Source organism: Artibeus jamaicensis, unplaced genomic scaffold (assembly GCF_021234435.1).
Source record: "Artibeus jamaicensis isolate MK-2021 breed Jamaican fruit bat unplaced genomic scaffold, CSHL_Jam_final contig_851, whole genome shotgun sequence".
Classification (NCBI taxonomy): Eukaryota; Metazoa; Chordata; class Mammalia; order Chiroptera; family Phyllostomidae; genus Artibeus; species Artibeus jamaicensis.
The window spans coordinates 47,426-191,604 of NW_026521986.1; the positions used below are offsets into that span (position 1 = coordinate 47,426).

Genomic DNA, 144,179 nt, shown 5'->3' on the forward strand with positions numbered 1-144,179 from the left:
ACTGCTATGAACCGTACTGCTACCAACATTTTGTATCCATCTCTGGCTCCTCTAGGCACAAACCTGGAGGGGAACTGCTGGGTTATAGGCTCTGGGCCATCTTTGTCTTCACCAAAAAAATGTCTGTTTCCAAAGTGGTTGGACCAATTTATACTCCTGCTAATGTTTCCACTGTCCCATGCAGTTGCTGGCATTACATGCAGGCTTCCATTTCTGCTAACTTGGTAGGCGTGTAGTGTCCTGCTGCAGATTTAATTTGCATTTCTCTCATGACTAATAAAGTTGAATACATTTTCATATGTTTACTGACAACTTAGGTCAAATTATATGAATATTTTCCAGATTTTTGATACGTATAGCTAAATTGCCCTCTGTTATACCAAATTCCTTTATCACCAATACCTGATAAATATTAAATATCTTTGATAACAGAAAGGTAAAAAATGGCTTTTCTTTGTTTTTATTTCAAATTCCTTTGGTTATTTGTACATCGGAGTGTCAAACATTACTGTGATAAGGCACTTGACAGGGATGTTTGTGTTTTCTTGTCCTATTGTAGATGGTTTATTGAATAGTATTCCAGGTATCTGATTTCTAATCTAAAGTTTCCGATCTAAAATTTCAAAGTTATTAGTAAGACTAATGCAGATTTGATTTTATTTCCAGTGGAGTTTTTGGCAGGGGAATAGTGACTTCTAAATGACAAAGTTTTAGTCAAATTTAAATGGATTAATGTTTGTGAAGCTGATCTACATGTTCAAAAAGAGTAACACAAGGGGCCTGACCAGTGTGGCTCAGTTAGTTGAGCATCATCCTATGAAGTGCAAGGTCACTGGTTCCATTCCTGGTCTGGGCACATGCCTGGGTTGGGGGATTGGTCCCCAGTCAGGACACGTGTAAGAAACAAACAGTCAATGTTTCTCTCTCACATTGGTATTTCTGTCCCTCTCTTTCTCCCTCTCTTCCTCTCTCTCTAAAATAAATTAATAAAATCTTTTTTAAAAAGAGTAACACAAAGGGGAGCGATCCCTGCTAAGTACAACTAAACACCCTGGACATTACGTATGAGACAAACACAGGACTGAAAGGTGGGGAGGAGAAGGCAGACCAGACAGGCTTTGAAACCCGAAGAGCGAGATGACAGTGAGTCCCCCGGGTACTCCTTTTGCCTCATGAATCCCAGATTAGGTGCCAAAGAAGCTGGCAACCCCCCCTCAAGCCTTTCCTGGTGGCCTGTCCTGGGGACTCCAGACTTGGAGTCCAGCCCCACAGTGATACATGAGAATTCCTTGTACTAAATATCTTCTACCAGTTCTGTCTCTGGTTGAATCCTAAGTGATATGCATATCTTCCCATTTGAAACTATGTATTGTAATAGCTGTTTCTAACCCACTGCAGAATAAAGCAGAGCATACAAAATAGGTAAATATTCCTTGTCTATCTTATTGCTCTGTCTGAGGATCAACTATCATGTGTCACTTAAAATCCCCTCATCTATTTTACAGTCTCTACCTTCATCACTTCTGTCCTTCCCTTCTTAAGTACACACTCTCCAATCTCCTGTACATATTTATTTAATCACTATCACTCTCCAGACACTTTCTTGAATTTAAAAAAAAACTCATTTGATACTTCAGTATTTGTGAATTCCTATACTATATCTCTTCTTTCCTTCACTGCCAAAACTTCTTTTAAATGTGTTCTATTTTATCTTCTTTCATTTCCTTACTTTTGTTTTAACTTGAAGGTTTTTGAAATTGATTTTAGAGAGAAAGAGGAAGGGGGGAAAGAGAAGGATTTACTTATCCACCCATTTATGCATTCATTGGTTGATTGTTGTATGTACCCTGACCAGGGATTGAACCTGCAACCTTGGTGTATGGGGATGGTGCTCTAACCAAGTGAGCTACCGGCCAAGGTCATTTCCTCATTTCTTAACCCACTATTCCCTGCTTTCCATACCTACTACTCTATTGAAACTGATCTCTTGAACTTTCACAGTTAAGATACCTCCAAGTCGCCAACTGTAACTATAGCAGGGCCTGCTAGTTACCCCCAATATCCATTCTCTCCTTCTTCCTTTTGTAATAGAATCCTGGAAATTCATCAGGCTGAAATGGCATATTTCTTAGCTGCCTTTGCCCCTAGGATTAGCCTACTCAACTGTGGCCAGTGAGATGTAGCAGAATTGTGGAATGACATTTCCAGAGTGCTTGTTAAAAGGGATAGGGCATGCCCTTCTCTTCCCATCTTTTCCTTCCTCAGATAGAGAGGGATTGTCTAGAGCTTTAACAGCCATCTTGGCTGCTAATTCAGGACATGGCCCTGAAGATTCAAGGTGAGTGGGATGGTGCAGAAAGATATAAAGACCTCCGTTTTGTCCTGAATGACATCAAGGAGTTGCCAAACCAGTGTTGGACTGACTTCCTCCAGACTCTTTTACATGAGGGAACAAACACGTGCATGTTTAAAACACTATAGCAGGGTCTCTGTTACTAGTAGCTAGTAGCTAAATGTGCTCTCTAATGGATACAACAATGGTCTGTTATTATTCTTTTATTCATTCAGCACATAAATATTTAAGTCCTATTTTGTTCCAGGCACCACTTTAGACACAGGTATACAGTGGAAATAAGATAGACATAGTCTTCCAGATTCGACATGCTGTTTGGACATAGAAATGGAGAAATCACAAGGCAGTTGGTTTAAAAAAAAAGTGGTAGCTTAAAGAAGAGGTTGGTGATATGTAGTTTTGAGATTTATCAGCCTGTGGTTACTATTTACAGTACCACTAAGACAATTGTGGGAGAGAAGGCAGAAAGAGAGGCAATACATCTACAACTCAGCCCTGGTACACTGGAGGTCTGACCCGGGCAGAGCTGGGTGGAGAGGCCAAGGGTGATGGAAAGCCAAAGGAACATGCTGTTGTTGAAGCTGGAGGAGGAAGGCTCCAGAGAGGAGCCAAGAATCAGCAGGCTACTGAGAGGTAGTTAGATGCAGGGAACCGGCCATTCTTCATCCTCAAAGGAAATTCACTGTGAAACTAATGAAGCCTCAGTTTTACAGACGATCACTAGCACAGGCTCCTTTGAATGTCTGTACTTAATTTTGTATCTGCAGCTTTATATTCTTTAGCTTAGATGGCTCTCCAGATGCTATAAACTCAAGCCCCATAAAACCCAGATGTGTCGTTCCTCGTCATTGCCCTTCACCTCTCCATGACGACCTGGCCACATATATTTCACTGACATTACTTCTTCCTTAGCTTCTGTGATGCATCCCTTTCTTCCACTGTTCTCTTGGCCCACTATTCCCTAAATGAAGATACGGGCTAATAACATTCGGCCTCGACCTTGATCTCTTTACACTAAGCTTCTGTGAACTTACTCATTCATATCATCCTTATAGGAACAATTCCCAAATTTATAGTACTGACCTTCACCTCCCAAATTCTTTCCCACAGGCAAAGAATTATACCTGTGTGAAAGCAATTATCATGCTAAACATTTATCTTTTTATAAAGCTCATGAGCAGGAAAAACATGAGGTGGATAAAAAAGGAAAGAAATATATGCTTGGCTCAGTCAGTATTATTTATTGGCGTATTTTTTGTAGAAAAGAAATAGAATGCAGCCTGTCTTAGTAATACTACTGCTGAATAACAAATTATCCCAATATTTAGTGGACTAAAAGAACAGCAGTGAATTTTCCCCCTAGTTTCTATGGAGAGCAATCTATGGGATTCTTGCAGGCTGCAATCAATGTCTTGAAAGGAGTTATCATCATCTCAAGGCTCATATAAGAAGTAAACCATTCCCTACCTCCTTCAAATGGCATAGGCCGGATTTAGGTCCTCTCAGGTTGGTGGACTGAGGGCCCTAGTTCCTTACTGGCTGTGAGTTGGAGATGACCCTCAGTTCCTTGCCATGTGGGCCTCTCCATAAAAATAGCTCACAACATGGTACACAGCTTGCTTCATCAGAGTGAGCAAATGAGAGGTCAAGAGAGATAGTGACCACAAGAGAATATGCAAGCAAAGTCAGTCCAAAGTGACAGCCATCACTGTCGCCTTATTCTACTGATAGAAGGGAATCACTAGGTCCGGTCCACATCCAGCAGGAGTTACACAAAGGGGTGAATACCAGGAGTCAGGGATCACTGGAAGCTTCTTTAGGAGTTGCCTATCACACAGCTCCTGCCCTCCAGGAATGCACAGTATAGGTAAGAGAGCAGTGTGTAAGTTCTTGAGAAAGACTAAGGTATGCTGGCACAATGACTGCCAATCTCTGTAGATGTGTGTTAGTCTACAGCCAAGACACTATGCTTCTGTCAGACAGCTTATAACAAGTTTTAGCTGATCACTGATCTCCAGTGCACTTTGAGATGCATTTCACAGAGGTTGCCCTCCTCCCCACCCACTCCAGACAATTGATACAATAATGTGAAATGTAAGCCTAAAAATCCGAGTGTGCTATGTGGTCATGCAGTAGTCCCCATTCTTTTTTCCATTGCTGCTAGTTGGAAAGTACAGTGTGTTTCATTTACCACTTTGTGGTCAAAACTTCTTCAAAGTACTCCTCTTCATTGAACTATAAAGATATGAATTATTTCTATTAAAGCAGAAACTCACGTTTTTCAGCTCATCTACGGAGATATCCTCATGCCATAAGAAAAAAAAAACAGCCCAATTGACTTATTTCAATCTCCCTACAGATTACTGAGCAATTTAATACTTAGCACATGGGCTTACAATTACTCGCAGTAAACACATGTGATCAAAGTTGTTACCTACTTACTTGCACGTACTACACACACACATCCCCTTGCTTTCACACAGTTTGGGCTCTGGCCTCCTAATCTTAGTCCTCATGTGTAGTTCCACCCCGAGCCACAGGAGGCAGAAGCAGCCTTTTCTCACTCTCGGTTTTCAACCCAGCTTCGGTCTCTGTCAGACCCTACCAAGGCGGTGAGGAAGGGGGAATTGCCAAGAGACGGCAGGGATGTGCTCAGACTTGCTTCCCTAAGAGAAATTTTATCCCAATTATTATATTTCTTAAAGCATACCGTAGTTCTGTAAATTTTATCACGTGGGAAAGCTCTCAGGGCCTGGCTCTTGCGAGGTCTGGAATTTTATGCTCCTCCTGCTCCGCTGGAGAATGGTGCGGTCCTACCTGCTTGGGGACCAACCCGGAAGTCACACCGCTGCAGGGTCTCTGTTCTCCTCCCACTTTGCCCGGGAAGCTCGGTGCTAAACGGAGTCTTAGGGCTCACCTGGTCCTCCTTCCTGGGTCCCCCTTCCTGAGCCTTACTGGCCGATGGGGATCCAAAGCGGCGGCAGGGGCCCGGCCCCGGGGCAGGCAACCCGAGTGGGGCCGCGGAGCTCCGGAGGCCTGTGCGGCGCTGTCGCTGTGTTCACCGCTGTGGCCGCCGTGTACACCCACACGCTGCCCCCCTCGGTGCCGGGGGGAGACTCGGGTAAAGTACTCTCAGGGTCCGCTGTCCTACCCTTTTCTCTGGATGCACACTTCTCACCAGGACACCTTTCGTTCGTCCACCCACCTGTGCCCAGGGTTCTGCATTCCAGAACCAACTCCGATTACTTTAGTTCCAAGGCTTTTGACAAGGGACTTGTAAGTTTTGTCTAATGGGACTCGCCGACCACTCCACTACCCCAGATCATTTTTCTGGACCTGAGTTTTGCTTTTCAGTCTGTTTTAGTCCACATGTATTAGTTAATGCATGCTTGTTGTGCTGTAGACAAAAGGAACTAACAGTAGTGGTGAACAAGAATCATGGAGAGTATTCTAGAGCTGGTAGAGACAATACACAAGCTACTGAATAAACAGCTGCGGATCAAGTGGTGATAAATTAATGTTGACAGGGAAATGTGATTGAGATGGGGGTGGCCAGTGGCTTTTTCCCCTTTTTTATTGAGTTTATAGTACAGTAATAAAATTATATAGGTTTGGGGTGTACAATTGTATAATACATCATTTATAATATACCCCAAGTCAAGTCTCCTATCATCCTTTAACCCCCCCTTTACCTTCTTTTATCTCCCCCCAAACCCCTTTCCCTCTCATAATTGCCACATTGCTGTCTGTTGTCTATGAGGTTTTGTTTATTTGTTTGTTTAATCACTTTTTTCACCCAGTCCTGGAACCCCCTCTCATAGCCGTCAGTCTGCTCTCTGTATCTATTCTGTTTCCATGTTTGTTAGTTTATTCTGTTCATTAGATTCCACATGTAAGTGAAACCATATATTTGTCTCTCTCTGACTGGCTTATTGCACTTAGCATAACGTTCTCCAGGTTTATCCATGCTGTTGCAAAGGGTAAAATTTTCTTTCTTTCCTTTCTTTTTCTTTTTTTTTTTTTTTACAGCTTAGTAATATTCTGTTATGTAAATGTACCACAGCTTTTTTTATTTAGTGGTTCCTTCTGAATTGCTAGTCAGGAATAATATTTTCCTGAGTATTGAGAAGGAGCAAGCCTTGTTCCTTCTCAATAATACTCCTTCTCAATAATACTTGGGGGAGAATACTTAAAATAGTGGAAGTCAGGTCACGGCTAAAAGCAAGCTACTTCTATTAAAAAGAAAGCCATGCCTCATAGGCCATTTAAATCACACACATTATTGTTTTGTATTTGGTATGAGAAACAAGGTCTAGATTTTTCTTTTTGCTGCCAACTTGAGTGACCATGCAATGAAGCCTAATAAAGGCCAATAATTTTGTCAGCGCCCTAACTTCAGATAGTGAATCCATCGATTGACAAGGCTGAGGGCACTAGTTATCTTTTACTACATAACAAACTACTCCTAAATTTAGTGGCTTAAAACCAAGAATGCTCATTATCTCATATTTTTTGTAGATCTGGAATCTGGGTGCCCTTTAGCTGGGTGCTCTTTCTCAGGACGAGATTGCCATCAGGGTGTAGGTCTGGGCTACAGTCCTCTCCGGGCTCAACTTGGGGAGGATTTGCTTCTAAGCTCAGTCTAGTTCTTTGCCAAGTGGGTCTGGGTGAGCTAACTTCTGTTGGGAGGAAGAGATGGCCCCTTGGTCATTTGGTAACCTGATCTTGGACATGATATACCACCGCCCTATTTGAGTCATGGAAGTTAGTCAATAACTCTAGCCCTCACTCATTTAGGGAGAATACCAGGAGCTGGAGGTCATTCGGAGTCATCTTCAAGACTGCCTACCACATTTGAGGATCCTTAAAGTTCCGTTTTCATGCTATTACCTTTATTCTTTCAGGTCCTATCGAACACATAGGAGGATTATTTCATTAGTAGGGAAAGGAGTTACCGTATTTCCAAGGTTTTATAGTTGTGAGAGTATTGACGTTAGAGAGCATTAGTCAGAGGTTGGGTAGTTCTTCACCTTTCCAAAAAGAAAACCACTGACAATTACCATGGTTGATTGAGCCTGAAGGATGGAGATAGGCTGAATAATAAACACTTACTGAGCACTTAACTATGAGCCAGGCACAGTTCTAACTGCTTTACATGGGTTGTTATTTTAATCCCCCAGCTGCTACCTTATAAAGTAGGTACTATCAATATCTTCTTTTTGTAGATGAAAAAATTAAAACTAAGTTGTGTCTAGAATCACTTATCTAGAAAGTAGGGACAGTGAGGGAGGAAACCCCAAAAGAGTGCTTTAAAACACAATCTCTTAACCTCTACTCTGTGAAAGAACTTCACAAAATTGCTAAGTCCATCATTACATATATAGTGGTATTTAAAATCTATGATTGTTGCCTTGTCTTTATTAATACTATTTTAATTTCTTCCAAAAGAATAAAGTTATCCATTTACTTTGAGTTACCAAACTTTTGAGGTACTGTAATTTATATAGCTTGACTCTAAATAGTGGTTGCTTCTAATATTTTTATTCGTTTTGGGGAATGATAAATAAACTAATCCAAGTATCCCCAGCGAAATTTGTATAATCATATCTTTGGTGATTTTTGTGTATGTCAAATGGACTGTTCTTCCATGTTTGTGTTTATGAAATATATTTTTCTATCAATAAACAGAACCCATTTCAAAACCAATATAAAGCATCCGTTCTTCTAACTGATAAGTCTTAAACTACACTCCGTAAATCCATCCCATTGTGTGGCCTTGCCAGTGTTTTGCACTACTTGATATGCACAGTTGATTTATGGGCAACAATGTCCTTTGGAGGAGAGAATGGTATCTAGCCTTTGCTTCAATTGGTTATTCTTGGGGAAAAGAAATTCACATTAGGATACCGCCTTTAACAGACTTGATATATGACAGTATAATAACTATTAAAAATATAGAGGAACCTTTTTTTTTTTGAAACGTTAAGCCTCTGTTAACAACTCAGAGCTTGCTATCCATTTGTGTCCCAGACAAAAGAAAAGATGTGGTCCATAAACTGGAATGTACTTCAGAGTTGCCTGGAAAACTTCAGCCCTGGTGCTGGAGGGTCCTAGTGTAGGTGGGTTTGGGATGTAGTCAGGAGAGTTTTGTTTTTATAAAGTACCCAGATAATCCTGCTTGCAGATGGGAGTAGGACCTCAGTGTCAGGAAACCCCAGCGTAAAAGGTTGGGAGAAAGCACGGGCCCAGGAGGCCCTTTGTTGTCTGTATGTTTCCCTGTTCACTTACCCTCTTTTCTTTATTATATTGTTTTAAGGGTAATATTTCCATGTAGCTTTTTATCAAAGGTGCAGTTATAGGCCTTGAATAGTAGCAACATGTATAGATTTTAATTTAACATTTTATAAGAGTTGATGGAAATTTGTCACATTCCAGATTTATCCTTATGCTAACAGAACTCCAGCAAAGAATAACAACCTACTGACTTTTTAATTGTAAAAAGAAGTTAGAGAAAATGGGCTATTTTTGTTCTAAATGGAGGAGAATGCCTTGTGACCTTGAAATTTTGAACTTCACGGTACTTCATCACACCTACAGAAATTTAAGAACAAGAAATTGATTAAAGCAATTTTAGACTGAAGACACAGGAGCCATCTCATTCTAGAGTAAGACTGTGTACTTGACAGTAGTTACAAAGGGAGCAGTTATTCTAAACATTTTTAGACCATAAACAATTTCTTTAAAAAATATGTAAGGTACAGAAAGTACTTTTGGTTCCTAAGGTTTTTGACTATCTCCAGAAAACTTAAAAGATGCCCTTAAGTAATTGACTTAGGTGAGCGGTGTCTGTCTTTGGGTGCCTTTATGGGGGCTCCGTGATGGAAGCAGTCATTCACCTAAGGGATGTCTGAGTAGCCAGGATGGCAATGTGATAGTCTTTTTGCCGTCCTCTGTTCAGAGCTTGAATCGGAGTCTGTGGCCAGAGGAGGAGGAGGTGGTGATGTCTTGACAGGATCCCAAAATGGATAAGATAATATTTTTAAGTAACTTAGTGGAAAAGGCAGAAATTGAAGCAACTAGCTGGAATATAAGGCAATTTAAGAGCTAAATAGAGAGGTTCAAGCAGATTCTATGAAGGAAGAAGTGATCAATTTTGATGGGGGGATTTGCCTGGGAGAGGGTATATATGTAAGGAAACCGTCAGTGAGAAGTTGGCAATTGAACTGGGCCTTGAAGGATTTAGGAGCAAATACTGGGTGAGAAAAGGAGCGACAAGAGGTGCAAAAGAGGACCATTCCAGCAGAACACTGAGTAGTCATGTTTGACCGAGATGAGCATGGATGTCATGGCTATGACCCTTGTGAAGGGAACTTGAAGCCATAGAGGGCTTGCATGTCATGCTGAGGAATCTGAACTTCTCTGAGGAAGCAGAGCAGCCATTGAGAAGTTTCAGGTGAAAAATACGACCTGGCCTTTCTGGGGGGTTAGGGTAGTGACTGTGGGGTGGCATAAGTGATTTCAGCACGAAGATGAATTAAAGTAGAGGATTGGTCGATGCTATCGCCGCGGTCCAGGCCAGAGAGGGGAAAGGTCTGTGTTGTGGCCGGGCAGTCAGTAAACATTGAGAGTATTGGTATTCATGTAGGGATAGCAAGTGGTCATCAATACATTTCCTAATAGATAATAACATTCATAAATCACCAATTAATATTACTTTCTTAAATTGTACTGCACTGTATAGGGATGAGTCAAAAATAGTCCCTGTGTTCTGGATACTTAAAATATTAACCAAACAGGCATTGAATGAATGCATTGTAATTTTAGGAATATAAAGGACTGTGTAAATAGTAATGACGTAATGGTTTGAAAAATATATCATGATACTTGGAGTTTACCAAAATAACCTGGAGCGAATACCCACTTGGAAACTGTGTAGAGGTATCCAACCTAATAATGCAGAGAAGGTGTTCTAATGTTGGGTTTAGGCAGCATGGCACACAGTTCGGGGCGTCTGAACCTCAGAGTCTGCACGGTCTGCGTTTCTTAAGGTCACGTCTTTACAGACAGTTTCGTACTAAATTGTTGAGAGGTAACCCAGCAAATTACACTAATGCTCTGTAAGAGTTTTTAAAAATCTATTTGCAAGTGTATACAGTTTTCAGGAGGGAAAATAAGCATTTTCGTAAAAATAGAATTCTCCTATATGTTTTACTGACCAGTTATTAAAAGCTACCAAAGGTAGTTTGTTCAGTTAGACCTAAGGTAGGAAATACTCAGACTACTCATGCTGTTAAATCTCTGCAGATTTACCATTTTATCCAGTCAAATTAATGCAAAACCCCAGTGCAAGCATTCGGATTTTGAAAACTTGGGAGGAGTGTCATTTTCTAATAGTAATTATTGGTTTTACATTATTTTTTCACAGGGGAACTGATCACAGCCGCACATGAGCTTGGAGTAAGTATTAGTTTTATTGTTTAATCAATGCTCTCATTAACAGTTTTAGGAATTAAGAAAGTTTAATTAAGCATGGAATAAAGTAGATTAATTTATTTTTAAACCCCAGTTTTTAGTAACTTATAAGTACAGTACGTGACAATTTACTTTAAGTTTTAAATCCAATTAAACTAAATTATAAAGCAAAGCCTTTACTATATATACAGTAGCTGGCTTATTATCACCCCAAATTTTGTATAAGCTGTAGAGAATAAAATAAATCGGGTTAACAGTTTTAATAAGTTTATTATTTAATAAACTTTATTATGGCGCATGATCCCTTTAGGCAAGACCTTAGGACTGTCAGCTCGGCAGTAATCCGATAGCAGCGTGGTCTTTCGGCTTCCCAACCAGTGCGATAGTTCAGAACCGGCTTTTTTTCAATAGCCTTTTAAAAGACCCTAATGTACTGTGAACCCAGAGAACAAACTGCTTAGGAGTTGACAATGAACTATGTCACCCTTTCTCTAGGTGACACACCATGTGATAGAGGCCGCTGCCAAATCCACTAAAGAAAATATTTATTTGTATTGGCACAAAAGGATTACAATAGAAAACCACCATTTAAACAGTTAGTCATTGGCTCGTAATCTTTATACTTCCCTGAGGAAAGGACTACTTTTCAATTAAAGCCAGTGTGACCCTTCCTTTCCTAACAGATGAGTTCCTTCTACCTGGTGTGAATTTTTCCCTAGGTTGCCCATCCTCCTGGCTATCCTTTGTTCACGTTGGTGGCTAAACTGGCGATTACACTGTTTCCTTTTGGTTCCGTTGCCTACCGAGTCAATCTTCTGTGTGGCTTATTTGGAGCAGCAGCTGCCTCATTCCTTTTTTTCACCGTTTTCAGGTAAAGTAGTTGATTAGTTAAGATCCATTTTGTCTACCTGGAGATGTAGATTTCTTACAGCCCAAATACATACATTAAAAATGATCTTTGTTTTGTTTGAACGGTTTTCCAATATCACTCAGATGATTTCACTGTCTTAATTTACAATAATTCCGTATGCCTTTGACCCCTTAAATGATAACACAATTGGTTCTGCTTCATACAGTGGAGCGAAGGTGTCACCAGTTCATTATCACGATTCTCTGGTTAGGCAGAACTAATAAGGTTTGTCATTTTATGAAGCTGCAGAGGGGCCAATTTAATTCAACAATATGAAGTTCATTTTTGGGTAAATGGTAAATATCCTTTAATTACACACAGTATCCTTGATGGGCAGCTGCCTATCAGGTTCCGAGCTAATACCAAACGATACCGTATTTGAATATGCACATGTTGTATACTTTTTTTAATGAGGCTATTAACTAAGGAAATCAATTTGGGATGTGATTTTAGTAAGGTTTCACTTTGTTCCATTATAGCTTTGGGGAAAATAGGCATATTAGTCCCCATTTATGTCATCGATGGAAGTCTTTCTGAGTTTTGAAGGCTACCCTGCTTTTAAGAAATGGGTCCTTTGCTCAGGATATTGATAAACTCGTTTGTCTTTGCCATTCTGTTTCGTTTATTCTTAACTCAATCTGACCTACGCCTGAGAGGATTAAAGTGAAAAATACAAATTATACTTCCTGTAAAGGGAAAACCAAATTAAAACACTTCTTTCAAAAACTATTGCAGGTTTAATTATAAAACAAATAACTCTTGTATGTAAATGTGGTGTAGTTTGAGTAGACATGATATCAAATGTCATTTTGGAGACCAGCGTGTTTGTTTATATTAGTCATAATATTGCCCTTCAGCTAAGTTCTTTTCTAAATTCTCTGTTAATCATTTACAATAAGGTAAAAATTAACATCGTTATGACTCTATACTTTTAAATCTGTTTGTAGAAAACTTTCAGATTCAGATGTTATAATTTTTGGTTGTTGACTAACTTATCTACATTATTTAATTTGTTTCTATTTTAGTCTTATAGGTTTTCAGTGATAGCCAAATTTTTAAGCATGAAATGTTAAAGTAACATCTCTGCTTGGATTGATTTTTGTTATGGATGCTATGAGTGTTTTCTTTTTCTTAATGATTAGAATAGTCTTTATAAGAATTGTTGCTTCTGAGTCTTTTATAATTAAGGATCTGTTGTTATTTTTGTTGATAGGAAAATTTTTTTATTTTTAAATATTAGGTTGAAATTTAGAAGTACCTGTTCTAAAAGTAACACATTACCTGAATGTGTGAGCTATTAGTTTTCACAAGACATTTAAGACAAAGACCTTTAAAAAAAGCTTGTATTTAGATATTTATATTTTAGAAAACCATTTGTATAACATATACATATATTTGTATTCTATATGGATATAAATAGCTTTTATGCAAATAAGGGATTTGTTTTCTAGTACTTTTCCAATTTTTTCAGGATAATAATTGTTGATGCCATTCTACATGAAAACTGCTGTAAAAATCATATATAAAAGTCTTTATTTTTATAGAATCCAAATACCTTTGGACAGTAGAGTCCCTTAGAGTTTTCCATATTTTAAAGTAACTTTTATTAATTATTGTTTTTGACTATGATGGGTCATAGAGTGGCACACTAGCCTGTAACCCTTTTCTTTTAATATATAGTCTTAATGATACATGTTTATACTTGCTGATACATGTTTTAAATAAAAAACTCTAAATGTGACTAAACTGGATATTTGAGTTGTTTTAGAAATATAATACTTCGGAAAAGTTGCTTTCTTTCCAGAAAAGGAATCTAACAATATTATCTCTTACATACATTTTAATATGAGGATACCTTATTATTTTGAATACAAATAATTGACAAGGTACACGTCCTTTGGGATCAACCTAGTTCAAGTGGCAAATCTGTTTTGTCAAACAATAGACACCCTTCAGGAAAGAGCAAGCCATCTCTATGGTAATAGGACTAACAGTAGCCTATTGATTGAGTGGAAGAAGACATTATACAATGTCAGCTGGCTTGCTACAATTTCATTTGTTGTATGACCTGAACTTAACCTTTAAAACCTTTCTTCTGTGACTATAAACCCAACAGCAGGACAGTTTCTGTGCAGCCACTACAGTGACGGCTTTTCCCAGTCCAGCACACAGTGATGTCTCCCTGTCCAGGTGGACTTTTTTATCAGACTCTGTTTAGGAGAATCTTACTGCTTTAGTCACTTACACACCAAGTCATCGTTCTGTTTTGTTGTTGAATGTCGAAGGGTTTTGATTCACGAAACTGTTTTATTCTTTCTTTCCCCTACCACTTAACAAAACATTACTGTACATGCGAGATTAATGCTGACTGATATGCAGTACATTAATTCCTTTAACAGGTTTAGGGTTTTTTCAGGTAATTATTCACATAGCATTCACTATATTTCGCTCTTGGGGTGGACATAAAGGCCTTCTGTACCTTTTAAACAGATACCGTATTCCAAAAGCAAATTTCTGTTTAAATGTGTTGATGTAAAAAGCTCCATTTTTTTTCAGTAAATATGACTTAGATTGAAAGAATGATTTATTCATTGTTTCCAATTACCATGTAATTTTTGTTTTTCTTATATCTTTCTCTTGCTTTTAAAAGTAGTCAGATGTCATTAACATTGCATTTTTGTTGTTGTTCTTTTCTAATGGTTGGCAAGAACTTATTTATATTTGCTTTGCCCTACTGCGGAAAGCATGTGAGTAAAACAGCACATTGAAAGCGATCTGTATCCCTGCAGTTTACTGAATTAAAAGTAGTAAGATTGTGCCAGTTGTTTCTGCTTTTATGAACTGTCCCCTTTGAGGGCATTTTTAAGCTTTATGTTAAGGGAGTTTATGTAATATGTTTAACTTATGTGAAATAGTATTCATTGTATTAATGCATACATCTCTGCATTTAATACTGTAATACAGTTAGTGTTTTACAGAAACTGGGATTTTCTCTCTCAAGGCCATTAAAGTAAATGATTTTTGAGTTTGGTAGTATGATATTTAAAGTGTTAGATTTGAAATTCACAAATCCCATGAATATAAACTAAAAGTTATAATGTAAATCACTAATATGAACAGCACTTCACATGCCTTGCACTTGAATTTCAAACTTGCTTCCTAAGAAGCATGAGAGTAGTCCTCTGTACTGAATGAGGAAAGAGCACTGTCGTGAAATGTCAGTGTGCTTACATTTCATGGGCTGGTAGCACTGAGAGGGGATGGTGTTGATAGCATCGTATAAAAATTCTTTACCTCAGGAAGGATTTAAATTGTTTCTGATCTCTGATGAGGGCGTACTTTGTCATTTATGTTGGTTGTGACGAGGCAGGGAATGTCACCTCCACAGGCCTGAGAGTCAGCATGCTCTTTTCACACTCAGAGGCCACCTGGAGCTACAGGAGGATTCATTCAGCCATATTTGTTGAACACCCATGTGAATTGAAAGGAAACTTGTTTCAGTTTTTGAAATCAAAAGTCAGTGCTTATTTTAAAGAAAGACAAATTCACTAACCATTACATAAGCAGCTTTTCAAATATTTTTTTCTGAAAGACACTGTTTTAGGAAACTTGCATAAAAAAATTTCTAACACCACTGATGTTCAATAATAAATCGTATCTCTTAATGTCAAGCAGTTTACCTAGAATATATGAATATTAATAATAATCAAAAGTATATTGAAGCTACTATGTCTGTTTTCTCCAACGAAGCTGCAACCAACTTCAGTAATATTTAAATATCTTCTGGAGGATTACTTTATGCCAGTATTTTATTTATGGGGTATTTCATTTTTTACGTTGCGTACTTCCAAACATCATGCTGCTACTAGAAGTTAATTTGATTATACTTTTGGTAAAGGAACACTTGACTCTGAGCACTGTATCTGCTACTCATAACTTCAGCTAAGATTCTAGTCAATAAAGAATAGAAAAATGACACACCTTAGAGAATGTAGAATCTCCTGCTTCAGGAACATTTGGATTTTTCAACTCAAAGAGTATTTTAGATTATTACCAGAGAGAATAATATGAAGCTCGGCCTAATTTCAGAGGTAACAAACAGTCACCAAATTTGTGCAGTTGAAGAAGAATGGAAAGTACTGGAGCCTTAATTTCCTTTCAGAGAATATCTGTCTTGATCCGTGGTTAATTGATCATATATTTCTCTTATAGTCGTATTAAAATTGCATTGACTCAGACTGGTTAAGCATATTGAGAGTTTGGTTCATTTGCATTTTCTTATAAGTAGAGGGACATATTAGGCTCAAATAGAGCACTTCATTTTGAAGGGGAAAAAGCAGGGCAAAAACTCTTTTTTTAAGACTGTAGAGTCTTTTCTGACAGCTAGTCAGAGTTAGAATTAGTTCAAGGAAATGTTAATAATGCACTGCCTGGCCTAATCCCTTTGATATCACCAGGTATCCTCCTGTTCATGGGTTAATTGCTTTAAAAGCCAAGGCAATATTCTGAGCGGTGGGCCGCTTCACCTTTTCACAGCTGTTACCATTGAGTGACAACTAAATCCCATGTGTAAGATGAGGAAGAGCTCAATCTCCAATTGGGAGAAAATTTATGTAAACCACAATCCCTTCAGAATGTGCGGAAGTCATAGACTTTCTTGATTTACTCTGCTTTTCCCAGAAAGCTCTATTGTTCACTTTCCTAAGTCCCATCAACCCTTTGTAGCAGAATATCACAGCGGCAGCAGATAGCTTGAAATATATAAATGCTATCATAGCTCTGATTAATAGCAGTGCTTATGAGTCAAGTCTGATAACAGTGCAGCTCTCCACTCAATTTCAGATACTGCTAATGGAATCTGTCTTCTCCAATTGTAATATGAGAAGGCCTAATTTGCCATGGAGCTTGGAGCTGTCACCAGTAGGGGATTGTGGGGTCAGATGGGAGCTGCCAGGTTTTTGCCCTGCAGCTTGTATCTCTCACTTTGAATAGAGCAGCCCCCTGCCTGCCAGTTAGCTGATAGGCCGCCGTGGGGTTTATGCCACTGTATACAATGGGAAAGGGCTACATAGGCTGACTTTATAATTGTGAAGCTAGCTCATATTTCCACAGCCACTGTGCTGCATAATTTCTAATAAGTGGTTTTAACAAATGTCAGATTATGAAAAGTTTCCTCAATTACAAAAACTTATAAAACATTTAAATTGCTAAATCTGTTTCCTGCCGAGATTTTGCCACTGGAGCTAGTCATCGGTCATTATGGCTGTAATCATAAATGCGTATATTTCTTAAAACTTCAAATAAAATGATAGATCATAACTTCTATAGAAATAGAAAACAGGCTTCATGACACTAAGACATACTTCATAACTTTACATAACAAGACGACTTAATAGTGATTTTCCGTTGTTTATTCACTTGGTTAGGGTTGCTAATGAAAGTAGTTTAATACTCTCATTTTGCTGATTTTTGTCATTTCAATCTTAAGTTTACTTCGTATACCTTTAGGATCTTAACATTTAAAAAATTATGTAGCATTTTCTAATTTTGAGTTAAAAGGGACTTAAAGGCCAGTGCCTTTGAGAATAATATGCTGGATTATACTTTCAACCAATTTTGATTTTGCTACTGAATACAAAATACACTGTCAAGATTGAGTAATATTGAGGTCTTGTGTGCTTTTAAACATTTCAAACAATATTGACGAAAATCTGTAATTTGGCAGTTATTTTAAACTGGGCTGTGCTTAAGAAGATAATGCCCCCTGTTGTGCAAGTTATTTGGCATACTATGAGAACTTAGTAAAATGTAAATAATGGTGATTTCTATAAAGCCCAGTTCAGTGTTTTTTCTGTTGGATATTCAGGTATAAGTTGATGGGATATGGCAAAAATGAATCGTTCTAAACTATGAATAGCTTTCTCATTTATTGGTTAATGCATAAACCTTACTTGTAATGGAAATTGCGTGATGATATTTTATTTATGGAAGCTATTCATAATCTTATTCCCTCCATTTCAGTGGTGCTTCTTTGCTTTTTTTTTTGAAAGCTTTTAAGTGCCCCCTACCCTATTTTATTTAGTGGTGTAAAATTGGAAATATTACTTGGTACTTTTCCTTTTAGTGTACTGGCGTTTGATATTTATGTAGCTGAAAATTCAAGGTAGAACAATTCTTTTCCTTTTGATCGACTCTCATGAAACAGAACAAACTTGGTAGGATTGTATCTGGAGTGAAAGTAAATCTTTATAAAATGTGGGAAAAGGGACTTATTTGCAAATGTATTAAAGATGGAAACATTTTACATTTTTTAGGCACAGTGGTGGTGGCTTCAGAGATAGATATAACTTTAATATACTGTGTTCTAAGTTACTGATTTATGTTCATTAGATCTGAAAAATGAGATTCCACTACTCTCTAAATGGCCGCCAGCGATAATTTGCATACAGCACACCTGGCACATACTAGATGCTCAGCATGTATTTGTTGAGTGTTGAGTTCATTGCCACCGAAAGAGAAAGGCCCAGCAACGCACCTTTCTTTTCAGTAGGTGGGCTTTCCAGTTTGACCATTCTCCAGGTACACTGAAGAGATAAATATAGAAGTGTCAATTGTGTCAATGAGCTAGAAGGTAACATTTGTATAATTTTCATGAACAAGGCCCAGAAAGATAAGAACTTGGGAAGATGGAGGTGATGGGTTTGCTATTAATTGTTTCTTGCTATAACCACACCGTAAACCTTTGCATTTTTTTAGTTGTCAATTAGAGTTGACACTAACAGTAATTTAGTTAACAGTAGTGCCTGGGTGCTGCACTGTGGCCTTTCTACTGGACTGCACTTACTTCAAGGAATTTTCCATGTAGAAGGAAGGTAGCGTGCTCTCCGTGTTGGGTTCTCTGCACGCAAGGAACACCAAAGGCAGACGCGTTCGTGGATTTTATGAAGCATGTCATATGTGTGTTCTGAAAGAATCTCAGGTTTCTGTTATTTGCCTTTTGATGGAGGGTTAGACAAACGTGTGACTACACATGAAAATCAAACACTGTGTAGTGGAAAGAAAAATATACCTTATCATCAATAGCAAAGCTGTGTCAATGGTGTAAATTGCAACCTCTTGATTTATCCATTGTGTCAACAGATGAATAGTATTCTATCAGTGAGAAAACTACTGCACGTGCAGTACCTTTATGAGGAATCTTATCTAGGTCTCATGGATTTTGTTGACCGAAGAGAAGGCAGTTAACCATAGAATTCTGAGCTTCACCTTGGTTGGGATGCTCTTAATAGCATCACATATTCCTTACCCTGCCCCTGCCAGCGGCGAGTCTCTGGTGTTTGCATTATCTGGGTGAATTTTACATAGTTGACCGCCCTTGCCATACCAGCTGTCATTCTCTTGGTGTACCTTTCCTCATTGACTAACCATATCTTATAGAATATGAGCTACAAGATTTTAGTGTAAACCCAAGTAAGAAGCAATTACGTAGATGTATTTACTGTAAATATACTGCAAAATATATTTTATACTTTAAAAATAAATATGTAGTAAATAAAATATGTAATATAAGGTGTATTTATATAAAATAGAAGATACTTTAATAAATTTCGGGTTGCTGTTTTGAATCATCATATCATTGATTTACTCTGTTAGTATGAGACCTTGAAAACTGAGAGCATGCGTCAGTGACAATGTAAAACTGTGATTTTGACCGTTAGTGTTGATGTGTGACTGTCTTTTTCAGTGCAGTAGTTGTGTTATGACAATAATCGTAGTCATGGTATTTGATGTGTGATCTTCATATAGCCTCATTAGATGTTATCTCTGTAGGTCAAGTCAGGTACAAAAAATTTGTATTTCATTTGAAGAAATGTCTCCTTTGATCTTCTCCTAGGAAGTTCTATGAGAATGAGAATGGAAACATTTTTTCTCCTCTTGTATCTAATTTATCATAAGTGTTCTTAAATTACCATGAGAGATAGTTTAGACTATTTGGCAATTTAGTGGTGAATTCTGGTGAAAAGACTTCATTTTATTCACCATCTCATTTGAATTTTTCTTCTTTTTCTCCAGTTTACTATTAGTTTTGTTGAAGTAGTTTCATCAATTCAGTGGAAAAATGTGTCTTTTAATTTTAAGATGCCACTCTACACGTTATGTGTAAATAGATAAACATTAATTCCTTAGTTGCTTTTTAAAAATAATAATTAAGCATATTTATTTAAAACAAAGAAATAAAAATTGAAAGGAGGACTTCTGGATTGCCAAGTGAAACCACAGTGGTGTTTTCCGATTATGTAATTTTTAATTTAAAAAAAAGCCGCCAGACTTTAGTCTCTGGGCACCCATTTCTATTCAGTACCCGTTTAATACATTTAATAAGAAACTGGAGAAGGGGCAACCATGCTAGTCCTAGCAGAAGTAAGGAATACTTCTTGGAAAGGTGATGCTTATGATGAATTGTACACAATCAGTGGGAATTGCCCAGGTAAAGACAAAAACAGCTCTGGATACAGAGAACCTCATATGCAAAGAAACCAGAGAGGGAGAGAAATTGTTTTTAAGTACAGGGACATATAAGTCATTTAGTGTTGCTGAGACACAGAATCTGAGATGTGTTATATCAAACACTGAAGCTACAGGTGGGCTGAGATCAGATCATAAAAGGTTTTGTCTCTCGTGATGAGGAGCTTGTAGTATTTTGTAATCAAAAAGGAGTCATTCAAGGGTTGGAGGCAGAAAAGTCCAAGATCAGGTATGTTTCAGATCCGTTGCTCTGGAGGTAGACAGTGTACAAAGCTGTTGCATTGGTGTGAGCCTGGGGTGATGGTAGCAGCTGAAACAGGGCAGTGGTGGTATGGGTGGAGAACAGAAGATGAGTTTTTCAAATGTTTATGAAGTAAAATTGGTGGGTTGTGATGTGTTAACAGGGAGAGAGGGAAGGGATCTTTAATGGTGGCTCCTGGGTCTCCTAGGCAACTAGGCAGGTGGTGAAAATCACTGAGAGAACATAAGAGCAGAAGCCATTCCAGGAAAGAGGACAAGAAATTAATTTTGCACGTGTTGACATTGAAGTTGTCTGGGATATTCAGAGTTGCAGTGTCTCTGTGGCCAGAGGTACAGCCGTCAGTCAGAGATGGGTAAGTCCTGAATTAAGGGAGAGGCAGTGCTGGAGACAGATTCGGTTTCTTCAGTTTGTAGCTGGCAGTTGACATCACGAGAGTAGGTAAAGCCACCCAGGCATAAGTAGAGTGAGAAGAACAATTGCCTGGGACTGAGCTCTTGGGAAACACTGGCTTTAAAAGGGTTGACGCAAGAAGAGGAACCCTTCAGAGAAAATACAGAAGGCAGATCCAGAGCTATAGATGGAAAACCAGAGGGATGAGAGGTCCCAGATGTCAACACAGTGGAGTATGGCTGAGGGAGTGATCGATACAGCAGAGAGGCCCCCAAAGCCTATATTGTATGTGGCAGTTAGATGGCCAGTGAGGACCTCCCTGACAGCAATATCAATAGAGTGCTAGGGTCAGAACAGAGCCTAGAGGCTGCAGGTATGGACCATGAGAGGCTAACACTGTGCCTAGCCATGACCCTGAAATTTCGCTCTGTGGCAGCACCCTGACATCTGCTTGCTCTGCAGTCATTGATCTCTGACTCAGTAAAGTGAAAGGAAGTGTGCTTGGGTAGTGCAACATGGGACTGGCTATCTACAGAGTCCGTGAATGACTTGAAGGCCTTCTCCAAAGTCTTCAGATAGTCCCCATTCTGACCACTGCTGGCATCATCCTTTGGCTTGTCAGCAAGGCTCCGACTCAGCTGTGCACTGACACGGGGCATCACCCCTCCTTGTTAGAATGCATGTGATGTCGCGGCGCTGGGCCACATACCTGTCTTCCTACATGGCACTCACCCTGCGGATTCATCCATGTTTGGTTTACTGCTTATCTTTCCGGACCAATACTTAGTTTTAATGAAAACTTTAAGATTTTGAAAACAGCTTTATCAAACTCTTTTCCATCACAGGGTGCTTTCAACAGAAGAATCCAGTCTTGTTTAACAGGGCTGTTGCACCCTTCAAGTCTATGTCCCCTTCCCCAATCACTTTTCACTCCCTGCATGGCTTTCAGTTCACTCATTTCCTTGATGCCCCTACACTTGTCTTCATTTAACTGAGACTGAGAATGCTTTGTTCAGTCTTTTTGTCTCCTCCATATGCCCCCTGGGGCTTTACTTCCTTCTCTACCCAATGTAGGCCCCATGGTTCATGACTTTAGCTCCCTTCCCCACTTGTCATTTTGACTTACTTACCTGGTGAAGCCCCTAACCCTGGCTCAGGCTGCTGCTGACTTCTCCACAGCCAGGCAGGCCGATGCTGCCACAACACATCCACAGTCCCTGTGGTCTCCCGCCTCTGCTGAGCACTGGGGGCTACCAGCAAGTCCTGTGTATCCCTCTGCAGCCTGTGTATCTCTGCTTTTCCTAATCCACGAGTCTGTACATGTTACATGGTCAGCAAATGTTGGTGGATTTTAAATCTTAGCATAAAGCAAACCTTTAAAGGCAGTGTGTTCAAATATGTGCATTTTAAGGGACATTCACAGTTTGATTTATAAAATATAGTACAAACCTTTGATTGTACATTTTAAATGGATGAATTATATAGCATATGAATTATCTCAATAAAGTTGTTTTTTACAAAATGAAACATTCAAATCTAGAATTAAAAAGAAAACGGGAAATTGGAGAGCCCAGGGAATTTCTAGGAGGGCTGGATTACTCGTGTCTGAGCCTAGAATATCAATAGTCCCAGGCAGGTGTGTTCTAGTGAAACCACCACAGGCTGTCCTCTCTGGGCACCAGGCTCCCCAGTTTACCTGGATTCTGCACATCACCCTGAAAGTGTCGCCATCGTTTTCTAATGGAAATGATGTGGAAATGCCACCAAATGCCACCAGCCATGTCTGAATGTATACTATCCCCATACCTGCTTCTTTGCCTCACCAGTTTCCAGTTGAAAGAATGGAATGGGTGCTTCTGACAGGCAGAGCCCAGGTCACACACCTCTTCATGCTTTAGCTGCAAGGGAGGCTGGAAAGTATTTTGTATTTTCAACATGTATAATAGGAGGGTACTATGCCTTAGAGGCTGGGTATGCCTCAAGCATAGAAAGGGATTTTATTTTATTTGTATTCTTTAGAGGGGAAGGGAAGGAGAGAGAGAGAGAAATATCAGTGTGTGGTTGCCTCTCTTGCGTTCCCTGCTGGGAACTGGCCTGCAGCCCAGGCATGTGCCCTGACTGGGAATCAAACCTTGATCTTTTGGTTCGCAGGCCTGTGCTCAATCCACTGAGCTACACCAATCAGGGCCATAGAAAGGGATTTTAAATGTTGAGCAGAAAGTTAAAAAACAAAAGATCACCCTTTTGTTTTCACTTTATATTAGGGCTACAGTACAAACTCCTGTAAGACTTAGTTTGAGTTCTAAGCAAGCTCATTTAGATGCTAAAAAGATCAAGATTATAGGCTTCATTTCCATTAATGGTTTTATAATCAGTTACCACTTTTCTATAACCTTCACCAGCAGTCTAACAAATTATTTCTCTGATACCAAGGAAAATCAGATGTGAGAATCTATGAATTATTCTTCGCAAAACCATCCTGACCTTAGCATAGGAGATGGGCAGAGGTTCAGATTATAGGCCTTGCTAATGTAGGATTAGTCTTCAGTAAAATGCTAATGTATGTAACTAACAGTCTAAGGTGACTGGATAAATTTTATCAGTGAAGTTGATCATTTTACCTTACTCTCTTCAATTTTTAAAACCTTATAAAGTCGTTGAGAAGGCAGTTAATTCCAATAATTCGTGTCAGCAATTCAGACACTTCAGGATGTCTTCCTGAGCATAATAACGTGTTAAAAATCATTGTAGATTAATGAGCCTCGAGTTTTCTTCCTGAGAATTCATACATATCAGGACTGTCACCTCTTTCAGTTCTCTTTAATTAACTGGTGGTTTTAAATTTTGACCAATTGCCCTTGCCTGGGTTGGTGGGAGAGAGAAAGGTTAAAACAGTCTTGAGAAAGGTTGAACACAGTTCAAGCTGATAGTGTGTTGTTTTGATAAAAGAGAAAACACAATTCTAATAGTTGACATAACTTTTATTCTAGTCTGTTCTTAACTCCAGGGGGTACATATTTAACCAAATAAAAGTACTTAATATCATTAATGCAGAATAAATTATCTGACATTAAAACTAAAATGACCGTCTTCTACCCCATAATGGAGTGGCAGTAAATAGCTAGACCAACGGTGTGAATCCTGGTTAACTGTCATAGGACCTTGGAAAGATCACTCTGCCTCTCTGGGGCTTCATTTCTTCATTTGAAAATAAATAAACAGTGTGTGTATGTAGATTATGGTTAAAATTAAATAAATTTATATGTGTTAAGCACTTAGAACAATAACCTGGCACATGGCAGGCAAAAAAGTCAATAAATGTTAGCGAATTATCTGAGGAATTTGTTGATTTATTTTTTTAACTTCTTATTTTAGATTTATAGAGAAGTGGCAGGAATGGCCCAATCTCTGTATAACCTTCACCCAGGTTCCCCAAATGTTAATATTTTACCACACATTCTTTATCCTTGATTTGTTTCATTTTTAAGCTACCATGGTGGTACTGTTTTACCCATAACTATACTTCAGGGAATGATTCTTAAAAACCAGAACATTGTTTTAAATACCTACAGTGCAGTTCTCAAAATCAGGGAATTATCACTGATACAACATTATTATCTAACCTACAGACGTGGTTCATATTTTGCCAGTTGTCCCAACGATGCACTTTCTAGAAGAAGAACATCCCACATTGTGCCTTTTATTCTGTTGTTGTGTCTGTTAATTTTTAATCTGGAATGGTTCCTCATAGGTTTTTTTGTCTTTTAAGATCTTTATGTTTTTTGATACATACAAGCCAGTTATTTTGTAGACTGTCCTTCAGTTTGAGTTTGTCTTTTCCTTCAGGTAAAGCATTTTTGGCAGAAATATCATAGAGATAATGTTTTGTTCTTTTCTTTGAAGAGGTCAGGAAGCACGTGATGTTTGTTTGTCCCATTACTGGGCAATTAACTTTGACCTTGTGGATAAGATGGTGTCTGCCACTGTAAAGTTAACGTTTTTCCTTTTGTAATTAGTCTGTTTATGGGGGCAATACCTTTAAACTCTGCACATATTTCTGGTACTGCCACTAGTTTAGTGTGCATTGATTATTATTATGGTTGTGCAATGCTGATTTCTAATTTAATTGTTTCTTACACAGTTATTAGTTGGCATCCTATGGACTTTTTCTTCTCCCCCATTTATATATATCACTATATATTCATAGATTCTTATCTATTCATTGGATTACAGTCTATTGCTATAATTATTCTGATGCTCAAATTATCCTCAAACTGTCTAGTGAGAGCCCCCTTAGCTGGCTCTGGTGTCCTTTGTTACATCTCTGAACACTCCCTTCCTTTCTGGCACAGGTGCCTCAGATTCATTTTGTACTTGAGCTACCCCAGCCTTGAAATCAGCCATTTCTCCAAAGACACTAAATGATATCGAAGTAGATGAAGGAATATTGTATCTTACACTGACTTTCCAAAGTAATATTAACAGATGAATTGTAGAAGTTCCTTTAAAAATGTTAATACTTTGAGATTAATTCATTCTCTCATTTCACTAAGTTTCCTGTCTGTGTTTTGGGCTGGATGCTTCCAGTATAAGTGAAGGTTAGCTCCACTTCACATTTCAAAAACAATGTCAAAGTAGTGGTTACAGACAATTAGTATAGATATTCAGAGGTAGGCTACAAACCTGGGAATTGAAGAGAAATTTGAGAAAGGAGTAGAGTTTGAATAAATACAAAGGAGCAGAGAGGACATAGGTTCAGTTCAAGGGTACAGCTTGAGCAAAGGTATGACACTGTGAATAGGCATGTTTTACTAGAGAATTTTGAGAAGACTGACTAGTTGGTGGAGAAAGCAATGTTGGTAGTTAGTGGTTAGGTGGGTGGGGTTCAGTTTATGGGGAGCCCGGACTTTAGGCCAACTCATTAAAAATTTCTCCTACAAGCAATGAAGAGTCCCTAAGTTTGGGGGCCGGGTGGTAATAAAGAGTATTTTAGGAAGTGTAATCTGATGTAATATTGCAGAATAGATTGAAAAACAAGATGAGTTAGATACCCATTAAAATAGAACTGAGTCAGCCTTGACCAGTGTGGCTCCTTTGGTCAAAGTGTCATCCCACAAAGCGAAGGGATGTGGGTTCACTCCCCAGTCAGGGCACATGCCTGGGCTGAGGCTTCGGTCCCTGATTGGGACGCGTACGAGAAGCAACCTGTCGATGTTTCTGTCTCACATCGATATTTCTCTCCCTCCTTCTCCTTCCTTCCCTTCCCCTCGCTCTAAAAATAGATAAATAAAACCTTAAAATAAAATGAGATAATTGAGTCAAAGGCCTTAGGAATACAAATTGAAAGGCATTTGGTAGGAAGAAATGACTTCATTTCTTGAATCAGGATAACTGGGAGAACGGACACCGATGAAATAAAGAAAATGATGATCTTTATAAAAGAAAGAAAACAAGTTGCAAAGAGAAACTGAAAGAAAAACAAGTTTGTTGATAACAAAATTTTTGTTTTAGCTTTTTTTTCTATAAGGGTTAATTAAGAACTATAGAATTACTCCATAACGTTTTATACAAAACAGTACAGTTAAAGAGTAATGCTGCGGGGCCATGTAATATCATAATTATTAGATACATTAAGGCTTGCTAAATTTCATAACGCTTGTTAGACGAAGATATTTGTAATGGCTTTAATTTCCATAGCTTTAGATATATAGTGAAATAAGAAGTTTTTTTGGTCTGATATGCACTAGTATATTCGACCATATCACCCGTCTCAAATCCTACCTCTGAACTGAAATCGAGATTCCTGACAGATTTGAAATGTATGGCTCGGGTTGGCATGTGGGAGAGTGAGAATATTGTTTCCAAGTGTAGCACTTGATTCTTTTTGTATTATTAAAATTCCCATACCCATTTCTGTATTTAAAAAAATAGATCATTTTTAACTTCTACACTGTGTAAAAAAGAAATCATCAGAAATTAAGAACTTAGCTAACAAGATCTTAAACTCACCAAAGATGGCGACCAAAATATGCCTTGTCATACATTGGGAGGCAAGTAGAGAAAGTACCTAGATCCAAACATTCCCAGGAAGCGAGAATGAAGAGTTCCTGAACTGATATTTTGGCATTTCATTAATTTTTACAATTAAACACATTTCAGTCTTAACCAGATTATCATTCTTTGTGGACATAGCAAGAAAAGTGACACAGGTTTGTTATCTCTCTAGCTACTATCTCTTCAGGCTTTCTGAACTGGCTTGAATCCTAGAGGTTACATCTGAGAACTAAACCTCATTTCATCCACAGGACACCAAACAGGTTTGTCCATTTGTTTGTTAATAGGTTAATGTATGGACTTCCTAATTAAAATCTGTCGAGAAATACTATTACATGAAGGAATGTATTAACCATGTAATGTGTTGGGATAGTGCTGGGTGACTGTCATAAATTCTGCTGCTACAGTTTCTAAAAAGGAAAATAAAGTCGGTTCTTTTTGTCGGGAAAGAAGATTTCATGTTATCTGTGTTTGCAGGCTTTCTGGCTCACATGCTGGAGGAATCCTTGCTGCGGGGGTGTTTTCGTTTTCTCGTCTAACATGGCAGTGGTCCATCGCAGCAGAGGTTTTTAGCTTAAACAATCTGTTTGTGGGGCTGCTTATGGCTCTTACTGTACACTTCAAGGAGGCAGCAACTGCGAAAGAGAGATCAAAGGTAACCTATTTCGATCAAAGTGAAATCACCGTTTGTTTCAGTTTTTACATACATGCTGAATTTCTTTTTAACTTTGGTTTAGGTAACTGTTTATCTGTTCTGATTACTGTCAAGGTAATTTAGGCACGTTGAGAGAGAAAATATTCGCAGGTCTTTTACTGTGAACCATGAGAGCCTTTATAAAAACGGGGTTTTTCCCCACCTTGGAGTTCAAGTTTTTTGGAGAATGAGGGGTTCTGAGATCCCCTTTGAGTCCTATGGGAAAGAAGGGCCTGTTGATTAGTTTCTTCACTGTGTGCTTATATTTGTGCGTGTGCGTGTGTGTGTGTGTGTGTGTGTGTGTGTGGTTATAAGATGCCAAGCTCTAGATTGACCACTTTAAATTATATACCATATGGTACATTGACTTATTCCCTAATTGCAAAAAAACCCCCCTACATTTGTACTTTTTTAAAGGAAGATATCAAATGTAGAATAAAGTAGTTCAGAAAAGATGACAGTAAATTCTAAGGCAGGCTCTATCATCAAGATACTCTGGCACCCCAAGGACGCCTGTATCCTGAGAGCTTCCAGACCACGCCATTCGAGGCCACAGGGGCAGAACCCGCTGCAGTTTATCTGCAGTTTCCGGAGACAGGTCTGTGCTGCTCTCAGAGGGGTTTTGTTTGTTTGTTTGTTTAAAGTAAACTGTTTTTCTGATTATGAAAATAGCACATGTTCAAAAAAGTAAAAACACTACTCATCAATAACCAGGTTCTAAATATGTTACATGTGTTATATTTCATTTATTTAATTTAATAGGAGAAAAAGTAAAGCAAAGAATTGCTCAATTTTAGTTACAGATTTTACTTCAATAAGAATTACACAATATCCTATTACTGTTAGGACTTACCTAGTTATCATACAGGCCTTTCTGAAATTCAGTGTGAAGACAGTCATTTAAGGTCAAATTGCAATGATTTGATGAGAATGAAGAATATTAGTAAAAAATAATGGTGATAAATATTAGTAACTGGTAAATCATCTAAACAATTGATTTTTAACCTGACCTGTGGTATGCCTGGTTTTACTATAAAGAATGGCCTTTTACTGTTGTGCTTGCTCAGAGTTTTAGGTGAGCAATTAACCTGATTTTTCTTTTGTTTATTTCCAGATAGCTAAAATTGGTGCTTTCTGCTGTGGCCTTAGCTTATGTAATCAGCACACAATAGTACTCTATGTTTTGTGCATAATACCATGGATTCTCTTTCGACTTTTAAAAGAGAAGGTAGGTTTTGGAATTTTGTCAAATTGAAAATTCATAATATTTTATTTAGGCCCAGTATAACATATCGTGGGGCTTTAATTTTTTTCATTTTTACATATTATATAAGTTACATTAGGCTCTAACAGTATTTAAAAAATATTATTTACAACAATTATGCAGTATTGGTTGCAGTGGCATCTGGCCTATTTCATTATTTTCTTGCAGATTCTGAATAGCCCTTTGATGAGAATAGGCTGAAAGTAAAATTCCTTAACTGTTTTAGGATACATCCTAAGACAATGGCTAGTGTATTAATAACAGTTCATTCTTTCATCCAGCTGTTTGTTGGTACCTACTGTGTACCAGGTGCTGCTCTAGGTGCTAGAGATTCAGCTCTCAACAAAACAGAGCCCTCACTACTATTGTGAAATAAATAATAGGTCTCTGGTACATACCGGTTCTGTTTTCTCAGATTTCCCTAGAATTAAAATGATTACTTTAGTTTTTTCTCTGAAAGGAAAAATGATTATGAATTAAATGGCAGTGAAAGCAATAAAGCAAAGTTGCTTTGTTAGGGCTTAGGAGATGCGGGTGAGGAGAAGAGGGAGTGGAGTTGGATGCACGTCTTTGGAAAGAAAGAAGCTGTCTGTTCTGTCCGTCTTTCTCCCAGAGGTTAAAGCAGTCTGTGTGCAAAGCCAGTGCTGGAGTGACTTTACTTCATTGTTCATTTGTTAATTCCACCTCAGGCTCGTGGATCATTTTATCATTTGTCACATATACCCAGCTATCATCAGAATTATATTAGAAAAACACATATAATAAATTATATAGAAAGATGGAAATAATTCTGTCTAAGCTTTAGATAATTGTATTTACTGTACTTTATTTTTTAAAATATTTTATTTATGTATTTTTAGAGAGAGGGGAAGGGAAGGAGAAAGAGAGGGAGAGAAACATCAGTGTGTAGTTGCCTCTCATGTGCCCCCTACTGGGGACCTGGCCCGCAACCCAGGCATGTGCCCCAGCTGGAAATCGAACCAGCGACTCCTTGCTTCACAGGCCTGAGCTCAATCCACTGAGCTACTGCAGCCAGGGCTTTACTGTCCTTTAATACATTTAACTTGTTAGCTTCTTGGCAACAAAGCAGAAAGAGTAATATGGAGTTATAAAATTTTTATCATGTGATAAAAATAAATAAAAGGGAAACATAATTGACAGGAAAGATGAACTTCTTGGAACTGAATTTTATTAAGTTAATCGGATAAGACCTTATGTAATGAATAGTAAACAGCGTAATAAGCTGTAGTTGAATAATGGTCTTGTAGAGTACACAGCAAGTTCTTTATATGGTCTTTTATTACATAAGCTTCTGATAAATAAGTGAAGATATAAAATTAAAAAATGTAACTCAGCAAAGACTTCAGGAGACCCAGACATTTTCCTTGTGAGTTGATGGATCGCAGATAGGGAGGCACCGACGTCCTGATGTCAGGGATCTCGGCCAGGCTGCTTTTTACTTTTTCAGCTCTACTGAGATATAATTGACATGAACGTGATATAACTTTATAGTGCACAGTGTGATTATTTAGCATATGTATATGTTGCAAAATGATTACAACAGCTTCATTACCTCAGTTTTAATCGTGCGCGCGTGTGTGTGTGTGTGTGTGTGTGTTGAGAACTTTTGAGATCTACTCTTTTAGCATCTCTCAGATATACAGGGCAGTATTGGTAACTGTACACCGTGCTGTGCATTATATCCTCAGAACTTACTCATCTTATAACTAGAAATTTGTACCCTTTGACTGCTTTCCCTTTCCCTCACTGTATGACCCCCATCTCCGGCAACCACCGATTACTCTGTTTCTAGGAGTTCAGTTTTTTAGATCCCACATATAAGTGAGATCATACAGCATTTGTCTTTCTCTCTCTGACATTTTCCACTGAGCATGATGCCCTCAAGGTCCATCTATGTCGTCTGTCACAAATGGCAAGATTTCCTTCTTTTTATGGCTGAACAACATTCCAATGTGTATGTGTATAGATAAAGATATAGTTACTGTATTTTCTTTATCCCTTCATTTGTCAATGGGCACTGAGGTTGTTTTCATGTCTTGGCTGTTATAAATAATGGTGCAATGAACAGGAGCGCACAGGGGCAGTGATTTCACTTCCTTAGGATACACACATGTACCCAGAAGAGGAATTGATGGACCACACGGTAGTTGTGTATTTAACTTTTTGAGGAACCTCCATACTGTGTTTCAAAGTGACTGCATCGGTTTACATTCCCACCAACGGTGCCCAAGGGTTTCTTTCCTCCCTGTCCTCAGCAGCTCTTGTTATTTCTTGTCTTTTTAATAGTAGCCATTATAATAGGTGTGAGGTGATATCTCATTGTGGTTTTGATTTCCATTTCCCTAATGACTAGTGATATTGAGCACCTTTTCATGTATCCGTTGGCAGTTTAAATATCTTCTTTGGGAAAATGTCTATTCAGGTCCTTTACTCATTTTTTTTAGTCAGACCGTTTGTTTTTATTTGTTTGCTATTGAGTTTGGTGCGTTTCTCGTATATTTAGAATATTAACCCCCTATCAGATACGTGGTTTGCAGATATTTTCTCTTATTCCACAGGTTGCCTTTTCATCTTGTTGATACTTTGTTTCTCTGCACAATCTTTTCAGTCTCACGTAGTCCCACTCACTTGTTTTTGCTTTTATGGCTTGTGCTCCTGGTGTCACATCCAGCAAATCATTGCCAAGACTAAAGTCAAGGAGCTTTTTCCTACATTTTCTTCTAGGAGTTTTATGGTTTCAGAGCTTACATTTAAGTTTTTAATACATTTGAGGTAATTTTTCTGAGTGGTGTAAGGTAGGGGTCCAATTTCATCCTTTTGCATGTGACTATCTCATTTTTCATGGTCTTTGTGTCCGTTTTCATGCTAGTGCCGTACTGTTTTATAATATAGTTTGAAAGTAGGAAGTGTGATGCCTCCAGCTGTCTTTTTTTTTTTGTCCATCAGGATTTCTTTGGCTATTTAGGATCTTTTGTGGTTCTGTGTACATTTTAGGATTCTTTTTGATATTTTTGTTTTAAAAAAAATGCCATTAGAATCTTGATAGGTATTGCATTGAATCTGTTGGTGGCTTTGGGTAGTATGGATATTTTAATGATACTGATTGTTTCAATCCATGAATATAGGATATCTATGTATGTATTTGCATCTCCAATTTTTTTTTTATCAGAGTCATAGAGTTTTTCAGTGTACAGATCTATCATATCCTTGGTTAATTCTATTTCTAAGTGTTTTATTATTTTTGGTGCTATTATAAATGGGGTCATGTTCTTTTTTCTGGGTAGTTAATTGTTAGTGTATAGAAATGCAACTAATTTTTGCATGTTGATTTTGTATTCTGTGAAGTCTTTAAGATTTTCTATATGTAAGATCCTGTTATCTGCAAACAGAGACCATTTTACTTCTTCCTTGCTGATTCGTATGTTTTTCACTTCTTTTTCTTGCCTAAGTAATCTGCCTAGGACTTCCAATACTATGTTGAATAGGAGTGGTAAGAGTGGACACCCTTACGTTTTTCCTGATCTTAGAGGAAAAGCTTTCAACCTTTCGTTATTGAGTATGATGTTAGCTTTGGACTTGTCATATATGACTTGTATTATGTTAAGGTATGCCCTAGATCAAGTAAATCAGAATTTTTTAGGGTGCTCTGCAGATGGGCAGAACTGCTGGCTAGAATCTGCTCAGGCAAGCAGGAATACAGTTTCCCAAGATCTGAGTACCAGTTGCTTTGTAAGCTCAGCTTCCCTTCTCTATCTTTCTGATCCTCAGTAACTGAGGCCTGCAGATGTCCCCAGCAGTTCCCATGAGGTGACACTAGAGTGGGCTTTCTGGAAAGCATCCTGCAATGCTGGAGGAGCTGGATGCCCCCCTGGGCCCTTTTTTCCCCCTGCAAAAAGCATAGCCCCAGGGGTGCCCTCTTCGCGCAGCGCTGTGCTGGCCTGCAGAAGGCGGATGCAGTCTCTTCTAACGCAGTCCTTCCCAGTCTCCGTGTTCCAGGGGCGTGCTTCAGCCTCACCCTGGATCCTGGTATTTTCACAGTGGTGTTTTGTCTGTGGATCGTTGTTGGTTGGTCTTTTTGTGAGGAGGGTGGAAGTTAGGGATGATCTATGTTGCCAGCTGAATGGTGTCACTCTTAGCCAGGCTTCTGACATCGGAGAAGGTACATTCAAATGTCAGAGAAGTACATTCCCTGGCAAGAACCTAACAGCCAAGTATTTTCGAGTTAGTCGATTGAGAGGAGGCCCATATGCTTTGTGTAAAACGTGCAGGATCAGAGTTGTTACGAGGCTGCTTTGAGAGCCCATTGGCCCTGTACTAAGGTCAGGTACCAGTGAAGGATGACATTTTTGGAAGTATGACTCCTCAAAGGACCTTTTATTTCTATTCTTTAAATAACAGAGGCTAGAAAAGAAGGTCCACCAACCCTGTGAAAGGGTAGTTGGGTTTGAGGCAGAGGAAGAAGTCCTGGGTCAGTTCATTGCAATTCTGGTTGCCGCTTAAATTATCTGGGAAGCTTTACAGACGTAAGTGTGTGTGGATATGTGTATACATGTATAAATGTATGTATATATCTACGTATGTGTATTTATGTGTGTGGATATGTACGTGTGTTGCCACCCTAAAATAATTCTGACTTGATCCAGGGTGAGGCCCAGACACTGATACTTTTGAAAAGCTCTCCAGGTGATCCTAGTACACGTGCAGCCTGGAAGCATTCTCCTGGACCCTGCGAAGGAGCACTCACGTAGCTGTCTCCCTGTTTATTTCCCACAAAAGGGAAATTCTGCAGCATTGCATCTTCTCATTCTAAATTGATCTTTGTAATAAACTGCCAAAATACAAACATTTACTTTCTTTAAGACAACTTTTAAGAATAGCAAAGGCCTGTTGTTTTGGTTAGTTATTTCTTACCCCCTTTTGATGCCATCATTTTTATGCATCTTATTATCACGTTAGAAATATCAAATGAAATCAGTACAATAATAAAAGCACTCCATAATCAATTAGGAATGTTTATTTGAAAACACTAATATAAGGCAACTGCCTATGACTGGTGAATGTGAATTTTGGTTCTTGTATTTATTGTCACATGTGAATTTCCCTTTTTTAAAGGGAAAATTAGGGATTTCCAATGATTATATCCATAAGAGACCTCCTTTCCCAATTACTAAAGTGACCACTATTTGAATCTTTCTAGTAGTACATCAGAATTCTTTAGGGCTTAACCTTTATAAGAATTTGTCAGTATTATCCTTTGTTTTAGAAATGTGCAGATGAGAAATATATTCTCATAGAGATAAGATTGTTACATAGAACAACAAATTTCCTTTAGTCCTCCATTTTGTATGTAAATTGAGAATAAAGAGCATTTAGGTAAGCTAGCAGGTTATTTAAAAGTTAGCTTCATTTGTGCCAAATATTTCCATGAAATGCCCAAAACTCTTGTAGGAAGAATTATATTATCAATGTATAATCATAATAGAGCTAAAGTCTGTTCCTGATGAGAGAGATGGAGTGAGTTGGTGTTAGGACAGGATTTTGCGCACGTTCAAAATCACCTGAGCAGCTTCATCACTGCCACGCGGCTCTTCCCCGTCGTGCAGTGCAGCTATCATGACGTGGTTTTAGACGCAACAGGTGCAACAAACATGGCACTTATGAGTCTTTGCTTATAATATCTGCTTCATTCAGATTTGATCTGCCATGCAGAGGCGTTCGGGCTGTTGCAATTTTCCAGTAATCCATGGTATTCAGGAGGTTTAACATAGTATTCTGTGGTGACTTAATATAAATTGAGAGATCAGCTCTGAGTAAACACATTTGATAGTTTTCTAGATGTGTTTTTGAAGTTCCAGGATGAATCAAGTAGAATAAACATTGTCATACAACACAGTGTGCTCTGATGCAGGAACTGTCCCCGGGGTCTTTGGTGAAGCTGAGTCTGTACTTCTCCGCGGGTCTGCTGCCCTACGCTTACCTCCCCGTCTCATCCCACCTCAACCAAGCCCGCTGGACCTGGGGAGACCAGACGACGCTGCTAGGATTTTTGACTCATTTTCTCAGAGAAGAGTATGGAACATTCAATCTGGTAAATTTATATTTAAAGCCCTTTTAAGGAATAAGTGCCAAAACTTCTCTGTTTTACCTGGACCTCTATTGAAAAAAAAAAAGAAAGGAAACAAGTTTATCAATGACAGTATGTAGAATTTTCATTTCCGTTATTCATGCAGTGAACTATCCCATTGAAATGTGGCCTTCAATATGTGTAAGGAAAAAAATGGAATCACTTAACCTGACATCACACTATTGTATATTTTGAATTATTTTTAGGATGACAAGTGTTAAAAAAAACTGCTGCCAGCACTTGGAGCACTTCTGTTGTGCCGGTGTCACTCTGAGCTCTTGGTCTTTGATTTAAAGTGTTTGGAAAAGATTAAAGAAAAAAAACCCCTCAAGATCTTTAATTTACCTTGACCAAAACTTTCTTCTTAGATATTTGATGAATAGTGTTCATGTTAGTGGTTAGTGTAATTCTTATGTGTAAATGCTTTATAAAATGTAATTTCCCTAAATGTATGAAATTTAGTATGTTCTAAAGTTTAGAAGTTCAAAGGTACTTGTTTTCCCTAAAACATAAATTAGGGGAAAATGTTAAAGTGGTTGCAGTAAAGGTTATCTGAAAAATAAAAGGATAAACAGGTGATTTTTTTTATTAAAATAAAATTTTAATATAGACAATTGTACCAGATTTTTCTTCATGGTTCGTGCTTTTTGTGCCTTAAGAAGGCAACTCTCAGAAGAGTACATATTAAATAACACCATTTATACAAAATTCTAAGCCATGCAAAAACTAAACAATCAATACATCCAGTCAAGATGGAGGCATAGGTAGACACACTGTGCCTCCTCCCACAACCAAAATAAGAACAAAAAAAATTTAGAAACAAAATAACAACCAGAATTGACAGAAAATTGAACTGTATGGAAGTCCGACAACCAAGGAGTTAAAATAGACACATTCATCCAGATCAGTAGGAGGTGCACAGTTGGGGTTGCCAGGTGGAGAGGGGCCCCGGCAAAAAAAGTAGTGGCATTGGGCATGCAAGGCACCAGTTGACAAACTCGGGGCACGCAAGTCGGCATCGGGCAGACCCCAGGAGCAGGGTGGCAATGGGCAGACCCAGAGAAGGTGGTGATTGTGAAGCCGGGCACTGTGCGCAAAGTGGCTGGCTGACTGGGCAGTCCTACATTCACATGCAGATAAACCAGGCGAAACTGGGGAGCGAGACAGACCGTACAACCCAGGGTCCCAGCACCAGGAAATAAAGCCTGAAAACACTGATTGAAAATACCTGTGGGGGTTGAGGCAGAAGGAGAGATTCGCAGCCTCACAGGAGAGTTTGTTGGAGAGACCCATGGGGTCCTAGAACACACACAAGCCCACCCACACGGGAATCAGCAACAGAAAGGCCCAGATTGCTTGTGGGAAGTGGCAGAAGGGACTGAAATCCAACAGAGAGCGGAGCTAGGGCCTTTGTTCCTTCTGGGCACCCCCACCCCATACAGCATCACAACCCCATGACTGGGTTGCCCCACCCTGGTAAACACCTAAGACTCTGCCCCTTACTACAGTAACAGATGTGACAAGACAAAAAAAAAAAAAAAGGCGGAAAAGGAAGAACAGATTAAAGCTACAGAAATAATACAATTAAGCCACCAAGAGATAGCCAACCTATCAAATGCACAATTCAAAGCACTGGTGATCAGGATGCTCCCAGAACTGGTTGAATTTGGTCACAAATTAGATGAAAAATGAAGGCTACACTAAGTGAAATGAAGGGAAATGCATAGGGAACCAATAGTGATGGGAAGAAAACTGGGACTCAAATCAATGGAGTGGACCAGGAGGAAGAAAGAAACAACCAAACAGAAAAGAATGAAGAAACAAGAATTCAAAAAATGAGGAGAGGCTTAGGAACCTCCAGGATATCTTTAAACATTCCAACATTCCAATTATAGGGGTACCAGAAGGGGAAGAGGAACAGCCACAAGTGGGGAATATATTTGAACAAATAAAAAAGGAGAACTTCCTCAATCTGGCAAAGGAAATAGACTTCCAGGAAGTCTGGGAAGCTCAGAAAGTCCAAATAAAGTTGGACCCAAGAAGGAACACACCAAGGCACATCATCATTGCATTAGCCAAGATTAAAATGAAGGAGAGAATCCTAGAAGCAGCAAGAGATAAGGGGACAGTCATCTACAAAGGAGTTCCCATCAGACTGTCAGCTGATTTCTCAAGACAGACCTTACAGGCAAGAAGGGGCTGGAAAGAAGTATTCCAAGTCATGAAATCCAAAGACCTACAACCAAGATTGATCTACCCAGCAAAGCTTTCATTTAGAATGGAAGGGCAGATAAAGTACTTCTCAGGTAAGGTCAAGTTCAAGGAGTTCATCATCACCAAGCCCTTATTATATGAAATGTTAAAGGGACTTGTCTAAGAAAAAGATAAAAAATATGAACAATGAAAGGACAGCAAACTCACAGTTATTAACAACCACACCTAAAACGAAAGCAATCTAAGAGGACAGCTAGATCAGGAGCGGAACCATAGAAATGGAGATCACATGGAGGGTTAGCAACAGGAGAGTGGGAGGAGGAGGGGGGAGAAGGTACAGAGAATAAGTAGCATAGATGGTAGGTAGAAAATAGACCGGGGGAGAGCAAGAATAGTATGGGAAATGTAAAAGCTAAAGAACTTAAGACACATGGACATGAACTAAAGGGGGGGAATGTGGGTGGGAGGGGGATGTAGGGGAATGAAGGGGGGAAATGGGACAACTGTAATAGCATAATCAATAAAATATGTTTTTAAAAAAGTGTGAAGTCTATCAATTCAGTAAGGTGTTAATCATTTCTGCTGAGTTGGTTTAACTGACTTTTAGACAACTATTATATCTGAAATTCTTCCTAAAGGATGTCCATGTTTAGTTTTCACTGATTTTGCTTTAAAAATTCAGTAAGACTCTGAAGTAAAGACTTTGAATGGAGATGTTACATTATATATTTAAAGCATGTGTCTTTTAAGTCAAGGTAGTTAGATACAGTATCCTAACAGTTTTAGTTTAATGCTTATGCAAATAAACTTTTCTCATTTATGTTTAGGCTAAATCTGAAATAGGATCCAGTATGTCTGAAATTTTACTGTGAGTATGAAATACTTGAAACTGTTTTTAAATTAATTTTCTGTTGGTTCCATTAAATGGTTTTCAGGATTTCTGAGTTTCTCTCTTTGCGAAGTGGTGTGTCTGTGAGTAGTTTTCACCCATACAGTTAACAGTTGTTTTGCATATTGTCAAATATTCTACCATTCCCTTCAATAAGAGAAAACTTAAAATGAGCAGTAAATGCAACAGCAAATGAGACTATTGGGAGATTATATAGGACCTAAGGAACTAAAATGTTTCATGTTTCACTTGATAGAAAATTAGCCAATGTCGTGTTGCTTTATTAAGTAATTATGCCTTATCCTGATTTTATATATCCTCTTCCTTCCACAGACATTTTATAACATAGTATTTATTCACTGGAACAATTATTTTCTTGGTATCTTGGATTGAGCTATCCTTTCTTTTTTAACTCTTGGAGCTGAGTTGATTAAATGTCTCCTAAACCTTTTCCTTTAGGCTGTCCTTATACTCGTCTTTTGACTCACATATTTTTAACATTCAACCTTACTAAAAGCCAGCTCAAGAAAATGTATTTCATCTATACTATCTACAAGCATTTTTTAGAAAATGGGTTAATATATTTTTTAAACCTACACAGATTAAGACAATTTGAAAAATATCCTTACAAAGCCTGTAATATTTTTATAATAATTTTCAATATAAAATTAGGGAAGGATAGTTATCTACAAGCCTAAAGTGATATCTAATTATTAATTGGGGATTCTCAGGACTTTACGAAAACCATTTGAAAAATATGGGGAGAATATTTCCACTCTATGTATGAATCAGTTCATGGGTTTTCACAATTTCTATCTTGTTTATTTGCTTGCTTTCTTCCTTCCATCTTTCCTTCTTTTCTTTTTAAATGGCCTTCCCCCTCCTTTCCTTAAAAAGAATATACAGTCATTATGAAAAGTTTAGAAAATATAGTTAAGCAAAAATAATAAAATGACACTATAATTCCAGCATGCAGAGATAACCCTTATTATTAATCATTAAGGCTTTTATGTATTCTACCAATATTTTAAATATTTTTGGTTAAAAAATGGGATCATAATATACAAGGGTGGACAAAAATAGGTTTACAGTTTTTTGTATGGAAAAATAATAAATAAATAGTCATATAAGAGTAAACTCCATTTTGCATACTCACAGCTGAAAACCTACATTTGCCCACAGTGTACATGCTGATTTATTTTTGTTTTTTATTTTATACTATATCTTGAAAATATTTTCCTGCCACCAGTTTATTCTTATATAACCTTTGGTGGTTCTCACAATTGATTTTACATATTTCTTTGTATGTCTGATGGAGACTTTTATGTCCCCTTTTTCTCTTTTGCTGGAGAAGGTGGCATCTTGTTCAGTTTCCCTTTGAAACATAAAGGCAGGTTTGCCATTGTCTCTGGGCTTTTACTTTGTCCTGCTTTGCTCCACACCAAAAGACTCACTGCCTGCTCTTTTCTACCTTTTGGAGTTGTTATCACATTCAGGATTGTTGGCATATTTTGCTTTTACAAATCTCACCTGAACTCCAAAGAACTCTCGAGAGCAATCCTAGACCACACATCTAACTTTTATAAGTAGCACATAAAAGTCATCTGTTGGGTAAGTAAAGGCCTCCTTTACATTGAATTAATAGCAGTTTGGTTACTTGCCCAGAAAAAAGACCAGACAAAAATGATGGCCGCTCACTGTTTGTTCGAACCAAATCAGAATGTGAAAATGGAGGCCTACTCTTTGCACTCTCTGATTGAGTGAGAGAATTTCCAGTGTTTAATTGTGTCAGGTGGACAAGAGTGTTGAGAAAGGGAACTCATAATTAACTTACTAGAAAATCCTTCAAAATGATGGAGCCTAATCATCTACCCTTTGCCAGTCAAGCAAATTAAATTCTGTCCCCACGCATATCTCAAATTGCAATCCTGTACAAGGCAATTATGGAATCTAACCCTAGGCAGTGACCATGTTTCAGAGCTTACATTTAAGCAACAGATCTCCAAGAATTAATTTTGAGACTGACTTCATTCCTTTTGAAGAATGGCCTGAAATGGCCCCCATTCTGGAATCAATTTTTCAAGTGTATTTGAAAATGAGTAAGGACAGCTTCCCATAGTAGATGAGTCTCCATTAGTAAAATGCGCATTGTGTGGCTTCCATAATTATGGCATCGCATTTTCTCCAGTGAAACTGTTGGTAGGGAGAAGAAAGTTCTTTGAGATGGTGTACAGAATCATTTCTTTTTCAAAAAAATGGAGATTGCTAGAGCTATCTTAGAACTCAGATACCACCTGGAACATACTTATTAGTTAATTAGTTTATGGGACTCCTAATAGAAGAATTTAGTTTAAGTGTAAGGAATAAAGGATACATTCCTCCGAGATTCCATGAACATTTTTGAACCAAATAATATAGAAAACAAAGAAACCTTTTAAGGAAGAAGGTAACCCAGGAAAGAATGATTGGAGATCACTTCTCTTTTTTTATTCATGATTGAATCTGCAAAAAATGATTTGAATTAATTTTCTCTTCAGTTACTAAGTACTTGAAGCCGTGAAGTTCACAAACCCATTTCAGATGACTTCTTCTCAGACCAGTCAGGAGCACCCCAGTATCACAAACACTGAAGAATTATTTGTTGTGATGCTATCCCAAATTAAATAAGTTGGTGACCAAATGTTACAACTGGAAAATATCTTAAAACTCTCTAACTCTTAAGGTACTTTTTCTCCTGAATTTGAAAGAAGACAAAATGATTTTCAAATCTGACTTCAACCCTTAAAATTATTCAGATTATGCATTATACAAAGAAAGTTTTATTTGCAATCAGCAGATTTGTTTTCTGCAAACAAAAAACTAGATTGTCTTTTACAGCTCTCAAGTAACAAATATGAGGACTGAGCTCTCATTCAACATTCAAGCCCTTGCAGTTTGGGCTAATATATGTTTAGTAAGAAAGTAAGTAATATATTTTTCCAGTATTTTCCCTATGTTTATTAATTAAATTAATATGTTCAATATGTCATTGTAGAACACTACCACTAATATTTTACATTCCAAATAAATGTCTCTAACCACTTCTATAAGAGAAAATATGTATTACTTTCTTGACAGGTTTTTTTTCCTGATTACAAATTAGTGATTTTGAAAAATTGAGCCAAGTATTATAATTTAACTAGAAAAGTCATTTAATATCTTAAACTTTGGTTTGATCCCTTACTCTGCCCATATCCAATTATTATTATTGCTTTTCAAAAGAAGCAAACAATTATTTGAATTTCTTTGAAGATAAAAATAACCTCCAATGATAAAAGAAAACCTAAAAAAATAGCACTACCAACCTTCACTGATTTGTCCCTTTACTTTCTAGTTTGTCAAATGTATTTTTATATAAATGTATACATGTATATACATTAATAGTTTCATTTTTTAATACTTAACAATATAATTTAAGCATTTCCCTATATCATAAAAAATATTTTAAATCACATTAATGTCTGTATAATAGTCCGTCTTATAACCTAGGAAAATAAATGTTCTCCTATTGAGGATCTTTAGATAGCTTCTACTTTTTTCACTATTATAAATGATGCCAAAGCATTTTTATAGATTAATCTTTATCCACATTTCTGGTTATTGCTTAAAGATATATGCCTACATGTGAAATTACTAGATCAATATTTGAATAATGAATGGGAATATTTTTAAGGCTCTTGATATAAATTATCAAATTTACTTTTCTTAAATATTGTACCAACATATATTCGTATACAACCTTATTCTTGCCAATATTGAAATTTGTCATTTTATTATTTTGATGCGTAAGATTATCCTTTTGTTTTGCATGTGTTAAGTGTATCTTAAATTTAACAAGGTTAATCATTTGTATATCTTCCGTAAACTTTAACTTTATATCTTTTGCTGCATACTTTCTGTTGTCTATAGCACATATACAGTGTAGTGTATTACTGTGTTTTAGTTATCTACTCCAATTCGGATTTGAAAAACTGAGATCCTTTTTTATTCCTACTTAAAAATGGAAAGTTTTAAATATTTTCCTATAGTTTAAAACTATGTAATATTATTGGTGATATTCATGTACATAAATAATTTCAGACATATATTTTAACTTTTTTATAGGGACAGACAGAACCCATCATTAGTATGGCTTTTTACTGGAATGTTTTGCATTTACTCAGTGTTCTTTGCTTGGAGGGCAAATTTAGATATTTCAAAACCACTTTTCATGGGTGTGGTAAGTTCTATTTAGATATATCCTTTGACCAGAAACTTTTTGAAGTATGTACCAATATGATTCTTGTCTCTCATAAATCCTGTGGAAAGGAAGATTATCTCAGAAATAGTTAAAATTGCATATACATTATTATAAATCAAAAGTTACGCCCTGGCTGGTGTGGCTGGGAGGGTTGCGTGCTGACCTGTGAACCAAAAAGTTGCTGGTTCAGTTCCTGGTCAGGGCACATGCCCGATTTGCGGGCCAAGTCACCAGTTGGGGATATTTGAGAGGCAACCAATTGATGTATCTCTCACACATTGATGTTTCTCTTTCTCTGTTTCTCCCTTTCTTCCCCTCTCTCTAAAAATAAATAAATATAATCTTTAAAAAAAATTAAATTGAACCAAAAAGGCAAAGGCCTCTCTTTAGGAAAAAAATGTATTGTTTTGATAACACAATAGTTAAATAGAAAAATACATGAAAGGTAGATTTAAGTTAGTCATTTTATATGTGTACTTATAGATAGATACAGGTACTACTGTATATCAACTGAAATTTTTTTAAACAGCAAAGAAATATGAATTGTAATCAGGGGCTCTTATCAACACATTTTACTTATTATTTCTTACCTCACCAGTTCAGGCCTGTGCAAAAGAGCAGCCACATTTCTGTTTTTCCCTGGCTGCCATTTCTGGAGTTCTCTTTACAATAGAAACTCTGTAAATGCAGATAGCTCTTTTGTAATAGCTGAAACAGTTTTTTGGGTGTTCGAGTGGCCTGGTAAAATAGCCTATTTAATCACAATTTCTGAATCACTTGAGAAACAAGGTACCAGTACGAGTGGGAGAACCACCTTTCTTTCTGATAATGCTGAGATTGGAGAATGTGGTTTATGTCTGTGAGCAAGAGGGCTTCTCGCCCTGCATCCAGAATAGGTAGACCTACCCAGTAGTCACAGGTAATGCTGCACAGGGCAAGCCTTCCCCACCCCACTGGTGCCTCAGGGGCCCAGTCTGCCCCTGGACAAGTGCTTCCTCTGGGCAGCTCATTCCCAAGTGAAAGACAGAGAGGAAAGAGGAGGGCTATGCAAGCCCAGTCCCAGCTCCCAGACTGCCCAGTCAGTTCAGTCCCTGCAGTCCTACAAGAAGAAATAAGTGAGAGGGCAGAGAGAGACCAGGGGTGTTAAACCAGTGGAACTTCTGCACGTGGAAGGGAACATCAGGAGTAAGGATCCACTTTGTGGATCCACACATTGCAGGAGTTCAACGTGAAGGTCATAGTATCGCAAAGCATGTATACATCCAAAAAGAGAGATTCACATGTCAAACTGGAAAGAAGGAATGTTTGAAAATCAAAAACTAAAGTAACATAAAGCTGGATTGGGGAAGTCCATTAATGAGACCTGAGTGACAGCAGCCATAAGCAACTAGGTATATGCAATATACTTTAAAAATAGATAAATACCAGATTGTTTGCAAATCAGCCAATTGGACATACTGTTTGTGTGCCCCTTTGGCAGGTGGAACGGTTCTGGATGCAGAGCAATGCTGTGGTGGCCGTCCTCGCTGGCATCGGGCTGGCTGCACTTGCGTCGGAGAGTAGCCGAGTGCTGCACACCAAGGGGCTTCAGTGTCTGGAATGGCTTTCAGCAGCTCTTTTTGTAACTTACCAAATATATTCTAATTACAGGTAAGAAGTGGTTATTTTTATGAAAGGTAGCACTCAAGCTAGAGACTTTGGATAGTTAGGTTCTAAGACTTTATTTTCTCTCTGACATCCATTGGTTTTCAAAGGGAGACAGCATGGTCTGAACGCCGTGGTCCTTCAACTTTTGAACCGCACTCCCAGCATGAGTGTTGTGCGGTTCAGGGCATTGCAAACAAAGGTTCCGCTGGTGCGTGTGCACTCTTTGTATGTTTTCCTCTAAGGAACCCTAGAGATAGCTTGTAGAATCTGCAGTGCATGTAAAAGACCACTTAGATGGTGAGTAAAGATATCTGGGGCTTCTCATATGCCCAGGAGTAATTCAGTCTGTGCTTCAAAGATACCATCTTCCGAGTAGTGCCTGGTCCTTATCTAGTTCATCTATAGTAGTGGATATTAATTATTTTGAAAGAAAGTTCTAAAGTTTCTTACCCCTTAGGCATTATTAGTATTCTGTGTATTTTTCAAAATCTTTTAAGTAACCGTTCTAACAAAAACCTCAGTCTGTGATAAGAGATGTCCAAGTTTAGATGTCAGTTTGTTTCCAGCAGTATTGAGTAAACATTGCAGAAGAAGAAGAGTTCATTGGAATTTTGTTAACAGTAAAATTCATATTTTACTCTATAAATAGTAAATGGGTATTTTACAAGGTTGAATTTCCTCTTCCAACTTAACTCTAAAAGCCGATGTTCTTTATGCCTGCGTAGAGCCAGGGTTAGAATGCCGCGTCACCAGGAGAGGCTGGGTGGGACCCCCAGACCCAGCTCCATCGCTAGCTCAGGAAGCATTGGCCAGGCCCACACTGTGTGTTTACCCAACGTTTTCTTGCCCCAGTCTTCACCTGGCTCAGGTCTTTAGGGCAACCCATGTTCAAGACCAGGGATGTCAGCACAGGCTGGGTGGTTTTATCTTGTTTTGATTCTTTTATTTGCCCGCGGTGGCTGGAATAGATAGAAACGTTGCCGGGTGGTGAAATGTGACGCATCCCCCTGCAAAGCGAGGATTCCCGTGAGGTAACTGTCTCATCAGTTACCAAAGCAAGGATGGTATTTTGTCCCTGGACGTGTTTATTTGCTTTGTGATAACTAACCTGGTGATTCAAATTTAGGCTGTGTTTCTCAGTACCATTAAATGTAATGGACCTGGTAAGAACAGGAGGAAGGATATGGTTTGTTCAGTTTTTTTCTTAAACGTTTACTCTTGCAGTCTTCTTTTATGGGAAATGCTCAGAATCCATGCTAGTTTTTCTTGAAAGTAGAATGTGCACTTGATTGTTGAAGGGAGTTGTACTGCTTTTGTTATGATGTCTGGAGAGAAGTAGCAACCGAACCCCCTCTCCCTTGCCCACCTTCTCATTGGTCTCATTCCCTAATGATTTCTCGGTCTGCGAGGGAGGGGAAGGGAGTGAGGAACACAGGAGCCTGCGGTTCAAGGGAGGGAGTGGTGCCAAGGATCCACTTTGCAAGAGTTAGACAGATGTCATCCTGTTTTCCAGAAACTGGCAGATTTCTTTTTTTTTAAAGATTGTATTTATTTACTTTTATAGAGAGGATTAGGAAGGGAGAAAGAGAGGGAGAGAAACATTGATGTGCAAGAGAAACATTGATCAATTGGTTGCCTCCCACACACCCCCAACTGGGGACCTGACCTGCAACACAGGCACGTGCCCTGACTGGGAAGCAAACTAGCAGCAACCTTTCAGCTTGCAGGCTGGTGCTCCATCCACTGAGCCTCACTGGCCAGGGCTCTTTTTGCATTTCTGAATGTTCCTAAAGGGAATTAGCATGAAATTACCTTAAATTCTAAGTGGAATCAGAAACCTTAATTCTTTTTAGTGAATTAGATACGCTTTTAGGAAAATAAAGTTCTTGAGCACTAAATGATTTTATTTTGATGAAAGTAGTTATAAATTCTAGAAGCGAAACAATACATTGATTTTTTAAATTGCACATTAGCTCTTTTTTTCCCACATGATCATGTTCACTTTTCAAATACAAGCATGTTCTTAGAAAATATAAATTTGAATACTTTGAAGCAGTAAATATAGATTGTATGATGGGAAAGGAATGGGGCAAAAATAAGCCCGGTCTTATTAAAACTGAAGCAATATGTTGCTATTTTAATGTGTTTTTCATTCTTTTATTTAGCATTTGTGACCAAAAGACCAACTATGTGATTGATAAATTTGCAAAGAACCTTCTAGCCTCTATGCCTCCTGATGCAATTATCTTACTCAGAGGAGATTTGCCAGGAAATTCTCTCCGTTACGTGCATTATTGTGAGGGACTGAGGCCAGACATTTCATTAGTGGATCAGGAAGTAAGTATATGAAAAATCTGTTAATATTTAGAATATAGTAATTATAATCATTTAAAATTTTGTTTTAAAAACTATTTTTAATAGTGTATGGATGCAGTTATCATAATCACTCTTAGGCAGAATATATATGACATTCTTTTGTTTATTTTAACTAATGATATAAATCATATGAGTTATTTCTTCATTATTTAAACTGAATGTTTTAAGAATGTGTTTCATGTTAGATTTGAATAATATCCTAGGTCTCTAGTTCACATGACAAACCATGAAAATATTTTTAAACTGTTCTGTTATATTCAAATTAAAATTGCCCGCTGGTTCAGGGATTAAAATAAATTAGGTTGAATATAAAATAAGTCAAACTGCAGGTAAGTAAACATTTCACTCAAAGTAGAAATTATTAACTACAACTCTGCTATAGAATTTTTTTGTAAACTTTGTTGTTTAATAGAAAAAATATTGTTGGAGAGGCTTGTGAAAATTTAGAAGTTATTAAAACAATCTTCTGGAACTGAAGAAACCTATTTAAATTATAAGACTTATTATTTAAACCATAAATACTGAGGAGGGAACAAATCTGTGTGATTTAAGAAAATCTTTTTATTGTATTTTTTCCATTACCATTTAACTCCCTTTTACCCTCCTCCCCCCAGCAGTCACCACACTGTGGTCCGTGTCCATGAGTGCTTTTTTGTTTTTGCTCCATCCCTCCACCCCTAACTTTCCCACCACGGTAGCTGTCATCCCGCTCTCCATCTATGAGTCTGTCCCCATTTTCCTTGTTATTTCAGTTTGTTCATTAGATTCTACACATGAGTGAATCATATGGTATCTGTCTTTCTCTGACTGGCTTGTTTCACCTAGTGTCGTGTTCTCCAGGTTCATTCATGCTGTTGCAAAGGGTAAAATTGTCTTTGTTTTTACGGCTGAGTAGTATTCCATGTGTAAATGTCCCATAGTTGTTTTATCCACTCATCTACTGATAGACATTTGGGCTGTTCCCATATCTTGGTGATTAATGAATGACACTGCAGTGAACATAGGGGTGCTTCTGTTCTTTCGAATTAGTGTTTTGGGTTTGTTTGGATATATTCCCAGAAGTGGAACCACTGGGACAAAAGGCAGATCCATTTTCATTTTTTTGAGATATCTCCATACCGCTTTCCACAGTGGTTTCACTAGGTCATATTCCCACCAACAGTGCAAAAGGGTTCCTCTTTCTCCACATCCTCACCAGCACTTGTGGTTTGTTGATTTATTAACGGTAGCCATTCTGACAGGTACGAGGTGGTATTTCATTGTTGTATTAATTTGCATTTCTCTGATGATCAGTGACGTTGAACATCTTTTCATCTGTCTATGGGCCATCTGTATGTCCTCTCTGGAGAAGTGTCTGTTCAGGTCCTTTGCCCATTTTGTAATTGGATTATCTGGTTTTTTTGATGCTCAGTTGTTTTTAGAGCAGTTCTCAGGAAAAGAGAACTTTTTAATCTTAAAAAAATACTGTGATTAGTTTGGTTGAATAAATTATGAGGCACGCTTATTTAACAGACTTTGTTGAATTAATAAACAGCTAAAACTTTTTGGATAAAACTTTATAGACAGATGTATAAATATAGGGAAATATACCAATGACGCATTTTTATGAGCAGTTTACATTCATATCTAATGTAGCTATTAATTTGATCTGCAGGCTAGTTTCTGACAAAAGCTAGGTTATTTGTTGATAATATGGTATCACAGTATGTTTTTAAGTACTGTTTGGGATGGCAGCTACTATAGTTGAGAGGCATGGATTTCAATGTTTGGGGTTTTTTTGGTATATTTTTATTGTATTTTTTTCCATCACCATTTACCCCAACCCCGTGCCCTCTGCCATCTCCACCCCTGCTGCCCCATAGATTTCAGTGTTAATTAGACCTAAATTCAAGTCCTCATCCTGTCACTTCCTGACTCTAAAGGTTTTTCTTCTCAGAGCCTCTGCGTTCTTATTTATAAATTTGAAATGATCATCATATAAACATAGAATACTTTTGAATGCGAGAAACAAAGTACCTGATTAAGAGTAGCTTAGCCTATGGAGTATTTTAATCTCAAATAACAAGGAGTCTGAAGATAGTTGGTGTTGGGATACTATAGGCAGTTCAATGGTGACAGAGTCTGGGGCAGCTTTTCTGCAGGTAACTATAGAACTAAGAAATGACTTTTTCTGATATTTATGATTTACTTTAAATGTCAAGCTATATAATGAATTTGGAGATACTAATAGATTCAGATAATTTAATGCCAAAAAGGTTTTTATCTTTGAAGCCTAGATTATCATATGATTGAGCTTCTGCAGGGCAGGGATTATATCTTCTTTATTAGGTGAGCATTCCTGGTGGTTTTTTCTTTTTATTTTAATTGTTGTTCAAGTACAGTTTTCTGCCTTTTACTGCCATCCCAACCCACCCCCACAGCCCTCCCCACCTCCCCCCCATTTCCACTCCCCCTTATTTTTTTGAATGAATTGAAGAATGGAGTAATGGCACATCTTCATTTTGCCTAGGTTGTCTAGTCTCGCCATCAAAGACATTTCAACTTCAGCAAACATAATTTGAGAACTATTCTATGCCAGGCAGTGTGTTAGGTGTAGAGCACAAAGATGAGAAGAAGCAGTCCCTTCCCTCTAGGAGTTCATAGTGTAGCAAGAAATAGGCGAGGAGCTGTAGCAGAGGCAGGTACCAGTGCTACAGGAGCGTATCAGTCTGCTGTGGGAACCGGGGAGGGCATCGCAGGGGAAGCGATGTTTAAGTTGGTTTTGAAAGTTGAGTACACATTCTCTAGGTCTAAGAATGGGGAAGGTCATTCTGGATAATCTGTGACATGCATGGAGGCAGAATGAAACTAGATGCTGACCTTACCTATGACAGTCATGACTTAAGACATGAAATCTAAGGCTTAAGTCATCACAAGAGTGGTCAGTGCCACATACCTTGGTTGTGCTTGTATGTATTTTTCAATTATGTTTATATTTGATGAGCCTATCTACATTTTTGAACTTTTTTTGTTGTATTTGCTGAATTTTATTTTTTTTAAAGAAGTATAATAAAAGCATGACATCATATGTTATTTTTCTGGCAGATGATGACTTATGAGTGGTATTTACCCAAGATGGCAAAGCATTTACCAGGTGTTAACTTTCCTGGGAACCGGTGGAATCCTGTGGAAGGAATACTACCTAGTGGAATGGTCACATTTAATCTTTATCATTTTCTTGAAACAAATAAGCAGTAAGCATTCTTTTAATATAATAGCTTTTCTAAAATCTTAAGCTGTTCTAAAATTGTTTGTGTAGCAGCTGTGCTTCATCCAAAAGACCAATTTTCTGCACCTATTTTCCTGTCACCAGCGAGATTATCTTTGTAATTAAATTGAATATCTGTGCATAAATGAGGCCAGGCAGAAATAAATGTTATTGTTCTGGATAAAGGAAAACTAAAGACAGATTAGCAAGAATAGCAAATAAGATCTTAGTACAATTCAGAGAAATTGGAGATGTGCCGGCCTACTTGGAGTCGTTGCAGGTAGGTTGCAAGCAATTATAGTTTTCCCCGATCAACACCATGGCCCCCTTTAAAGGACATGTTTTTTTTTTTTAGGAATAATCACTACATAAAAATAGCTTAAGGATTTCTTTATAAAGGATAAGGCAGTTTTATAAATAAGAACACCTACAGTTATATCGGCTGAGATAACATGTGAGAGTTGTGAATTCTACACTTAAGAACATAAAATTATTCGTAGTTAAGATCAAGAATGAGTCACTCCTTCAACGGTATAGTGTTGAACATGTCTCCTGTCTGTGAAATGCTTGGGATTGTCCAGAGTGTGAAGAAGAAAAACTTACTTCATGATTTCTATTATTTTATAAAGGGGACTTCAGAAATTTTTTGTAAATTGCAAAGTTAAATTATCCCTTACTAAGGACATAATAATGTACTTTTGGTGTCCAGAGTCTGAAGTTCACTGTGGCTCAGGAAGTAATATGAAGGCAGCGGGCGTGAATGTGCTGTGAGAGCAGCACATGACTGTCCTGTGTTGGAATCAAATGCTGAGAACCATTAACATCCCCTCACAGGCATTTGTGTCTCTGTGTGTGTTAATTGTGTTTAATTCAGCCTCACAAAAATTTATTGACCCTACCATGTTCCATCTTATATCAGGCCCCGGCAGTGTAAGGAGAGTCAGTTCCCAATGTGAGTAGACCGCAATCCAGTTGTATGTACACATAGATATGAATACAACTGGCCGTGACATGATGAGATAAGCTCTATACTAGCAAAGCCTTGTACAGTGTGAGACACAGTCAGTGTCCAGTGTGTGTCTGCTGAGTGAAGGGTTTAACTGACAGTTTAGCTAAGTATTCTGTGAGCATAGTTCGGGAAGCAATTAATTCTGCCTCGGGGTATTCACTCAGTATTTATTTAATACGTATTGGGTGTCCAAAGTATCCAGACAGCTATACTAGCCACATCTGCATGGACATGGTCCCTGCTATTACCCCTTTTCAATATGGTTTCAGGTATTATCTTAACTATGAAACAGATAAATCATCTGGTAAGTGTGATGATGTTAGTACATACAAAATGCTGGAGACCTAAAGACCAAATAGAATTTTTCAAGTGGGCGGGAGAAGGCTGGTTTAAGGGAATTGCATGTGCAGAGTCGTGGAGAGGATGTGCTGGGCTCCAGGGAAGCTGGGGATGGCCCAGTGTGCTCAAAGCCCAGGGCTTAGCGGGCTGCTGGGTGAGGGGATGAGTGCGTCGGGGTGGCGGGCCCAGGTCGTGGGGGGGTTGTTCTGTCGGCATGGATGAGGCATTTCCCCACACTTCCTCCTGTGGAAATAGCTCACCCTCCTTGTGAAAACCCTAGGGTGATACAGACAAGTATAAAAAGATCAATATTATCTGTCTTTTGAGGACAACCACTGTTGACACTTCAGGAAACTTTTTGGGATTCCATTTATTTTTAACAGAAATTGTTTCTTTATATATACACATATATACACTTGCATAATATACTTTACATAGCCAGAATAATACTCAGTTTCCTGTCAATTATTTCTTGAGCTCATATTTTATTATGAGCATTTTCCTGTGCACTGAATAAAAAGCGTTCCTTAACATCTTTTTGGGCTGTATAGTGTTCTCACGTAGATTCATGATGACTTAACAAGTATTTTACTGTTGGACATTGCTGTCGTTTCTGTATTTTTTCTATTGTAATACAGCATAGTGATGAACATTCTGACCCATACATTTTTGTTAATATTTCTGACTAAGCAAGGCCACAGGATAAATATTGTTTATTGTTATAGGTTTTTATTTTTTTTAATTTTTTCGTTGTTCAGTTACAAGTTGTCCTCACTTCCCCCCCATTGCTTTCCCCTGCCCCACCCACCCCAACCTCCCACATTCAGTCCTCCACCCCCATTGTCTTTGTCCAGGGGTCCTTTATACATGTACCTTGACTTGATCTTTCCCCTTCTTTCCCCCATTATCCCCCTCCCCTTCCTTTTAGTTACTGCAGTTTGTTCTTTGTTTCCATGTCTTCAGTTCTGTTTTCCTCACTTATTTGTTTTGTTGATTACGTTCCAGTCAAAGGTGAGATCATATGGTATTTGTCTTTCACCACTTGGCTTATTTCACTTAGCATAATACCCTCCAGTCCCACCCACGCTGCTGCAAAGGGAGTGTTCCTTCTTTCTGCTGCATAGTGCTCTGTTGTGTGAATGCACCACAGTTTTTTAGAAGTCCAGTGCCCTGTCCATTGCACGACAGAGCCCACCACCACAGGTTTTGATCCACTCATTTACTGATGGGCACTTAGGCTGTTTCTAGCACTTGACTGTTATAAATAGCACTGCTATGAACATTGGGGTGCAAAGGTTCTTTTGAATTGATGTTTCAGGGTTCTTAGGATAAAATCTCAGCAGTGGAATTGCTAGATCAAAGGGCAGTTGCATTTTTAATTTTTTGAGGAGATTCCATATTGCTTTCCCCAGTGGCTGCACCATCTGCATTCCCACCAACAGTGCACTGGGTTCCCTTTTCTCCACAACCTCACCGGCACTTGTTTGTTGATTTGTTAATGACGGCCATTCTGGCCAGTGTGAAGAGGATGGTATCGGTTCTTAAAATAAAGTCTTTAGTTTAAAATGTAGCATTTATTTATTATAGAATAATAAATTATTTTTAACTAGAAAAAGTATGATCTTATCACTCAGAAATAACCAGTATATCAAAAATGCATATTTTTTACAGAGTTGAAATCACAATATGGAAGAATCCTATTTTTGCATTGAATATTACAAAACTATTTTCTTAACCTTTTTACAAATCCTTTAAAATGTTTTTAGTGGGCACATGTACTATAATTTATTTAATCATATGTGAATTGAATTATTTGTAAGTAGTTAATATGATATCTTAATTTTATCCATCATAAGATTATAGGCTACAACAAATGCCTTTGTGTATATAGTTTTCTTGTGGAAGAAGTGGAAATTTGAATTCTTAAGGTAAATTATCAGAAGTAAAAATTTAAGTCAGAAGATATGAACAATTGAAAGGCAGATTTTTCTGCCTTTAAAGAAAAAAAACAATACAGATTTTTCCTTCCTGAAGCATTGGACTATTGGCATTGAATGAAAGCTCTCTGAATTGCTACTTTTTAAAAAGAAGAAAGTTAATATTTTTTGAACACCTATTATTTGGTTTTTTAATGTGCAAAAAGTTTACCCTTTTTTTGGTGTACAGGTCTCTGAGTTTTAGCATGTGTATACATTGTGTAACCCTGGCAACAGTCAGGATGCAGAACAGACCCATGACCCCCTGACCCCCCGGACACCCCCGTGGGCTGCTCCTGTGTGGTCACACTGTCCCTGAAGCCCGGACCCGTGCAACCACTGAACTGTTTCTGTTGCTATGGTTTCACCTTTTTCCAGAATGTCACATAAATGTTCTCATATATTGTACTTTTCGGACTGTAAGATGAATTTTTTTTCTTTCCCCCAAATTTGGGAGGAACAATGGTTGTTAATGCTACTATTGAGTTCTATTTACATTTACATTGGTGAAATATTATGTTATTTATGTTATCAAATTTTACCACATTTTTTGCTTCAAAAATTCTTTTCCTATTTCCCTCCTCTAAAACCTAGGTGCATCTAATGGTCTGAAAAATACAGTGACCTTTTGACAACTGGCATGGTTCACTTAGCATAATGCCTCCAGATCCATCTGAGTGTTTGTGTGTACCATAGTTTATTCCTTTTCACTGTTGAGTAGTATTCCATTGTGTGGCTGGCTGTACTACCATTTATTTATCCTTCATCTCTTAAGGACATTTGGGTTGTTCCCAGTTTGGCGCATTTGTGAATACAGCTGCTGTAAACATTTATGTATAGGTTTGCGTGAATATGTTTTCATACCTTAGAATAGGATTATTGGATTGTTTTTTTTTTTACCATTGAGCTTTAAGAGTTCTTTAAATATTCTAAATACAAATTCATTGGCCAATATATTATTCATAAATATTTTCTCCCAGTTTATAATTGCCATGTTCTTTTCAAAATGTATTCTGAAGGTAAAAGATTTTTAAATTTATATCCAGTTATCAGTTTTTCTCATATGAATCATACTTTTTGTTATCATATCTTAGATATTCTTTGCCTCATGCCAGGTTACAAAGATTTCTCATGTTTTCTTCTCTGAGTTTTATAGTTTTGTGTTTTAGATTTCAGACCAATGACTCATTTTGAATTAATTTTTGTAATGAGACAGGGGTTAGGACAGGGGACTTTTTTTGCACATGAATGTCAAATTGTCCTAATATTATTTGTTGAAAGCATTATCTTTTCCTCATTGAATTGTTTTTGTGCCTTTCTCTGTATTTATTTATTTTTTAAAGCCTTCTGGGGTTTTCGATTGCTTTTCATTTGATTAGTGTTTTCATCTTGTATCTTTCTTTGTCCCCTTTCTTTTAACCACCCGTGTCATTTTTAAAGTGGATTTCTTATAGATATCATACAGTTGGAGTCTGGTTTTATTATCCATTCTGATAGTGTCTACTTTTTATTGGTATACTCAGACCATTTACATTTAACGTAAGTATTAATTTGTTCAGATGTTCAGACATATCTCTCACTTCTTGTTAGCTTTTTGTTTGTACCCTCTATTTTTCATTCCACTGTTTCCTCTTTCCTGCCTTCTTTTAGATAATTTGATATTTTTTTTAGTATTCCATTTTTAATTATTTATTGGGATTGTTACTATGTTTCTTGGTAAATTATTTTTACTGCCTGCTCCTGGGATTACCGTGTACATACTTTTCGGAGCCTGTCTAGGGTTAATGTTCTAGTGCTTCGGGTGGGATGCAGAACACCCACTGCCCTGTGTCTCCGTAACCGCCCCCTTTGATTGTGTTGTCACATGTATCAGATGTGATCGTATTTATTATCAAGTGTCATGCATGTGTTCGTAAAACTTGAGATAAAAAATAATCTAAAATATTAATCCAGATATTTACCAGATCTGTTGTTCTCCCTTCAATCCTGATATTTCAGGTTTCCCTCTTGTATCATTTCCCTTCCATCTGAAGATACTCCCTCAGGGTTCTTTTAGAGCAAGACTGTTGGCAGCGAATTTTCTTAGTTTTCCTTTATCTGAAAAGGTATTTCACCTTCATTTTTGGTGGATATTCCTAGATATGGAATAATAGGTTGATAATTCTTTTCTCTTCCCCCAGCATTTTAAAAATGTTATTTTACATACTTTTGACCTGCATAGTTTCTGTTGCAAAATTCAGAGTCATCCAAATCATTGTTTCTGTGTATAAAATGTGTGGGTTTTCTCTGGCGGCTTTCAAGATAATTTCTCTTTAGATTGCAGGAGTTGGATTATGGTGTATATGGGCATGGGTTTCTTTTGAGTTTAACTTGTTTGGGGTTCACCAGAGGTTTCTTGAATCTGCAAGGTGTGTCTTTTCCAAAAATAACATTTTTCCTGCTCTACAGTTTTTTCTCGTTTTGGGATTCTGATGGTATGAATGTTATTGTCCCACAGGTGATCTTATAGTGTTACGAACAGATAGGTTTTATCATTTATGTCTGTTTACTTCTGCCCAGCCCCCCCAAACAGCTTTTTCACACTAATTTCAAACAGTCTATTCAGGAGGAAAGATTTAAATAAACCAAAATGTTTGCAAATAGCTTATTGGTGAATAGGTTTAAACAATCAAAAGTGACCTTCATGAGTTATATTTATTTAACATTTAGAACTTTAACATGAAAATACATCTTTTTTTTTCTGTTTTCAATAGGAAAGAAACATTTGTTTGCATAGGAATTCATGAAGGTGACCCAACCTGGAAAAAGAGCTATTCGCTTTGGCCCTGGGGTTCTTGTGACAAATTAGTTTCTTCAGAGATTGTATTCAACCCTGAGGAATGGATTAAACTTACAAGAAATATCTATAACTGGACTGAAGAATACGGACGGTATGAATAACAATTATATTTTTCACCAGAATGTAACAATTTGTGTGCCCCAAAAACAGTAAATTTTGAGATGCCTTTACAGTTTTGGGATTTTTTAATATTCTCATTTGCTGCCCACAGAGCATCACAACCGAGGAAGAGAACACGCATTTCCTGTCCTTGTGTTTGAAGAACAGTGGGCGGTGGACGGGGCAGGGGGCTGCGGCTGAGCAGACGCGTAGCCGGGCCCACGGGACTCACCTCCAGGTCCTGCAGCGCGTGCTGCCCGCCAGCCTGTGTCTCGTGCCCTTACGGCGGAAGATTCGCTGGCAGCAGCAGAGCTTTACCAGTCACTCTGTTGCCCGCGATCCTCTCCACGTCACACACCTGTCACGTTTTCCTTTCCTCAGGGGGTGGATAACTTCTCTGTAAGGAAGACCGGGACTGGAGGAACTTTGTGTTCACGGTAGTTTATCATCAGCCCGGTTATGTTGTTTGGGGCATGATTAGCCTTCTTGCTTGAAGGGTCTTTCTCTCACACGGAAAACGAGTTCCATCGAATGGAAGGTGCCTCCACTGCCCATGTTTAAAGATGTGAATTACTTAAAGATTAGATAATTATTGCTTATAATTCAAGGACAACAGACACGATTGTATGAAAAAATGCTGTAAAGGGTTAATGAAGTTGCTGTGCAGCACCCAGAGATGGATAAGCAGGTCTGCACAGGGCACCCTGAGACCATCGTGGGAGGTTCGAAAACAGCCTGTTCTGCAAAGAGCTGATGACAGTGCAAGCACACCACGTAGCTCGTGGTATTCATTCCGTCAGAAAGGATGCATAAGAGGAATTTTAATTAAGAGAAGGAAAAAAATTAATAAGTGCTTTAGCCAGCGTCCTTCAAGGAGCATCAGCTCCCGCAGTGACTTAGCAAGGCCAGGAGCCGCTGTGTTCAGGCCTCGCCCCCTGCCTCCCGCCTCGCTGGCTCTTAGCTGTGTCCGTGCAGCAGTCGAGGTCTCAGCCTCGCCCCTCTGCCTGCCTCATAGTTCTCAGAACAGCTGGCTCCCCAGATGCCTCCAGCCTCTTCTCACCAGTTCTCTGTTTGCTCCCATGAGGCACTGGGGCTCATTATGCAGATTAAGAACACATTTACCAAAACCTCAGATTACTAATAATCCAACTTGTCTAGCAAAGTTTTTATTTCAATCTCTGTCAGTACTTCAAGATCCAGTGTATTTTATTTGCCTTATAAGATTTTACACAAAGATTATGTATCCATGGCAATAAATGTAGCTGGCAGAAAAAAGTTACTGTTTTCTTATAACTACAGGTTTGATCCATCTTCTTGGGAATCTGTGGCCAATGAGGAGATGTGGCAAGCAAGGTGACTATCTACAGTTTTATGTTTTCGATCTATTTCTAACAGGGCAGAGAAATAGCCTATGGCACTTTCCGTTCAGGGAGTAGGGGTGGTTGGTGATAATAAAAAACACTCACGGGCAATCATTTTGTTTGAGACAGTGTACTAATCACTATAATGAATAGTCTCATTTTATCCTCACAACAACCTATCAAGAGGTTAGTGTTACCTCTGCTCTTCCAGAGACCGCACTGGAGGCAGAGAGGTCACTTGTCCAAGGCCACGTAGCTACAAGGATGGAGTCTGACTCTGGAACACTCGTAATGTCTATCCCCTCCTGCCTCAACCAAACCAAAGTGAGCATAATTGAGGAGAAGTTGGTAACTACCCTGTGTCCGTGTGCAATGTGCGAGTTGATCACTTAGCACTTAGTACTTCCTGGAGGCCAGGCATCGTGCCAGGCATGGAAACTGCACGAGTGAACACGACCACGCTCCTTCCCTTGAGCTGCTCACAGACTAGCAGAGCGATCAGACACGTTGAAGGGGACTTGAGTATTGGGTGCCAGGTGCTGCACTCTTCTGCCGTTCCTGTGTGAACACTTCATGGAGATACTGCGGACTCTCTAGGTTTCTGTCATTTTGAAGTATTTAAAGTACCAAATGCTAGCAGACTTTGCCCTAGATATTAATGTAAAAGTTATAAATGGTACAGATCATGGGGGGACGTGTACGTAAGACGTACTTCCTGCAGCAATGGGAGGAAGCCCACTCTGCGCCAGGGACTGTGCATTGCACTGAGACTTGACTTGTGGCGTGTAAAGGGTTTACTCATAAAAAAGGTGTTTTTTAAAAAAATTGTCAAGAAATATAGCTCCAAAATAACAATTATAAAAATAGGCATGCTATAGTTTATGCAGCAGTGTCTTTGAAAATGTCAAAAATGGCATGTTTCAAGTTATCAGCCTAGTTATCGAGACGAAAACTTGCTTCGAAGACCTGAACAAAGATGTACCATATGTTCGCACAGTTCTTCACTGTGACTGATTGCAGGAAGGCTGGGGGAGCAATTACATGATGAGGAAAGCGGGCTGCCATTTGGGAAGGTGTTGGTGTAATTGGTGCGCTGAATACAATTTGGCTGCGTTCACGTGGTCAGGGTGCAGCCACCGCAGAGGAGCCGGTCCCTCGCGCCGTGAGCCACCGCGATGGGCGCCGTCAGGGACGTGCGGACGACTCGGCAGATCTCCCAGTTCCCAGCTGCTCTTGCGTAACAATAATGCACATCTGGAGGAAAATCATGTGTAATAGTGATGATGAGCATCAGCTTTTTTCTAAAACATTTGGCAGGCGGTGTGAAAGCAGTTTCTTGGCAGTAGGGGAAGAAGGGGACGCTCTTGATCCAGAGAAAACATCTATGAATACAAGAGAAGCAAAAATAATGCAGTAAAGGGTTTTGTATGTTCCCTATCCAAGGAGAAGTCTGGCAGGTTTAACTTTGAATTTGAAATCGACAGCATGATCTTGATGAAGTCCCCCCTTCCAGGATGAAAACGCCATTCTTCATCTTCAACCTGGCAGAGACTGCGAACATGCCTGCGGATGTGAAAGCTCAGCTCTACACTCACGCACACGACGTACGTTGTCCTTCCACACGTGTGTATTGGGTGGGCGAGTCGGGGTGCTCTGTGGAGAGAGGGTGCGTCACGGTAGAGCTTTGACTTGTTTCCAGCTGTATTTGGCATTTTAAAGCAGCGTAAGTGGGATATACTCACACAAATCACAGGTAGTGTCTAAAGTAAATGGCTATAGTTGGCCAAATAATGGTCCCCCTAAAGATGCCCATGTCGTGACCCCCAGAACCTGCAAATATATGACCTTGCACAGCAGGGGGGCTTTGCAGATGTGATTAAGGGTCTCGAGGTGGGGAGACTATCCTGTGTCATATGCCGGTGAGCCCAGGTAATCACAGAGTCCTTATAAAGGAGGAGGGTCAGAGTCGGAGAAGGAGATGGGACGGTGCCGGCAGAGGTCAGAGAGGACGATTTGAAGATGCTCTGTGGGTGGCCTGGAAGACGGAGGAGGGGACCTCAGGTTAGGGGGGACCTCGGGAAGCACACGCAGCCCCTGGGAGCTGGGCAGGGCAGAGACACAGCTTCTAGAGCCTTCAGAAGGATCGCAGCCCTGCCAGTGTTACAAAACCCTGCATTTTATGACTTTTCACCTCCAGAAGTATAAAATAATAAATTTACATTGTTTTATGCCACTATGTTTGTGGTGATATGTCACAACAGTAATGGGAAACTAATATAATGGCTTTATCTAAAAAAGAAGTTCTGAGAGGTTGCCCTGTATTGCAAAAGTCACGGTCCTGAAGACTCAGCCGCACTAAGGCTCTTGTGCAGGCGGTTCTTTCTGATGGGGAGGGGAGTACAGAACAGACTGGTTTCACAAGTCCCCGCTTCTCTGTGATTTATAGCACCGGGCTCTTCAGACACCTTCAGAGAGAGTCTTGGAGCCTGCTCTACAGGAAACGGACCTCCTGGCACGGGCCAATGAGAACAGAGCCCAGGAGCCCTATATAGGAGCGACCGAGGCATTTCTGCTGCCTCGAGGCTGCTGTGGGCCTGCTCAGCCAGGGCATTTGTTTGGTGCTAAGTCAAAATAGCATGGTGTCCAGTCAGTATGACTAATATTACTTCCAACTTTTGTGATAATTGGTTCACTGTTTATTCATTTAGTCACCACTCACAGACCATTTATTGAGCAGCCAGTCTGTACCAAGTACAGTGGTGGGGAAGATCAAGCACTGTCCCTACTCTGGAGGAGGTGGCAAGCTAGAAAGAGAGAGCCAGAAGGTGAAGTCCTTAGTTAAGTTCAGTCTTGCAAGTGGCATGAGGCATTGGCAGAGGCACTGTGGGAACAGAGGGCCACCCTCGTGCAAGGGACAGCGGCGGGGAAGGACTGGAAGGCTTCCGGCAGAGGTGCCCGGGACTTCCGTCTCGAAGATCAGGAGCAGCTAGTCGGACAGAGAGTGGTGCGAGAGTGGGGGACAGAGGACGTTCCAGAAGGAGGGAGCCACAGGGACAAAGGCCCAGCCTTTGGGGGGCCTGCCCATGTAAGGACAGCAAGGGACAGATTATAGGAGGCAGCATGCTGGCTTTCTGGCGGGTAGTCGGAGGTCCAGGTTCAAGGCTCGCTCCACCACTGATTGTCAGCTGTAAGTCAGTCACCCTTTCCAGCCCTCAATGTTTTCTTAAAAAAAAGTGGGCTTTAACCTTTATAGATTTTTCTCTCATATCCTGGTCATAGCATATGCTGTTCATCTACAGTACCTTGTGATTCAGTGGAAAACAGGTAGTGTTTAGTTGGGAGAAATCTGAGACTGTAATGTGTCATATTCTCATCAGCAGTCTGCTTCACGGTCAGTTGTTAGGCCCCTGCCGAAGCTGACTGGCGGCTTTACGGTCCTGTTGGCCATCGGCTTTCCTCCTTTCGGTGAACAGGAGTCTGCAGCCGTCCGCAGGTGTCTCCTTAGCGGATGTCTCCAGATGGGTGGCATTGTTGGGAAGACAAATGAGGCCAAATACTTGTGGACTGACACAAATCCATCTTCCAGTACTGGTTGTTCAAAAACATTGCTGAGTGTGAAACATATTTTTGTTATTATTTACAGTATCTGTTCAGTAGCTTACACAGAATATTAAGTTCAGGTGTAGTAGGGGAGCACAGATAATCCCTCTTATCTTTAGGAATATATTTGAGGAATTAAAGATCTCCCCAATAAAGAGAATACAGTCCACCAAAACTACTGTCAACAGTAACACACACACACACAGAGGAGAGAATATCATTCCACATGAGGAGAAACGACTGGCTTCTTCAGGTATGGCCCACGTGACCATCCAGAATAAGTTGATGCGTCCGTAGCAGAGTGTTCTAGAAAGGGGTGTCAGGTTATTCTGATGTCTGGAGACCACAGCAGGGGCCATGACTAAGCCCATTCTCCGGAAGTGCTCACCGAGGTGCTGGCCTGGGCTTTGAATCCCAAAACCTCGGGAGGACTTTGAGAATGTGGGGGGGTGAAGAGCCGGAGCGGCTCCCGAGTGCCTGCTCCGTGCCGGGCCCCGGGCCCGTCTCGTCCAGGGAGCCCGAGGAGGACAGGCAACAGGTGGAGGAAAAAGACTATGGGGACAGTGAGAAGGACACAGTAGTTTACCAAGTGAATGAAAGGGGGCTAACTTCTTGGTTTTAGTGTATTTGAAAACGTGTTCATGAAAGTACAAGATGACTCTCCTGTTTTGTGGAGTGAAGGAAGCTTAGGGGAGAATTGCTTTCAAAGGCAGCTTATCTGAGGAAGATTATTAAATATCAAAATGGCATAACAAACAAGGATTGTGGAACTTTCACGTGGGTGCTATTTTTTAAAAAGTTAGATCCGAATTTGTCTAAACGTTAGATACGAGTAGATGTTGAGGAAATAGATAGCATATTGGGTCCCTTTGACTTGAATAATAGGACAAATACATCTCTAATTGAAAAGCACTGTCCCTAAAGAAAGCATCCCTTGCTCATTCCACGCTCTCGTGGAGTCTGTGGGTAAACGCAAGTTCCCGTGGCCCTGACCCCAACTCAGCGGTCCCCGGAAGGTGTGAAACCCAAGACAACACGTGTAACCTCCCATTCTGCAGATGCGTTATCTACTTTGGTTAAATTCTCATGTTTTTCCACCAGAAATTTCTGTATCAAAAATTCTAAGTCTGTCCATTTGGTACTGTCTCTGATGCTGAGAAACAAAATTCCTAATTCCTGTGGGCAGAGTTTTCGCTATCAAAATGGTAATTCCAGGATATTATGAAGATTTTTAATGTCTCGCTTTAAGGATCTCTCTTAAATTCTGTTATGCCCAGCCTTTTCAATGCTGGGTTTGTTCAAGTTGTTTTAGTGTTACTGTCATTATTACTTTGTTTTTAATGTAGGGAGAAATTCATGTGACAGTAAGGGACTAAATTTACATTCCTTCAAGTTCTTTTTTCAGTCTTTTGCAGTTTTGTAAAGAAAGCTATTTTTTCCCTCCAACAGCTAAATTTAGAGTTTCAACCTTCTGCCCATTGAGTAATAGCTTTCCATGAATTAGAACTAAATCCCCTTTCCCAGAACATCTTTCTGGAGGAAGAGCATTCTGTCCTGACCCCGTGTGTCCTGGGTTCCCTCCGCACCATCTGAAAAACCCCAGAAGCAGTTTTACATGAGGCATATTCACCTCCTGCTACTGCACTAATCACAGGAGCAGCCTTGCATTTTCTGCACGGCCTGGCAACGATTAGACTTTTACTGTAGGCTGCTTGGGGTTTTATTTTTCTCGTGTGTTTAATGTGTCTGTGTTTTCTGATTTTTGAAGAACAGTCCAGGGGTAATAATGAAATACCATCATTTCTGCTGCCTTCCAGCTGTACAAGGAGATTGTCTATTCACAGAAGGAACACCCGGCAAACTGGCACAAGAACTACGCCATTGCCTGCGAGCGGATGCTGCACCTTCGGGCCCGAGGCGCGGACCCCGAGCGCTTGCTGTCTGAGACCATCAGACATTTACGTCTCTACACGCACAAGGCACAGAGCGACCCGCAGCTGGCGGATATTTCAGTTGCTCTGAAGCACCTCAGAAAAGAACTGCAAAGTCTGAGAAATATGAAAAATGTCTGAGGCAGCAAAATGTGGAAAACCTGCTCGTCATCCTGCTTCTAAAATTTCGAGGTCCAAAATTTCTTCCTCCGAGAAAAGCAACTGTATTAAAAAAATTGAAGACTAAGTCACTTCCCAGATAGAAGTAACACAGTGTAGCAGTAGCTTTTCATGGGGGGTTTAGTGACTGAGTTGTGCTATTTATGCAAAATCTGTTTATCCCATGTCCCCAAATTAGCATTTCTGCGAGAATCTTTTGAACATCTCCTACTTTCACAATCTTTCACCTAGTAATTTTGCTTGATTGGATTTTAAAAGGGAATGGACTCTATTCATAAACTTAAAATACTGACTGTAAATCTTCCAACGGCGCCGCCTATCGGGATCAGTTTTGTAGGTTAAATTCTTCAAGCATTAATATCAGACCAAAGACATTTTCTGTTTCTTAAAAGTGAACTTTTTAAAAAAGACTGAGTCTTGTTATACTGCAAGTTAGAATACCCTTTTTTTTTTTAAGTTGTGGTTGTTACATAATCTCATGCTTCAAGCTAAACACCAATCGGTTGATACTTTGAAAAAAAATTGGGTTTTTATAGTCTTAGGTAATTCTCTGAAAGCACTAAAAATAAAGCAAATTCATTGTTGTGTTTTTCAGTGATTGGCAAGTAAAAGGACTTTGTCATTCCTTAATTAATTTTATATTCGTGTTTTGCTTCTGTTTGGGCTCATAAATCTGGGCCCAATAATTAGTAGGCTTCTGCTGCCAAAATGCAGAAAAAGAGAGGGGGTCAGGGATTTGAGGGGGAAGATGGGAAGGTGGTTCAGTAAATTCATTTCTGTTACAAGCATCTTTTATACATATTACTAAAGAGAACATAGTAAGAAATGCAAATAATAGTTCTTTATTTTATTATGACAGTTAATTAATAGCAACCTGTTTTAATGAATAAAGTCACTCAGAGTCCTTCAGCACTTCCTAAGTAGAGGCCCGAATCTGTGGGGATTCTCTTCCCCCCAATTATATAGCTCCTAGACTCCGAGCACTATATAGGCCCCTGTATAGAAATGCTCACTAATGAAGAGGGAGGGCTAGAAGCTTGTCTGCATTCAAAGATCACTGGTGAGTCATTCAGCAAGAAAAGGCCCCTGACCAGGAGTAGTCACAGTTCCGTGGCATTGTACTAGCAGAAGGGTCTGATCAAAGGTCTCCTGCGGAGCTTGCATGGTTCCCTTTCATACGACGACCATAATTAAAACCACTAATTCTCTTTTAAAATGCTGCAGGATGCCATGTAGGCATCTGTCTGGAGTGTCCTTTGTGATGTCATAAGCTGTTAAGGACCAGGGCCGAGGGCTTTTGAGTGAAATGCCAGTCATGAAGGTGCTTCAAGACAAGGGTGCCTCTAAAAGCTTGACAGGGCCTTGACTGCACAATTCGAGCTGCATTTGCCCCTTGTCAGCTGCCAGTAAATAAATCTCAAAGGGGGAAAAGCTGGAGTTTCATTACCTGATCCATGGGGCTTTGTTGGTTTTGGCACCACACAGGGGAAGCTCTTGCCCCTCCATTCTCTGGATTTGAAGATGTCCACTGGAGCCTGCAGTGCCTGGACAGGGTTCAGAGCGGAACCTTTTGAAGAGTGTCAATAGTTGTAACAGTTCAGCTGTTAGGAAGACAAATAAATGGAGGAGCTCATTAATCCGCTTTTGGCTCTCGGTGCCTTTTGCCCTTTTATCACAGCCTTATTAGGCTCCTACTCATCTTGAACCAGAAAAAAATGAATTGAAGTTGTTGAGTACTAATTGGCAAAGACTTTTAATCACGGGCCAAGAACTTTCACTGACTTGAAAGTAACTTCTCCACAGGGAGGAACCGAAAACCTGGTTTACCTTAAAACAAAAACCTGTCGGATTCCGGTATGGTGTAAAAATGTAAGGAAGCTTTGATAAATTGTTGAAGTTGATCCATTTGAAAGAAATTATGTAAGATTGTGATTTCCATTTTTCTTTTTAAAAATGTACAATAAATACCATGTAAACATTCCCTAGAAATGCACTGTCTTTATTGGTCAGAGAAGAGGTTGCATCCCTGAGATGATCGTGTTTGTCTCTGAACATCTGCACACACCTGGTCGTACGTATGCTTCACCTGAGCATCTGCACTTACACGTGGGGTTGGAGGGACCTTATTAACAGTAGCTTTTCCTACTGACACCTTTAATGGCTGATGGAGACATCTTTTTGAGAATATCTGCTCTTTAAACTTGTCTATACCGTGGAGATGGATATACGCACACACATTGGGCTGTACCTTTTGTGTGGACTGTGGTCAGATGGTGCACAGATTATTCTCTATTTGTCCAACAAGGGCTTTGGACCACTCTGCCCTTGAGAAAGCAATGATATGATGGCCCAGAGTAGATAGAATCATACTTATTTAAATTTATGAAAACCATCAGTAAATGAAAACAGAAAGAAACTTGAGCTGAGATTTGGGGACGTTGGATGTCATTCCCAGGTCAACTACTTTGAAGAATCCTTTCAATTGTGTAAGGTTTAAAAAGTTGCTTGCTCTTTCTTTCTCTTACTTTTCCTTGGCGAGTGAACCAACACCACAACATCTGACAGAAGGGTTTCCTTGAGTCCAACCCCCTGACATGGAAGAGAATGTGAAGAGGTGACTTCTCATGCAGGATTTGGCCAGCATTTTCCTAGCAGTGTCCCTGGAGTGCCAGGGCTTGGCAGGACGACAGGAACCCCACAAGGCTGACTTCTGCCTGGACTTTGGCCTGAGGCACAAGTGGGAGCCAGCAACACTGTCTGCCTGTCCACATGCTGCTGCGGGCGGCTGCCCAGCCCCGAGGCCGGCGCACACTGGGGGCTGCGGCAAAGGGGCCGCGTGGCTCCGTGTTCCCCAGCGAACCTCCCGGCCCAGTCTCTGCTGATGGGAGGTATGCTGGGCTCTGGCTATTAACTTTCCTCTTGTCTTTGCTTTTTTAAAGGACCGTTTTTTTTGTTTTTTGTTTTTTTTATTATTTTGTTCTATTACTCAAAATGCAGCCAAAATAGAAGGGAATCAGTTGCTCATATACTGTTTTAAAATCTTCAAAGAAAAGTTATGAAATGTGATTTCTGTCCATATTTTTAGGATTTGCTGGTAGTAGAACCATGATGTTTAGCCTTTATGATATTTAAATGAAGCCCATTTTGAGGGCCAGGGTTAGTTTTGATATCTCGGTATCTTAGTGATATCTCGAAGGCATCGGGCTAAGATATAAAGAGTAGTTGTTTTAATTTATATTTTCAGTGTTAAATAATGTGAATCCTTAATCATACCTTCCACCAATATCCCTCGAATTTAAGTGTTAGTACTTGTAACATTAAGGAAAAAGGTTAATCGCAAAGGTTGAAAAAGACTGGATCCTGTTCCAGCAAATCCTTTTACTCTTTAATTCTGGTGTGTTTTCAAAGTGCACAAAGTGGAGTATTACTTAAAATTCTATTCCTCCAACTGGTTCCATGTCCCATGGTAAGTAAAGAAAATGATAGATTCACACTTTGTTCATCCTCATATTTTGTGGATACAAAACCATTTCAAGGCTTATACTCACAAACAACTAAGTAATGTTTCCAGGGGTTCTGGGAATATCTGAAGGCCGTGATCTCGACACGGCATTACAGAGCAAACAGGAGCTGAGGCTGTAAGCAGCAGTCATACTCGATGAAGACGTCATTGTCAGCACCTTCTAAAGGTCTGTTTGATTCAGGTCAGCATGGATGGTATTAAAAAAACCTCAGGGAGACCACAATGGACTCACCTCGATACAGGAAAGTAAACTAATGGAACATACATCTTGACAAAAGGATTTTTTCTGAAAAAAAAATCCAGTTGCTTTTCGACAATGTAACATATATGTGGTGGAAATTATATGTACTGGAAAGATTAGCTTACGTCCGATTGAAAATAAAAGAAAGGGGGGATGGGTAGAGTTGCCAAGACTGTAACCATGGAACCCACAGTAGCTCACCTTCGTGCACGGAGTTAGCTGAGTCTTGTCCACAAACCCCAAGTGTTACTGCTGAGGCTTGTCAGTGATATAAATATGAGTACTGTGGTGATTGTAGAAAAGTCAGTTGATAAGGCTGAGAAGGTTTCAAGGTAGAGATCGAAGACACACAGGCGAATAGTTGGACCTCGTTCCCATCCCAGCGAACCAGCCTCACAGAGCAGCCAAGGGAGCCCAGCATCTGCACGCGGATGGGCACATCCAAGGGTGCCAGTGGATGGGCCCAGAGCTGGGTAAAGGTCTAAGGGAGGATAAGTAGGCCTAAGCCAGGTCTAACATTTAACCCTTTTAGAATCGGGTAGAGTTTTTTTATAAATCTGCATAAAGAGTATTGGGGGGAAGTATGGCAGAAGGAGTATAATCCTTGTATTGTTAAGTGTATTAAATATTATAAACTAATATATGGAGCTTGTATGCTGTTTTTTTAAATATACACACAGACCATAATTCTCTTCTAACTACTTAGAAGCGTTGCCTGAAAAGTGCTTATTTTGTATTTAACCTTTTAAAGAAGATATTTTTGAGATTTTTCTTACCTAAATGAAATATTCCCAATGGTTGAACGGTTGGAAATATCCCTAATCCTTGTGGTTGTGGCTTTTTTGCAAAAATGTGTGTGTGATTAAAGTAAAAGAGGACACACTGCTTGGGAAATCAGACCCGGTTTTGTTTTCTTTTTTACGATTTTACTTACTTTCAGAGAGAGGGGAAAGGAGGGAGACAGAGAGGGAGAGAAACATCAGTGTGATCGAGTCAGTTGGCTCCCACTCCCTCAGCCCGACTGAGACCTGGCCAGCAACCCAGGCCTGTGCCCTGACAGGGAATCGAACCGGCAACCTTCCAGTTCGAGGGCCGGCGCTCAGTCCACCAGCCAGGGAAGACCCAGTTTTCTCATCCATGGAGTGTGGTGTGATGAGACATCAGGGGAGAGCCCTAGACCCTGGAGTATCACCCAAGACACAGGAAATTCCATAACACCCTGGCGTGCCATTGAGGACTTGAGGACAGGATGAAGGATGTGAGGACCACAGTCTTCTTCCAGTATCTTCCCTCAAAATGGGTTTTGAAAGTGGAAGGAAACATAACTGTTGTACTGTTTATTAAGAGTGCTTTTAAAAGTTAATATTTCAAAAAGTCAAAGGCTCATTTAAAATACTCTAGCAAAAACTATAGAAACTTTAAACGGAGTTGTTTATAAACAGAACATCCATTTATCAAAACATAGGTTTCCTTTGATTTAGGAATGAAGACCAAAGCTTATTGACACAGAGCATGGAACAGGTAAGCCCTGCCGTGGAGAGCACCCGTGCTGAGCGGTGGCCCTCACTCACCCTGTCAGGACCTGTCACCACAGCTGGGGAATGTCCCTTCAGCCTGCGGGCTGGTGCGCACACAGTCTTTGTTGTCTTTCAGTGACCAGAGTTGCGATCGCTGGACTCTGCCGTCACCCGCACCCACCGGGCCTTCACAGCACGGACTTCGCCAGCTGTGGTGAGGGTCAGGTTTGGTCAGTAAGTCAAGTTAGTGCACATGGAACAGATTTTCCTACAAAATAAAAAAAATAATGCATCTGAGGTAACAAGGGTAATTACTGTTTCATGCAACTTATTTCATATATGTGCGTGGTTGTATGTAGAGTGTGTGTACTATATGTGTACACAGTATACATGTTATGCATACACATGTGACATGTTGGCCTAGGAGAACCTAAACCACCTTGACCGGATGTTAATGCCAGAAAGTTGTCTGCTAAGGGATCATCTGGTAGAACCGGCATGACTAGCCTGGTTCGACGAACTTGAAACCGAGCCCTGCCCTGAGTCAGGGACTCGGTGAGTGTCACGTGGCCAGGCAGCGGCAGAGCCAGTCCCAGAACACGGGATCCTTGGCTCTGTCTGTATACTTTCCCCGCTTCCGTCACGGTTCTGCTGTCAGCTGTGTCACGTTAAAGTCTCTGAGTACTAATATAAACTAATACAATATTGCATATCAAGTGTAATTGAAAAATAAACAAATAAGGCCCCACTAGTTTGTATTTCTTCCTGGTCCCGAGCAGGATTCAGAACTTGATACTGTTTCTGTTTGGCAGAAGGGAACACGGCCCAGCTCCACGGGAGGGTTCACTGAGCTGGGAATTCGACCTCTCCTCCCAGGATCGGAGACCGTCCAGCGCCACGGTTCAGGATGGTTCTGTTTGGCTCAGCCACTCTGTTGAAGAATTTTAACAGTGTCCAGAGGGCAGAGGGCTCCGAAGACCCAAATATCTGGTTTCCTAATCATGAACCTTACCAATTCAATGTTTAGGTGATAATGGCTTCTAAATTTGGCTCTTGAGTCATATGTATGATTTGTAAAAATACGTAAAAATAACATTAATTACTATTATTGTAGCAACTAATCCCACTCGGTATCTGCTGACTGGCTTCGATGGTCTAAAATGACCGAGCCTGTGTTTGCTGGGAGGGCCGGGAGTGCTTTGGCCCTTCATCTCTGGGAGGCACAGGCACATGGGGTCACTCATGGGACAGCGACTCCTGACGCAAACCATGCAGCCGGCATCGCGAGCATTTGTTTGGAAATGACCTGTCTTACAGGGTTAGTATTCGTGTGACAATACCTTTCTCCTTTCCCATGTACCCTTGTGAACAATGACGAAATTGATTCGCAGAGCCCAAACCTGTTGACCACTATGAGCTAATCTGTCGAGGTAAATGTGTAAACCTACATAAGAATCAAACAAAACCAGAGCTTTGTGTTAAAGCAATGCCATGAGGTTCCATAATATGGTGCTTGTCCTGTCATGCGAGATACGTGACTGCTTAAACTTTGGGTGAGATACAGATTCTATGATCCTTAGTTATCACAGTGCTGGCGGAGTAAATCAATACCTTAGCAAACACCTTCGTTGTGTCCTGAAGGCTCCCAGGACAGTGCACCAACTCCTGCAGGACTCGCCGGCGTCTACCTGTGAGGGCAGGACAGCTGCAGTGCTCACTGCCCGCGTGAAGACGAACACTCCAGGCCGTGTGGCTCGCAGACTTGTTTTGTCCCTAAAGGAGCCCAGAGCAGACGCTGGGGCCTGGCCGCCCCTCCCATTCCCATCCAGGTTACGGGCTCTTTAGAAAGCACAGACCTCCCCTTTCTAAGTCCCACCAGAAGCCCTGTGGAAGGGTTAGTGCTGGACTCCCAGCTCTGCCACCTGCTGGCTGGGTAACTTGAAGCAATGTCTTTGGGCCTTAATTCCCTTTTCTGTAGATTTGAGGATATAAGGAACGGACTTACGTTCTGCTGTGTCTGCAAGAATGAAATGAGTTGACACACATAAAGTGCATTAAACAATGTCTTGGTACGTAACAACTCATACTGCTGACTGTTTTCATTCATATGCCCGTGAAACCAGTTCTCATCTGCTTTAAACACCCGAGTTAGAAGTTTTCAGAGCCCCCTGCTTTGTTTCTCTCTTGGATGCGTAAAAAAGGCCTCACTAAGGATGCATCTGAAAAACAGATGACTCAAATTACAATGGTAATTACAATTATGTTAGTTAAGTTATGTGGAAACCTGGCAATTACAAGAAAGGAACAAGAAGCACTGAGCAGATGAGGAAACCAGTCCGACCAATCGGTGAACACGTCAGAGCCTGCATGCGCGCGTGGGCGCCCGTAACCTCCGCTCCACGGACCCTTCGCGAGAACGCCAGCGGGCCCTCTGTGCCGGTCTCCCCACACCACCGCCCCGCTGGGAGGAGACTTCGTTATCACCATTTGCCTCCCCTCCCCAAGCTTGCTTTTTGCCATCTACACATTTGATCCAATTGCATCTTTTCTTAAACAGCATAGATTCCATTGGTTGCAGAGACCTCTCAAAAAATAGTCTCCTCCCAACACAGCTTCTCTGGGCACTTGAAGGACTGAGGTGGGACACAGCGCTTGGAGTCCTGACCTCAGGGCCACCGACGGGCTTCCAAAACCATGCGAGGTGCAGGGTCACAGATTTCCGAGTGGGCATGAGTGCCCATCAACAGGCTTTACAGCTGAGTACCCCGTTCACTCGCTTATTTTATTCATTTAAGCAGGAAACATTTCTTGAGCTCCTACAAGGAGGCAGGCCCAGGTACTAGGATTTCATAGGAAGAGGGGAAAGACAAGGGCCTGACCCTAAGGAGCTTCCAGACTCTAGAGGGGGAGGAGCCAAATTGCAAGTCTTAAAAATCTGCCCAAGGGTTTTTCTCAGTAGCACCAAGGTTTACCCTGTGCAGGAAACAAAACCTGCTTTCTCCCTGTTACAGATGCTGACGGAGAAGGTTTGCCAAGGCCCCCTCAACACAAATTAACAAGTCTCCCACCCACAGAGATGCCTGCACCTCATTCCTGGGTTATCTAGAGCCCCCTGAATCCACAGAGGGCTGCGCTGGGCCGCAGAACGGTCACCTCACCCACTGCATTTTGGTCCTCTCCTCCCCTCGCCCCTTCTCCCCACCAACAGCTGCAGTCCTCCGCCTTCCCCTGCTGATCTGAATAAGACGGGCAAGAAAAACAACAACAGCACTTCTCACCTCCACCTGTAGCAAAGACGGTTCTCACTTCTTCCAAGGCCACCGTAGCGACAGAGAAAGGAGGATACACGTGAGAAAAGCGAGTCAAGTGCTCTTCCTAAGTCTCAGTTCCTAGAGGCGTCCTGACCCGTGAGTCCCGGCGCACACCCTGGCTTTCCGTCGCTGCTGGAGAAGCGGGGCCCGCTTCCACAAAGCAATGAGAAGGCATCAGTGCGTCTGTAGTGTTCTTGCCAAAAAAATGTATAACTGCAGTTTAGGCTCGAGAAAATATCACGCAAACCCAAACTGAGGGGCACTCTACAAAATACCTGACCAGAACTCTTCAATGAACAGTGTCAAAATCATGAAAGACGAGGAAGGACAGAGAACGTCCTAGACTGAAGGAGACTGAGGACGCAGGACGACCAAATGCAAACGGGGTCCTGCATGTGGGATCCTGGGTGGGATCTGAGAACAGCAGGAAGGCCCTGGCGGGAGCGTGGTGGGCTCCGGGCCGGAGCCTGCAGTGTAGCTAGTACTGCCATTAGTGTCTCGGTTTTGATCATTGCACTATAGCCATGCCAGATACTTAATTAGGGGAAGTCGGGGGAAGGTCGAATAAGCATTCAACTATTTTTACAACTTTCCTGTAATTCTAAAATTATTTCAAAATGAAAGAATTTATTTTAAAAATGTTAAAGGCAAAATGCTCCATTTTCCTCTTACTCTTTGTCATTCTTTGTTGACTGTCTTAAGCCTCAAGATGAGCAATAGATACAACAGTGGCCTTTATTACTTGGGCGCACGGATGATCAAAGAGACGAGTTGCTTAAGGCCAAAGGCCACAGACCTGTCCCCAGTGCTGTGTGACAGCAGGTGGTCCTTGTTGGCCCGGGGCCTGAGCCCCCTCCTCGTGGCTGTCCAGTGGGACCTGGGTGAGGGTGTGCACCTCCAGGGAGCCCAAGGCCCCATTTCCAGTGCCTTGTGGAGGCTCAGAAAAGGTCCATGGGGTTGAATGCCCTGCAAAGCCACTGGACTCGCACCCAGCCGGAAAGCAGCGGGGTCTGTCCCGGATTATTCCTGTGGTCTGGGCTCCTCTCCCCAGGCCGTCACTGCAGGAGAAGAGGGAGTGAAGGCAAATCACCCATAACACCCTAATTCTTTCCAAAGAGGAGTCCCATTTTTGTCGCTTCATTAGCATTTGTAGATAGAAATACATTTTAAGTGGCATTATGTTAAGTAATTATTCTTACACGATGTGAAATTAAACACATTTTCCTCAGTTTGAAATTATTCCTGCCACGTACCGAGTTTGGTAACAGCTCGAGAATTTGGACAGTGTGTTGCAAGAAGGAGAGAAGCAATCTATGAATTTAAAAAAAGAATGCCAATCTGAAATACTCCACCAAAGGTAAGTCCTTGTAGCAAAATAATTTTGGCTGAATGGAATATTAAACCTGCTACTATGAATTTCACGCCTTGCATTCCTAAAGCAGATGCAAAATGATGATGCCAAAAATTAATTGGAAACGCTTCGGCTTGCCTTGTGTACTCTCTCCAGCAGAGGGCGCAGCAGAGAAGCGTTGTGTGCGTCGGTGACTGGGGGACCGATAAGGCTTGTTTGTAATTGCTTCTGTAAAGATATGTAACAACATGCTTGGATGCTTATTTACATTTAGGAATGTGGTTCAGAATAGGAAGTTTAGATTTATAACTTTGGTTTTGTCTGTCAATACGTGGGAGACTTTTGGTTGTTGCAAGCATTATATTTACCGATGCACAATGTTAAATTGCTGGATTTAATTGTTGTTACAGTACAGTGAATTATCCTATTATTTCTGACTTTTTTTATCCTAAGGAAAATTCAAACTTTCCAGGCTTCAGGGCAGGATGAAATGGCTCTGAGCATGTCAACGTCTCAAGAGCACATTATTTTCTTATTGGATTGTATTAATTTTAGAGATGGGAATTGGAAGAATTAGAAGGCTTAGTGATGGGAAATTTGAAGAAGAAAAGAATAATGTCTTAAGATTTCTGGAGGGGTTAACTGGTAAGTCATTTTGAAAGCTGCTGATGCTAATTCTCATAGCAAGAGACGTAGCAGACCCTAAAATGATTGGGAACAAGGCACAGAAATGCTACCTAAGAAAGAAGAGAATCTTGTGTCACTCAGAATTGCCAACGGATGAGAGAGGTTCCTCTCTCTCTCTCTCTGGCACAGATTTCTCTCGTGTAAACTCCTTATAAGGCAACTTTCCACAGTCTCGGTAAAGGGTGTCTGGCAATTCCACTTAGTTTATAAACCAAACAAGCCTCCTGCCTCAGATGCACATATTTGGATGCTAAAGGATGAAACCATGACAGATATAAACATTCATCCATAAGCACTGTAATTTGCAGCTGAAGGGAAAGCTGTGGAAATAAACTACAACATCCTAAAGCCTAATAGACAATAATTCTAAAGAAAAAGTCATAGGCCTACCTCCTGCCAGGGAACCGGCTGTTTCCTGAGAACCGAGTGGCCAGGAGTGGGCAACCAGGAACTGTCCTGTGCTCGCTGTGTGATCGCACCCTCAGCCAGGCACCAGCCAGTGGGGCCGTCCCGCCCCCATCCCGCCCCTGCCCCCACCACAGACTCTCCCCTCTGGGGCTCTTCCCACCCCCCAACCCCATTTTGGAGCCTTCCACACAAGCCCCAGATCAGAGACACCCCACTGGGACAATGAGCTCGGGAAGAGACTCCTCACAGAGCTGGCCTTTGGGGCTGGGGCCTGGGGGGCAGGCACGTGGGCTCTGGGGTGGCAGGAACTTCCCTGTGTGCCCCTTTTAGCTCCGAATTTTGTCCCATGAGCAGGTACTTTCTAATCGGAAATTGTGGAGAAATGGACCCTGGACCAATGGGTAAAGGGTGGACTGCCTTTTCCTAGACCTGCTCCTGTCACCATCCCCACTCCCCGCCACGTGGGTGTGTCCCTTTCACAATGGAATAATGATCCTTTCTCCCAGGGCCCTACTCTACTGGAGATACTGTTGTCATTGCTCCTTCGAAAGGTTAGCTTGTTGTTCTTCTCTCTCTGTTTCTTCACAAATGCCCTCCTCCCCAGCGTGTGGGGTGGGTGCGTGGGGGTGGTGCTGAAGGGCGCCTGTGGGGGGGGTCTGCGAGAGGCAACAGGGAGAGAACAGGGGGAGGCCCTTCATCGTCAGAAGGGTTGTGGCAGAAGAATTCGACCTACAGGCTTTTAAAGTTAAGGGTTGAGTTTCAGGGGATGAAATTGAAGGATGAGTTCAAGTTTAAAAAAGCTGGTACACAAAAGCCAACAGTTTCTTTCGAACCAAAAGTAAGTGTGCATTCAGAAATGGACGAATTAGTAATGCGGAACCGTCCCAACAAGAATTTGTACCACCTGAGGTTGGCACAAAAGGGGATGGGAATCATTTTATTCCCTTCATCCTAGAAATAGAGGAAATTGCAAAGGTCAATGCATGGTGTCTGTCTGTGGGATATCCAGAGCATGTTAATCAGTACATGATTAGAACATGGTGCAGAAGGGCAAAAGGGGGCTGATTTTAGCTGCTAAGAACACAGAAGCTGGTTGGGACTCCCCTGCTGTGAAGGCGAGAACGGAGAAAGGAAGCTATTACATCATCAGTGGGAGCGGTTAAAGGCACACAGTGGTTCTGGCCGGTCTGCAGGACCTGGGTCTGCATGTGTGAGTGATGGGATCAACGTGCTTCCAAGGAGATCAGGGGGCCTGCCAGCAGGAAAGAAACAAGACAAACCAGTGCATCCTCTGACTTTTCCTTGCCATTGGAGAAGCCATCTTCGGACGCTTGGGGTGGATGAAGCGTGTCTTTGGGACCCTGCAGGAAGGCAGAGTAGGACGTGCCACTCAAGAGTCAGAAATGGAACAAAGTTGTTCACACTGAAGAGCAGCTTCAAAAAAGAATTCCTGGAAATTCGAAATTAAATGAACCAAGAGACTACAATACATACGTGACTGCAAGGCTTTCAGAAGCTGGAAGACCGCTTGTAAAGAAAACATAACCTGTAGCCGAATAACAGAAGCCTCAGAGTTCGGAAGAGACGGGAGGGCGAGAGGAGCAGAGAGGCCGGCAGACTCTCCTGTGGGGACCCTCACCTGGCCTCCTGCGGGTCCCAGTGGGAAGGCGAACCCAGCTGCGGACCCGAGTGTGACGCAGCTGGTCCCCACGGCCACGCAGAGTCCCCCCAGTCAGTCGCACGGCCTTGAGGGGAAGCAGAGTCAACCGCTCTCCGAGTGAACTTCAGTGTAGACATGAACTATTTTAATCTTCTCCTTTACTCAAAAAGTAACTCTAACAGAATTTTAAAGATATCTACTGAACTCTATGTCAGAAATAAGAAAAATACGGGTGTGATATTTCAGGGGCATTATTATTTTATCAGGGCCAGATCAAAATAAAAAGCACTTCCATTATAATGTAGTAACTGATCACAAGGAAAACATAGAGGAAACCTACCCAAACTCAAAGTGGGGAAATGTCACAAAAGCCGGGGGTGGTGGTGGCTGGGAGGGCGGGAGGAGACAGAGCTGCAGCAGGGGGCGGAGGGGGAGAACTGGCCAGGCAGACAGGGGCAGGAGGAGTGTTTCAGGAAGAGGGAATGGCGGTGCAAAGCCCCAGAGTGGAGAGGGATTACAGTGCATTCAAAGAATTGATGGGAATTCTGGTGGTTGAAAGGCAGAGTTCAAAGTGAAAATGGCCAGAAATGCAACTGTGAAGCAAGCAGGGACTAGCCGATGAAGATCTTCAGAGTCATATTGAAGAGTTTGGGTTATTATACCTGAAACTAATTCAATGTTGTATATCAATGGTAATTGAGAAATAAACTTTAACAAAAATTTAAAAAGAATTTGGGTTGCATCTTGCCGGCAATGGGAAACTGCTGGAAGTGTGTTAAAATGGGGTGTGATGCCATGTGACGGGGTGACCACAATGTAGAGACTAGACTACAAGTAGGAGCAAGACAGGAAGAGGGGAAACCAGTCAGAGGTGGTCACTGTCACATAGAGGGGACGCTGTGGTCTGAGCCCAGTAACTGACTAGAAATGAGGAACGGTGGGCATGTTCGAGTGAACCTCGGGCCTTGAAAGGGTCCTGGGCGTGGCCGAGCGGTCCCGGCACACACAGCCTCTGCTCCCCAGGACAACCATGACAAGCTTTCTTCTCAAATCCCAACTCCAGCCCCTGTCCCCCACCTCGTAGCCATCTCCTATGTCGTTGAAACACTGAAACCCGTTAGAAAGGATTTCTTCCTTCTTGCCTTCAGACCAACCTGCTCCTGTACCAGCGCCCCCTTCCCCACGCCTGAACCCCTCCCCTCATCACCAGCCACCCCTGAAATCCTATGCTGGCCACCTTCTCAAGGACCCTGCCCCTCCAGGTCCCTTCGTGTCCACGTCATTGATGTCTCATTCTTCTCCCTTTCCCCTCCATGATCTGACTTTGCTTCTCCATCATCCCCTGGTTCTGTTCTATTCCTTAAACCTGCACTTCAGGCACACTGGCTGCAAACACTCCAAGCTCAAAAACTGCTCCATCTGCCTGAAAAGGATTTGCCATTTGCACTGGGATGAATAGTGCCCCCCAAATTCCTGTCCACCCAGAACCTCAGGATGTGACCTTATCTGAAAATAGTCTTTGTGGATGTAATTAATTAAGATGAGTTCACACTGGAATAAGGTGGGTCAGAACCCAGTGACTCGTGTCCTTATAAGAAGAGAACAAGAGCACAGAGGGGAAGAGGTGGTACTCGCCTTCCAGATGGCGGCCGAGTGTTAAGTGTGTGGCGAGAGGCCTGTGCCTTTCTCCAGCCTGCTGTCGCCACTGGAATGTGTCCGCTGTGAAGTGACTTAGCAGTTTCCCATCTCAGACTCTCCCCCGATTCTCTGTCCCAGCCGCCCCCCAGGATACGGAACAGTGACCCCCATGCGGGGGCAGGGCTGCAGCAACACCTTCAGGGCCCTCTTCATTCCTGCCCATGGCAGCCGAGGAGTGAACTATACTTTTAGGCCCTGTTAACTTAGGCTTGACCTTCAATTTATCCCTAATTTGGAGGCGTGAAAAAGATTTCATCTTCTTCCATCTTTCCGAAGTATTTGCAGGTCCCGCCTATAGGATCCTCACAGGAGAAAAGAGGAGGCGACCTTGGCATCCTGATACTGTGTCCTTTGCTACGTCGTTCACATGCGGTCGGCCTTCCTCTCTTAGCTCGAGGCAGGGTGCTGGGGGCTCCCGGTGCTGCCCGACTGCTCCCAGGTCCTTCAGGCCCTGGCCCTGTGCTCGCTGCGCCGCACACGGCCTTCCCCCTCCCATCGCAGGCCCGAAGCGGGACCCTGTGGCCCCCTCAGTTCCCGGGGTCCCCACAGAGCATCACTTCCTTCAGCAAGCACTGCTTTCTGGCCACAGACTTGTTTCTTCGCCTTCAGAGATTGGCAGCAAGCTTCCCACATGGCTTTCTATTTACACGTTTAGATGAAATGTGTAATTTTATTGTAAACTGAGATGTGTCTGGGGGCGGTCAGTGCACCACACCGAGCCTTCAAACATTCCTCGCTGAGCCTGTTACCCAACACGCCTTTTTTGTTTCTCCGCCAAACCTGTTTGCCTCCTTGAGGCGATAGCGTGTTTCCCTGATTCTCACGCTGGAGCTGAGCCTGCCCACCCCGGCCTTGTGGCTCCGTGTCTCATGGCGCCCTCTTCCAGGAGCACTGTCCCTGGGTGAGGGGCTGGCATGTGGCATGTGGTCAGGGGCCTGAGCTCTCAGCCCCAGGCACTTGAGATTCCATCTTCCCTTCTCCTTTGCCCCCTGGGGGTCTTCAGCCAGTTTCCTTGCCTTTCTGAGTGGCAGCGTCTTTATTTGTAAAGTGTGGCCAGTGATATTTGCTCCACAGAGGCCTGAAGAGTTACAGGGTGTGGTAAACGCCCTGGGCCCGCCACCGGGCACCCAGTCACCACTCATCACCGCTGTACACACGTCCCGAGTTCAGCAGTGGCTCTCCTCCTGCTCTCTTCCCTTCCTTCCCTGGTTCTTAGCTGCTTTATTTCCCCTCCTGGCTCGAGCTCTGATTCAGGCTCAGTTTGGGTGCCATCATGAGCGTACCTCACTTTCGGGCCAGAGCGGCCCTAGTGACAGTTTGACTATTCCCAAGGTCACGGAGCCAGGCCACTCTGCTTCCAACACCTTGGGTCTGAAGACCAACTCTGCCATCTGCTGGTGGAGCAGCATTGCCCAGATTCCTGAGCTTCCCTGAGCCTCACTTGCTACTCTGCAGAATGGGCACACTGCCTCCGTGGGGATTCACACGTCCGTGATACACACGGTGGTCGAGCCTCTCACAGCCGTGTTATCCCTCCTCCACTGGGCAGTGGCAACGTTACCATCTGAAGATACACGGAAGCTTCCAGAAGCCATCTTATAACTATGAGGATAATTCTGACACTGCAGACTAATCAGCAAAACCAAGTAAAGCTGACTACTTTAGCAAGAGATTTATAATAGCTGTCTGATTTGTCTCTCCAGTAAACCGTGGGCTTCTCTGAGACGGAGACTTTGACAGTCTGGCACACAGCAGGCCAGCAAGCAATATTTACTTTAATGAATAGGAGTTTGCCAATCAGTGAATAAAGATGACAGCATCGTAAGCAAAGTTACGGCAGTACATGTAGACTCAAAAAATGGCACAGCGTGTCCAAGAACAAGGAGAAGTCCAAAAATTCGAAGGCTGTATGAAGAGGGTTTTGTGGAGCAAAAGCCGGAAGCATGGCTCTGCCCCGGCAGTGCAGGTCTGCTGTGTCCCGCTGGAGACTAGGTTTTTTAGAGCCATTTCAGGGAAAAAGTACAGAGTTCCTCGTTCTGCCTCCTCTCCTCACTCTCCCCACAGGGCACACTGTTCCCCCTACTAGTACCGTCTTGCATTGGTGTGGTGTGTTCTTTACAATCGATGAGCTGATACATTAATATTAAGTGAAGCCCATAGTTTGCATTAGGTTCAACGTGGTGGTGTAGGTTGTGTGGGTTTTGACAAATGCGTGATGTCATGCACCCACCATTACTGTGTCACACAAAATAGCTTCACTTCCCTAAAAGTCCCCTGGGCTCCACCTATTCATCCTTCCCCCCGAAACCCCTGATAATCACTGGTCCTTTTACCATTTGCACAGTTTTGCCTTGTCCAAGATGTCACATAGGTGGAGTCATACAGTAGCTAGCCTCTTCAGACCAGCTTCTTTCACTTAGCGATGTGTATTTAAGCTCCCTGGCCTTCTTGGGGCTTGATAGTTCATTCTTTCATTGCAGAACACTATTCCGTTGTGTGGATGTGCCTCTGTTCATCTCTTCACCTATTGAAAGATACTTTGATTGTTTCCAAGTTTTCAGCAATTATAAATAAGGCCGAGTTTGCATGGACATACATCTTTGAATCATTTTGGTTAAAACACCAAAGAGCTCAATTGCTGGATCATATGGTAAGACTGTGTTTAGCTTTGTAAGAAACTGCCAAACTGTCTTCCAAAGCAGCTGTACCATTTTCCATTCTGTCAGTGATGAATGATAATTCCTGTGGCTACACACCCTTATCAGTATTTGGTATTATCAGTGTTCTGAATTGGGGCCATTTTAACAGGTGTGTAGAGGTATCTTGTTTTAATTTGCATCTCTCTAATGTCATAAGATGCTGACCATCTTTTTCACATGCTTATTTCCACCCACATATCATCTCGGGTGGGGTAGCTGTTCAGATCTTCCACCCGTTTTTTAATCAGCCTGTTTGTTTTCTTACATTTATATTTTAAGAGCTCTTTATGTGTTTTGGATACAAGTCTTTTATCAGATATGTGTTTTGCAAATATTTTCTCCTATTCAGTGGCTTGTGTCTTCCTTCTCTTACCAGTATGTTTTCCAGAGCAGAATTTTAAAATTCTAATAAAGTTCAACTTATCCATCTTTTTAATAGATTGTGCATTTGGTGTTGTATCTAAAGCCATCACCTCACCCAAGGTCACCCAGATGTTCTCTCCTATGTTATCTTCCAAAAGTTTCACAGTGTTACATTTTACATCTGGGTCAATAACCCATTCTGAGTTAATTTTTATGAAGGTGTAAACCTGTGTCCATTCACTTTTTTTCACTTGGTTGTCCACTTGCTGTAGCACCATTTGTTGAAAGGACTATTCTTTCTCCATGGAATTATTTATGCTCCTCTGTCAAAGATCAGTGGAGTATATTTATATGAGTCTGTTTTGGGGGGCGGAGGGTTCAGTTCTGTTTTATTGATCTATTAATCGGTTCTTTCACCAAAACCACGCCATCTCTCAACTTACTGTAGCTTTATCGTACGTCCTGAAGGCAGGTAGTATCAGTTCTCTGGGTCTTCTGCCTTTCCATATAAACTTCCTAATCAATTTGCATATATTCACAAAATAACTTGGGATTTTGACTGAGATTACCTTAAATCTATAGATCAAGTTGGGAGAAACTGATATGTTAAGAATATTGAGTGTTCCTCTCCATAATCATAAATATCTCTCTACTTTTAAGATCTTTGATTTTTTATCAGAGTATTTTTATTATTTTCCTCATATAAATCTTGTACATATTTGTTAAGTATATACATAAATATTTTACTTTTGTGTGCTATTGTGAAGATTGTTAATGTTATACTATAGGCAATAGCAAATCGAAGAAGTTGCTAAGCAGGAGTAATATTGTATGTGTGTGTGTATTTTTTTTTAATTTATTTATTTTTAGAGAGAGGGGAAGGGAGGGAGAAAGAGAGGGAGAGAAACATCAATGTGTGGTTGCCTCTCATGTGCCTTCTACTGGGGACCTGGCCCACAACCCAGGTGTGTGCTCTGACTGGGTATCAAACCAGTGACCCTTTGGTTTGCAGGCCAGCATTCAATCCACTGAGCCACACCTGCCAGGGATGTATATATATTTTTAAGAAGAATGTACTGACAATGTGGAAGCTGGGTTAGATTTGAGTAAAACTGGAGATAGGAAGACCAGTTAGGTGAATGTATTTTTAATGGTACAAATGGCAGTAAAGACCTAAACTGGCAGAAGGAATGAGCAATGGTAAGTCTGACTCAAAAATAAGGCACTAGTAAGAATGTTCTTTTTCTGAGAAGACCAAGCAAACAGATGCTCCAACCGCCTTGACAACTGTTCGCCTCTTATACTAATTTGACATCCCAGGGAAGTGACATTTGAAGACCAAAATGACAGCGTTAGCCGCCTGTTCCAACATTCCTTTATTTCCCCAGCCTCCTTTTTTCCTCCCAACACAACCCCAATTTTGCTCAAGTATCCCTCTTCTCCACCTGGCCAAGTACTACAGGGAAGCAGCTCCAGCACCAGCTCCAGCAGTGGCCTGATTGACCTAAGGGTGACCCCATCCCCCTTGCCAAGATGTGACCAGGAATGGGCATGTGGGCCAATTACTTCCTCCACCCCAAGAGAAAGCCACAGAAAGAAATGGCCTCCTGCCTTGCTCCACAGGTTGCCATGTCTCGCGACTCCCAGAACTGCTGCGGCCATGTGGCTGTAAGCCTAAGGATGGAGCCAGCAGTGAGGCAGAGAAAGCGGTTGTTGAGCTGCTGGACCAAAAGGAACCACATTTCTTTGTTACTGAAGGCAACGTGAGGTGGGATTTCTGAGATTTACATCTGAAAGCATGCTGCTACACCTGTCCTTACTCAGCAACTAAGCTAAAGGAAGTTTGCCTGCTGTCCACCCACCCTTTGAAAATACTAAGTTTTTTCAAAGTGTCCAGATAGATCACACCTCAAGGGTAAGGATGCCTGCTTGTTCACTGCTCTGACCTCCACATCTAGGCACTTAACTGTAATGTACCCATGAATGACTAAAATGCCAAAGAGCTACAATCTGAATTGCATTTGCCTAGCTAGTCCTCGTCGCTTGCTGTTTTCTTTCACTAAAATTTAGCATTGAGCCCCGACTGGTGTCTCAGTGGACTGAGTGCTGGCCTTGGAACCAAAAGGTCACTGGTTCAATTGCCTTTGTGTGAGAGGCAACCGATTGATGTCTCTCTCTCCCTGCCTTCCTTCCTCCCTCCCTTCCCCTCTCTCTAAAAATAAATGAAAGCTTTTAAAAATTTTACCATTTAGTTGTGATTGATGTATGAGAGGGGACCCCCCCAAAACACAGAATTATTTTGTGCAGGCTCTCTGCACACCACCACCCCCACCCTCACTAGGTGAGTGTTCTAGGAACCCATCTGTATCAGTGCACCAGCTGGCACTGTTGTGAGAAAGAGCATTTGGCTTCAGTGAATTATTTTTGAAGACTCAACGCATTTGCCCATTTCATGATGCGTGATTTATGAGTGCACCTGCCCACACCGTGCTGAGTGTTCAGCAGTTTTTGACCCAAAAAACCCAGCATGACCCTTGTGACCCGCCCTCCCTGTTCACCTGATCTCACCCCCAGTGACTATTTTTTGTGTTTCTCTGGATGAAAAAAGTCCTCAAAGGCAAACATTTTTCTAATGAGGAAGAGATAATACAAAAAAATGTAAGAAGCACTAAAACTTGAAGAGTTCAGAAACTTTTTTGAGTATGGAATAAACATCTCGATAGGTGTATTGTATCAAATAGACAGTACTTTGAAGGTGACTGAAGTTTAAACATGTAAGAATAAATACACAGGTTTTAATTTAAAAAGTTCCTGGTTGCCCTGGTGGGTGTGGCTCAGTGGATTGAGCACAGACCTGCAAAACGAAGTGTTGCTGGTTTGATTCCCAGTCAGGGCACATGCCTGGGGTATGGGCCAGGTCCCCAGTGGGGGGTGGTATGTGAGAAGCAACCACACATTAATGTTTCTCTCCTTCTCTTTCTCCCTCCCTTGCCCTCTCTCTTAAAATAAATAAACAAAATCTTTTAATAATTAATTAATTAATCAATTCTGGGTTTTGGGGGTCTCCCCTTATATGCCTTTGACAAACACCAAAGATTATAGTAAGAAAAAGCTGTATCAGAATAGCGTCTGCATTTGCTATACAGAATGATTGTCAAACACACTGTATGATGTTTTCAGAGTAACTATACCAAGTCTCTGAAAAGAAACTCTAGTGCTAGAAAAACTATATGCGTCTTTGGAGAATTATTCTGCTTCTTTCTATTAGGGTGTATGGACTAATTCAGTGTCATTTTTGCCATGGCTGCCAGGAAGCTCAGAATCCAATTCGATGCTAAATCACAATAACTATTACACTTCACAGCCAGTGCTTGCTTCTTCCCTCTTTCCATGGCTTTGCTTTTCTAATTTTAGTTGAATGAACTTATTGTGTTTGCCTTTATAGTATGTTGCTTCAAATCCTTTTCAGAAGGAGGTGCATATATAAAAAAAAATTAACAGCTCAATTCTAAACAACCATGCAGAGACAGAGTTGGCACCACTTGCTCTTTGTAATAGCCTGGGAGGGCCCCTAAAGTAGCCTGGTGCTTTATCTTTATAAACACATGTCAGCCAGAGTAGCGGTGCTCACCGGAGATCTCCAGAGACAAGGGCAAAAATCACCCGTCATTTTCTACTGAATGGGTGTCTGGAGGACCATTCAGGCTCCTAGTGGCTGGATTTGGTGGGGCGGATTAACATGGAGAGCCCTTGGAAAATCAGCATCGCCCCTGCCTGCACCGGCTATTGTTCCAGAGGTGAGTGTTCTGTCTAGTTTTGAAGATAGAATCTCCCTCCTGCCTGGCCCCCAACCCCACTGGCTTTGCACACAGACTCCTGTGTCCTTTCTCCAGCTTTGGGCCACAGGCCTCTCCAGCCAGGCCTCTGTGCCAACTGACAGAGGGTGCTCTTGTATAGCGGATCAGACTCCCTCCCCACAAAGCTCTAGCCAGGCTGCCTCCACCCACTGGGGACCCTGAAACCTTCATATGGGGCAAATTGCTTTTTTCCCCCCCAAAGGCTGGCCTAGGGCATGCTGCAAAACCACTGCTGAGCTGGCCTCATTCCCCCTCACACTGGTGTGTTCCCTCTCTGCACCTCGATTTTCCCACAGGTGGAATGGAATGAGGCTAAATATGGGGGAGGGGAGGGCAGAGTTGGTTTGCTGATATCATGTGTGTGTTGGGGGGGGAAATGAAGGAGGAAGACAGAGAAAACATTGCCCTCTCAGAGGTCTGCAATAATAGATTTCATGATTTAATTGGAAATTTAGTAAATCTGCTAAAACATTTAGTGGCTTAAATTTTTCCTGTTCTGCAAAGAAACAAAGGCTTCTGGTTCACTCTGTGTCTTTCAACAACTTTAATTTCATTTGTAGATTACAGATGGAAGTAGCATTTCCACTCGATTGCATACTGGGCATTAAGAAGACAAAAACCTTCATTGTGTGCAGCCCTCAGAGTTTTTTTTTCAGACATTAAGCTGTAGGTGGGATTCTTTATACCTGACATCAGAGCACTTTTGTCAGGTGTTTGGTTGACAGGATTTGCTGCGGCCCATCCTAGGTGTGTGGAGCGGTGAGAACAAGAAAATACTGCGTTCAGGTGGGCAGAGAGAGGAGCACACAGGCCCATCGGCCTGATCGGGTGGCTGCTGCTTTTCAAACTGTGTAATTAAAGACCTTTAGAGTTCTTCGAAGGGAATTAATTAGTAGAGAAAGGCTGTTTTGTTTACAGTCCTAATCATCAACATAATCAACAGCCAGCCTTGATATTGGTGGCAAATTGGACTGAGTTCTCTGGAAGCCAAGATGCTTCATACAGAGATTTCCTTGTTTTTTGGAGGCTTGTTCCATCTGTGCATTTACTTGCCATTGGGTGGAGGCAGGAGGGCAGTGAGGAAAGATGTGCATTGTGGGTGAGGCAGGGGGAGGCACTCTCAGTATTGTCAAAACACGCACAGCCTCCTGTGGAGTTCCCATTGCTAACACCCACCTGCACAGGGCGCATTGGCAGGTTGAAATTAGTGTTTATGTTCACCTGTCTGGATGGTGTGTCCACGAGTGACTGTGTTTCAGGCCCAGACCACTGCACCAGGGAAGCCCTAAAGAAATCATCTGGTAATGGGTCACAGTAGATATCAGTGTGTTGGCCGGGTGACATCAGAAATACCTGGAGTGCTTCATAATAAATGAGGATGTCTGGGTCTCACCCAGACCTATGAAACCAGAACCTCCTAGGATGGGACTCAGGAATGTGTCGACTCACTATCCAGGTCCTTCTGACATGCAGCCAGGTTTGATGTGCAGAACTACTGATCTAAACCATTTGGTGACTTTTTGGTGAAAGGACACAAGCATGAAGTAGGGAGAAAGGCCTGGGTACCCCATGGGGATCACCTTGCTCCAGAAAAGGCCAGTGACAAGGTAGTAGGCCCATGGCCTTCAGGTACAGACAAAAGCTATTAGGAAGCAGGTCTACTCTTTGCAAAGTACAAACAAAACTTCACCTTAAAGGATCATCTATAAACCTCACCTACACAATAGAGGCTATTCTCCAAACCCAGAGAGACTGCAGGGCAGCTCCCTTTCCCCCGAAGAATCCTATTTCATGGTGCCAGGAAATGTTTGAAAGGACCAGCAGAATCAGAGCAGGGCATGAGCGGGTCATGCGACTCCCCAGTTTGTGAGCTGCAGGTCTCTGTAGAGTCAGGGTTTTATAGGCTCAATTTCATCTGATGATCTTGGACATGAGATGCAGGGTCCTGTCTGGCCTTGGTCATGACCAGAGCTCAGAGACTTTCTTGGCTGCCTTGGAGTGTGTCTTTCCCTGGCCCCCTCTATGACTTAGACCCACCCTTTTGTCTGGATTTTATGGAACATTTAGTTCTGGCCTTTTAGTTTCATTTACTGTGACAAGTTTCTACTGTAGATGTAATACAAGTACTCTGTGTTAAAAAATATTTTTAAGCAGGTAGAGGTGTTAAAAGTGGAGAGTGGAAGCTCTCCCTATAATCCCCCCTTCAGAGATAATCCCTCTTAACGGTGTCAACCACCTCATTTTCAAGACACTGGGGTTCAGAAAGGTGAAGTCAGCGCTTCTGTGGCAGAGCCAAGATGAGGTCCCCACCTCTCAGTCCAGTGCTTTCTCCACCTATGACTCTGGAGGAGGCCTTACCACCCCAGTTGCCAGAAGCTTTGATGCTACCAACAAGGAGATGACAAAATCATTTCCCATGCGTTAGTAAAGGTGGTCCGCACACTTCTCTGGAAACCTGAGCCACACGTCAACACTGGATTCTTCCAGGAAACACCCCACCGCTGACTCCCCTGGAACTCCTGACCTTTACACCCATCAATTTCTCATTGTAAAGTTCACAGAGATTACTGACTCTCAACGAGGAAAGCAGAACCGAGCACACTCTATAGAACTAAGCATACTGCGCTTTCCGAGGTCTCTTAAAGGCCTGCACTTGTCCCCAACATTCCTGCAAATGCGAGCCTGCCTGTGCTTGTCACATCTTTCTACAACATACAATCAAGTGAGGGATGGGGCGTGGAGAGTGGAGAATTGAATATCCTTGATTCCCAACTAATGGGAGGCATCCAGGTGCAGTTTGGTTACAGTGCAAGGCTTTCAACAACAAAGTGAAGGTTTATGCTTTGGGATGCATTTGATTTTGTTCAGTAGGCTCAGGGAACGGTCCTACTCAGCCCAGCTCTCTGCATCTGCGGAGTCATAATACAACGACAGTGTTTCATTATATTAACTGTCATGTACTAAGCATCGGGTGTGTGCCAGGCACCAGGCTAGGTGCTTCACATAACTTATTTAACCTACTCTGGGAGAGAGCATCATTATCATTTCCATTTACAGATAAAGTAACTGAGACCCAGAGAAGGTACCCAAGGGGCCAATCCAGGTTGATTTGATTGCAAAGCTTGACAGTTTGTAAATGTATATGAGGCCTGGTTTCAGATCTTAGTCTATACACCTCCTACACCTTAGACGAAGCTCATGGAGATAGCAAGGGCAGCTAAAGTGAGGACTGGTTTCCCACCTTGCACCCCAGTGAGTGGCTGCCGAGCGCGGCTGTCTGCCTGTCGTGTTGGATGGAACATTCGGGGACACCATGTTACCTAACACATGGCAACTGCTGTTTTGACTGGGGCTAGAAATTTGTTATTATTCCTTGCTGACTTATTTTATGTTTAATCTCCTTTTCCCCTAGAAAAATGGTCTGGCCTCTGGAAACCCTTTGCCAATAATTCTGCTGACAGCAGTAACATAGACTGCCCACGGCAATTGATAAAGAAATAAAGAGGGGAGCACTGGGGCTCTGTCAGTGAGGGAGACCCAGCCAGCTTGGGAGTCAAATTCAGGACAGCCAGGAGTCCAGAGTGGGTTTTTTTTTTCCTTTCTATCATTTTCAAATTGATGTCAGTAAAGCCAGGTTCTTGGTGCGCCCCTCTGAGAAACCTCTTGCTTTTCTAGCTTAGTTTGAATCTCCTGAGCATTTGCCATACCATTGTCGGAAGAGACCTTAATTTTAATTCTCTTCTCTTCCCTGGGCCCCTCCTTCTCTCCCTCCTTCCCAAATGTTTTAGCATCTGTTAATCCCAGTTGGAAACCTTAGCAGATAAAAGTCTTGTTCTGTGTAGATTGCTTCCAGAACAAATACGGGTGGTAGATAATTTAGCATTCAGTTACAGGAGGGCTTAGGGCGGGGGCTGCCGAGGACGGCACCTCTTCCTCATAAGACATCCAGTCAAAGCAAAGGCAGAGTAATTCCAAGCTCAGATGGAATGCATGTAGATCAGGTTCGTTTCCAGAATGGCTGCTGCCTGCGTTTGGGTGATATTAGAAGCCACCATGACAGCAAAGTCGTTTTTTGCACAGCAGCTTAGCGAGCACTCTGAGAAGTAGTTCAGTGAAGCTATCAGGTTGAAAAATACCAAGTCACAAAGTTTTAATGAAACTAAGTGTGGATCAACGTATCATAAAGAGCACCCAGGAGGACTTAAAAGATCCACGGGTGGAAATTAGAATGGATCTTCGGGATTTATTTGGCAAAGCCTGTCTATTTTGACCTTTTTTTCCATTTCATATTAAGGCTACTGGAAGTGTGTTTTGTTTGGCTGAGGCTGGAGGAGGAGAGCAGCTATTGGGGCTTTTACTTGGATGCTGCGGCTGAAGTTTAACAGCATTAATTGACTGATAAGGGCCCCGGCATCAAATAGCAGAAAGAAAGGCCATCGGAGATTTTCTTGCTTTATTTCTCTCTGCACTTCATTTACATCTTAAGCCATATTGGTGATCCAGATTTGAATAAAGCCACAGCTTAAGCAGTGATTAGATCTCAATAGCTTGGATTTTCTATGAAATTGCTGCATTTTTACTAGATGTATTTAGAAATACTGGTGAAAACTGACACCTTGGGTAACTTTATCATTTAAAAAGGAGCTTCGAGTGAATAAAAAAAAGAAGCAGCTAAAATGGGGGTATTAGTCACCAGGCCTTTGACTCAAGCAGTGTCAGGGGTAAGAGTTAGACAAAAGCCAAGCACAGTACGGCTCGGGCAAGAAAAGAATGTAGATAAGTCAACCCACCACCTTCCCCTCAGCACACTCTCCCCAAAAATGTTAATCGAAGCAGTGATCCCATAACCCAAAGAAAAATATGGAAGCCAAAGGGAATATATAATGCAAGGAGCTTTTTTATTCTGTGATTTTTTTTTAATCATGAAGCAATATTTTTAACTCTAAGGTTAACCTGCTAATCCTTAAGCTGGTGATATGACAGTGTCGAATGTGATGGGATTTTGTGATTCTCATTATTGTTATGTATTGTTCTCTCTCAGTATCCAGTATTAATATTTATAAATGCCCTTTTTATAGAACCAAGAGGACCAAACCCCATTATTAAATTTTTAAAATGGACAAACCTCACATCCAATATAGTTGATTACAATTTAGAACAAAAAGGATTTCGGTAGTAATCCACTTCTTCTTTCCCGTTGTTGTGGATTCGGGAGGCAGCAGAGCACCTGATGTAATTTCTTTAAACTACTGTTTGCACAAAGTAACATCCAAGTGACAGAGAATAACAGACTATTGATTCTGTTCCACCAGAAGGAGGTGAAAGTCACCACGAGCAGGTAAGAGGGCGTCATGGAGAGAAGGTGTGCATTTAAAATGCTAAGTCACCCACCAAGAGCAAGGGCAAAATGAAAGAATCGATTAAAATTTTAAAAAGCAGGAGGTTGTTCATTCGCTTGTTTTCAAGTGCCTCATTTTACTTGACAAGTGGCCTCTGAGGGGTTCAGTAGGCATCCATGTGTGTGAAAGAGGAAGTCTCCGTAATACAGAGACGCGAATCAATCATTCCACCGCCGAACCAGAGACGGGAATCAAAATTGACAACTGATCTGCCCAGTCTGTTCTCCTTTCGGATCCACGGGATGCAATCAAACATCTTTAGAGTCAAACAGGAAGATAAAGTCCCTCTAGCCAGCTCAGGGCCATTACCGTGTTCCCAGTTCTGGGCAGCCAAGCAGGGTCTTCAGCCCCAGAGAGGAATACTCACAGAAGAAAGACATCGTATGGCCAACCAGTCCCACTACTCCCCCTGCCTCCCAAAGGGCCTGAAAAACTGGGTGTAATGAACAGGAGTATGTAGTACTGATGGGCTGTGCTTGAGGGGTTGGGAGAGAGGGTGGCTGGTTGGTCTGGCTTTGCAGAACGAGCTAGGAGGAAAGAGGGTAACATCTCTGCTCCTGAATCCAAGAAACTGGAGCAGTTACAACAAAGTGTTAGCAACGTTTCAGTCCTTATCCTTTTGGAGCAGTATTTTCATGGGGGATGTTTATATTCTTTTTTTATAATTTTTTTTTCTCCGACTCAGTGCCTAAAGCTTCAGAATCAGACCTAAATGTAAGTCCCAGCCTTTCTCCTTCAAGCTGTGCGATCTTGGGCAGGTTAAGCAGATTTCCTTGATTATAAAATGGGGAAACTGACACCTACTCTGTGCTGTTGCTGTGAGGATTAAATGAGATCCTCAGGCACATAGTAAGCCTGCACATAGTAAGGAGTGTCAGGCACATAGTAAGCCTGCAAGGACTCGCAGCTCTAGTTTACATAGTGATGACTTGAGATCTGAATCTCTGGGTCCAGAGGTTCCTTTGATCTCCTCCTGGTTTGGGGATTGTAGCCCATGCGTATGGATATTTGTAACTATAGGTTTGCACGTGCAAAAAAGAAATTAAGCGGGGACTGCGAGGGCCCAGGTTGCCTGAGGAATTCCAAGCTATGTTTGGCCTCCTGGAATAGAATATCAGGGCATTTGTTTTTAAACACATCTAAGATGTTTTCCAACACCAATAAGGAAAGAGGAGTCAGAACTGAAGCCTAGTGGTTCTGACAGTTATTCTGTTATAGTGCAGAGTTACGGCCACAGAGGTGTGTGTTAGCTCCCAGCTGAGGAGTATTGTATGCTCAAAGCAGCAAAGTGTAACTCAATTCCAATGAAACCCAAGTTTGGTGAAGCAATGAGAAGGCTATTCATCATGACTGATCTTTATGGAATCTGGCCTCGCCTCTCGGCAAACATGTCTTATGTTTCAGGCATGTATAATAGCCTGGGTTTACAATGTAGAGCTAGCTCAGAAACCATGCTAAGGACGCAGACTTCTCAGGCTGTTCAAACCCTTGTCAACCCACTTCTTTCCAAAGTATCTAATGTCCTCCTGTCTTTAAGAGCCTAGATTTGAACTCCTCTTAGAGGGAGTCCTCCTGAGCAGACAGATTTGCCAGGGTACATTTCTCCTCCTATCCATTGAGGACCCCAGACTTCTTTCTGCACTGTCCTCGGGTACCGGTGACTTGAGTGGGCCTTGTGGAACTTCCCTCTCCACCATCACTCGCTGCCCCAAAACTGTTCACCTCCCACTGGCTTATCAAAATTTACCTGTCTTCTGTTCCATTTCCTTGGCAGGACCCTGAGGGAGAAACCTGGCATGCAAGTAGACAGCTCAATAACAGCTTGATCAGACTTCAATCTACGTATTCAGTGATTGACATTAGGCTAATGGAAGAGTGGCATTCTCCTTCAGATAACATTTGTGCCAGACAGCTCTGGTGCCCTTTCTCACAAGGACGGAGGCCACCTTGGAGCTCCAGCTGTTACTGTGGCCACACCTGTGCCCAACTGTAGCACTTTCCCCGACTTCCCCCTACCTTCTGCCCAGGCCCTCTCCCCTCCCACTGCCTGTGGGACCCAGTGCAGCCCTGCTCACCACTCATGCACAATCCTGGGGGTGCGGGGCAGTCAGCACTCCCCAGGGCAGACTTCGACCAGTGGAGACGAGAGCCAATGGGTACGACTCCCCTCGCCCTTGTCTTTCACACGGTTCCTGAGAAGCTGCCCCTGAGGGCCCGACTCCACTTGTCTGCAGTGGTGACCAGCCCCGACACACCCCTGGACTGGCTTTCCCTGCCTCCTTGTTTCATTCTCCCTGGTTGCCTCATTCCAGATCCCCAAGTTCCCTTCTCGAAATAAACTGCCTGCACCCGGGCCCCATCTTGGACTCTCCTTTTGGGAAGAAGCCAAGACAAGACATTTTTTCCAACAGAGAACTTCTTAAACAGCTCTTCTAACCTAAGACAGTAGGTTAGAATCTCCACAGCGGGGGTTCCTGTGCTGTGGGATACATGGAGGGGGACGGAGGGACTCTTCATCTGAGCTCCCCTAGGTGTCATGGCATGACCTCCAACGGCTTCATCATATTAGGTTGTCATGACCTGCTTATTCATTTGTCTCCCCTTTATACTGAATTCAGGGGCAGTATCTCTCTCTCTGTAGCTATGTGCTTAGTGCAGTGTCTGGTATGCAGTTGGTACTGGACTGCACACCAGACAGTGTGTTTCTGAAGGTTGAATTGAATGAATGAATGAATGAATGAATGAATGAACGAATACAAGAGAACCCTGGCTGCCCCATAGCACACATCCTCATTCACTATTTACCTAAACCCCATCTATAGCCCCCAAAATACAATATAAAAACTAAACAATTTAAGTGAAATTTTAGGGAAGAAGAAAAACTCTAATGGATAATGCCCCTCACATAGAAAAACCACTTTGGGCACCGTGGAAAGCACTCCCCCTTTCCACAGTGCGCCTCCTTTTTTGTTGTTGAGCCCCTTGCACTGGCTGCTCGGTAGCTGGTCCCCTCTTGGTCCCTTTTTCCTGCCTTCCCAGGTTGATCCTTTAGGTATCACTGCATCTGTATGGATGTTTCTTCGGGGATTGTCTGGGATCAGGTCTTTTCTATAAAGTTCGAGAACCACTCAAGACTGAAGCACCGCACATGTTTTACTTGGACTCCATGTAATACAAGACCGAGCCACGATGGGAGACTGGCACCAAGAAGAGAACCTCGTTTTAAAAGGCATCGCAGGGTGCCAACAAGTCCTCTTCAGTTTCCCTTATCTTCTGTCTAAAACACCATGTGCAACTGTAAGATTTTTCTCCGAAATCCATGCATTCCATTTGGGGAGATGCTGAGCCCAGCAGGCCAGGAGGCAGGACTTCAATGGGAGAGTGTGGCTGCACTGGCTGAGCCCCCTGTGCAGCCAGGAAGGCTCAGCACATCTGTGCCGTCCCCGCAGCTGGAACACAGATTCTCTCACTGGCTTAAGTGGAGTCTTAAAGACTTAGTGACTATAAGGCATTTGGAACAATTGCAAGTTTGTACATCAGCTTAATTTAAATTCAGTTTCCCACTTTGTTAAATGAGAAACTGAGCGTTTAGCAACATCTCTGCAACAAGAGTAGTGGTTTCAGAGAACTGAAGAAGGTTTAATCTTGCCTTGTCAACAGCCACAGTTTATCATTAGGATGCTTTTGGCTGCAAGTTACAAAAACTTTAAATCCAACCGGTTTGAGCAACTTGTCATCCCACAGAACAGAAAGAGGTACGGTGAATTCCAGAGCAGGTTGATTCAGCAGCTCAAAGATGTCATCAAAGACCCAGGTTCACTCTCCTCTGCCATTTTAAGTGTGGAGATTTGGCTTGAGTACCCAGAGTGTGTGGCGCAGGAATCTGCATTTTTTAAGTAGCCTCTCAGGTAATCAGGATGTGCTGCCAGGTTCCACATCACAGCTGTCTGTGGGCAGGTAAAGGGCCCCTATTGGTAGTTTTTCCTTCACCTGATGGTTAGTTTATTTAACAAATAATAGTCTTTATTGGGTCATTAGGGCAACAAAATGATGGTTATTGAGCCTAATAAAATAACAAATTTACTTTGTAGTCACTTCGTGTCATAGGTTATTTTGTTTTTTGATACTTTTCTGGTAAGCTAAAGGAGGATGTCTCTAAACAATGACACTGTCTCTGAAGGAATCACAGAAGCTTCTTTCTGATTTGACTCTTATAGAATAAATTTTAATGGAATTGAGCCCATCTTGAATTGATCCTCCTCTCATTATAAGCAGAAGTGTTTGCTGTTCATTGCTTGCCCTTTACCATAGCAAATATTGGGTCATAGAAGCCTTGCTTCCACTCTCCACGCCTCAGTTTACTCATCTGTAAAATGGAGTTAGCAATAGCATCTCTCACAAAGGGCTGTTAAAAATTAAACATGACTGAACAGAGAACCTAGACATAGAACCACACGAATATGCCCAACCGCATTTCAACAAAGGTGTAAAAAAAGAGTTCGGTACAGGAATATGGGCTTTGCCGGGTTGCTGATGCTGGAGCGATTGGGGATCCACAGGGGAGGTGTGAGTGGGAGGGGAGACCTCAGTCTCACATCTTATACAAAAATGAACTCAACGAGGCTCATAGTCTTAAATAGAATATGGAAAACTATGAAACTTTTAGGAACAAACGTAAGAGAAAACCTTTAGGATCTAAGGCTAAGCAAGGAGTTCTTTAACTTGGCACCAAAAGTATAAGCCACAAAAGAAGAAAAATCAATAAATTGCACTTCAGCAAAATTAAAAGGTTTCTGCAAAAGGCTATTAAGACAATGAAAAAACATGCTACATGATGGGAGAAAATATTGCCAATCATGTATCTGGTAAAGGACTGGGACCCGGAATACCTATATAAAACTCAAAAACTCAAAACAACAGTAGAAAATGAATAATAATCCACTAGAAAATGGACAAAAGAATTGAAGAGATATTTCTTTTTTTTTCACTTTTATTTATTTATATATTTTTAAATATATTTTATTGATTATGCCATTACAGTTCTATTCCCCCCTTCATTCCCCTCCACGCTACCCCCATCCCCACCATTACCCCCCCTTTAGTTTATGACCACATGTCTCAAGTTCTTTAGATTCTATATTTCCCATGCTATTCTTGCCCTCCCATCTATTTTCTATCTACTGTCTATGCTACTTATTTTCTGTACCTTCTCCCCCCTTCTCCTCCTCCCACTCCCCTGTTGCTAACCCTCCATGAGATCTTCATTTATATGGTTCCACTCCTGATCTAGCTGTCTTTTTAGTTTGCTTTTGTTTTAGGTGTGGTTGTTAATAACTGTGAGTTTGCTGTCCTTTCACTGTTCATGTTTCTTTAACTTCTTTTTCTTAGATAAGTCCCTTAAACATTTCATATAATAAGGGCTTGGTGCTGATGCTTGAACTTGATCTTATCTGAGAAGCACTTTATCTGTCCTTCCATTCTAAATGAAGTTTTGCTGGATAGAGCAATCTTGGTTGTAGGTCTTTGGATTTCATGACTTGGAATACCTCTTTCCAGCCCCTTCTTGCCTGCAAGGTCTCTTTTGAGAAATCAGCTGACAGTCTGATGGGGACTCCTTTGTAGGTGACTGTCCCCTTAGCTCTTGCTGCTTCTAGGATTCTCTCCTTCATTTTAATCTTGGCTAATGTAATTATGATGTGCCTTGGTGTGTTCCTTCTTGGGTCCAACTTCTTTGGGACTCTCTGAGCTTCCTGGATTTCCTGGAAGTCTATTTCCTTTGCCAGATTGGGGAAGTTCTCCTTTATTATTTGTTCAAAGAAGTGTTCCACTTGTGGCTGTTCCTTTTCCCCTTCTGGTACCCCTATAATTCGGATGTTGGAACATTTAAAGATGTCCTGAAGGGTCCTAAGCCTCTCCTCATTTTTTTGAATTCTTGTTTCTTCATCCTTTTCTGTTTGGTCATTTTTTTCCTCCTTCTGGTCCACTCCTTTGATTTGAGTCCCAGTTTCCTTTCCATTACTATTAGTTTCCTGTGCATTTCCCTTCATCTCAATGTTTAGCCTTCATATGTTCCTCTAATTTGTGACTGAAATCAACCAGTTCTGTGAGCATCCTGATCACCAGTGTTTTGAACTGTGCATCTGAAAGTTTGACTATTTCTTCATCACTTAGATTTATTAGCTCTGGGGCTCTGAGTTGTTCTTGAGCCATGTTTTGATCTGTTCGTGCCTGTTACCTACGAGGAGGTGTTCACCAGGGTGAGGCTATCCAGGTCGCTAGTTTGTGATGCTGTATGTGGGGGCAGGGTCAGAGAGGGACAATGGTGGTCCCCTCTGACACTCTCCGCCACTAGGGCCCTGCCCGGTCTGTCTCACTGCTTCGCTCCATCACCGGTTTATCTGCGCTCAGATGTGTGACTGTGGTCAGCCCTCAGTGGGTTCTCCCTCTACACCACACCTGGGATCCGCCCACGGCTGCCGGTGCGCCTGGGTTGCACACCCGGGTTGGTCCGGTGGATCTTTCCTGCCTGACCCCCCTCTGCTGCTGGCTCTGCCCCTCTTGCCGGTTTGGCTGAAGGGTTCGTTGTTGTAAGACTTCCGTGTAGTTCAATTTTCTGTGGCTCGGCTGTGTGTTTCGTTGCTAAAACTTTGTTGTTTTTAAACTTAGTTGTACGAGAAGGTGCAGTGCTTCCACCTACGTCTCCATCTTGGCGGAAGTCCTGAAGAGATATTTCATCAAAAAGGATATACAAATGCTAAGCACATCAAAAGGTGTTTTACATCATCAGGGAAGTGTAAATAAAACTCCAATGAATTATCAGCACACATCTATCAGAAAGACTGAAGTAGAAGAGCTGACAACACCAAATGCTGGTGAGTATGTGGGGAAACTGAATTGCTCATACATCGCTGGTGGGAATGTAAAACAGTCTGACAATTGACTAGGAAACTAAACATGTAGCTGCCATACAACAACTCAATCATTACACTCCTGGGCATTTATCCCAGACAAATAAACTATGTTCACATACAAACCTGTCCACAACAAATGTTTTAGAAGCCTTAGTCATAACAGCCAAGAACTGAACGCAGGGCAGATATCCTTCAGCAGGTGAATGGTCAGACTGTGGCGCATCCATGCCAGAGAGGACTACTCAGCAATAAGGAGGGAGGAACTACTGATGCATAGAATAATCTGAATGAATCTCCAGGGAATTATGCTAAGTGGGACAAAACAAAAAGACTACATGCTGTATAATTCCACTTGTATGACATTCTTGAAATGATGAATTTATAGAAATAGAAAACAGACTAGTGGCTGCCAACAGTTAGGAAGGGGTGAGGGTGTGAGGGAAGTCGGTGCGTCTATAAAAGCTCATGAGGGGTTTGGGGGTGATGGGAATATTGTGTTTCCTGACAGCAACCTGTCAATACACTCCTGCAAGATGTTACCACTGGGAGAAACCGGGTAAAAGATATATACTCTCTCCTCTTGTTTTCTACAATTGAGATAAATGTCCATTCACATGCAAATTAAATATTTAATGAAAAATTAAACGAGTTAATATTGATGACAGGCGCACAGTAAGCCTTTAATACATTTTAACTATTATTGCTGGCCTTTTCTGCAATGGCTGGATGCCACTCCTGTTTTGTCCTTCTGTCCCCTCTGAAGTGCCATGAGGACATGCATTATGGCAGAGAGGCAGTGCTTGCTGGGGGCACATTCAAGTTCTCGTCATAATTGGCACTTGTTGCACAAGCTGTGACATTGGGCAAGATAAAATCTTTCTCGAACCTTACTTTGTTCATCAGGGAAATGAGAATAATATTATTTCCCTCTCTCCACGTCACAGGGCTTCGGGATTTGGTTGTGGGGTGTGCTTGGTTAAGAATCAAATATAAGTTTTTATAATATTAGCTCTAGTTCTGTGAAATAAGCCATTGGTATCTTGACAGGAATTGTGTTGAATCTACAGATTGCTTTGGGTTGTATGGACATTTTAATGATATTAAGTCTTCCTGTCCATGAACACAGTATATGCTTCCACTTACTTCTATCTTCTTCAATTTACATGGTACCACAAAAGATCGAAAATAGCCACAGCAATCTTGAGAAAGAGGAACAGAGTTGGAGGAATCATATTACCTGATATCAAACTATATTACATGGCCATAGTCATCAAAACAGCATGGTACTAACATAAAAACAGACGTACAGATAAATGGAACAGAATAAAGATCCCAGAAATAAATCCACACCTTTATCATCAATTAATACTTGACAAAGGAGGCAAGAACATACAGTGGGGTAAAAATAGGTTATTCAATAAATAACATTGGGAAAATTGGACAGATGTGTGCAAAAAATGAAGCTATACCACCTACTTACACCATACACAAAAATAAACTCAAAATGGATTAAAGACTTAAATGTTAATCAAAGCCATAAAAATCCTAGAGGAAAACATAGGCAATAAAATCTTAGACATTTCACTTATCACTATTATTTCTGATACATCTATCTCCTTGGGCAACAGAAACAAAAGGAAAAATAAACAAATGGGACTACCTAAAACTAAAAAGTTTTTGCACAGCAAAGGAAATGATCACAAAAATGAAAAGACAACCCACTAAATAGGAGACCATATTCGTCGGCGACACATCTGATAAGGGGTTAATAGCCAAAATTTATAAAGAACTTTTAAAACTCAACACCAAAAAACCCCAAACAATTCCATTAAAAAATGGGCAAAGGACCTGGATAGACACTTCTCCAAAGAGGACAGACAGATGGCCAATACATATGAAAAGATACTCAATATCACTAATCATCAAAGAAATGCAAATTAAAACCACGATGAGGTATCATCTCACACCAGTCAGAATGGCTATCATCAATAAATCAACAAGTGTTGGAGAGGATGTGGAGAAAAGGGAACCCTAGTGCACTGTTAGTGGAAATGTAGACTGGTACAGCCACTGTGGAGAGCAGTACAAAGTTAGCACAAAAAATTAAAAATGAAACTGCCTTATGACCCAATGATTCCACTTCTGGGAATATATCTGAAGAAATTCAAACACTAACTCGAAAGAATATACGCAGCCCTATGTTCATTGCAGCATTGTTTTCAGTTGCTAAGGTTTGGAAGCAGCCCAAGTGTCCATCAGTAAATGAGTGGATAAAAAAGCTGTGGTACATTTACACAATGGAATACCACTTGCCCATAAAAAAGGAGGAAATCTTACTCGCCCTTTGGGACAGCCTGGATGGACCTGGAGAATATTATGCTAAGTGAAATAAGCCAGTCAGAGAAAGATAAGTACCATATGATTTACTCACATGAGGACTGTAATGAACAAAATAAACTAACAAACAAAATAGAAACAGATTCATAGATACAGAGAACAGACTGGGAGCTGTCAGGGGGGAAGGAGTTTGGGGGACGGAGTGATGAAGGTAAAAGGATTAAGCCAAAAAAAGGAAGGAAACAACTTATAGACACAAACAGTATGGTGATTGCCAGAGGGAAAGGAGGGTAGAGGGTGGTAGGAGAAGGCACATGGAGAATAAACAGTGACGGAAGGAGACTTGACCTAAGGTGGTGAACACACAGTACAATATACGGGTGATGTATTGTATAACTGTGTACCTGAAACCTATATAATTTTATTAATTAATGTCATTCCAATAAATTATATTTAAAAAGAATCAAACAGATGATGTACAGGGTGGGGAAGCTTTACAAATTCTTAAGAGCTATAGAAATGCTATACATTCAACATACATTTATTAAATACCTCTTACTCATCTACTACTGCAATCACTAATAAATATGACCATTTACTCGCTTGAAACCCTTGTTGGAATTTGGCATGCAAATTTCCTGAGTGTTGCTCATTTGCATTGGAAAAAGGGAAAGAGGTGGGAGGCCTTTTGAAGCCTTTTGAAAATTGAGCTCAGGGGGGATGAATTCTTATCACTGGGCCCAAGGTATAATTGATTTTCTAAGCAAAAGCTCACAGGTGCTACATTTAACACCCTGAGTAGGAGGAGGATGGAAATGTTTCCCTGAGGTGCAGCCTGTACTTAAAATATCTGTGTCAGCCCCTCCACTCTGGGGAAGGCCGAGGAGCCTGGGGCGCCAGGGTACTCTACCTTTCCACCCATTGTCTGAATGTGCGGATGGAGGCACCTGCTCCTTACTGCTTATCCCACTCGGAGAACTGGGCCTTGGGTTTCTTATTTTCAGTGGCCAGATGCCAAAAGTACCTCTTTTCAGACCGGGATCACAAGGTTAGGGAAGAACACAAGGAAAGCCCACCATGAAACACATATTAATATTATAACAACCCTTTCAGAGTTCACTGTTGCTATGTCAACAAAGCAGCTGGGGAAATTGGGTCTTTGGGAAACTGAGAAGTGAGGCCGGCTTTGGCAACATGGCAAATGTTTCCTTCTCTCAGAACAATTGTTCTGTGACACCAGCCAGCCTTTTTCTGCTTGCCCTTTCTCCTGCTTGTTTATAGAAAAATTGAGAAGCAAAACAATGGCCATTAAGGTTGGCGGTTAAGGAGTGTCTGTGTGGTGGAAGTAGCAACAGAAACGAAATGATCCCCCACCTCCTTTCACCTGTTTACGTGATTCTTGGTCCCGACTGGGAGTCGACTGAAAATGAATTCTACACCCAGCTCTGTGACTTGCAATGAATTACTGGCCTCATCTCAGTCTGTTACCGCCTCAGTAAAGGTGTATTTGCAGGACCAACGACATAAGTTTTAGGGCCCAAAACAAGATGAAAATTCAGGACCCTTACTCAGAAATGAAGGATTTCAAGGTGGCAACAACAGAGCCTTGGCCAAGTGCAATGCCCGTCTGAGCCTGGGTGCAAGGCCAGGTCTCGCGCCTGTGAGTCCTGCCCTGTGTGTCAACTTAGGACTCTAGGTTTACAAATGAGAGAAGCCATGACACACTCTTTCCACAAAAAGATACTTTAGTGAGCAGTTATGCTGTTACTGTGGAAAACAAGGAGGAGTCGAAAAACTGAGGGATCCAAGAGATCCCTCCGGACTCTGTTCTCTCATCTCTGGTCTCAGGGCAGCAGCTTCCTGCTCTTTTTTCAAACCCACCCTGAAGAGAAAACAGAACCAGGCAGCTCCTGAGTTTTCCATCTCACAGCTTCAACCAGCAGAGACACCCATGGCCAGACATACACTCGGTCTCCTAAATGCCAGAGCTTGGGAAGGGCCTCTCTGGCTCAGATGAGGTCAGGTGCCCATTCCAAACTAACCAACTCTGGCTGGGGGGCCCGGTGAATTTCAGAATACTGGTGGGGACCAACACATAATCCCCTGGCTGCCCTGCCTGTTGTAAGAACAGAGCTAGCAGATTGCATGGGTGCATTGGTAGCCTTTGCCCAAATGGAAGGGTAGAGATATCTGGGGCCACTCTGGAGTGTCAGGAAGGCGGGCACCATGCTGTTTGCCATGAGGAGCGACGGCACAGGTGCCTGTGTTGGCCATCCAGGGCTCGATTCTGAACGCTCTGAGTGTTCTCACAGTCCTGCCATTCTATGAGAATGTCCTCTCTGTGCTCCAGCTCATCCTCAAAATGAACTTTAGGAAAACTTCATGTGTCGGGATCATTTATTTCATTCAAAGGGTGATGGTGAAATGTAATTAGATCTTTTAAAAATAAATGGATTTATTTGACATACACAAGAAAAATGCTCTAGCTCAAGCAATTCTGCAGCAGAAGCTTATTTAAATTGAAGAGTCACTTAGCTCCTTAGCAAATCTACATTTATATGCAGTGCTTTGCTTTAGATGGAGAGATTCGGGGTTCCTGTCTGGAGAGACAACCACTGACGAAGAAGGTGAGGGGTCTGCGGCATCAGAAAATGTACCAGAGGCCTCGATCCAGCCTACTCCCACCTCAATGACAAGGGAGAATTTTCCTCCATCTGTGCATTGTTGGGTGGCCTGTCCCCTTTGAGGATGCCTGCCTGGTTATTCTGGCACGACTCCGGTTGGAGAGCCGGTTTTCACTTGGGTGGTGAAAGGAGGAATAACGCTAACAGCTTCAGACCGCCTCCGACCAACGCGGCAGCCACTAGCCACGTGCGGCTGCTGAGCGCTCAAGAGGTGGTTGGAGCCGACTGGACTGGTGCAGATGCACTGTTGCACACTGGGTTTTGAAGACTCCATGTGAAAAAATGTAAAGTATCTCAATAACAGTACTTATGTTCTATATATTGAAATGATAATTTCATCATACATTGGATGTTAATACACCTGTTTCTTTTTACTTCCTCATGTAGCTACAAGGAAATTCAGAGTGACTCATGTGGCTCGCATGGCGTTTCTGTTGGATGAAGCTGCTGCAGACCCTGCTCCCCATCGGTGGTCCTGGGTGTGGCCATGATGCCTCATTGATTAAAGCTTTTCCAAAGCCGAAGGGGAGAGTAGCTTAGACTAAGGGAGACTAGGTAGAGGACAGTGGTAAAGTAAGGCAGAAGCAAAGATTTTCTCCCACTTCAGGGTTATGTCTGAAAGAAACTTGCAGAGTTGTAAAGGTGGAAGCCGTAGAGTGATGTTCATGTTATTATGTCACCCACACAGTGTGATCTACCCCATTGTGGAAATTAGAGTCAGCTGCCAGCTCTTGAGACTCCTGCCGTCAGGAGGTGGCCTGTGCCCCCCACCCCCTTGAGTCTGGGCAGGCTCTGCAGCTGCTCTGCCAGTCGGGTCTAGGCTTTAAGAGGACTGACAGTCTGTTCCTCCTTCCTCCGGAGCCTTGGACCATCATGGCAGAACTTCCACCCGCTCTCTGCAGAGGCCTGGAGGCCACACAGAGGAGAAGAAACCAGTTGGGTCCAACCTGCCAACCATTTGCACTAAGGTGCCAGGTCATGCAGATAAAGTCATCTTGGGTCCCCCTGACTGCTCCAACCACCAGCTGATACCACCACAGACCCCAGCTCACACCACATGGGAAAAAAAAACCACCCAGCAGAATGCTGCCCAAATACCCAACCCAAGGTTTTATCATAAAAGTGAAAATGGTTGATGTCCTCAGCCACTGAGTTTTGGGTGGTTTACGCTGCAGCATTAGGTCATCAAAAAACCCACAAATCTTCTGCTGTTGGCTCCGTTTGCAAGGAGCTACCAGCCCTTACGCCAAATAGTCACTCATCATTCCTTTGGACACATAAGAAAAGGAAGGAGTGAAGAGTAAGGAATATTAAAATCAATTTGTAAATTGAGTTCGAAACCGATTAGTGGGATTTTTGTTACCGAGGCAGCCGGGAGCCACTAATTGTTTAGAACAGGGAGTAAGGAAATCAGAGCCGAGCTTTAGAAACATTACTTAACAGCTTTGTGCAAAACGGATTGGGGAAAGGAGAGATTAGGTGTGAGAGAGCCAATTTGATGATCCCAAATCCAAAATGTCAGATGAAAAGTAAATTGTCGGAATCCAGGCTAGTGACAGAAAACCAGAAGAAAAGTTCCTGTGTTTTTCAACAGGGATGACACTGAGCCTGGGGGACATTTGGGAATGTCTAGAGCTGTTTCTAATAGTTGCAATGACTGGAGGGCAATACTGGCATTGGGTGGAGGGGTCAGCCATGTTAAGTAACCTGTGATGCAGAGGACAGTCCCTCACAATGAAGAGTTATCCTATCCACTATGCCCAGTTGAATAATCTATTAAGATAGAAGATTCCACAATAGAACTCAGAAAGTGATGGAGTGGAAAGGCGAGGTGTAAGGTTTCTAGATTTGATGACTGGTGTCATAAACCGAGACAGACCTCCAGGAAGGGGGACAGGCTCGGGCAGAAGCTGAAGAGTGAGGTGCTCAGAAGGCTTCCAGAGAGCAGGACGGCAGTCAGGACTTACTCGGAAGACAGGTCCTGGGGTGGAGGTGTGGAAAAGCCCACTATCCCACCCACGGTTTCCAGCACCCTGCAGGAGCTAAGCACCCCCACTTTAGGTCTTATATGACGACTCTGGCCTGGGCACAGGTACCAGCATTTAGTGGTCATCAAGGCTGAGAAGGGTGAATAAGGGGCAGGAAGGATGCTGGACTGAGGAGCAGCAAACCATGGTCTGCTGGGGGGCTCTCCTCCTCACTCCCCCTGCACGCCCAGCCAAACTGCCAACGAAGATGCTTAAACAACAACGCTGACTGGGGCCATGGCCCCCAGGAAGGACCCTCCTCATGAGGTTTTCACGGGAGCACAGGGGTTCTCTGAAGGGCTCCCTCCAAAGGAAGAAAAGAGGGGGTTCCGTGGGGGCTCAGGTTCAAATAATGAGGAACATAAGCTTCCCACTCTTGCTCTTCCTTGATTCCATTCTAATGTAAAGCTTGTCTTCTCAAGGGCTTATATTGTGCCTACTCTTTTCTTAAGGGTTGGTGAGAAGCAGCCACCCCATGTCACTAGGTGCCTACCTCACACCTGAGCCTGCTCATTGCTTCACTACCTTCCCCTCCCCTCCTCCTCCAGACAGGTGCATAAGGCTTGTTTCTGACATGAGCAATGAAGTAGGAGTGGCCATCCATTGTCATTTCTGAGGGGCATGACAGAGCAAGGGGACTGGGGGCCCAGAGCAGCCAGGTGACACCTTTGCTCCCCCGGAGGGGCAGTATTTGAAAGTGAAGTCCCCCACACACACCCAATTAAAATTCACGCTTTTAACCTCCACCATCTTCCGAGATCCATATCATTAAGTTCGATTCCGGTAAGCTGCCTCAATATTCTAAATTATTTGTCAGCCTGGCACGGCAAATAAACATTTGTGAAATTCATTTCAAAAGATGTTAACACTGGTGAAACCCACGTGCCCCCAGAGGGATTATACAAATTTCCATGTCAAATATTTGAGGCAAAGCACTTGTCGAGAAACAGTGTTTTTTTGTGTTTTGATGCCTTTCATTTCCATAAACTAGATTACTTTCTGAAATTACTTTCACACAGAGAACCGTTTCTATTGAATTCTCGTCAGTGAACTCCTCCGAGTGTGAGGTGAATAAAATATCGTGGGGCTGTGGGGCTTCCTCAATGCACATGCACCTGTGTTGTGTAAGGAGGGCACACCAGGTTGAGATGTTATCTTTAGAGAGCTCACGGACCCAGGTCTGCTGTCTTACAGTCATTGCTAAACAACGATTCATTTCATTCGGAGCCTAACAAGGAAACTCTAGGGTTTTCTCCCCGCCCCCCACCCCCACCCATCTCTCCTACCTGGCTAACAATGACTCCAGCTCGGTTGCTAACTGGAGATTTGCTGGCAGGCAGCTGCTTGCTACAGCGAGGTTCTCCAACAGTCAAGTTTTATCTGCTTCTTGCAAACACTGATTCTGCCAGAAAAATTCGCGCAAGAAAACTTGATCCGAGCAAACATTGTCCTATTGTCCTAGTTCTGTGGAGCCCATAAAATTAAAATGGATTTAGTTTTCTTAAAGGGACATAAAAAAAGGGGAAGAGTAGTTGAAGGCCCAAGTAGAAGAAAGCTGCTGGGTTAAATGTTACAGGAAACAAATAATAGGCGTTTCCCATAGGTGTGGGCTGAGCAGCTAGATGGTGACACACTGGTGATTCCTGTAGGGTGGGGACAAAGGGTCAGCCTCTCCTTAGATAAAGCCACTTGAAGGTTTTTTTCTTGCAAGGCTACTAGGAGAGTTTTCAGATCTGGGAAAAAAACATTTTTTAGCATATCTAATCTTGACCAACTTTAAAATGACTGACTCATTAGCATGTGAGAATAAGTCTGCAGCTGAGGTGTGGCCCTGAGACCATCAGCAGCCCTGACACTCCTTTAGAAAAGGAGGAAGAACAAAAGGAAAAGACTTGGAGCTGACAGGGCATGTTATTTCATTTTGTTTTTTCCCAAAGCAGCAGAGTTTCCAGCTCGACTCCTCAGTGAGGTGAGAGCCACAGGACGGTGTAAATGAAGGGGCAGGTGATTAGATTTGCTTTTTGATAAGATCTGGGTGCTGAGCAAAGAGCAGACCAGAGGAAGAAAGGGTTACAAGGATGTTAAAATAGCTAAAGCAAGACATGACTGTGATTTGGCCCTTGCTCGTGTGGTTCAGTGAGTTGCACACCAACCTGCTAACTAGAGGGTCGCCAGTTCCATTCCTAGCCAGGATACAAACCTGAGTTGCAGGCCAGGTCCCCTAGTTGGGGGTGTGCAAGAGGCAACTAGTGAATGTTTTTTTTCTCACACATCAATTGTTTCCTTTCCCCTCTTTCTCTCTTCCTTCTCCTCTTAAAATAAAAAAAAAAAATCTTTAAAAAGACCTGATGGTCATTTAGACCCAAGCAGAGGTGTGAGAAAAGGTTAAATTCCTTCAAAGGTGAACTAATCCCATCAGGATGTGAGAATAAAGGAAGAGTCAAGGATGCCCCCACACGTGTTATCCCGACCAGCTGGAAAAATAGAGTTGCCATTGACTTAGACGGAGAAGGCTGAAGACGGAAGCCAGGATTGGTCAGTCTCCATTTTGATATATATATTAGGCTTCTCAGTGGGATACTTGATAGGCACAGAGAGCAGTCTGCATGCAATGCAAGTTCTAGAGCCATCAATTCAGAGATGTATTTAAAGCCTTGAAACTGGATGAGAGCCGGGAGGTGAGCGTGAAGATACAAAGAGGTCCCGGGGCTCTTCCACGCAAGGCACATTTGCTGCCTCTCAAAATGTAATACAAATGCAAAGTCTGCTAAGTTGGTTCAGAGAAAAATTGGCTATCTGGTCGCTAATGGGCCCTGGAGGACTGAAACACAGGATGTGTACATTCTGAAGGTGGGAAGGCAAGGACATGGTGACATCTGAGGGATGTGGGGGGAGAGGAGGTGATGACTGTCATCTTCAGGGCAGAATTGCCCAGGAAGCCGAGGATGTAGCAAAGGTCGCAGGTGCAGACAAGAAAAATTGGGTGTGCTGGGAGATCATTAAAGAATTGAAAGAAAACAGAAAGGGAAGCCCCAAGAACAATCACCCTTTGCAAATTTTGCTTAATCCCTTGTTCCTCCCCACTCTTCAGTGTCCTTGCTTCCAGTTGTCAACAAAATTTCCCAAAAAGAATATTAGAAAACAGAGAGCCTTTCTTCAGGTGAAAGAGATGGCAAACCAGAGAAAAGCAGCACTCATGGCAGAAACTGAAAGTATACTTCCTCAAGCCAAAGTGGGGAGGCTGCCTTTTATAGGGAAAGTTCCTGCCCAGGTTCTCAGTTAGGTCATTCCCAGGTTCTCTGATTGGTTCTCTGATCTTGCATTCTAATTAGTCAGTATAGATGCAAAAGAGGGTATAGTTATGCAATTCTGATTGGAGAGGTAGGTTTCAGTCCATTGGCAGAAGCACAACCAGGAACTCGCTTACAGTGGCTGACTTAGGTTGCAGGAGCATACCTAGCACAGGAGGTTGAAAACTTACTCTGTGGCTGTTTCTAAAATGAAGGTGCATGAAGAGGCCTCTGTCAGTAACACGTGCTAGACTCGGGTAATGATTTTGGGCCCATTTAACCACAAGAAGCCTATTTTGACATATATTTCTTTTCTGATTTCAAACAATTTTCCATGCAGTGCAGGCACCCACGTGTGTGCCTACAGGCACTCCCCCACACGTTCTCTCTTCTCATCCAAGAAGAAGACTGGTAACAGTGCACATTGCCACAGATGCCTGACTTGGAGAGAGAGAGCCATCTCTACCCTTCCGTTCTCCATCCCCTCTCCCTGTTTTATTTTTCTTCATGTCCTCACCACTGCCCAAGGTAATGGCTCCATGGTGACATGTGTTTTCTCTGGGTTAATTTTGCAATTGGAATGAAATCAGCAAGGATCAATATTGCTTTCTTTAAAAAGCACAACTCAAAGTTACTGTTGAGTTTTCCTTTGGATTTAATACATCTGGAAGGAGCGGGGAGGGTGCAGGGGTTACTGGATGACATGGCACGGATTTCTCTGTTTGAAAACCCTGCTAAATCTATTATTTCCTCATCTGCTGGATGAGGAGAGAAAAAACCTACTTTACAACACAGAAAATGCACTGGAGACCTGAATTGGGCATCGCCTTTTGAGTCCAGGATCTTCTACCACACACTAGTTATTTGATTAGGGAAAAGCATCCAAAAGTCTCCATGCATTTGATTTCCTAATCCATGTAAAAGACCATTTTTGCCTCAGAGACTTGTGCAGATTACATGATAAGAAGTGTAAGGAAACTATTAGCACCCTGTGGCTCCCAAGCTGAGGCCATCAGAACTTAACGAATGAGCTGGGAAAACTGCTCTAGCCCTGCTTCCCAGAAGTGATCCCTTAGGGAGACATTCAAATTCATTCTGCCCATTGAGAAGTCTCTGGGATGCCCTGGCTCCTCGTCCTACAGCAGAAGAGAGAACTGAGCCCATGACCTATAAAAATGAATGTTCCTTAAAGACATTATTATTGTTATCTCTCCACCTGCTCCAGGCCCATGCCACATGAAAACTTCCGTCTCCAGGCCTTTCCAAGTTCTCCTGAGTGGAAGATGCAAGGGGCCTGCAGCTGCAGATGTTCTCAGGGAGCAGGTTACTGCCTTTTCTGGAGAGCCTGACCTGACATACAGAAGACTCGAAGACTGAGAGGCATGCACAGGGATATATGCATTTATGTGGGTGAAGGTGAGGGACAGAGGGGTTGGAGGGAGACCAGTCAGGGTGGGCGCTGTGTCTGGATGGCCTCCTCCACCTCTCCCAGTTGAAACTGCTTTTGTAGTTCTCTTCCACAGGCTGCCATTTTTAATAGCACAGCCTAGGCTGGGCCATTGTCTCCTGGCTTTATCATGAACATTTGCAGGGGGAAGAAGTTTGGCATGGGATGTCTCAAGCCAAGAAGAAGCACTGTCTGTCTGTCTATCTGTCTGTCTGTCTGTCTCTCTTCCTTTTCACAGATTTTGAGTCACGGTCATCTAGTCAATTTGCCCTAAAAAAGTAATCTTGAAGTAGAGCCATACCCACTCACCCCCAACCTCCTGGAGGTGAATTCTTGCATCAGAAGCAGCTTTTAAAGTAAGTCTTCAATTTTCCCTTCTGGAACTGAGACGTAAAAAGCGTCTCCCAGTCTCTCCTGAGCACAATGTTATTCTCTTATTGATGGCAAACATCATAGCCTTCTTCTTGGCATCATTCCCTTGTATTTACTCCATGCCCAGAACTTCCCTGGGCACTATTGAAAATCTTGTAAGTAGAGAGAAACATCTTCTGTGCAGTATAGAAACACCAAAAAAAAGACAGGGTAGAATGAAGGATGTTTGAAGGGCTTAAACTGCATGCATAATTACTAAGGACTTAACGTTTTTGGTTGGAAAATTAAAGAAATTTGGAATGAAAATTTTTTTCAATGCAAAAATGTAAATCTTGCATTTTAGTGTGACCCAAGGAAAGCCCAATGACAAAATGAGAGCACTTGAAAACAGGATAGGCTATTTTGATTAAAATGAAAGTTACTGATAATCAAGGGCAAGACTTAGTAAAGCCTTTACTTTCAGGCTAAATTTATCTCACTGTCCATTCATATATTCAAATATTATCAAAAGCTTACTATGTGCTAAGTTTGCATTTAGACAAGGTTATATGGTTCTTTTCCTAGGTTGTTCTTAGTAATCTCATTATTTTACATTATCAAAGCATTTTATAAAATGCAATTATACCCTGGCTGGTGTGGCCCAGGGGATTGAGTACAGGCCTGTGAACCAAAGGGTCACTGGTTCAATTCCCAATCAGGGCACATGCCTGGTTGCAGGCCACATCTCCAGCAGAGGGCATTCGAGAGGCAACAACACATTGATGTTTCTTTCCCTCTCCTCCTTTCCTTTCCCTCTCTCCAAAAATAAATAAATAAAATCTTAGAAAATAAAATAAGATGCAGTTCTTACCACGAAAACTCATTCTCTGACATTTCAGACCTTTCCCCTCATACAAAGCTCTTGCCTGTGCTCCTGACACCCACAGACAGGCACCGGGCCAGCAGTGGGGGCCCCTGGCCCAGAAAACCCCTGGTTAGTGAAGCTGCTGTCAGGGGCTGCCTGCCATTTCCAGTACTCAGGGTAAGTAAGCACTCTTCTGTAGGGCTTCCCAAGGCCAGGGAGACATCTGTCCATTGTCCCCTCTGAGGAACAAGGCTGTCCCCTCCTGCCTGCCTGTGCGGGTTAAATACACACCCTCAGGAATGTAATGGCTGTCCCTTCCCAGGAAGCACGTGGCTGTCCTTTCTACACAATATCACATTTGGAAGTTCTGTCCACAGTTTTCAGGTAATTAATTTTTTGTGAAAACAAATACCTAGAGAAAGCAAACTTTTCTCAGGGATGCAAATAACCGTGGATGTTCTGTGTTTTGTAAAGACGGCTAAACACTGCTGGTTTCATGAATGGCTTTATTACATGTGTCAACCATTGGAAATTTAGCCTCATTCCCAATCAACATGAGCGATTTGTAATCACAAACTTTGTGACAGAAAGACAAATGCGGAAATCTCAGGACCAAATTAGGTATAATTAGTATCCATACAGGAAACTCTCCAGTAACCTGGCAATTTGCAGCTGGGGGAGGACACATGCGGCATTGTCTTAACAACAAGTTCATCAAACGTGTAATTAACCACCGGCCACCAGCCACCTTTGCAAACTGAGCCGGAGCTGCTGCCAGTCACAGACTGGCCTGCGGATGCCTCTTAGAAGCCTAGGTAGGTGCCCAAGTGCAACGCACGCCAGCAGGTGCAAACGGCTGTGCCTGTCTGGTTTCTTATTTGAGGGACTCACAACATTTTTCCTCATTTTAATTCACTGGGATTTCACACCAGGGGTCAGTTTCACTCAAGTTCTTTCTAAAGCAAGAAGGGCATCACTCTTTGTCCGTGTTCAGTGACTGCTGTGAAGAGAGTCGGCCTGTGGAGGGTGACCTGGATGCACACCATTTGCTTTTCCATTGTCAGGAGTTGATTTCAAACACTTCCAAAAAGGAGGAATCTTTAGAATCCCAGATTCATAACCTCAGACGTCCAGTACAGTGAAAAAGGCCTCACCACCCCCAACCTCCCCATGCTAGCGTAACAGAGAGTTAACTGCAAAATATTCTCTCTGCAAATAAAAAGTAATAGTACATCCAATTAAGCATGACCAATAAAGATTAAAGTCTGGCTTGTTTTTCTGGACATATCTGTCAATTCACTCTAGGACCAATATAGACTATTTCTCTCAGGAGGTGAGATTACAAAGGAAGAAAAACGTTCTCAGAGCTCAGTTGGTAATTAATCTTTGCATATGACTTCCTCATAGTTCCCATTAATTATCAATATTCAATCATGCATTAAAAAGTGGATTTTTCTTTCACAGAATTTAGCTGTTTATAAGACTTACTATACCAAACTAACTTCTAATATAATCACAGAGCATGGCCTTGCAAACCTTCATTACATTTTTTACAAATCCTTTAGCGGAAAGTTACATATAAACACATTTATAATGGCCAATTCAGCAGAATCAGTGTGCAAAAAACAATATCAAAAGCAAACATAAGCATATCAGTCATTTGCAGTGTGTAAACTTTATTTGGATTCTGACTCAAATGAACGAAGTTTTTTAAATGATGACATTTTGAGATGACTGGACATTGAACACTAGATATTTTTAAGAAATGCTTATTCATTTTTAGGTGCAATCATTGTATTGTGGTTATGTTTAAATATTTATGGATGGGATGATATGATATCTGAGATTTGCTTCACAACAGTATGGGAGGGAGTGAGAGGACAGGTAAACCCATACTGGCCATTGGTGAATAAATGCATGGGAGTTTTTCATGTGTCCCCTCAGCTAGATGTTACAGTTAAAAAATAAAGAGTAAAATACATGGAGTCATAAGCATTGTCTCTCTAAAGATTACAGGTCAGGTAGCAATGGGTTAATAAAAATGAAGGCCAATTCTTCTCCATAAAACTCTAAACCAGAGGTATCAAAGTAAAGTCCTGCTGATTGAATCCAGCTGGCCATTTTATTTTATTTGGCTTGTGTGTTGTTTTATCAAAAATTTGAATTTTTTACTAACATAATAAAATCAGTATCTTTTGCCAGATTCCTGGTTTGTCTGGAAAAGTACCAAGATTTGGCAACCTGAGGCCCACTTTCCCACTCTGCAGTTACTGGCAAGAGCTGGGGAGAGGCTGCCCCCTGGACGGAGCAGGACTGCTAGGTCGCCAGACCCAGCCAGGCCCACTGAACTCCGTGTGTTTGGGCTTTGAACCTCACTCTTAGAACCACCCTCCAGAGTTATCAGAGGGACCCATTGCCTGAGGACGAAGAGCTTTCAATCAGCTTTTCAGCAATTACAAACAGCCATCCACCTTTTCAAACCAAGAACCTTTTGCTAAAAAGCACACAGTTCTTCTCTCCAAGGCTGAAGGGAACACTGAAGACCATCTAGCCTAGTGATTCTCAACCTTGCATGCAAGTCAGAATCACTGAGGGGAGGTGGAGTGTTAAAAACTTCCAAAGTCCAAACTTCACCAGATGCCTTCCAGTCTGCCTCACTAGGGGTAACAGCGACGTTTAAATTCAGCTGGCCCTCACTGCAGCCTACCAGTCTGCCCTCCACTGCTGGCTCACCAAGGCCCCACCACTCAGGCCACCTTGGCTACTCATGAGTGTCCACACACACCCCAGACTTCCCAAGCCCTTCAGTGTAGTCTCTGCTGCTCAGGCCTTCCGAAATGCCCTCTGCCCCTCCCAGTCCTTTCAAGACTTCAAATGCCACCTCTACACAATGTCATCCCTGATCTAATCACCCAAGCAAGATATTTTGCCCTTTTCTGACTTCCCACAGCCAGTAACTGATAGCTTTCTTGTAATGTGTACTGTATTCTGCCCTGTGCCACAGCTGTTTTGTCCACCTGCCTTTCTATACATTGCAGATCTTAATCTCCCTGAGGCCAGGCACGTGTCTTCACTCTTCTATCGCCCCAGCATGAGGCTTGGAAACCAGTATTCCAAGATGTCAATGAAATAAATTAAGAGTTGCATTAAATGATTGGGACCTTATTAGCTTCATAATCTTAAGTAATGCTCACATATTTTTAGTTTATGTTTTGTTTTGCTGACTTACGATGAGTGGGAGACACGGGTGGGTATTAATTTTATTTTAGAGATGGCGATGGTATAGTAACCAGGGTATTCTGCTTAAAGCCATTTGGAGTTGATGGCAGAAAAGGAGCTAGAAGTCCAGTTTGCTGACTCTCATGCTGGTCTTTCATCTGCTCACCACCCTGCTCTGTGTGCAGTGGAACCAGTAAGCTTGGATGTGGTTATTCCAGTCAGGTGGCCAGGAACACTGGGCAGAAGAGGACAGCATCAACTCAGGCATTGATGCTGCCTGGAGACTTTCAGTGCTCAGCAGCAATAGGCAACTGTTCTCACTACTATCCAGGCAGGCCTGAGGGCCTCTAAGAGGAATGCCACGGCCCTTCCCCAGCCCTTCTAATGGATGGAAACACCCAGCAGAGCTGGCACATGGTAGGTCCTCAACAAATGGTAGCTGTTGATGTGTTCATGTGGCTCAAGTACCCTGCCAAGTGCAAGTGCAGGATCGGGAGCATGTGCATCCTGTCACTGGTCCTCATGGAAAACCCAAGGCCGCAGTAATTATTATTTTTAAGTCATGAAGCCTTTTCAGAACTGAAGAAAACTATGGACCGCTCCCTCAAAAAGGTGAATGTACCATTTCGAGGACTTCATGTCCTGGCTGAGGCTCACCATTAGCAGCCCCCAGCTAAGAAACCTGTCCCACAGTGGAGTGGCCCTGTGCACTTAGGCCTGGGAGGTACTGCAAAGTGCCAGCACTATGGGGCACCCGGTTGTGTACATAGCAACCCCTTACAAGCCATGTGGCCTTGGACAAATTACATGTCCTCCCTGCTTCTCATTGATCTTACATATAAAATGGGAATATTTTCCCCATTCACTCACAGGGTTTTTGAGATTAAAAATGAGACACTGTGTTTCTTGTTATTGTTGTTGTTCTTGATTTGTTTTCTTTAACCACATGCTCAATAAAGGTTATTTTCATTTCCTAAAGCAAAAAAGACTAGAACTCTAGCTAACTGATTAGTAGGCCAAGAGAACATGAACAGTCAACATGTTTGACCTGTCAGACGTCTAATCAAATAAGAGCACTTGTACCACATCCTGAAGGTCAAGCCCTCGCAGTTTGCCAGCCTGGGGTGGGATGATTTGCCTGCAGAGGCCAACTTTCCCTTTTACTGCAGGGCCAAGAGATGACTTGGCACATCTGAATTGCAATCCAATGTAAACAGAGCTCTCGTGAATCACTGGAGAATATAGCTGGGTGTGCGGCGGATGTGCAAATCCTGTTTTTACATTACACTGTGGTCCTGTTCTCCAATACCACACTCCAAACACGCAAATTAAATTAAGCATTGCTTAAAATGCCTCAGACAATAATATAAATTTGTACTGAATGAATTTAGTGTCATTTTCTTGTTTGGAGTGGAAGATGGGAAAACACTGGAGTGGTGGAAAGAGTAAATAGCTAACTCGATTAATCCTATTGAAGGAGAGGATGGAGCCACACGAGTGACTTTTGTGAGTGTTTGGTTAATATTTTACTGGAAATTGCTATTAGCTCGAACTGATCCAAATCAAAATCCACTGTGTAATATAGCCAACAACTTAATAGCTGAAGTGCAGGATGGAAGGCACGACATGATACGTGCTATTCAGGAAAATAGAAGAAATGACAGAAAAATAAAGGGGGTGGGGGAGAGCCGGAACTTGTGATTTGAAATCCAGTGAAACGAGAATCCAAACCAAGTAGGGAGCCAGGATGGGTGGGAGAGTGGGGAGGGAGGGACGGGCTGGAGGTGGATGGAGGCCAGTACCAGGGCCCGCTCTACTGGAAATTGGCTTTTTGTAATTCACTGAGGCTAAGGACAGGGTTTGGAGATGGGGGATGGAGCATCTCAAAGTAAAACCTCAACCCTACCCGCAAGAGCTATGGTTGTAGTAACTCTCATCTTCCCTAGGATGCAGCAAGGCTCAAGAGAGAAGGGGAGAGTCCCCATGCTGGCCCTAGCCTGAAGTATAATTGGCATGGGAGAGGGCCTTTACTTTGACCTGAAAAGGAGGGTTATTTTTTTAATTTCCTTTCATGGGGACATGGATGGGGCATGGCAAGAGTAGGGGGCCAGTGGAGGATGCCACGTTAAGCCCTTGCCTCGGAGTTTGTGTCATTTCGTCCACTGCACATTGTCTGGTCTAATGAGACAGAGTCACTGGGGAAAGAGAAGGTTACCACAAAGGTTCTAGCTGGGCCCTTCCTACGTCAGCACAGCTGGGGAAACATGCAAACCATGGACAACTCCATCGTCCCATCCTGAGGGGCACAGGCTTCAGAATCTTGCAGTTTGCATTTAGAATCCTGACTTCGTCCTTACTTGCTGTGAGCAGAAAATTATGTGCAGAAAATTGGAGCTGTTGAGGAGGATTGAATGCGTTAGATAGTAATCTAGAGCCAAGAAGCAAAAGTCCAGCTTTACTGCTATCATTATTGCTGGGGAGTCTCAAACTCCCATCCAGGAAATGTGAGCCTGGACCAGAGAAACGGATCACAACTCAGAGTGTGTCTCACGTTTTCTGAAAAGAGACTTCAGGCGGCTTCAATGTAAAAGATCATATCAAAAAGGACAATTAAAGAAAGGAAAAAAGCAGAGGCCACCTGGGAAAGCAGGGCAGCGGGTCCTCAGGAACTCTCTAAGAGGAATTAATTAGTCTTCTCAAGCATCGATTTTGGCTTTAAGACTCCAGAGAACTCAGGCGAGGGGGCAGGTATGTTAGGTTACATGGTGCCCTGCCTCACCGAGAGAGAAATCTTTTTCTGGGAACTAATTTCCAGGAGAAATTTATGAAGTAACTTCTGAACAGAGTACATTGGGTAATAGGATCACACCTTCGGCTCTGGCTCTGCATGGTCAGAAAGGACTCTTCGCTCACCCCCCGCACCCCCGGGGGTCATCAGGCTCCTGGCTAAGCTATGGCTTAGGGGGAGAGGTGGCAGCTGAGATAATGCAGCACTAAATGTTTTGCTTTCTTTTGACTTCACTTAATAAAAAGAGAACTTGATCTAAGAAGATGGATAATAAACATGTCTTTTTGCTATTCCATTGAAATTCTCTGGCTGGTACTGAATATAGCCTATGCATGACAGAAACCCCCAATAAATGCCTATCGAGATAATATTTGAGGATCTTGCTGGTTAAACTGAGAGCCATTTGCTTCAACCATCGGATAGAAAATATACTGCTGACCCAGCTGTGCCTTATCATTTAGCTGAATATATTAAGGATGTTAATACATCAATACAATGGGAATAAAGACAAAATAGGGAGCAAAAGAGAAGACACAGCACAATTTTTCATTTTACAAGGTCAACAAAATGCCACCCATACAGTAGCCATTCCTTATAAAATGAAAAAGCAAAGGATCAAAATGAATTTCATCAACTAATTTACTTAACAGTAGTCACTAAGACAACATATAAATCAGAAGTTGCTCATAGAATTATTCCAGTGAATCATCGCCATCGTTTTGACATTTTGAACTCTCGTCTCCTAGACAAATTTGGGAGCCTATAAGCAGTCTTCCTAAAAAGTAATGTTTATTCATCTACTCGGCAGGCATGAGTTAGTGTCCACTGAGCGCAAGACACTGCTCTAGGCTCCTGGGTTACATTAGTGAACAAATCACAGATCTCTGCCCTGGAGTAGCTGACATTCTCAAAGGGGAGACAGACAATGGCCATACACTTGACCGGTAAGTACAGTATGGAATATACTAGGAACTGATAAATGTTATGGAGCGCGGGGGGTGAGGAGATGAAGCAAGGCTAAGAGGAGCAAGGGGGTTAACGGGACAGGACAGGATGCAATTTTAGACAGAGTCCTCAGGATAAACCTTGTTGAGAAGCTAACCTCTGAGCAAAGAGCTGAGGAAGCTGTAAGTGGCTATGCGATGAGCACTGTGGTCAAGAGTAGGGGCTAGCACCCCTTAGTCTTGGCACCTGCCTGGGTCCGACTCACAGCTCTGCCATTTACTGACCTGTGCCTCTGTTTTCTTATTATAAATCGGGAGACCACGTTTACCGCAAAGGGTTATTGTGTGCATTATGAATCAGTATTTGTAAACCACGAAGAATCATGCCAGGAACATAAAGTGTTTAATAAAAAATCATTCTTCCCAGCTCCCCATAAATCAATCACCAAGTCCTTCTTCATTTACTTCCAAATATTCAGCAAATACACCCACTTTTCTCTTCTGACAACATCATCCTAGCCCAAGTTGCCATCATGTCCTCTGGTTAAAATCCTTTAATAGTCTCCCTTCCTTTTTTAGATAAACTCTGACATGGTTAACAGGGCCCTGCATGGTCATGCCAGCCGCTGCCACCTCATCTTACAGCAGCCTCCTAGCAGCCCCCTGCTCCTGCTGTTCCTTACCCCCAGCTTCTGCCTCCAACCACAGAGCCTCTGCTGGCCATGCTCCCACTGCTCCCTTTCTGGGTAAGTGCTGCTCATCCCTCGGGTCTAGGCTAAAGCATCCCTTCCCCCAGGAAGCCTCCCCTAACCTCTCCATGGAATTAGATTCCATCCCTTGCAGCTCATCCTCAAACTGTGAGCCCATCTTTGTAGCACTTGCTCAGGGAATGTTTACATGTTTCTCTTTCCCCGCTGCTGTACTTGTCTTTGTCCACCTCCGTATCCCTGGTGCTGGGGCAGCCTGGCCCTGAGATAGATGCTCCATAAACACTCACTGAATGAGTAAGTCCCAAAGTAACCATGTGTCAGCCGGGCACCATGAAGTTGTCCAGTTAGGCAAAAGATACACTCTTTGCTTTCAAGGAACTTGTGTTGAACACTTGCAAACAATGTGTTGAAGGGGTAAGTTAGGGATGCACAAAGAGTAATAAAGGGGTGGGGAATTGCACAATCACTGTCCAAACAATGTCAGGTAAGGCTTTGTGGGGGAAGAAAGTTTTGAGACAAGTTTTTTTTGTTTTGTTTTGTTTTAATTCTCACCTAAGGAACTTACTGATTTGAGAGAGAGAGAGACATTGATGTGAGAGAGAAATATCAATTACTTGCCTCCTGTTCACACCCTGACTGGGAATCAAACCTGAAACCTCTTGCTGTACTGAATGGCACTCTAACCAACTGAGCCACCCAGCCAGGGCTGAGACAGGTTTTAAAGGGGGCAGGGGAGAGGAGCAGTTCTGAGTCAGTGTTCTTATTTAGTCTTATTCAGTCTTATTCTTAGTCTGACAACACAGCCTGGGGTATCATCTCTAGAACCACATTGCTGAGTTGAAACTCAGCTCAACTATTTACCAGTAGTGTGATCTTGGACACGTTATTTTTCCCTCTCTGTGGAAGGGCCCCTCTCTAAGCTCATCTGCCTATCTGTGGTGGACAGATGAGCCCAGTAGGTATTAGTATACCTTCCTTGGGAGGGGCCCCTGTTTTCTGTAGCAGGTTTTAGCATCTCTCGGTGGGCCAAATATTGCCCCCTTTGGACCTCTGTTCGGTAACACTGGTAACACTGGGTACAACACAGGAGCCACTCAGGGACCACATTCTTTGATGGTCAGATGGTGACTTCTGTGACTTTACAAGGCTCAGGATTCAGCGGCATTTTTTAAAAAAGATTTTTATTTACTGGTACTTCCGCCAAGATGGAGGCATGGAAGGAGACACCATGCTTTCTCACACAACCAAGTTTAGATACAACTAAATATTAGCAATAGAAAACACAGCTGGAACACAGAAAATTGAACTTTTCAGAAGTCTGATAACAACAAATTCTTCAGCCTGACCGGTAAGAGGGGTGGAGCAACTGGCGGAGCACGGTTGCACAGGAAAACTCGGTCAGACGGACTCAGGCGAGTGGAACCCAGGTGCAGGGTTGCAATGGGTGGACCGACCCAGTGAGCGACCTCGGGGAACCAGCGAGGGAGCAGGGCCGAGATTTGACTGTGGTCGCGCATTCGTGTGTGGATAGACAAGCGAGGGAGTGGGCGATTAGACGGGCCCCAGCAGGCCCCAGCAGTGAGTGGCAGCAGAGGGCGCCACCATTTCCCTGCTCTGACCCCACCTCCACATACAGCATCATAACCCGGAGACCTGAGTGGCCCTGCCCTGGTAAACCACCTAAGGCGCTGCTCCTCACCCAGCAGCACGCAAAACAGCAGAGGGGGTCGCCATTTCCCCGCTCTGACCCCGCCTCCCATATAGCGTCACAACCCAGGGACCTGGGAGTCCAAGGCGCCGCTTCTCACACTTAATGGGTGCGAACAGACCAAAAATGGCTCAAGAAGATCTCAAAACCCCAGAGCCTGAAAATCTAAGCGATGAAGAAATAGCAAAACTCTCAGACGCACAGTTTAAAACACTGGTGATCAGAATGCTCACAGAACTGGTTGATTATAGCCACAAATTAGAGGAACATATGAAGGTGAAACTAATTGAAATGAAGGGAATGCACAGGAAACCAATAGCGATGAAAAGGAAACTGGGACTCAAATCAATGGAGTGGACCAGAACAAAAGCAAATAATGGCCAAACAGAAAAGAGTGAAGAAGCAAGAATTCAAAAAAAATGAGGAGAGTCTTAGGAACCTCCAGGACATCTTTAAACGCTCCAACATCCAAATTATAGGGGTACCAGAAGGGGGAAAGGAATAGCCACCAGTGGAAAACTTACTTGAACAAATAATAAAGGAGAATTTTCCCAATCTGGCAAAGGAAATAGACTTCCAGGAAATCCAGGAAGCTCAGAGTCCCAAAGAAATTGGACCCAAGAAGAAGCACACCAAGGCACATCATAATTATATTAGCCAAGACTAAAATGAAGGAGAGAATCCTAGAAGCAGCAAGATCAAAGGAGACAGTTACCTACAAAGAGTACCCATCAGACTGTCAGCTGATTTCTCAAAAGAGACCTTACAGGCAAGAAGGAGCTGGAAAGAAGTATTCCAAGTCATGAAATCGAAAGACCTACAACCAAGATTGCTCTGTCCAGCAAAGCTTTAATTTAGAATGGAAGGACAGATAAAGTGCTTCTCAGATAAGATCAAATTCAAGGAGTTCATCATCACCAAGCCCTTATTATATAAAACATTAAAGGGACTTACCTAAGAAAAAGAAGATAAAAGAGATGAACAGCGAAAGGACAGCAAACTCACAGTTACTAAGAACCACACCTAAAACAAAAGCAAACTAAGCAGACAGCTAGATCAGGAGTGAACCATAGAAATGAAGATCACATGGAGGGTTAGCAACAGGGGAATGGGAGAAGGAGAAGGGGAAGAAGGTACAGAAAATAAGTAGCATAGATGGTAGGTAGAAAATAGATAGGGGGGAGGGCAAAATAGTATGGAAAATGTAGAATCTAAAGAACTTGAGACATGTGGTCATAAACTAAAGGGGGGAATGGTGGGGGAGGGGGTATGCAGGGTGGAGGGGAATGAAGGGGGGAAATAGAACAACTGTAATGGCAAATTAATAAAATATATCTAAAAATTAAAATCCATCTTTATAGTCTGCTTCCCACACTGATATGGGGACTTCAGAGTTGGAAAATTTTAGTTTGAGCAATAGCTACTAAGGTTAGTAATCAATGCATGTAAAATCTTTTGTTCCAGGAATTGAAGAAAGTTCAGTAATGTCATTAAGATCCACCCTGACTCCAGACCACAAGCAGTTCCACCTTTGTTCCTCAGGGGGACTGCAAGCTACTCGAGATGGTATCTGAGCCACTGCGCTCCAGGGTGACATCCAAGACACAACTAAAGACCACCCACCGCCTGGGGCACAGCTTAAGACCACCACCCAGGGCGAGCAGGCAAAAGTTTTTGGTTTTGTTTTTAATTCAATTAACTTTTCTCTGAATTCTAAACCTGTTACCTACACTTTGTTCTCCTTATAAAAAGGGCGTTTTAAAATGGAATTTAAGATGGTGTTTTAGGGTATAAACCTGCCCCGTAGATCACCAGCCATCTGATTAAAGCACTCATAAAGATTCAAATCAGTCATTGCTGACTGGGCTTGGTAGTGACAGGCAGCCTGAACTCGGTGTGTCTTCCAGTTTCATACTTTGGCGATTCTGCTGGGACAGACTTTGGCGGGACAGACTTTGGGGCTCTTCGGTAAGTCTGGGTGTTTGGCGGGGAGTCCCATTGGCTGCCTGGGCTGAGAGACCCCGGGGTTTGGACTTGGAGAACGCCCCCACCCCCAGCAGCTGCCAAGTGATTTTACTTGGGGATTCTCCCCTCACTCCTGGCACTTCTTCCTCGTTGATCACATTCGATTGAATCATTGCGCTTTCTGGTTCAGGTTAAAATCCCGGGTCACGACTTAGGTCGTCTGGTAAAGGTACCTTTCTGGGCTACAGAAGCTCAGTTTGAAAAAAATGATGCCCAGTTTCGTTTGGGTACCCTCTGTCTGAAGGAGCTCTGTCTGGGAAAGGACGTCTTTCTATTTGGTTTGGGTATCAGTAGTTTGCAGCTCCGTCTGGCAGAATGAGGGGGAAAGCCTCCGTTTCGGGGTAAAACAGCCCTCTGAGGCCAGTTCTGGCTAACTTGTCCACTTATGAGTAAATATCTAGAGGGTATATGCTTTTCTTGTAGTACTGTGCTGTTTGTGTCCTGTATATTTTAGACCCAGGAGAGCGCTGGTCACCGAATGGGTCTTTATTTTAGTTTAATTTAGTTTAGTTTTAGTTTTTGATTCTTTCTCTATCATTTTTAAAATTAAAAAAAAATTTATTGATTATGCCATTACAGTTCTATTCCCCCCCTTCATTCCCCTACACCCTGCACACCCCCGTCCCTACCATTCCCTCCCTTTAGTTTATGACCACGTGTCTCAAGTTCTTTACATTAAAAAAACTTAATTAACTTGCAAGAGTTCTTTATGTGTCTTGGATACAAGTCTTTTTGTCAGATTGATCTATCTACCTATCTACATCTGATCTATTGATTTATCTATCTAGTGAATATGCTGTTATTTACCTTTTCGTATATTTAATGGTATATTTTGAAGAACAAAATTTTTTTAACTTTGATATAAAGTCCAATATATATATATATTTTTAAATATATTTTATTGATTATGCCATTACAATTATCCCGTTCCCCCTTCATTCCCCTCCGCCCTGCATACCCCTTCCCACTCACCTTCCCCCCCTTTAGTTTATGACCACGTGTCACAAGTTCTTAGATTCTATATTTCCCCTACTATTCTTGCCCTCCCCCTGTCTATTTTCTACCTACCATCTATGCTACTTATTCTCTGTACCTTCTCCCCTCTCTTCCTCCTCCCAATCCCCTGTTGCTAACCCTCCATGTGATCTCCATTTCTATGGTTCTGCTCTGGATCTAGCTGTCTGCTTAGTTTGATTTTGTTTTAGGTGTGGTTCTTAATAACTGTGAGTTTGCTGTCCTTTCACTGTTCATATTTTTTATCTTCTTTTTCTTAGATAAGTCCCTTTAACATTTCATATAATAAGGGCTTGGTGATGATGAACTCCTTGAACTTGACCTTATCTGAGAAGCACTTTATCTGTCCTTCCATTCTAAATGAAAGCTTTGCTGGACAGAGCAATTTTGTTTGTAGGTCTTTGGATTTCATGACTTGGAATACTTGTTTCCAGCCTCTTCTTGCCCGTAAGTTCTCTTTTGAGAAATCTGCTGACAGTGTGATAGGCACTCCTTTGTAGGTGACTGTCCCCTTAGCTCTTGTTGCTTCTAGGATTCTCTCCTTCATTTTAATCTTGGCTAATGTAATGATGATGTGCCTTGGTGTGCTTCTTCTTGGGTCCAATTTCTTTGGGACTCTCTGAGCTTCCTGGATTTCCTGGAAGTCTATTTCCCTTTGCCAGATTGGGAAAATTCTCCTTTATTATTTGTTCAAATAAGTTTTCCACTGTTGGCTATGCCTTTCCCCCTTCTGGTACCCCTATAATTCGGATGTTGGAGCATTTAAAGATGTCCTGGAGGTTCCTAAGACTCTCCTCATTTTTTTGAATTCTTGCTTCTTGACTCTTTTCTGTTTGGCCATTATTTGCTTTCTTCTGGTCCACTCCATTGATTTGAGTCCCAGTTTCCTTTTCATCGCTATTGGTGTCCTGTGCAATTCCATTCATTTCAATTAGTTTCGCCTTCATATTCTTCTCTAATTTGTGGCTATAATCAACCAGATCTGTGAGAATCCTGATCACCAGTGTTTTAAACTGTGCGTATGAGAGTTTTGCTATTTCTTCATCGCTTAGATTTTCAGGCTCTGGGGTTTTGAGATCTTCTTGAGCCATTTTTGGTCTGTTCGCGCCCCTTAAGTGTGAGAAGCGGCGCCTTGGACTCCCAGGTCGCTAGGTTGTAACGCTGATGAGGGGGCATGGTCAGAGCGGGGAAATGGCGACCTCCTCTGCTGTTTCTCGTGCAGCTGGGTGAGGAGCAGAGCCTTAGGTGGTTCACCTGGGCCGGGCCACTCAGAGTCGCTGGGTTATGATGCTGTATGTGGACGTGGGGTCAGAGCAGGGAAATGGTGGCGCCCTCCCTGCCGCTTGCTGTGGGGAGCCGCTGGGTTCCGGTCCAATCACCAACTCCCTCGCTTGTGTATCCGCGCATAAATGCGCGACCACAGTCAACCCGCAGCCCTGCTCCTCCACTGTCTCCCCCACGGTCGCTCGCGCGTTCGCTCCTGGTTGCTCGCTCGGTCACTCACTAGGTCCAACCCTGTGCCTGGATTCCGCGCATCTGGATTCCGCGCCTGAGTCCATCTGACCGAGCCCTCCTGTGCAACCCCTCACCAGCCGCTGGTTTCGCCCCTTACCGGTCAGGCTGAAGAATTTGTTGTTAACAGACTTCCGAAAAGTTCAATTTTCTGTGTTCTGGCTGTGTTTTCTGTTGCTAATATTTAGTTGTCTCTAAACTTGGTTGTGTGAGAAGGCACGGCAAATCCACCTATGCCTCCATCTTGGCGGAAGTCCGGATGTTGGAACATTTAAAGATGTCCTGGAGGTTCCTAAGCCTCTACTCATTTTTTTGAATTCTTGTTTCTTCATATTTTTCTGTTTGGTCATATTTTTCTTTCTTCTGGCTCACTCCCTTGATTTGAGTCCCAGTTTCCTTTCCAACACTATTGGTTTCCTGTGCATTTCCCTTCATTTCAATTAGTTTAGCCTTCATTCGTTCCTCTAATTTGTGAGTAAAATCAACCAGTTCTGTGAGCATCCTGATCACCAGTGTTTTGAACTGTGCATCTGAAAGTTTGGCTATTTCTTGGTCACTTAGAGTTATGAACTCTGGGACTTTGAGTTGTTCTTGAGCCATATTTTGGTCTGGTTGTGCCTGTTACGTATGAGGGGTGGAGTCTTAGATGTTCACCGGTGTGGGGCCACCCAGTTCGCTGGGTTGTGATGCTGGATGTGGGGGTGCAGTCCAAGAGGGGCAGTAGTGGTCCCCTCTGCTACTTCCTGCCACTGGGGCCTGCACGGTCTGTCTCCCTGCTCGTTCCTTCACTGGTTCATCTGCGCACGAATGTGTGACTGCGGTCAGCCTGATGCTTGGCCCCTTCATTGATTGGGTCCACCTGTCACAACCCCATGCCTGGGATCCGCCAACCGCCCACCCTCATGCCTGGGTTGGTCTGATTGAGTTTTCCTGCGCAACCCCACTCCGCCCGTGGCTGGCCCCGCCCCTCTTACCGGTCTGGCTGAACAGTTTGTTGTTCCATAGAGTTCCATAGAGTTCAATTTTCTATGTTTTGGCTGTGCTTTTTATTACTAAAATTTTGTTGTCTTTAAACTTAGTTGTGCAAGAAGGCACAGTGTTTCCACCTATGCTTCCATCTTGGCGGAAGTCCTGAATGGGTCTTTAAATTACTGGATTATATTGTAACTAGAGTTGTTTTGTCAAAAATCAGGGAAGTGGGACAAAATGCCTTAACTAGAAGTGTTTTTTTTTTTTTTTAGTTTACATGATAAAGAGGCTAAATTAAAAGGAAATAAGTTGATGGTATAGCAAAAAAGGAATTTTCATGTGAAAGATAGAAGCTCAGGTCTGTGAGAGGGACCAGGAAGATGTAGATATTGTGACCGAGGCATGCTGGTCAGAGTTCCCGCAGCCCCAGGGGGAAATGGGGAAATCGCGCCTGAACTGGCATCGCTGCTCCAATTGGTCAAGGAACCAAATTCGGTGGAGGAAAAGCTCCTACTGGGGCAGGGCAATATCCTTTTCAGAGACTTTCTGTGGGAGTAGGGACAGACTTCTGGATATTGTTGGGCACACACTCTGTTTTCTACATTAGAGCAGTTAAACTGGAAAAGCTCAAACCCTTCTTATAGAGATGATCCTACTAAAATGACTGATTGTGTTGCATCAGTTTTTGCTGCTCATCATCCCAGTTGGGCAGACATACAAGCCTTATTGAATTCTTTGCTTATGGGGGGATGAGCAGAGGCTGCTCTTGGATAAGGCAAACGAAGAGGCTCCAAGATTGCACTGAGAAAATCCAGATGGAGCTCCTGGACCTCCCAGGGCAACATCTCCAATGAAGTCTAAGTAGGACCCTGAGGGGGATGGCCTTCCTTTCTTATAACATTATAAAAGATGCCTCCTTGAGGGAATGGGAAAGGCAACCCTGAGCAGAAAAGTGAGAATGGTGCAAGCAGTGCAACCAAAGTCCACTAAGGACCCCTCGAGACACCAGGAAACAGTTAAAGGAGATTCCTGGGGATGGCAAGTGACTGCTGCATTTGGATTCCAAACTTTGGGCTCATTGCTAAACCACTGTATGAGGCTCTGAAGGGACCAGAATATAGCCCTTTAGAGTGAACAAAGGAGTGCACTCAGGCTTTCAGTCCCCGAAGGATCCCCTGGCTTTTGCACCAGCCTTGGGGCTTCCAAACCTACTGAAGTTTTTTCAATGATATGTTCATGAGAGATGGGGTGTTGCCCTAGGATTCCTCACTCAAACACTTAGTGACATTTACAGCCCATCACATAATTGTCAAGGAAATTAGATCACACTGTCCAGGGGTGGCCAGCCTGCTTGAGAGTGGCAGTCACCTTCGAGCTCTTGCAGGAAGCTGAAAAAGTTTTCCTTAAGACAGCCTGTACCAACTAGGAGTCCCAGCAAATGTAGAGCCTACTGGACCAGAAGGGAAATATGTGGCTCAGTGCTGGAAGAATGGGCAATGGGGGGCAATGGGTCAAAGGAGGGCAATAGCAGTTCCCACTGCTGCTTCCTGCTGCTGGGGCCTGCATGGTCCGTGATCGGTCTCATTGCTTGCTCCTTCGCCTGGTTTATCTGCGTGTGAATGTGTGACTGCGGTCAGCCTGCCACCTTGCACCTTCACTGGGTCTGCCCATTGCAACCCCATCCCTGGGATCTTCCAATCACCACCCACGTGCCTGGGTCGGTCTGGCTGAGTTTTCCTGTGCAACCGCACTCCGCCAGCCGCTGGCTCCGCCCCTCTTTTTGGTCTGGCCAAAAGGTTTGTTGTTGTCGGACTTCATATAGTTCAATGTTGTGTGTTTTGGTTGCATTTTTGTTTACTAAAACTTTTTTGTCTTTAAACTTGGTTGTGCGAGGAGGCACAGTGTTTCCACCTATGCCTCCATCTTGGCCAGAAGTCTCAGGATTGATGTTTTGTTGAAGAAGGCCCTGATAGCAGATAGAAGAATAGGAAAGGAGCTATACTGTTTTCCTGAACTTGTAGTAGAGACAGTCATGAAGCATTTGCATGAGGCTACACACTGTGGAAGAGACTCATTGACCACCTATGTCAAACTGTGGCTCACAGGTCCTGGAATTTCTAAAGCCACAAGAAAAGTAATTACTAGATGTGTTGTGTGCCAGAAGAACAACCTCAATACAGGTTGCCATCAAAGGAGAGAAAGAAAGCAATACCAAGGACAGTGTCCACTTGAGGACTGGCAAATGGACTTTACTCAGATGCCAAGGGTCTTGGAGTGGAAATATTTGTTAGTCTTTGTTGACACCTTTTTGAGGATGGATAAAAGCTTATCCTACTAGAATGGAGAAATCCTTAGAGGCAGTGAAAGCTTTATTGAAGAAAATAATCTCTCACTTTGGCCTCCCTGGCAGCATCCAGATTGATAATGGACCTACTTTTGTTTCAGAAATTACACAGGAGGTTAGTGAATTTTAGGAATCAAGTGGGGACTCCACATGGCATGGAGACCTCAGGCTTCTGTGATGGTAGAGAAGGTGAATCACACCTTGAAGAAAAATATAGTCAAGCTGTGTCAAGAAACTCATCTTCATTGGGATCAAGCTTTGCCTACTGCCCTGCTCAGAATAAGGGTGGCTCCTCGAAGTGGGATTCAGCTGAATCCTTATGAAATTGTGTACAGGTAGCCATTTCAGGTGGGGTGGGAGATATGTATATAGATAAAAAACTGAAGGTAACGAAACTGTACACCATTTAAGTCAGACCTCAGCTGTGGTCAATGACCTTGCTTGTATTAGAGACCTGTTCCCCACAGGTTTGCTGCATTCCTTCGAGCCCGCAGACAAGGTGCCACCCAAGACTTGAATGACAGCATCTCCAGAGAACCAACCAGGAGGAAAGTGGACTGGACTTTGGGATGTACTCCTCGCCACCCCCACCACGGTGAAGTTGGCAGAGATAAAACCTTTAGACTCATCACACCAGAATAAAGAAAGCACTGGAGGAAGACCTGAAAGTCATCTTTCGAAAACAATGACTTAAGTTCTCTTTATTACCTCTTGTTTAACCCCTTGTTATGGTCAACTTGTTCCTTTCGAATGAGATGAATATATTTGGGAATATTTAGCAAAAAATGTTCTGAATACTTCTAACTTTTGTCTTGCGGGAGGAACTCGTGTGGAAGAAACTTTCACTTCATGTCTTGTACTACTTTGGAAAGCCTTAGAAATTATACTGTGAGCATATCAAAAAGAAAATGATCTACTCTGATATTTATAATTGGGGACCAGTGGTAACTATAAAGGACAGGGAAATGTTTACATTGAATGCCACTAATGTATCCCCAGCTAGAGAGTGTGCAACTTTTGTCAATTGTGCTAAAAACTGTCTTGTGCTCTCAGCAGGTATGAAGATAAATTGCACCACCACTACTGACTTATCTTATGCTCATGTTCAACAGCCAACAAGATGGTTTCTGATATGTGCAATGACTGTCTATTCCTCTATTCCAACAAACAGCTCTGGGGGACCATGCTCTCTGGGGAGACTGATGGTATTTATGCCTCAGAAGTTCCACTTGACCTGGGTTTGACGGGATCTCTCCCTTGCACCCAATTGTATCAGTGACTTACACTTTATAGCCCTGCTTAATATGTCTTTAACTATGTTTGTAATGCCAGCCATGGTAACCTATCTGAATGCAGACATAAACAGATTAGCCTGCCCTGTGGCAAAAGCTTTGAATGCCACCTCACAAGCCATCAGTGCCATTAGTCAAGAACTAGGACAAGTCAGAGAAGCAGTACTGAAAAATTGTGCAGCTATAGACTCCCTTCTTTTAAGGCATCAGCATGGGTGTGAGGAATTTAACGGACTCAATGCTGTTTTAACTTAACTGATAGATCACAGCTCATGGAGCATAAAGGAAAGCAAATAAATGATGTGGTGTCCAACACAAAACAGAGAGGGATCCTTTGTGATTGACTTGTCTAAACTAACCTCCTGGCCACCCAGTATCACCGGTCTTCGAGAGGTGTTTATTGTTTTTATCCTCTTCATTTTCTTCGGCATCGTAGCTTGTTGGTGAGTACAATGTGCCTCCTCACGTGGGTCTGCAATGAGGTGTATCCTAAACTCCCACTGGACAGTCCAATGCTAAGTTCTGATCGCCTAGAAATGAGATAGTTTAATACTAACAGTGGGGAATGATAGGGGATTAAGAGCTGGAAAATTTTAGTTTAAGTAATAGCAAATAAGCTTAGTAATCAATGCATGTGAAAGATTTTGTTCCAGGAACTGAAGGTATGACCCACCCTGACTCCACGAGACTGTAAGCAGTAAGCAGTTCCACCTTTGTGCCTCAGGGGGACTGCAAGCAACTCAAGATGATATTGGAGCCATTGTGCTCCAGGGTGAGATGACCACCACCCAGGACACAGCGAAGGACCACCGCCTGGGGCACAGCTTAAGACCACTGCCCAGGGCAAGAATGCTGAATCCAATTAACTTTTCCCTGAATTCCAAACCTTTTACCTACACTTTGTTTCCTTGTAGAAAGGGCCATTTTAAAATGGAATTTAAGATGGTCTTTTAGGGTATGGACCCACCATCTTCTCAGATCACCAGCCATCTGAATAGAGCGCCCATAAAGATTTAATCCTTATTGGGCTTGGTAGTGACAGACAGCCCAAACTCTGGTGTCTTTTCCGGTTTCAATACTAAATATTTTACACACACGTATTGTTTTGTTCCACTTGTATGAAAGAAGATAATTAATATAAAAAAAATTAAATTTAAGCCATAATGTTCCCAAACATGCATTCATCTGATGCTGAATATTACATTTCTTGAAACCAGCTGTTCAAAGGCATTTTGGGCTCTTACTTAAAAGATAAAACAAGTCATCAACAGTTAGGGATAAAATATTCTTTTAAAATTTTTATTCACCAATATAATATGCCTTCCTACATATCAGAAAAGAAATGAAGTATATTTCAATAGGGAGGGGAAAGGGCTGAAACTATAGAAATTCTCTTGCAGCATAATCACAGTTTATTTTCAACAATCAGAAGAGCCTTGGGATTTTGCTGCCTTTTTTTTTTTTTAACATTTTAGTGGAACCAGTTGGATGGTGGGAAACATAAGCAATTAAGTGGCCGTGTGTTCTATATGACCCTGAAAACGGGACTGGCCATTTTTCCACTGAAATGACTGGCCAGTCTACCCTGCCTCAAGGCAGAGATACTGGTGTGCAGCGCGTACCTGACAACCCCACTCACAAGAATGCTCCCCCTGAAAGTCCACCTGCAGGGCGTGTTTCTCGGCTCTCTCTCTCCTCTCTGTCAGGCTCTGTACAGCTGGATGTTACTGAGTTTGGACAGCTCAGGAGAGCTTGCCTCCTAACCTTCCCAGGATTTCTGGCAACCCTCACCTGCCCGAGTTTCCAGAGTGGAGGAAGAAAGGATACCTGAGTGTCCTTTCTTCACCTTCACCTTCTAAGATAGAAGGTGAATTGGAAAGATTGACCCCCGGGGGAGACTGCTGGTTGAACCTTGCATCCCCCACTGTGAGAAAAAGCAGACCATGTGAGGAGAGCAGGCCTGGGCACCATGCTCTGAATGGTTGACATCAGGGTGGAGCAAAAGAAGGTTTATAGTTATGAGTATGTGAAATACAGTTTATCCTTGTACTATTATTCATTAATTACTGTATTTATTTTCTATATGAGCAACAGTAAACCTACAATTGCCCCACCCTGTAAATGTTTTGTTCTTTCTAGCAAATAATTGCTTTGATTGGACACCTCCCAGGGGAGCCTGTGGTCCCTGGTCCCTGGTCCCTGAATGATAACCCTTAAAAAAAAATTGCAGCCTCTAAGAGGTACTCCCCAGGAGATTGGTGTCCAGGAATCTGGGTAGCAACAGGGACACCATTTCAAAAAGCCCTCGGCAGAGAGGGGACCGTTTATCTCGACCCACTTCAATGAAAATTGTCATGCTTTATATAGCCATGAAATAACAATCAGAAGCTGGGGGAAGGCACACAATTTCCCCTGCCCGGTTGTCCCAAATGGCAGCCCTGCAGAAACCAATTATGCTAATAATATTTTCATACTAAAAAGAAAATGTGTGATTGCTGGTTATTTTGTTTTGAACAGATGTCATTTTTTCCATTGGGGAAAATTTAAATGCAATTTTGTTTCCCTTTCCTCAAAAATGTATCTTAAATGGTAATAAGCCCCAGTTACAAGCATCTTCTAGCGAATTTTGAGGACTAAAGTGTAGGTAACAGTGTTGCCCCAAGCTGCTCTCAGCCTCTAGCAGGTTAGCGGAAGTGCCAGGAATCAGCTACCCACCTAGCCCTGCCCTGGCCTCAGCAAGCTCCTTAGACGTTTTCAGCCTGTATCCGAACATGCAAACCAAATGCTGGTCTTTGAGTCAGCATCGCACCCCACATACGAACTTCCTATGGAATTGTCCAGACTGAATGAAGCTGGTTCTGGCTCGTGCATGACCAGGTAGGACGCTTTCTCCTTTGTCCAGACCACACAGTTTTAAAACCAAAACAAAGCGTCCCAAGCCCAACACAAATCAATCTCCACACTCTGCCCACTTTCAGTCCACTCCCACCTCTGCAGGGGTGATGTGCTCAAAAGCCCTTCCTTCTTCAGAGTGATTTCCAGTAACCTCCAGAGTCGTTTTTCTAATTAAATAAACCTCATCTTGTCTAGCTTCCTAGTCAGCATTTTGAACCCCCTACAGATGGGTCTGAAGGATTAACAGCAAATCCTCCTCGACCTAGCTCTGGCAGATGGGCGGCATGTGTCTGATAAATACTCGGACCAGGCTCGCTCCCTCCTGTTCCTAACAGATAGACAGGACGCCCAGCAAATTAATTTTAAAATGGTGCCCCTCACAACCCTTAGAATGGCAAAAGAGGCCAAACACAAATGATATGAATTTCATATGTGGAACACATTATCACCTCCCAATAACTGAGAGAAATATCAACCTGTTGGGTAAACAGGGCCTCAGGGGAAGGCTGGGTCAGCAAGCTTGTCCTCCACCTGGAGAGCAGGACCATGAGCACCCGGAGGACTCACCTAGTCCCACGTTCATGGGCCTGTAGCCCTTTCCTGCCGTGAAAATGCTTTTCTGCTTGTGCGTTTACTTCGTTGGTAACCAAGGCACCTTTATTTAGTAGAGCTGCACCAGAAGAGGGTATATCTAGAGTTTTCATGTTTTAAAAAAGAGGCAGCTGATAGGGAGACAAAACCTCTTCCTCAACTGGTAGAGAGTTTTTACATTTAAGGACTGACAACTATATGAGCATTTTCCAACTTGGAAAGGGAAAGGCTACCGGAAGCTCTGGATGGAAGGAGTCACACACATGACTTCATTTAAGATGCTCTTCACTCATGAGAGCACTCTTCCTCACTTTGGAAGAGCTGGCAAAGCTTACTCAGCACTGCCAGCCAGAAATACGTGCCCTCTCTCTCTGTATAAAGGCTGTATAACGCTGGGCCTTTCAGCTCATTTGTAAAATTTAACAAATAATATTTTAACTTCTCTCCATCCTATCCACCCACTACCCTGCTCCCCTCAAAATTTCAAGCTGGAACATTAGTAAATGGACAAGGCAGGTAGGGGAGGTGTTATTATTCTCATTCTAAAAAAAGGGGGGAGGACACATTCCTGCTGAGAGCACGGAGTATTTGCTCAGTCAATGTTGAATAAAAGGACGAGAATAAAACTCGGCCATAAGGATAAACTCCACAAGGACACACAGCTGCTTTGTAGAAGAGACAGATGTGGAACCCAGGTTTCTAGATGGTGAATCATTCCTCTCTGAGGCAATGGGCTTTGCAGATAGGATTCTGGAATTCTCCCAAATGATTACAGGTGGCAGATTTGCTGATAACTCTTCCTGCCTTGGAGGAAAATGATCCACAGAAATTAAAGTGACACACCAAAGATAACATCGGAATTCCAAGAATGGTTCAGATTAAGAATCCTGGTCTCAGGGTGGGTGGAGGTAGAAGAGGGCATAAGGGGGATAAATGATAACAAGAAAAAAAAAAACCTATTTGAAAACTAGATTTTTTAAAAAAAGAATCCGGGTCCCTTGTTCTTGCTTATATGTCACCATATTCTATGACTTTATTAGCTTTGTTTTTCCTTACACCTAGGGTGACCGGGTATCCACTTTTGCTCAGGGAAGTCCCACTTTATACCTGTTGTCCCAGAGTAAACATGAAAATTACCACTTTTCACACTCAAAGAGGTTTGGAAAGTTTTCATTGCATGAGAAACCACCACCTGACATATATGTATAGATACAATTTGTTCATTGTTTCTCAGACCTATTAGAATGCAGGCTTCGTGACAGCAGGGGCTTGGTGTGTTTTTGTTCAATGTTGTATCATCAGTATCTTACCTGGCGCGGACACATAGATATTCAATCAGTATTTGTTAGAGTATGAATTAATTTAATATACCTTAAATGAGTAGGATTTCATGACTTGTTCAGACTAGTACTAAGGAGCTAACACAATAAAATGGGTTTCAGTTTTAGCTCTGACTTTCTGTGTATCTGCTGGGCAAGCCCCCTGATCTCCCAGGGCTGCAGGGCCCTCCGGGAGAGAAGAAAACTAATGGCAATCCAGCTCCGTCCTGCAGAGGCAGCAGTGAGTGCGCTAACCTGTATCAGCACATAAGGCAATGCCAAGGAACTCAAATGTGCCCTCCGAATTGCCATTTGATCTTACATCAACAATTACAGGGCAGTGGCTTTGTTAAAAATCAGATGGCCGTAAGGATGCAAAGGGGGGTGATAAAGCTCATACTTAGACTTGTTTTAAAGGGTTAGGCATATCGTATCCTTTCAGACACTGGTGCTAAAACCAAAAAAAGCTAATGCAAGCTTTGTAAAAGAATATTCTACAGAGCTGGGCAACCGTTTCCAGACTCCTTTTTAAGGCAATGGCAGCGGCTCATGCTGCTCTTACATTACCCACCCCAGGCCCAGCTGGCTCCCTGCCTCTGCCTTCTAGGCTGCACGGGCAGCTCTGAGCCAGGCCTCTTGGAGCTAGGAGGGTCCCGCTCTCCACGGGCTGTCGCCCGCACTTAGAGCCGACCCACTGCAGGTCCAGAGCTCGCCACGCTCTCCCAGGGAGTTCCCAGAGCAATTAACAAAACAGAGGCCTAATTAGGAGCAAGTGGGATTTAATGCCGACTTTAAAGTGATCCCGAGGCCCTTTTGAAGGAAAGTGAGGATCCTCCAAGCAGGAACTTGTCAAGGATTTGTCCAAGGGTGGCGGTCTGGAAGCTAGTTCTCAGAGCTCTCCCGATACAATCTCCTCTCTGGGAAGGGCTTCCCCCCAATCTAGAAAACTCTAAACAGCAAGTCGAGGAAACATCATTTTGACAACTTGAGGCCTCACCTTTTGCAAATGACTTTCTCTGCTGTTGATTTGTATATTTCCTTCAGTGAACGATGAGCTTTGCTTTTGACTTTCTTCTCTTTTTGAAGACGTGACCATTCAGACCACGTGCACTTACACACCAGCCTGTGTCATTCCCTCAGTAACCCTTCAAAGGGGGCAATTAGTCATTCCCGACCGTGGGCTTTGCATCACAAGAGACACCAAGAGGAGTGAAGTCCATGTAAATTGGCGTCTCTGGCCCAGCGTGGTGCTTTCACCTATCACATTAGCGCGGACTGCACAGTGCATGGTGCTGTGCTGCTGAGACACTGGGGAAGCAGGCACTGCCACAGACTGCTGGGGGCATTTCAGTTAGTGTCACCTCTGTGGGAAACAGTTTGGGGCGGTTACATTTATAATGCACTTATCCTTTGACCCAGCAATTCCACTTCTAAAAATTTCTCCCACAGATAATCTAGTTTGTGTACAGAATCACTTCTGTATGTCAGTAGGAGAGTGGGTACATGAATTATCAGGACAGCCAACAAAAATGAGGAAGCTCTTTAGGTACCAGTGTGAACTGATCTGCCAGATGTATTGCTAGGTCAGAAAAGCATAGGGAGAACAGTGCATGCAGAACGCTACCAGATTTTTTCAATGGTGGTAATAGATTTGCACAAACACATACAAATAGTGTGTGTGTATGTGTGTGTGTGTGTGTGTGTGTGTGTGAATATATATATATATATATAATGTCTCTGGAGTGACAGGAACTGAGTGGCTAGGGAACAAGTATAGGTGTGATACCTCCCTGTACGCCTTTCTGATACCTTTTGAGTTTTGCATTCTGTGCAATTAGCTTATTATTCAAATAAATAAATGTCTTAAGTTGTACATTCTAAATGTTTCCACTCTAGGCACCAAGATTTGCCTGGTCTACTTGTTAAAATGTGCTACATTCACAATTTTTATATTTGAAAGCAAAGAGATAAAGTCTTGCATTTCTAAAGTGGGCTCATGTACAAGATTGACAAAGAAGTTTAAAACTATTTAAGTAGCACATCTCAGTAAAACAACATTCCATCTAATTTCTTAATTCTTAAAGAGAAATAAAAACAAGATGGGCATAGAGATGGATTTAAAGGGCCTAGAATCAAAAGTTCATCTCAAAAACCAAATCTTAATATTTGATCTAATAGATGAAAACCAAATAACCTCAAGGCAGTGTATTTAAAGTGAAAATAAAGTTTACTTCACATCCTTCTCTCCTTTAAAACCATTTCATCTCCCGTCACCCTTTATCTGACTTTCATGAATTCAGTGTGTACTTCATTAGGCAGCCACGCAGCACATACTTATGTTAGACTCTTCTCTGGGACCAAATACGTGAGCCTTAGAATAAGACAGACTAGATCCAGATCCCAGTGCTGTGTTTACTAACCCCACAACCTCAGGATAAATGCCTGATCCCTCTGAACCTCAATCTCTCATCTATAAAATGGGATAATCCTAACACAGGGAAGAACTGTGCAGATGAAGCGAGGTCCTTTGTGCTGGGCACTGCGCACAATGCCTGGTGTGTAGTGAGCTCACCATAAGATTGTAGCATCCATCTTTTTTGTCGTTTTAGCTCTTTGCTTTGTCTCCTTAACTTAATTACATGTGACAACACTGCTGACTCTTTTTAAACTAGCTCTTTGCCTGGAACATTAGTGCTCTACACATGCTGAGCACCAAATGAAGGCTGACTGGCTCCTATACCTTGGAGGTGGGGACCTCAAAAACCTTAGTTGAGGTCCAGCTCCTGCACAGATGAGACATTAGTGCCATGTCTAAGGGGGCCAAAAAGTAGAATGAGACCCTAAGAGGGGCGTTAAATAACCTGAATTTTTACTTCTTTCTTTGAAACAGTTCTTTTGTTCTTAGTGAAGCAAACAAGTCAACTGAGTATGATTATTCTACCTCACAGTATTCAAATCCATCTACTACATTTCTTGTTACATGTTGGATTAGATTCTTTCCCTTTTTATGCTCATTTCTAAGAAGTGAGGAAAAATACTCTCATTATTTTTTTAGCTTTATTGTACCCTGATTATTTTCATGAAGTTGATCACATGATCAGATGGGGGTTCTCAGATGCTAGGGTCCCACAGATGCTGTGTGGGACCCCAGACCTCCCTTAAAGCAATGAGGACAGGGTTTCCCATCTGTGGTCTTGGCAGCAAACAATTTCTGAGAGACCTTCTGGACTGATGCAATGCACTGGCATCATAGATGGAAGTTAGAATGCCCTACCTTTCAAGAATCTTAGGATGGAAAAAGTCTGCAAGGCCAACTGGTTACTACTGCTACTATTATGAATATTTCCATTAATACAGCACAGAGCTATACTTTATTGAAGTTCAACAAGTGACATTTTGCTTAATGTATATCAAGTTACTCTTACCTATATTTAGTGCAGAGAAGTTGAAAGAGGAGATAAAAAAAAATAACTCCTTTAAAGGGTGTCCATTGCCACATACGACTATCCTTCCCCATTTTTTCATGCTGAGGTTTATTTGCTGGTGCTCACAGGGGAAAGGGGCACCATTCATACAATAACCGTGATTGGGCCTCTGCTACCATGTGTGACCTCATCTATCCTCGCCCTGCCACACCCCGACCACACTGGACTACTTCAGCCCCCCCTCCCCCAAAGCATCCTGAGAATGCAGCATAGCTTTCATTGTTAAACATGCTGCTGTTCCACAGACACCATCGTGGCATTTAACAATGCCAGCAAACTACCTGGCATTGAATCCTAAATATTCCAATTACCTGCTCAATCCTCTTGGGCAAGCTTCTTAAACTTTCCATGGCTCAGTTTTCCCATTTATCAAATAAGGATATTATGCTTCATAGAGTTATTAAGGGGAAGGAGATATGGGTATAATGCTTAGTATTAGGCCATGCGAAAAGTAAGCACTCAGTACAAGTGGGCTATCGTTAATATGTAAACTCCAGGAGTTGGCCCTGGATGTTCCCTATCCCTAGAACACTCGCTTTCCAGACATGCCCTTTTGCCTTTCCCATGTCCTTTAGATCATAGCTTAAAAGTCAGCTTCCTCCAGGAAGTCGTCTCTGAACACCCCTCTCTACCCCAGACATGACGAGGTGTCCTTCCTTTGGCCTTGCCTAGCCCATTTCTAACCCTGATGTAGAGCATTCTACACATATTTATGAGTGTTTGTTTACTTGTATGGCATCTACTATCTTACAAGTTTTACAAGGATAGACTTTTAGAGGCTTTATCATGCATCCGTAGCACCTAATCAAATGACATAGAAGGTCATTTGTGTAACACAATGCACAAGAACCCTCTCCCTTGGGCGGTGCTCGCAAATGTGCTAGAAGAGAGCTTCCTGTTGGAATGCCTTTTGACATTGAAAAATGGTGAGCCAACCAGAGATGGACAGCTGGGATAGACCTTGACATGGATTTAAAACTTGAAAAAAAATGAGCATAGATTATCCAGATAAAGCACTATCAAAATACCTAGGCAGTAAGTACTTAGTCCTCTGTGTATTTTGGATCCTGTTAGTTGTTATTTTGACAGATATTAGCTAATTCCCATACACAGAGGTGAATAAATACATTCATGGAGTGGAAAGGGGGTGGCGGCACTAGAACCTGATCCTCTGGGTTTCTGCCTGGCTAACTCACTATCACCAGTTTCCCTACTTTGACAGTTGTCCAGTCCTTGCTCCTATCAGGAAGCACATGACCTCAGCAAGAGGGGCTTGGCACGAGCACCCAAGGGATCTGGCCAGGAGTTTCCTCGCTGTGGTAAGGACTCAAGCTTTCTGACCTACTGTTTTTTAAAACTGACAGATAGGCCTCTTACTTACTAATAACATGGCAATATGGTTTTGCATCCCCGAACTTAAAAATTATGTCTTTAGTAGCCTGTTTTGTGAGTGCGTGTTTGTTTTAAGAAGGTGCAACCAGACACCAGGTTGTAATCTTGCCACTGCGTTATTCCCACACAGAACATGGCAGCGGTACTAGTATTTCTCCTGAGTAACTGGTTTGCTTTCCTCCTTCAGTAACATAACCACTTTCCAACCTGGACACTAGAAAATGAAGTCAGACTGCTTTTCCCTGTCAAATCTGCTTTTCAGAACCAAGAACCATAAACGAAACACACAGACTTTCAGTTTCTTGGAGATGATCTAGTCAACCTCCGTATTTTTCAGATGAGAATGCTGAGCCCAGCTGAGGAACGGAGAGGCCCATGTAAAGTAAGGCCAGCAGTCTCTCCACCAACCTCCCCCCACCCTCGACTCCATCCACTTTTGCTTCACATTTCTCACTGATGTTTAATTTATCTTGCTTAACACTGTGTGTTGGTGTAAGCTGCCCTAACTAATATCTAGGAAAGGTCAATTGTAAATGGACAGAATCAACAGAAACACTATTGTCGTGGAAACTTTTCTCCCCACCATCCTTCCCACTTGCTGTGTGTGTCCTTAAAGTCAGACACTGCTGTTCCGGGGAGCCTCGGTCAACTGGAGCTGCGGGATGGCTGCTGCCGTTGGGCTGGGCTGCTGCTGGGACACTGAACCCTCGCAAGCTGACCATAGCCTGGAGGAAGAGCAGGGCTTGAGAAGTAAGTGTTTTCCACAAGCCTTGTTTCGTGGCACACTCAAAGACCAGGACTCCAAGGTGAGCACACAAAGCATATTGTTTTCTTTGGGGACCTTTTGCCACGCTCCCCTCCCACTGTGCTTTGAAAATCAACCACCAGAGTCTGGTCATTACGACTTCATTAACTATTCCTTGTAATTGCACCAGTCATAATTAATTCATTTGTTATTCACATGGGTGACATACGGACACTTTAATAGATTTTCCTCAGGGAATTCCACATATTAAATAATATTGGTGGTGCTTTTGGAAAAGACTGAAAGGGGAACCACAATATGAACCATTTCGCGTAAGTAGCAATGAGTTATTTCATTATAAAAATAAGTTAATTGTTTTAATCTGTTGGCCTTTTTAAGAGGAAAATCAGGTGTATAAACCAGTTCTTCCTCCCTCCATCAGACATTTGTAATCTGTAAATTAGAGTGCAAAAATAAAGTCATTCTTATAAAAATAGATGGTATATTTACACAAATGCATGCCAGACTATTTAAGTAAATAATACTTGAATTAATTTCAGGTTAAAACCCTTTCCTTTAAGTCTTTCTCCTTTTTTTTTTTCCCCAGAAACCATCTGTATTTTAACATCTCACTGCACAGCCACATTCCTCATGTTTAATTTATGTTGGCAATCTTTTGTGGCAAGACCAACTTAATTTTTAAATGAAATCATTTCATTTTAGGTAAAACATTGGTGACCCAAATATTACATACTTTCAAATTATGCATAATCCCTCCTCTACCCTTGCTCCTCACCCCAGATCTCCCTTCCCTCTTTTTTAGTAGAGCTGAATGAAAATTCCACACTGCTGATTATTTAACCAAATACTTTAATCATTGGTTATCTGGTAGAACCATCAAGCCTGTGCTGACAGACACAAAATTAAGTGGCAGAACTAAGGCAATTATCTATATAATTCAGGTTAAAAACTAAATTCAACAACCAGTTTTGCCTGAAATACCTCAGTTGTGGAGAGGTGGGGAAAGCATCCACTTGGTTCATATTATCGCCATAATTGCCTTAATTCCCATTGACTCAGTGTGAGTGGAATCACAGACACACAGAATTTTCCTCTGTTGGAGAATATCTCGTCCAACTCCCTTATTTTTCAAGTGAGAAAGCCGAGACCCACAGAGGTCAAGTGCCCTGCCCGGGTCATCAGGTGGTGGCAGAATTCAGTCACTTCCCTGTTCCCAGGTCAGCATTCTTACAACTGATAACATCTTGCCCTGGTTTTATCACCTCTAGAAATCAAGGGAGTGCTGCCAGCATGATAAACTTAAAAGACAGCAAAGTGCCACCCAAGGCCTTGAACCCAAACCAAATGCAACAGTTCGCCTCAGCTGAGTGTCAAATACTTTTCTCTGCTCATGTTCTACTAGTATTAAAATGACCAGCTTTTAAAAGTACACATGCATGTTCACATGATAAGCAAAAGCATTTTCACCATTCTAATAAGTACCCAAAGAAAAATCTACAAAAATACTCCAAGACCTACAGGAAGACTCAGACCAAGGGTGTTGTGGGAGCTGGAAATCTGCCTTCCCGTCAGTGCCCGCAAGCCCGGTTATCAATTGGATGACCTTCAAGTAAAGCAAGCTTACATCAGACCATTATGAAAGACCCCACATTAAGGTTCCAAGTTCTCCCCAAAAGAGCTCCCAGCCTGTTAGTGGGGTGCTGTGTTTCTGTCTCCTAGGGTATTGAATTTGACAAACATACACCCTTTGTGTTTTAAACAATAAAGTTTCTGTAATCCTGCCAAAGGGTGCTTTCTATTTTAAAGACAGCCCCAAATCTCAACTGCTCAGTTCACCTGCCTTTTCTGTCTTGAAAGCCTCTCATATGATTTTTTAAAAAATGTGTTTGTTTTGTTTGCATTTTTACATCAGGGTTTCTGATTTTCACAAAGTCCGCCCGCCGGTTAGTGTGAACCAGCCAGGAGAGGCTGGGCTGGTTCCTGCGTTTTACTGGCTGAAGTGGAAGACCCAGACTAAGGTCAAAATTATTACGTGGAGATTAAACTGTAGAATTTAATTATGTTTTCTGTTGCTCCTGGTACATTTATTAATTTAGCAGCACAAACTGACTGAAGCTAAACAAGCAGGACTGATTAATTTGCAAAGACATCTAGGTAACAGATTGTGATCAAAGAGGAGACCTGATCCTGTTAGATTGAAATGTGTTGTTTTGTGCCATGGAAAGGACACGGAGCAGCATGGTTTATCTCTATCAATGCTTTCCTCTGAAGGAGGGGAACAAGCTTGCAGATACTAATCAGGGCTGAGGCCCTGCCACTCAATAATTACCCACTGTCTCATCATAATCCCGGAACTAAGCCCCTGCCCAATCCATCTGGGACCCTTTTCCATCTATTGCACAGCTCAAGACTACGTGTGTAAGCTATTACCTCTGGTTGTGCTATCTGTCCCCTGAGTATAGATTCATGGCAGTGACCAATTAGGTTGCCGTGTTCTCTTTCCCCCTTTGCTTCCAAACCATCCTATACGTCGCAGCACTGGTAATGAAGCACAGGTCCATCGGGGTGCAGAAATCCACTCACCTATAAAAGCTGTCTCATCATAGTCCCCGATAAACCTCATGCGATGCTTAATTTCTGCTTTGAAAGAGGGGTGGCAAGACCACGGCTCTCAGACTTGAGGTTTCTTTAAGCCACTCTCAACCTGCCACTGCCTTCTGCCAGGAACAAATCACACAGGGAGGAAAATACTTCTGACCCTAATCCAGAAATCAAACGTCCAGGAAGTGAGGAGGGCAGATGTGGGATAATTGAATCCTGGATCCCTGAATGAAAACCCGGTAGCATGCAGTGGTTATGAGCACGAGTCCTGAAGTCTGAGAGATTTGGGCTGAAATTCTGGCTCTGCTGTTTACCAGCCAGTCAGTGAACTTCGTCAAGATTCCATTCCCCCCCTTGATAAAATAGCACATACTTGTAGGCTGCCTTGGGGAGCTAACTGAGCATACAGCTCCACAAAGTATAACACCTCAATAATTGTTAGTTAGGCCTACCATCTTCTGAATTCTCATTACATTTATAGCAGAAGCAAAAAGCCTCATCCTTGATCCAATTGTGCCGACGATTATCTACTTAAAGTATATTTTATGTGTATATACATTTTATCTTCCCATATAAATGATACACCCCTGAAGGGTAAAATCCATGTCTCTGTATATATATATATATACACATATACACCCCACAAGTGCCAGTTAATAATGCTGGCAGATTCTTAAGCTGAAGAACTCCTCATAAAATGTGGGAAGTGAGAGGGACAAGTAGTTATAATGTTCAAATAAAGAAATAGAGGCAACAGAGATGTTAGTGAAGTTGCTGTTGTCAATGGTAGAAATCTGTAAGACACAATCAAGTCATTGCTAGTAGAAGAGTTTTCAGAGCCACTACGTGACACCCACCGTATACTGTCAATCAGGGCAAAGCCCATTCAAAGTCGAAGGGGCCGCTTGCAGAATGCACTCCATCAGGCACAGGCCTGCTCCTAGCCAGGACCCCATTCCAGATCTTTGCTGATACTGACCGTATTTGCACGAGGTAAATCTACAACTTGGCTTTTCTTGTTCTTCTCTGGCAGTCAGAGAGGAAAACATGCAAAAATATGATAGTTTCACACTTACACTCTCCAAACACCCTCCCCTGAGGCTTCGAGGATATACCTGGAAGAGGAACCACCTATCGGAATCTACACCAGCAGCTCTGGCGGCTGTTTTGTATTTATTTCTACAGTTGGACCATTTCAGTTTGGGGCTCTTATTCATTATGTAAGCCAATGTTTGTTAAGGGATCAGGAACGGAATGAGGGGTGTTGGTCGGGATTGTAGTTAAGGTGGCGTGTTACCTTGGAAAGACTTCTGACCTCTGGAAGCCACATCTGGCTGATGGGCGTGTCCTCCTCGCCCTACGGTCCCAAAGCGTAGGTGAGTAAGAAACACCTTGGGTAAAACATTTTAAGACTTCAACACATTAGCTTTTGGCAAATTCTTTGCCTGCAGCATATCCTAATGCCCTTTTTTTTTGTTTTGTTTTTCAGAATGAATTACGTTTTTACAAAAATTTTTAAAAATATTTTGGTTCATAAACTGTTATTTCTAGTACATTAATAATATTTAGGCTCTAGCAAAATGATTACAGATATTACCAAAGAGTACCTTGCAGATGGCACGATGATTTTTCTGAACGGCTATGTGGCTTTTGCGGGTTGACCCTGCACTTGCCCATGAAGAAGACCAGCCTCTGAAGCCCAGCAGTCACTTAACTTCCCCCTGAGCTTCCTTGTTTTCCCCAAAACTGCTTTCGAACCTTTCAGATTCTTGCAAAAATTCTTCTCTCTCTCGCTCCTTTTTTTGGGGGGCTGGAAATGGATTTTTGCTGGGGATGGGATTTGCAGGTGCAGGTGCAGGCCTGTGCATAGCATATTGAAATACACAGTTAATTATAAACTAGTTCTAAACTCATTGTTTCTAAGTTGACTTTTTCACCTCATTCATTGCCTTACATTTTGGGATCTGCACAAATGAATTACTTCAGAGTTCTCTGGCTGCCAGGGAGGGTGTGTCTAAGTTGTTAAGGCGGGTAAACTGAGGCTATGAAATGACTGGAATTCCTGGGGGGCCAGCCCTGTAGCCTGTGAGGAGCCCAGGATCAGGGACCCACATGCAGGCGCTGCACTGCAGAACCCCCCTGCCCTTTTCTCCATTCATGTCTCACTCACCTTCTCTGTGGCTGGTGATGCTGCAGACTTCTCTCTCCAACGAACACAACTTCAGCTCCTGCGACATGATCTTCCTCGGTTCTTTCTCCTCCTCGCCCTCTGACTACAACAGGTGCTCCTTAACCCTCTCCATGCTTCTCTCCAAATTTAAACCTCCCCAAACGTATTTATTTTTGTGTCCTTTATACCATCCCTAGACTGAACTTGGGAACCTCCTACTCTTCCAGTCCTGATCACTTCTCGGGGTTCTGATTCTGGGTTACCAGCGCTTTCCAGATGTCTGTGCCTGCAAAAAGCCTCGTCTCCTTAAATCCAACCTGTCCTCAAATAAGCCCATTAAACATCCTTACCCCCAGTGCACGCACACACACCCTAGGAAAGTATTTCCTCTTTCAAACAACAATATTTGACTTCCAGCAGTGGCTCCATACAATTTAACACTTCCCTGTTCTCTAATTGCTTACTTTGTGTGTCTGTTTCGCCTCCTGACTAGATTGCAATATCTTGGAGGGAGGAGGTTCCGTGGAGCAGGAGGTCCCTGGAGAGCCCCTAATAAGTGCCAAATGCAAAGAGGTTGAAGTCACCAATTGAGAAAATCCGCATAAAATACACCTGAGCTTTTGGCCTGTATAAAATCAGCATGATGTTTTCTCCTGGGAGAGGTTCACAGCATATAATTTTTAGTTCTTATTCTCCCCAATGTTCGAGTTACTCTAGGAAGCAATTTAGGGTGGAAGAAAGGCAGAGGTCTGG

At 42.2% G+C, this 144,179-nt stretch overlaps 1 protein-coding gene across 10 annotated transcripts; it reads left to right on the forward strand.

Moving 5' to 3' along the window:
• Positions 1-5,191: 5,191 nt before the first annotated feature.
• On the forward strand, positions 5,192-65,045 carry TMEM260 (transmembrane protein 260). 10 transcript variants are annotated; one of them, XR_008393003.1, is made up of 18 exons: positions 5,192-5,474; positions 10,779-10,810; positions 11,545-11,696; positions 27,445-27,622; positions 28,152-28,259; positions 28,776-28,889; positions 34,840-35,034; positions 38,112-38,152; positions 41,051-41,134; positions 42,317-42,431; positions 43,933-44,102; positions 46,265-46,436; positions 49,560-49,708; positions 55,800-55,976; positions 57,284-57,337; positions 58,859-58,949; positions 59,792-61,198; positions 62,763-62,849. XR_008393003.1 is itself a non-coding variant. In XM_037139553.2 (17 exons), the coding sequence occupies exons 1-17, from the start codon at positions 5,315-5,317 to the stop codon at positions 63,015-63,017; spliced, it is 2,247 nt and encodes a 748-aa protein (XP_036995448.2). In that variant the 5' UTR covers positions 5,192-5,314; the 3' UTR covers positions 63,018-65,045. The 10 variants fall into 10 exon arrangements, 8 of the variants coding, with proteins under 8 accessions (XP_036995448.2, XP_036995458.2, XP_036995463.2 ...); XM_037139553.2 differs by lacking the exon at positions 59,792-61,198 and having other exon boundaries at positions 62,763-65,045; XM_037139563.2 differs by lacking the exon at positions 59,792-61,198 and having other exon boundaries at positions 34,855-35,034; positions 62,763-65,045.
• The last annotated feature ends 79,134 nt before the right edge of the window (positions 65,046-144,179 follow it).

Excerpts from the sequence above, each read along its gene's own strand:
- TMEM260 (XM_037139553.2), top strand. The coding sequence starts at position 5,315 with ATGGGGATCCAAAGCGGCGGCAGGGGCCCGGCCCCGGGGCAGGCAACC. Across the intron at positions 42,432-43,932 it reads AACCACTTTTCATGGGTGTG|GTGGAACGGTTCTGGATGCA; the intron begins GTAAGTTCTATT and ends CCCCTTTGGCAG. Across the intron at positions 55,977-57,283 it reads TGGACTGAAGAATACGGACG|GTTTGATCCATCTTCTTGGG; the intron begins GTATGAATAACA and ends TTATAACTACAG.